This window comes from Rhipicephalus sanguineus, chromosome 9 (assembly GCF_013339695.2).
Source record: "Rhipicephalus sanguineus isolate Rsan-2018 chromosome 9, BIME_Rsan_1.4, whole genome shotgun sequence".
Taxonomy (NCBI): Eukaryota; Metazoa; Arthropoda; class Arachnida; order Ixodida; family Ixodidae; genus Rhipicephalus; species Rhipicephalus sanguineus.
Window position 1 is genome coordinate 74,346,639 of NC_051184.2, and position 144,179 is coordinate 74,490,817.

The following is a 144,179-nucleotide window of genomic DNA, read 5'->3' on the forward strand; positions in this document are numbered from 1 at the left end:
TTTACAAAATGTTTCAGAGGCGCATTGAAATGGTCAAACGTAGCTCATTATGACATTGCCCAAACTCCCCCACCAGTGGGCTGAACTGTATCTGGAGACCAACTTCCGCCGTCCTGTTTTAGGGTATCCAGTTAAATGGTGCGCAAGAGATGGAAAAGTAAATTGGCGATGCCGCGATTTCAAGTTCTTCCTGATTGATAACAGCTAAATGCACACAATTAACGTCGACACGAGATTATGGCACGCTATAAGGCTGGACACACCGCCGAGTAATGTTTCCTAAATAAAGGTAAGTATTACACTCTAAACACGGTAGCCGGTAAATGTGAATTGGTAACCATTACCATCGGTGCGCAAAATCACTTTTATCGGTGACGACGTTTAGAGTCTAATAGTGTCTTCCCCATTCCCTTTTTTCTCGTTTAGGTTATGTAATAGGTACGCGCGTTCCGTTTGAAATGCCAATTATTACCCTCTAATTACATAATACTGCTGGCTAAAATTCAGAGGAATCTTTTCTAGAAGGATCTCTGTTCCTGCATCGATGGAATTTATTATCGATCATTCAGCTAACAGTGGTGCCTCCTTAGATCATATGGTTTGAATAGAACTTCATATATATCGGTCAGCTGTCCATTAACTCTTGGCAACGCGTTACGCTGCTCGAGTAGTTGAATGCAGGACACCTGGAACCCTCCGAGTGTAATTAATAGTAGTACAATTATTTCCGCACCACCTTAGCGTATTGTTTTCATGCTGTTCCCCAATCACACCCTTCTCTGTTTCAGTATAAGTGGATGCAGTGTTTCCTATTTCAGTGCCTTCAATTGATGAAAGATGTGCTGCTTTTTATTGTAAATAGCCATTTCCGGCACGAAAATAAAAGTTTTAGGTAGCATTATTGCTCTTCACAGTGCTGCACAAAACTAGCAACGCTTAACACAATAACCGGTGCTGTTTCTAGGGTTTTCCTTGCCAGATGCGCGCTACTATGTAGCCTACGCTTACGCGGTCTCAGCTCCGCAGTTGTTACGCAGACAGGCGTTTCTGCAGCACCACAAAAGGTCCCTACCTTTCGCAAGAAAGCAGCGGAGGAAATCGGCGTACTACAAAGTGAGTATCTAATTTTCCCGCCCTCATTCTGACCAAGAACGATAAACGTGTACCTACCTTTAAGTTTTCTGCACTGTCCATATACGTGTGGTAACCGCGTTTTGTTGCCTCCTTAATCATGTTACGCATGATTGAGGAAACAAATTGTCTGAAAAAAATTCTCGAATGTAATCATTCAGAATATCTCAGCAGGAGAGCTGAAGAAGCATTTTACTGGACATTACCTCAAAAGTGCTCTCGTTTACTAACGTGAATGCTAGCCTAAATATAAAATCAGATATCGGTGTTCCCGACGAAGGTATTATATCTACTAGTAGTCAGCTTAATTTCTATTAAAATTTGCCGAGACTTTGAGGTTATTTAAGGGAATCAATAACGCGGAGGCACCATATGAGCAGTGTCTGTGCATGAAAATCCTGTAATACATTTGTGCGCCGTGTGAGGGAAACGCTGTTTTCTCTTCACTGTATTCTGACTTTTTATCGTGCCTGCAGTAAAATGGCGGTGGTGTGGCTTCCCTTTGCAGACAAAACTTTCACTCCAGCAGTTTTTTTTTTAACTTTCTTGGCACATCCAGTGCAGAGCTTCTGCGACGTTATTCTAATCCGACGATAGGGGCTTACAAATAACGCATCACGGGAGCTTAACTATACGGACGAAGGACATTGACTGAAAGCCATATGCTCTTATGCCATATGTCCTACGTTTCGAGCATCCTATTTTTCAGGTTGCGCTGAAATAGCGGCCTCAAAATGTACCTCGATGCATACGTGAAAAACTGTTGTTCAAACCACTGAGAAGCTTTACTCGCGTTCAAATTAAAATTTTATCTTTCACTGTGGTCATTCTTTTGGTCCATCCAGTAAGCGATGTGGCGCTTGTAATTAAAAACGGTGAACACTCTTCAGCCTTGTCCTGTATTTGCGACCACAATTGGACCTTTTATTCTCGTTAGTATGGAGGGACTATACTATTGCGTCAATGTTCGTGCTCACTCGTCCAGTTAAATCTATACATGCCTCAAGAAAGGTCGGCATCACATGGCACCAAAAAACTGTCATCCAGACGCACGTAGAAGGATGCTGAAAGAAAATACTTCTGGGTTCCTCAGAAGGAAAGCGTCAAAGCTGAGAAAGAAATTTTCTGTGTGGGAGATGTTTTCATAAAAGTTAGCCGTCCGCCTTGCAGCCGCTGCTGAAGACTTTCATTTCAATTCTTATTTCCACAGGCCATCATTATTGACGGCAAATATTCTGCCTGAGTCGACTGATATTTACAGCTGAAAAATTGTTGTGCTATATAGTAGTTGTAAGGTCATTCGAAACGCTTTTAATTTACTTATCAGGTACTTTGTTGCTTTGTAATGTTTCACAATATTTATGTATTCGGCAAGTGCACTGCTACCTTTCAAGAGAATAAAACGCAATGTAGAAAATAGGAATATGAAGTCATAAGGAAACAAAAGAGCTCAAAACAGAAATAGGAAGTCGACAGCCTTAGATGCCTCATCAAACGCGAAAAGTGTCCATCGGCGTCCGTGCGAGCGGGGCAAAAAAAGTTCATAAGATGATGTCATCCGGTGATGTCACAGATCACCAAAATCGTGGCGTCATCATGACGTCACTGTGAGGCCACATTGCCTAATGTCGCACGATAACGTCATCCCAATACATCACCAAGGTGGGCCAATCCCGGAGGCACCGAAAAACCACATGATGTGCGAAAAGCTTCACAATGCATTTGACCCCGGAGGCAGTGCAAACCGACGTTGCGTGTAGAAAGCTTCCAAGAGGGGGGAGGGGGGCTCAATTCGAGTTACTGAAAAGAAGACCATGACTTTTCGCCTTTTAGTCTTCCATGGAAAATGTATGGGCAACTGTGTGACGACCTTATTTTGGTTTCTGTTTGGGTGTGCCTTGATTGGCAGTTTTCTAAGCCATGCTCTAGATCTCTTTCAGTCTTGCTGTTTACATTACCTGCAGAACCTACGTTTGTGTGCACGCTTCGGCATTCCCTCTAATATGGCCCTGACTCTTACGAATCCGGAAATGAAATTAAATGTAGAGCAGCTTGTGGACTTGATGAGAACCAGGACACGACCTGGCTATCACATATTTTACCAGGTGAGAGTTTTCGCAAATGTGCTTTGATCTGCATATTGTAAGGCCATAGCCTTTGATGCCTCATGAGGAGGCTCACGCGGCGAAAAGCAGGTGGCTAACTACAAAAGAAGCACCTAAGTAAAAAATAACGAACCACACGCCTCGTGGCAGCAGGCACGCGCTGCGCGCCCACGGCGTCCTTGCGGCGTTCGCCTGAATGAAAAAAAGATATGTGCTGCTTCAACTGTCCTAACTTCGCGATGTCTGCTTACACAACGAAACTTGCGGCATCAGCGCGCATTTACGCCGCTTTCGATAATGCTCGACGCGCCCGTCCTCCTCTGTCAGCAACACCACGTGTGCTCGAGCTCGCGCTACCAGTGACAGACTCCTCTCCCCAACACAGCCAATCGCGTTCCTGCACTCTCCTCATCTCCACACCACCTACTCCGCTCCCGCCATAGATTCGCCTTTTGAGGAGAACTTCTTGGCCTAGTTGGTATTGCTTACTGTATGACATTTTGCTGCTAGTTAAGACAACGCACACAAAAAAGACGCGAACACGACGAAGACGTCGTGTTCGTGTCTTCCTTGTGTGTGTTGTTTTTACTAGCGGCAAAATGTCATACAATAGCTCCGCCATAGATATTTATATTCTTTCCTTTCCAATTAAATTTCATTTGCGAGTCAGCGCTAGTCCTGTCTGCTCCTTCTCTTTTGTCCGTCGTTTCCCGACCGCGTTGTACTTTACGCATGATGAAGATGTACCAACTCGCTGAAGTTTCTATATTATTGCAATAGCTTTGCATTGGCTCTCCTCTCTACCTAGCGTAAGCCTCTCCACGTCGCTACCCTTTCTCTACCAGACTCAACTCACTACACTCGGCTTCTCTCTCAACCACTTACATTTACCGATGCACTCCCTCTCGTGAGGTCTCGCTCTCGCAGCTGGGCTAGGTAGTGGAGACGGCTATCCCCAGTGATTTACCTCTGCTGGAACACCTCCGTTGCTGAAACATAAAAAAGCGATGTTACCGTTGGACATTATTCGTAAACCTGGAGGCTCACAAAAAGGGTTTGACTCAAATTGAGGACCACGCAGCGAGCCACGGAAAGCAATTTGATAGGCGTAATCTTAAAGGACAAGAAGAGAGTAGAGGGGGCGAGGCAACAAAATCATTCTAATGGCACCACAGTCGAAATTAAGATGAAGTGGGCACGGGCAGGGCTTATTGTGTCAGGGCAAATGAGCCGCTCGTGATTAGGAGTAAAAGACTGGATTTCAAGACAAAGCAAGCGCGAGAGAGGAGGCAGAAAGTAAGGTCGGCAGACGGGATTAAAAAGTTCACGCGGATAACGTGGCGGCAGCAAGCACGGGACCGGCTACATCGGCGAAGTAATGGAGATGTCCTTTTTTATATCTGTATCAGTATTTTTATGTCTGTATCAAACATTATAATTATTTCTGCAGCAAGCAGCAAGCCCTACACAAAACCTGAAAAACTAAAGGCTGCTACACTGCTAAGCCGAACGGATAACTGGTGACAGCAGCAGAGCGTACTATGTGAGATCAAGACCACGTCAAGACCCACGTTGCCACCTATTTTCTGGCGGTGTCAGTGGTATCACCTTCTCAAAACGCTGCGGCAAAAATTTACCTATGGACTGCAAAAATAACGTAAAATAACATTATTGTCCTATGGCGACTAACTGTCCACCACTGACGACTAGTTCAGTCGAAACAGCACCGGTTCAGCACGAGTACAGCTCACACGCCCATCGACTAAAGCCCCAGCGTTTCTTCTTCATCCTCTTCATTACAGTTGCCCCCGAGAGAGATGAGCCATCCTTGCGTCTTAAGGAATATGCAGTATCAGGGGGTCATAATACGGTTTAAGTCGGCTGACATGAACCGTGTCACAACACTATGTCCGAGTTCGTAGGATGGTGTCATGGGTTCAACCATGTAGTCTACAGGGGAAGTGCGGCAATTGATGCGGTAGGGGCCATCATAGCGCGTTTGAAAGGCCAGGACTGTGAAACGGGGTCCTCAATCAAGCGAGGGAACCAGGTGCGAAATCTGGTGGGGTGCGTCATTCTCATGTCGCAGTTTTTCGCTACCTTGAGCGGTGGTTGTAAGTTTACGAGCGAGCTGCCTACAGACCTCTACGTATTTCGCCGCTTCAGACACCAGCGTGCATTCGGAAGCGTCGGGTCGGTATGGGAGCAATGTCTCTGTGGTAGAAGAGGGCTCTCGTCCATATACCTGGGAAAACGGCGAAAAGGCAGTGGTAACTTGTGTGGCAGTGTTCAATTTATATAAAGCTTAAGTGACAAATGATAAAATAGAGTCCTAGTTACTGTGATCCGACGTGACGTACAAAGGTATGTCACTGAGTGTGTGGTTGAAATTCTTCGTCGAGCCATTCGTTTGCGGGCGGCATGCTGTAGAGTTGCGATGGACGATGCCGCATGCAGCCAGAAGGGTTTGTATGACATCGGACAGGAAGACGCGCCCTCTTTCGCTGAACAGTTCGCATGGTGCTCCGTGTCGAAGAACGGAATTCCGCAGATTCAATAATGCAAACTCGCGAACGGTGGCAGCTGGGAGTGCTACAGTGTCGGCATAGCGCGTCATATGACCGACACCGACAATTATCCATCTGGTACCCAAGGAACTGCATTGAAGTGAGGCACATCAGTCGATGTCGACGCGATCAAAGGGACGAGCAGGGCAGAGGAGCCGCTCTAGCTCGCCTGGAGGGTGGTGTGAATTTTACGCCGCTGACACACCGTACAGACACGAACGTACGGGCAGGCAAAGAGACACATTGTATGCACGTAAAAACACGTTGCCTTAGCTGAGTATAGGTTTCCAGAACGCCGGCCTTAACATGATGAGGAGCAGCATGGAAGCAAGCGCAGATGTCAGAACGCATGCGCCGTTGTATCACGAGTAGCCATTTGAGACCATCCAGCATATACATTCTGTGCTAAAGGATGTTTTAGTAAAACTTGTTGTTGGGCTAGTAGGTGCAGGTTACGAGAAAATTCGACGACGCAAACCACCGAGAAGAAAAGGCGAAAGGAAAGAGTGTCAACTCGCAACTGACTCTATTCCTGCAAACCACCGCAATATATACACCATGCCACCCATGCGCGATAAATGATCGAGCGAGAGAGCATGTTCTTTCGATAAAGAATAACCTTTTGGCACATTAGCCTATTCACTGCAGCGCGTGTGGATGTGAGGCAAGATTTGCCAATATCACTCTTTTAGATAGAAGCAAGGAAGTGATTGAGCGAGAGATGCTAGAAGCATAACTCATCCGAAAGAAAAAAAAAGATATCTGTTAGCGATACGTCGGTGGTGCTGCGTTCAGCTGATTTTCATTTTTTGACTAGTTTCTGAACTAGCACGAGCATTGAGAGCGGCCGATTGTTGGATGAGACGCATGGTGTGTTATTGCGCATGTGTGGCATGGTGTATGTATTGCGGTGGATTTGCAAAAATAAAGTTAGTTGCGAGTTGACGCTCTTTCCTTTCGCCTTATATTCTCGGTGGTTTGCGTCGTCGAACTTTCTTGTAAAAGATGTTGTCGCGCACAAAAAAGTGGGCGGCTTGGCGACGGTGTTTAAGAAGAAGGTGTGGCTGATGGATGCTGCAGGCAGTTGAGCATAGATGAAAGCAGGGGATCCTTGCGCTGTTCGAACGTATATCGGTGATGTCGATGGGTGACATCGATGCGAAGAGCTTTGAATGGAAGTTACATCGGAAGGTACTGGTGACCGAGAAAGCGCTTCGACATCACAGTGATTCCTGCTCAATCCGTAGACAACGCAAATGTCATATTCTTGTAAGCGAAGCGCCCATCGGCTGTGACGACCTGACGGATCTTTCAGCAAAGAAAGCCAGAAAAGGGCGTGGTGGTCCGGAACAACGTCGAAGGTGCGACTATATAGGTATGGACAAAATTTGCTGAGTCCAGATTATGGCTAAACACTCATTTTCTTTCACAGACTTGTTCAATTCTGCTTTCTTCAAGGTACGACTGGCATACGCGACGACGTACTCGTCATAGACGTCTTTCCCCTGCGCAACAACTGCAGCATTTCCGATGCGGCTAGAGGCCGTATGTATCTCTAGGGGCTGTGGGATCGTAATATCGAAGAATAGGCGGTGAAGTAAATAGGCGACGTAGTTGCTTGAATGCTTCATCGCACGAGGTTGACTGAGCGCAGCAACTTCGTCAGTGGTGCTATGACGATTGCAATATTACCATCAAAGCGCCGGAAATATAAAGCTGTGGAGTGTTTTAAGAGTTGTGGGCTTGGGAAACTAGGCGACGGCGCGAAGCTTGGCTGGGTCAGGAAGCATGCCATCCTTGGGTTCAACGTGTCCCAATAGTGTTAACCTGCGGACAGCAAAACGGTACTTATCTGATGTTGAGCTGAAGGCCGGCAGAGGTGAGACACGTGACTATCTCAAGCAAGCGAGTGATGTGTGTCGGAATATCAGATCAACACACGACTATGTCGTCAAGATTGTACAGACATGTTTTCCACGTGTAGTTACGCAGGATGACGTCCATCACACGCTCGAATATAGCGGGCGCGTTGAGGAGCCCAAAATGCATGACGGTAAATTCGTATAAGCCATAGGGCGGTACAGAAGCAGTCTTCTCGCAGTCACCTTCAGCCATCGGCGCTTGTCAGCAGCCAGAGCGAAGACTGGAAGATGAGTAGTACTCCGCGCCTTGCAAGCAGTCGGGTGCGTTATATATGCGGAGGCAACGCGTAGACGGTCTTTACGAGTCATCCTATCTAGAAGCGTATTGACCCGTCCTTCTTTCGTACTAATACCACGTGAGACGCCTAAGGACTGTGGGAATGGCGGATGACGCAAAGTCTAAGCATTTTATCGACTTGCTCGTTGATCACCTACCGCTCGGCTGCCGACATATGGTATGATCGCGGGCCAAATGGAGAATCAGAGTCTGTGTGGGCGCTGTGATTGACATTCGTCTTACGCCCCAAGCGCGGTTGGTCGCATTCAAACGACCAGCGAAAATTCTGCAGAAGCGCAAGGACTTGCGTGCGGTACGGGGGTGGTAGATGGGCGTCCAAGACAGATTAAGACATGTCTGACGAAGGCGAAGCCGATGACGATGAAGATGACGTGCGCCGAACGGGAGAAGTAAGGGCGTTGAGCTCATAACACGGCGTGCCATCCGAAGTCTCGATGATGCGAATGAGATCAATAGGCTAAATACTAGAAAGAGATTCTCCGCGCAGCAAGGTCACAGAATGTGGAAACGGATTGCACACACGCATAGCCGGTAACCTAGATGCAGTAGTGAGGACGGCAAACGGGAGAGGGAGAGCCCTGCGACCAGAAAAATAGGCGGCCGCGTAAAAAGGATGGTAGCATCCGGCGCGGTGGAGCAAGATATGGGCACAAGGCCGACATTGCTGTATGTGCGTATAGGATATAACAGTGAGCTTTTGGCCTGTACTTCTAAAACCGTAAGGCAATGCAGCATCAGATAACGGGAAGTGCGGTGCCTCGGGCCGGGTATAATCGAAGAAGGGAAGAAGTCCCAGACGAGGATAATGTCATGTGAGCATGAACATATCCCAAGAAATGCGACACTATAGAGGGCGCCATCAGTAACCACCCTCGAGATACATGCAGCAACCGTTACTATGTGCTGCGTACTTGCGGTGCGCAGTAGCATGCTGGGGAACGGTGTTGTGACCTCATGTAGCTTACGACAAATGTTCTCGTCCATGACTGAAAGCGCAGCCCCAGTGTCAACAAGGGCAGCTGCCGCAGTTCCCTCCACCATAGCCTCGAGCAAATTGCATGGTGATAGTGCAGGCCTTGTAGAAGTCGCGAAGCTGGCAGTGCGTGCCTGCGGAACTGCAGCAACTAGTTTTCCTCGCTAGGTGACTGCCGACGACGTAAGGAGGAAGGCCGGCGACGACGGCGTCGCGGGGAGCGATGGTTGTTGGTAGGCAGTATCGGAGCCGGTGAAACGTCCTAGCTGAGACGCGTGGCAAGATCGGTAGCAGCGTTTGGGTAGCCATATCCGGTCGTTGCGGCAGCTTGATGAGCAGGCGGCATGCGACGGCTGCAGAAGCGCGCCAGGTGACCGGCGAAACCGCAAGCGAGGCATATGGGCTGGCTGTCGCGTGTGCGCCAGGGTTTCTGGACATATTGACTTCGACGTGGTATTGGAGGCGACACAGGAAGCTGGGCTGTTCGCGGGCGCATTTCTTCAGAGAAGGCATATATGTCGGCGGAACAGGTTTCGCCACGACTGTGGCATAGGTCAGAGATGCAGCCACAGGCAGACATGATTGGGCCAAAGGTACTGACTCGGCAAGTTGCTCGCGGATCCCCATCTTAATGGGAGCAACCAGAGATGCATCAGGTTGTAGGGCTTGATCGCTGAAAGGCAGCGTAGATGGTTGGCGCGCCACCTCCTTATGAATGAAGTCATTGATTTGGCTAGAGATCGATGTATCGGGCGACGGGTGCGAGGCAAGCGTGAGCCTCAGATTTATTCGGTAGATGCGAGAGCGCTGCGCGCAAGGAGCCTTTGCTGACGCAGCTCGTTGGAGCTCTGGCAAAAGTAACGAACGCCGCGACTAAAGGAGGGTTCCTCGCAAGAAGCGTCTGAAATGCCTCGTCCTAGGCCCTTTGACGATATGTTTGACTTCATCCTCTTCGCTCATGGTGCATTGACGCGGGAGCAAATATTTACAACATCCTCTATGTAGCACGTACATGTCTCACCGGGCTGTTGAGCACGCTGGCGTAGGCGTTTTTAAGCGCTCAGTTTTGATAAAGTCGGGCAGCCGAAGACTTCTGAGGTCGCTGTTTTGAAATCGGACCAGGTAGAGAGCTCACGCTCGTGATTGTAAAACCAGAGGTTGGCGACCTCAGAAAAATTGAAGGTGACGACGCGTACTTTCGCGGGACCTTCCGAGTTGTTCGTCATTATGATGCGCAAATAGGTGGATACTCAACCATCCACGTCAGCTCACCTGTTCCGCTAAAAACTCGGAGGGTTACGGCAGCGCTGGATGGTGCCGCTGCAGATGGGAGCCGCGGTGGTGTCCGGCTGATTGTTGGCAATATCGGTTCTTGCAGTGTTTGCAGCAATCGGCAGCGTTCGGTTGCGAACTTCCAGGTTGACATCAGATATTATAGCAACTTCCACCAGATGGTGGAAGTTGCTGTCAAGCGCTGGTGACTAGTCAAGCGCTGTTGACTTGTGCAGTCGATGTAGCGCCGGCCCAACATGAAAGCAGATCACGCGCACAGAAACAGAAACCCGAGCATTTCTTGTTCCTCCTCTTCAATACGTAATAAGCAATATGAATACCGCTTTAAATACTTGCATTGTCACGTAAACTTCGTTGCGTCTTCTAAAGCATAGCGTTCAGATCGCGAGTGTGACGTAATATCGTTCTGTAGATCTGATATGTCCGCTAGAGTCAACACACTCGTGTATAGAGAAGTTAGTTGTTGGCGTAGCGATGGTATTCATTTGGTGAGTTATTCATTAACGTGAAAGTTTGGGCGAGTTGGTAGTTCACTGTAAAGGAAATTTCAGCAGCGCCGGGATAGACACAAAGCACGTCCGTGTTACCTCACTTTTCGTGTCTGTTCAAGCGCTGTTGAAATTTCTTTTACTATGAGTTATTCATGTAGGAATCCCTGCCGAAAGGCAGCCTCGAGGTGCATTTACTCGACAGGAGTGCCGCTGGGCTTGATGTAACAAACATTATCGCCAGATAACGCACTGAAGTGTAAATTTCCCCCAGCTACGTACATGACGGCTGCAATACTTGGGCACTAATGAATCAATGTTAATATAAGTGACATATAAGTTATGGCCAGATGATGCCTACACACAAATAAACTAAGGAATATATATGGGGCGTCAATGCTTTTGTGTCAGAACTGACGTCTTACTCTTTCTCTCTCTATATGGAACATTAACTGTTTAACAACTGTAGAGAAGTAATTACAACATGCCTTAGAATTAGGTCCGCCAGGCTAACCCCGGCTGTGGCAATATCCTCACCATCACTACCACCACCACCAACACGTGGTGGTGGTGGTCCGTGGGGCTCAAACCCATTATCTTAAAATGGTGTGTTTTAGTAGCAACCTTGATTCCTTCCAATTAACTTCGTAATTAATGTACTACAGTTTAAAACATGAAGTTTCCACTCTACCGCGCAAGACTTGGTAACAGCGAAAGCGGTCGATGCAGGTAGGAGGTAAATAAGCCAAATGCTAGTTCACATGGCTAAGGGTAGGTTTCAAACTTGGTTTAAGCAAGGCTATTCTTCAACTTTTTTACGGCTCTTGGTCCGGCCAGCTTCGCTGCTATCAAGCCTTGTGCGGCCGAGTGTTAATTCTTCATTTTTGTTTCCGGATATTACCTCTTTGTCTTAAAAACAGCCGCTTTCTTGTTCAAGGACGCTGGGCCGGGTCCCCCCTGCTGCTCTCGTTCTCAATCTGCAGCAGTGGAGCCTCGCGATAGGCAGTATCTCCTTCAAGTGTACGGTTCTTCTTCGGACGACCCTTGGCTAAAAACTGTATTGTCACAACCAGGCTCGTCTCTTTTATAATGATCCAGAGGATATGCACATGCGCAGTAGATCTATTTATGGAGCATGTGTTAGCGTTAAAGGTTGCTAGGCAACCGTTTTATTTAAACTTTTCGCGGCGATACTTGGCCCATTTCGGTAGCATCGACGCGGCTCCCCCATGGCTGTTGCGACGGCGCATGCGCGTCTTCGCATGACGTCACATCAGCTGTTACGGCAGCTAGACGCGGCAGGTTCCGTTGCCGAGCGCGGTTTGGCGGCGCCCTCTCTGTTGCTACTGTTCCGGCGCATGCGCAGCTTGGCATGACGTCACATCAACTGGCGCCGTAGTGACGCGAGGCCAGGTGGTGCACATCTGTGACGTCGCTGGCTGCTAGGCAACGGCGCGAGGAGGTTTCTTGCGTGGAATATCCTTTTTATGCCGTTCTTACCAGCTTCGATATTTAAAAAAAAACAAATATTGTATCCAACGTTTTGCTTCGTTTAATTCACTGTTGTTTTTATTTGGTTGTTTCCAAGAAAGTAAGGAAGCCCTAGAGTAATTCCCCTTCTTTCGTTATATATGTCAATGGCGCTTTATGAGACGATAGTAATAAAGCGCTATATTTCTATAAATTTGGAATTAAAACGTTTTGTACGCTAAGGAAAAGGTTTATAAAAATTTTCATTATGCTCAGCTGTTTATGTAAACGCAATATTAACATAACCTACTGTGTGATCACATTTCAGGGTGATGGTGCATCAACGACCAATGAATATATGTTCGGATTACCGGGTCACCCCGTTAGCGGCAATGCAGAAATTGCAGTGGCAATGGAGATTCCCCTAGGGTTTCAAACGTACGTTAGTACCTTTTACGACTCTTATAAGTTTTAATTTGTCAAGCCGACCTCACCCAATAATATAAGGCGCGAAAGAACACCCTAACGCATGTTTTCCGTTTTTCAATTTTTATTGTTAGAAAAATGACAATGAGAAAAAAAAGTTCGTCAAATTCTCACCACACCTTCACCTGTGTTTCTTGTTTACAAAAAAAAAATACCCAAGATTGCTCACAGTGCAGTAATATCAGCTATTATTTAACGATAATACCTCAGCAGCCTACGATTTGCGCACGGCGATATCTCTTTCAGCAAAGCCAGGAAGGTCTTGAAGGCAGAATTGAGAAGACTACACGAGAAGTTTCAAACCGTCTTTTAAAATATTTAAAACCATGATATGACGATAATACTCAATAAACGTGCGCACGGTGCAGTAATAATTCGCAGACAAAATACCGCGAAAAATTAAGTTGCTTATACTGGTCATATCAAAAAAGAACATTTAGAGCATAGTTACTCGCAACAGTAAAACTTGCAGGAACAGCAAAATTATTTTACAGCTTAAAATGTAACCGTGTGAGCCCCCCAGATAATTAAGCCAAAGAAAGAGTTCTTCTTTGTCGTTTTTAATTGTGGCCTAGTAAGTGTGACAGGAATTACGTGAAGACATGAAATAAGGAGGGCGAAAAGAAAAAGTTTTGCTGTCAGTGGAGCACTGACCCAAATCCTTGAAATTTCGTGTCTGATCGTTGACAAGTCGAGCTGTAATAGAGGGCGTTCGCCTGTCCACAGTGTTGGATATATATGATCTTGCAATATCTGGCAGTGTTAGCCAGCGCCACCCGTAAGCAAGAGGCCGTAGTGTGGGACGTTCTTTCTTGACAGATAACGTGACGTCAGCGCGCGAGGGTAGCTGGTCACTAAGTGCTAACATGCTATCGAAATGCGTCAAGTCTGCCTGTACGAGGCCCTGTCTAGGACAACTTTTTGTCCAATTTTTTGTCGAACAATTATTGTTCGAGGAATTCGTTTAATTGTTAGACACAAGATAAAGAATCAATCCGACAATTACGTCACTGAAAGCATAGGGGGATTATTAGTCTTGTTTGTGCGGTGTGATATTAATGTCCAACATTCGAAGGAACTAAAGTGAACGAAAAGACACCTGTGCTCTCAGTGGGCCCAAGCACACCGTTGAAGCTCAATTAGTACAGAATAGAAACTCAGTTGGCAAAAATACTAACTTGAAGGTTGTGGACTCGGGCACCAGCAATGGCAAATGGGTTTTTTAAATGCAAAGCATTTCTTGACGAACCAAAGACATTTCGACTGTTTATCTATCTATCTATCTATCTATCTATCTATCTATCTATCTATCTATCTATCTATCTATCTATCTATCTATCTATCTATCTATCTATCTATCTATCTATCTATCTATCTATCTATCTATCTATCTATCTATCTAGGCGCCTAGGTTTGTGCATTGTTGTGCTCATTTCCTTAGCTGTGTATATAGAAAAATGGCATAAGAGAGCTGAGTGTACGGGTACACGATTTACAGGCCATGGCATCAATGACGTTACTTCCCTGTCGCCCACGTCATGAAACCTTTTCCACCAGCCACCTGTGGGGCTCGCCGGCATAAGCGGGTATGCGCCACAAGTGACTAAAAGTCTTTAGACACTTTCAGCTGGGCATTTACGATCCGCTCCGGGGTGCTAGTCTGCACATTGTTGAATTCCGCCATTGGTAAAGTCTGCTTGGCCAGGAGGGCTGCTACGGCCTCTCTGATTGGCTTAAAATGCCGCCATTACTAAATTTGAAAAGATGCCGGAATTTGACAGTGTCCAGGATAGCACCCCCGGTCAGACCGGCGAATGCACACGAACGCGTAGAAGGAACTGCAGCGCACGTGACACAATTGACACACAAACATGTTGAAAGACCTGCAGTGCGCGTGCCTAGAACGATCGCGCGACCGGCGGAACGTAGAACTAGAGTGTACTAGAACAGGGTAGTGCCCGGAACGAGCTTCGAAAAGTGAAGCCCAAATAGGTTAACATTGCAGACACATTGCGACACATTGCAGACTACCGATCGCAGCGCTTGATCGGTAGTCTGCAATGCATCGTCGTTTAAGAGTTGCGGGCGGCTCCGCCGAAGTGGTGCAGGGGTACACTGCCCGATTCCCACTCAAAAGGCCTGGGTTCGAATCGCAGCTCTAGATGCTGGGTTCTTATTCTTAGTGTCACCTTTTATAGCTGTATTGGCTTTCCTTGGTTTCTTAAACCTAGCTTCAGTTGCTACGTGTTGGTTCAAAAAGTAACGCAAAATGTGGAGTAAAATAGAAGAAACTTGGCAGTGAGCGCAGTTATTTGCAGCGCCACCGCCCGGGATTGAAGAAAACCGTAAAGTATGGCCTCCAAGTTTTTCCTGAATAAAAGACTCGAAACGAGATTTCACATTTTACGTTACTTCTTGTTTTATTATGAATCGTTTTATTATGAATGATAATGACCCAACCCCTTGCCGCACTTCAGCTAACCGAAGAAGCCATCAGCTGGGAGCAATACATGGCTGAGTGGAGATGTATGCGAGAGTCCTGGTCCTAGAATTCATATAGGAATAGGAAGGTAATTATAACGGTTGGTCTAACAATACACCATGAACACTTTAGTGCTACATTGGAGACAAGTAGAGCCGTTTGCTGCAATATATCACTTTGAGGCTGTCCGCACCAAGAAAAAGCGTGGGGATCATGAGGAGGACGATAAAAAAGTCACACTTTCGCCGCAAGGGCGAAGCAATGAATGCTAGAGCAAGAAACTAATGCTATACGAAGTGAGGCTCGCCAATGGATACTCTCAGTTTGAACAGCGCTCCTGTTGAAAAGGCGGCCGAAGCAGCGAAGGAAACTAGCGTGCTTCAAGTGTCGAGCTGTGACACTTGATAGTTCGCACTCATCTTCTGTTTGTTCGTTTAGCGGCGTCCCTTGAGCTCGAGTGACTTTCGTACGCTCCGTAACATGAACGCGGGCATCACGGTGAAAGCGTGAAACATCCCTCTTCCCCTCACCACAAGAAAACCGCGCGAGCAGACAGCGGAAGGGCAAGGTTCTCCCTGCGCAAATATAATAAGAAGCGAGCGAGCTCGCAGACGACCTTTAAATGCGCCCGTCGCGCTCGTAGCGCCATCTCGCTGGTAATAAAGAAACGCTTATAAGCGCCGGTCGTCTCTGAGTCCGTCCAGCGGTAAAGGGTGTCTATATAACGCTCGCCGTTAGCTACGTGGAGGATCTGCGTTTCGTGGCGTAGTGGGTAGCGCCACTCGCTGCGGAGCAAGAGATCCCTGGTTCGATTCCGCGCTTCGGAAGCATTTTTCTGAATTATTTTTCTTTGGGGATTTTATATATATATATATATACTTATACATATACGGTACATGACGGCGGCGACGGCGACGGCAATATTCAGCCGAGACTGTCCATATAATTGCTATCGCAATAAAAGAACATTTTCTAGTCATCCCTTGAGCGCCATTACGCAATGTGCACTTCACTCCAGAATATCACTAATACCTTCATTAATGGTGCATTGATCAGGACCGTCACTTGCATTTTAGTAGGTTACACATGCATCGATGAACCCGCGAGCATAAGAATAAAGAGGCTACGGTAAGTTGCGTAGCTTTATCCTGCGACCTTGAGGTCGGCAATCGATCACCATAATCACTAGACCATCGTGGAGGGTGATAAGAAGCACGAAATCACGGGTATTAGAGAGAAAGCATCCGCCACGTCTAGTGATTATAGTGCTCGACTGCCGACCCGAAGGTCGCGGAATCGAACCACGCCCGCGGCGGCATAGTTTTGATAGAGGCGAAATGCTAAAGGCCCATGTATACTTCCATTTACGTTAAAGAAGACAAGATGGTTAAAATTCCCGGAGCCCTTCACTACGGCGTCCGTCATAAGCATATCGTGGTTTTGAGGCGTAAAAACCAACATTTATTGATATTAGATGTAGGGAGGCGACAACTGAACGTATATGAAAAACGAGGCATAATATACAAAGCCTGGATCACCCCCTGCTAAAAACATTACACCCCGACAATAGATATTAAAATCAGGTTACTCTCCCTATATTGTATTTCCGCCTTGTACATGGCCACTGAATGAGACGCTGCACATTCACAGCATAATTTTTTTCGGTTTAATGAAGTAAAAGTTCACCGACTTCAGGTGACATCTTAGAATTTACAAGTAATATCGGAAAGCATCGGATAGGCACAGAACGCTCGTGAATTGAAGGTAATAACGGCGCCTTCACTTTGCGTAGTCTCCTCTGCTCCTCCTCTTTCATTACTGAGTTATTACAAAGTGAAAATGACACAGCAACACGCCCACATGGGAACCTTTACTGAACAGTTGCGCAGACAGACAAGAAGGTGGCTGTCCCTTCCATGGTGTTCCCTCATCCACGATGTGCTAATCATGGCTCCGGCTAGTTTGGTCGATGTCACAACCTCTAATTCATTACCCGTATTGATGCGATGACAATGCTGCGGCCGCTATATGGGGTGTTTCAAGAAATGTGTCCGAAATTCTCAAAAATCAGGGAAATGCAATATTTATTCGATGCCTTCACAATTACGTCTTCTCTAGCCGCAGGCATTTAGGGTGGTTATACACATCACATAGAACCGTAATTAGGACAGTTAAGTTCATAATTTTTTTTAGTAGAGTAAGGCGGGTATTTCAAACAGGAGAATTGAAGTTCTTCATGCGAAGAAGACATCGCGACTTTCAGATTTAGAAGAAGCGGCCTCTAGTAATAATTGTGAAGTAATGAAATTCAACCAAGCTTAACGGTGAAACCGAAACCGAGGCACCGGTGAGCACAACAAGCAGAAGGCAGGATGACATCACTGTTCAGGACAACGATTATAGAGGTGTAGTTCTTCTGTGTTCGTTAAGATATATCCGTCATGCGTGCTGTAATCGCAAGCGCAGCACGCACAACCAACACAACGAAACCGGTTGGCTGGTTGATATAACGGCGCTCACTCATTATAGAAGTCTCAGAAGAATATGGCACTTGTGCTCATCCGCGTATCGGTTTCGGTTTTAGCCGCTGAATGCGGGTAAATTTCATTACTTTGCAATTATGACTGTTCTTAGAAATCTGAAAGCTGGAATGGGTTTTCGCATGAAGGGCTGCAATTCTCCCATTTGGCGTAACCACCCAACTCCACTAAATAAAAAGTTCATTAATTTAACTTGCTTAATTACTGTCCCAGATGATGTCTTTAGCCATCTCAGATACCTGCGGCTACAGAAAAAGTAATTATGAAAACTTTGAACAAATATCGCATTTCCCTGATTTTTGGGTATTTCGGACACATTTCCTGAAACACCCCGTATACTCGCTGAGTAACCCTCTTTTACTTGCAGTAAAGCATACTGTACATTTAATCAAGGCTTCAACGGATGCCCGTCTGTTCGGGAAGAATCATTGAATAAAAAGATGACGAAGCCGACCACAAGAGAACAAAGAAAATATTCTCTTGTTGTCGGTGTCTTCGTTTTTCCATTCAATGCTGTACTTTAGTGGGCACCATCGACACAACTCTAGCAGGATATTTTCGCTAGTAAATAACAAGATTCCGTATCAGACACTTAAGGAACACATTCGATAGCAATCGCAAAGCAGTACTGTAAGGCAAAGCAGTCCATAACTAAATTATTGACCTGCGCACTACATTTTTTTCTTGATTCCCGCCGGGTTTCGCAGTGTAATATGTGTTGTCACTCAGCGAAGTGAACGCGTCAATACGCCAGGAACCATCGCGCGTATTCTGCTGTGTTAACGCGATAGCGTTAGAGAGCTCGTATCGCAGAAATTCCGCCGTCGGCGTCGGGGCCGTTGGTTGTGAGCGAAAAATCATCATCTTGTCCGTGACCGAAAAATCTAAAAAGCTGCAAATAAAAATGTTGGGTCCGAGTGAGAATCAAACCCAGGCCGTCTGCGTGGCAAGCAGGTGTTCTACCACACAGCCACGCCACTGCTTGGAGCTGCACTGAAAGTAACTTTCCTGCTTCCCAAAAATACGCGTCCTGTATACAGGTGTCAAAGTATGAGATGTAATATCGGAGTAATATTGCGCGGTACAAGCGTACATTGCCATCGGGCGTCACACCATGTCAATATCATAACGACTTGGTGGTTTAAAGACAGCCACCCATTACAAAAGGCACACACATTACTGCGCGTATTCCCTTAAGACCACGTAGTGGGTGCATCGCAGCTTCGAAAAAGGTTCTCGCGCATAATAGCTCCTGGTTTAAAGCATGCTTCCCATTACATAAGGCACACACCTTAGTGCGCGCATTCTGTTAAACACTCGTAGTGTTGGAACTGCGCACTAGGAACAGAATATCGCTATCGCGTTCAACTCTTAAAGGCGAAGCTTAAGCGTCCCCTAATTTTTTATCAAAGTTGCACGCATGCCACACGTAACTTGGTTATAACATGTTTTCGTTTTGTTAAAAAAATAACATTGCGCACACTTGAATTCCAGTGACGCACCCTATCGGACATTAGCATATGCAATTGAGTGATCGCATTTCAACTATCACTGTCAAGTATTCTGAGAAAATCCCTAATTTTGGAATTTTTTAGCACGATTCTGGACAGGGCTGAGCCGCATCAATCGTGGACAAACGAGAGAAGGATAACGTTGCTTTAGAATTAACTGAGAAAATCAAAAGTGTCAGAATGCGTACATTATAAAAAAAAAACGCCAATTAAATGTGACACCACGTTTCAACAGCGAAGCCGTGAACGCTCCAAGTAAAACGGATGGCCGCAAGAAATTATCATCATCGTGATCGGGTATGCGCTACAAAATTTGGGCAAATCCAACTACTCGCCGCTGGTCCACTTAAAATAAAGGAGGGAACGGACGGACGGTAAACACAAAAAATAAAATTTCTAGACAGACGTAACCAGTAATTGAGAAAAAGCTTTCATAAACTGTCGGGATAGCGTCGTAACCACTCCGCTATCCAGGCACGCTTGCGCAACATAGCATAGACTTGTATGGTATAGCATAGCAAGTGGCAGGGAAAGGGAGGTGAGAATGAGAAGGAGGAAAACGAGGTGAAAGGGTAAAGCATACAAAAAGAAAGAGAGGGAAGAAAGAGAGAAAGAGCGAAAGAGAGAGAGAGAAGAAGGAGAAAGTCACCAGCGTTAGCCAGCACAATTGAAGATCTACCAGATTCGCTGTGCCAAGCCTCGCGTGACTTAGTGCAAACTTCCCGCATTTTTTTTTTAAATTCTTAATCTGCTAATAGAAAAACGCGAAAGAAGCTTTGAAGTGTCCGATAAAGATGTCGAGAAGTAACAAAACGGGGGCTCTTGCTGTATTGCTGAAAAAGATTTAAAGGAAAACCGGCGACCACGAAGCAGTTACGACTTCCTTGCCTTGTAAGAAGTCTTTTTCTCGCAGTCGTCTACTCAAGAATAAAATATAAATTCGACAAGCAATCATACTTTTGATGACCACATTCTTTGAACCGTAATTGATGCTACTACGGGCTTACAGCAGTCGCAAAATGATTGCAGGGATTAGTAATAAAGCTTACGATTTGACGTAATGACAAGGGCTCGGATTCACAGCAATTTCTTGGCAAGGTTATATTTTCTAGTTTATTTTGTGGTTATATAATGTACGTAACATAAAAACTGTATCCCGCTTGTCGTAAAATATTTTATTTTAGTTCTAGTATTTATGTAATATTGCAATATGCTGTTTGACGATATTGTTTTCTTTATTATGTAATATAGGAAATCGACGATGTTATCGTAATTTTTGTGCCCCATGTACACTTTTTGCTGCTGTCAAATACTTTTAATGGAGCAGGAGGACTGGACGCATTGTGCTCTTGCTACCGTGTCCGTAAGGATACCGAAGAACTAATTTTTGTCATCATTTTATGTGTCTTGTTGCCTTACTCTAGAATGATTCTTTGGATAAAAACTATTGGATACTAATCAAAGCATCTCTTTATTGAAGGTTACCGGCATGTAACTGAGCACACATACGAGTGAACAGTTTTGTGAATTGGTCTGAGTGCACGTACGAGTGAAGGGTTGTGTGTATCAGTGGCCGGATTTTTCACAATTTCACGTTACAATTTGAAGAAGTTTTGTGCATTCGCCGCAAAACAAAAAAAAATTTCCCTTTTGTGCATCAAAAATATGGTTGATCCCTCCGTCATAGGAATCGCTATAACACGAAAGCAAAAACGTGTCCTTACAGAAGTAGTTGAATGTTTACTGTACACTGATGTAGGACACTTGCCCAATGGCAATTGGTGTTTGGCAGCTATACCACTGTTTAACGTGGATGCACCCAAGTTGACGCTTGGTGGCACATCTCCATCCAGACGACTAACGTCCACGATCAACAATTAGACAAACATTTGTGGTAGATATAGTAGTTAACGGTGAGAGCGTACTCAGAAAAAGCGGTGTGACAGCCAGAAGAGCGTCGGCTAAGGTCGCCATTCCACGGCATGTTAAAGAGTAAACAGGACACTACGCCGACAGTACAGGGAAATGCTACGCGCGTCGTGTTTCCTCGCTAGCCCGGCTGCGATTTTTTTCGGAACGAGCGTAAGCGGTGAACGCGGTGTTACTGCCAGACGAGGCAGGCTAAGGCAGGCACGTGTCGCAGACCTATCTTTAATATGGATGGATGTTATGAGGAAGGCCGAGGGTAACGCCGCTACATCGCGGTGTGTTAAGTCGTTCACAAAATTGCACTTGTCATGTTGGAAACGCGCTGAATGGGACAGACTCGTAGCAACGACGTTTTGCAGGAGTTAATCGGGGAGGCCACGGTTAGATGCACTACTTCACTTTACCGCTCCCTGACGCCGACACCACACCGCAGACCAAGAGCACTGCGAGGTGAAAGCGTGAGATACAAAAGACCCGTTTCTAAAGCATTCAGACTGTGTGACCGTGGCGCAGTGGAAAGCGTAGCCGGCGTCTCTTGTCGTGGGCCAAGAGGTCATGTGTTCGACTCCCGGTGACGGAGCTTTTTCTCTTTGCAATTTGATGGTGTGCATCTTTTTCACGTCACTTCCATGACGGAAATACGTCAATGAAATTTTGGTAGACCCCGGCATAAAAAAATTTCGTGTTAAAAAAAAAAGTATCTTTTCCGAGAAGCCTATCATACGCACCGTTTGGTGCTCTACTAACGTTCCATCAGAACATTTGTCCAAGCACCTTCAGATGTCATAATACACGTGAATTCGGCAATAGCTGTGAAGAGTTAACGAGCTAAATGTACATGTTTTTTTTGTTTCGCAAGAGGTAATCATTGCCTTAGTGCATATAGGGATCCCAAGCCCAAGATCAGGCGCGATGCTCGCGCAGCTTAGCAATGCGTTATTGGGGGCAGACGCTGCCCGCGAAGGCGGTTTGTCGCGGCATTTGCCTTTCGGCGGCGGCAAGGACACGTGCGCGCATGTGCTCCTAATTCGGCCCGGAGCACTGCTAGTCAGCAATAGTTACATTGTGATGCACCACACATGCAATCCTATTGGCCTCGAGGCCCACCACTGGAAACGCCGGCGCCACCGTCGGCGTGACGTGCTTGGCAGGATCACGTGGTCTCAGCGGCCGCGTCGGCTGCTTGTGGCGCACTGCTGCGCGCTTTGAAAACGTGTTTCAAGTCCCACATGCGCTGCGGTCTGTTCAAATTCGGAAGTTTTCTGTCATTTTCTACTCAATTGAAACCATTGTAATAAAGTGGCTGCCTCCGAAGGCGACGAACATGGGGCTCTACCGCTCGGTGCCGCACTGCCGCGCTTACGCAAAGGAGCCCAGTGGCAGCCTGCACTAGTAACCGCGGTACAAGAAACAACGTGAAGCATGGGTTGTAAAGCTAAGAACCGGCAAGTAGCCATCCGCTACGAGTCTTGTGTGCAACAAGCACCTCCGCGACGAAGACTTTCGTTACTGCGTCGGGCCTGCAATGTTCGGTGAGTAGCAGACAGCGCGCACTGAGACGATGGCTCGCGCGCTTCCCGCCGGCAAATGATGCTTATCTGCCACAGGATGGTAAAAGCGCTACCTTTTACCACGTGCGATGCCATCTCAGAACACTCCAATGCGACCTCTTGATCGTCAGCCCCGTGCTCAGAGTCCACAAAATCGGCTGCAGATGCGCAAGTCATTGTTTAGATACGTTGAATTAAAAAACGCACAGGGTCCTTTGTGCATTCGTTAAATATGACTAGAAGGCGAAAGCCATCTTCTTGTCAGTCGATGCACTGATTCTCCCGTGCACCCCTCCAAAAGCGTTCTGCACCTAAAGCGGTTTTGCACGGCCTCCGTGACCGATCACGGAGGCAATGCAAAGCGACCATGACGTGTGAATACGTCATCATGTGACGCCACATTATGTGACGTCATGATGACGCTACATATTTTGGCGATCTGTGACGTCATGATGACGTCATATGGTGACACCATCACGTGACGATTATTTTTTGCATCACTCGTGTTGACGCCGCCGACGCGGGACGCCGACGGGCAATCTTCCCATTTGATGAGGCATGCATTGCTTCATAAGCTACATAAATTTTGCATTGCCTCCGTGATCGGCCCACCGGCCAAACCCATGTATTTTCTTGGAGCCTCATTTATTTACATGGGAAAGATGCCACCCTGTTGGCGTTAGACACGATACTGCTGCCAAAATTGCTGGGGTACTCGCTAAATAATTACTATACTGTTTTGCGGCTGCTGGTTGCTGCAATACCTTCTATTTTATTCACCGCTATTTCAAGTTCATGTGGGTCCTAGTTCACAGCCGACGTTTGCAGAACAAGTCCGGCAAACGTTACTGTATTTTCTTTCTTTTCCTGGGCGTTGCATGCTACTACATGCTCGGTCTCGTAGACTGGTTCTCCTTCCACCAGCAATCTCGAAGTGGTGAAGCTTTGGTCTATGAATTTGTTGATGACAGAGAGCGGCAAGTTTACTGGAATGCAAACGGAACGATAATTAAGGAGCATTAAAAAAAAAGGCGTCGCATTTGCTCACGTTTTGTGTGAGCACCAAACGAAACGAATGCGTTGAATAAAGAAACAGAAGCAGCGGCATTTGCCCGCTGAGAAGACCGATCAATACGCAGTGCGAGACAGCTTGTCAAATGACATTGAAACGTACCCGAATTTAGACCGAAAAATAAAATAAAAAAACACTGAATCGTCGGGACGGCAGATCACAAAGTTGCCATGCGCACCGAAGCCGCAGTTGTAAGGAAATTGTTATTGAACTGCTCTGATAGCGTCCGCGCAACAGTAGTTGTTTGTTTACTCACAAATTCTGATATTTTGCGGCCTAAAGTTCACAGCGCGGTGCCAAAACGCGCACGTAGCAAAAGCGAAACCATCAGTATGAACATACATGCAGACGCTCATGCATGCAGAGGCACCGTCAGTCGTCGCGAACCCGTGCGTTCGCTGGCTTGAGGCTTCTTTCTGTTATGCTCCGTTTGGTTATACAGGCAGTCTACTCTAGCGAGATATTTCACATAGTTTGCACTGAGCGAGTGACTACCTTTCACGCAAGAAGCCGGTTCAGGGGTCTCCAACGCGGTGACAGCGTGAAGCGGGTGCTCGGTTTTCTGCAAAGAGACAGCGACTGTAGACAATCTTGTGCTTTCAGTTCGTCGAAAATGATTATTTTGACAGTAAAGAACACCGTTCCTTTCAAAAGTACTTACAGAAATGCCCTGGAGGGCTTCCGCGAGGTGTTTTTGTAGAGCGCGGATAGCAAAACCTATGGGGAGCGCGCCGGCGGTATCCTGCCTAACACGCAATCGAGGCGCGTCCGATAGAGGGCGACTCCGTAACTCCTCGAGGCCAATAGCTCTGCGCGTGCGCGGAAGCGGAGGCTGCAGTGTTGTGGCCGTGGATTCCCCCAGCGGCGGCGCCGGGCGTCACTTTAGAAGCCTATAGAGGCACGCATAGAATTTCCCGTGCGAGTATCGTGGGCCACATCAACTGATCAGGACACGATTAGGCCAGACTTGATGGGTTCGGTTGAAAGTTATCGCAAACAACCAATTTACAGGAAGCGTCTAAGATCACCCCTGACTTATACAAGCAACGTACTGAAAGAAATGCATTAAGAATTGAAGGCTACTTGCATTCCTAATGAAGAAGCTGAGTATCTGTGCAGAAAACTCAAACCCAACGTTTCAACTGGTGGTTCAGCCTTCGTGACAATGAATATATATATATATATATATATATATATATATATATATATATATATATATATAAATATAGCGCTATGTACCTTACATTGTTTGAAAGTGACTTCAGTTCCAGCTAAGAAAACATACACAAGTTCTCAAGTGTTGCCCGTATGTGCTATGTTCCTTCCTACTATTTCTGTTACACTGTGCAGATTCGAGTTCAAGTTTGACTACAGCGAAGGAAATAACCACATACACTACAAGTTCCCAAGGAGTCCAGGCAGCAAGGAAGCTTTTGCGATTGTGCAGTACAACCAAAAAGACAATCCGATCGAGGTCGCGGCCAGTGATGCAATGATTTTTCCTGGTGTGCATGTGCTGCGGATCAGGGTCTCTGATGACGATCAGAGCGTGCAGGTACGTAAAAGGCGAAAATTATCTTTTACCAGAAAAGAGTTTAGATGGTTCAGAACGTTAGCAGGGCAAATCATGACAGTGATAACGAAAATTAGCATCAAGCTTGGTCTCTTATCACGGCGTTCTAATAAGGCAGCTGCGCCACGGCAGGCAGTTGCGATGCGCGACCATATGCCACTCTTGATACCATAAAGGCTTTTGCATGCCGTGTACAGTTGGTAATGAATTAACGCTGGCGCAACTGCTCAAGATATAAAGAGCAGCTCCGCTTAGACCGGCCATTCTGGAATATTACTCTCGCGGTGCATATGTGTCCATACTACGCAGCGAAATTGAATTCTCCAGAAAAACTGAAAGACCCTCGACGCTGTGAAAGTCGATGACCTGCGAAGCTGTTTTGTGCAGCACACAGATGTGGTAGATCATTTTAAACCGTAGACGATAACACACCGATCAACTAAGCCGAGATGTGTATTCGGAAAGTCTGTCTTGAATTCAGCTTGTGTTCCTTTAAGGCTCCTAATTTTCACAAAATGGCAATTGCGTCTTTTTGTCGCAACTCCCGTTTCACGACTTGCATCGTCTTGTCATCGTCTTGTCTGGGCGTAGGAGGGCGCATCGCGGCGCTGCGGAGGAGAGAACGAGGCGCGCGAGGGAGACGGGGTTTAGGGGAGGCGCATGCGCTTGGAGTTTCGTGCACGATCCTAATTGGTGCTAGCCGTCCGTGTGTTTCTTTCTTCATTTTCAGTGAACCGTTGACTAGTGGTGTGGTTTGCTCATTATGTATGGCACGCATGTTTTTGTTGACGTACTCGAAGAAATTTCTCCATCTCCCGTTAAAGGGAACCATGTGAGGAGGCGAAGCAGAGGGGAGATGGTTCGCTTGAGCGGGGCATGGTTTAATTTTTTTTTCGTGCGTTCTCGAGTCTATGCCTTCCTGTGGCGTAGAATCAGCACTGTCTTGCAGTCTCCATCAAGCTCCCGCTGCGTGGAACTGCCGGCGTCCGAGCTATTCGACTCCCGCAAAGACGCCAGATCATGTGCGTCTGCCTCTCTGCAGTCCATGCCATTGGTGTCGTCGTGGAATTTTTCAGAGAGGGAAGGAGAGCACGAGCGCCCCGCGTCTAGACCCACGGAAGCAGAGGCGGCCATCAGCTGCTCGGGCCACGTCAAGACGCTGGTGCCGTCGCTGCTGCCTACTCGTCGCAGGAGAGAATGAGGTGCGCGAGAGGGGCCCGGGGGGTGGGGGGGGGAAGGAGGGCGCATCGCGGCGCTGCGGAGGAGAGAACGAGGCGCGCGAGAGAGACGGGGTTTAGGAGAGGAGAGAGAGGTGGAGGAGACGCGCATGCGCAGTGGGGGTGTGGACGCCGCGGCAATGATGGACAAAGCCCCCGCCTTAAGCTACTTCGCATCTAAAAGCAGTTTCGCAACAGGTGTGAGTCAGTGAATGCGATAGCAACAAAATGGACTGCTTTAAGCCTAGCAGCCGAATCTTTTGGATCCGAGCTCGCGTAATTAGAAAGCAGTCTTTTAAAGGAATACGGCCTATAATAGCCTTATACAACTTCGCTGTTATTACGACAGACATAGATACAAGCATATATCTTCGCACAGCCACATATACAAAGGCGTTTCAGCTAAGAAGCTTCCAAGTATTAAAAAAAATTACACCATCTCCCACTCAAGAGAACCATGAGAGGATGCGAAGCAGCATTGGGGGCGCACACCAAGTTTCCGTTACGTTCACTCGGTGGTGGTGGTGCTAAACATTTAATTCAAGAAACACACAAGAGTGCTGCTGTGTGCCTGAGTGGCAGTCCCTAGTGCTGGACGCCATTGGAGATGGCCGCTGAGCGGGCGCGCGCCACCAAGGCGCCTTGCGCATCCAAGGTAGAGCAGCCGAGCAGGTACTCCTCCTAAGCCTCTCTAGTTGGGATGGGGAAGGGGGATGATAGAGACAGAGGAGTTGGAGGACACGAAGCCACGACCTGAAAGGTGTCGGCGAGGACCTGAAAAGTCGGGAACGTGCCAGAGATTTCCGGGATGAAGTACCGTGCGACCGCAGGACTAAGGAAAGTATTAGTCTGAGGGCGGCGTCGTATTCGTTCGTCCGCTTTCGCCAGACCGCGAGCAGGGCCAGGGTAAAGTCGTCGCGAACTGCGATAGTAATCCAGAATATCACGGTAGCGTGTGAGACTCGAGTTTCCAGGATCGGACTCAGGAAATGGAAGGGCAGCTGCCTGGAGGAGAGAAGCGCGGGCAACGGCATTCGCCGCGTCGTTGCCGGGAAGTCCTCTATGGGCTGGTGTCCAGACTATTCCTTGAGGGCTAAAGCGCCAGGAGGCGGCTTGAAGGAGACTAGCACCCAATGGGGTGATGGAACCCTGGATATATCGCGAACAGGCTGAGCACCAGTCTGTCAAGATATTGTGAGTGGCGGGGCAGCAGCCAAAGCGGCGTTCCCGTTTGTCTGTGAGGTTTCTATTTAGTGTTTGTGTTATCGTTACGTTGTGTTTGTGCGTTGCTTTCCGTTAGCGCCGAGTGAACGAGTGGCTCTGATGTTGACGTTACAACTAATCTGAACGGGAGCGAAGCGAGAATGACGGAAGCCGACCGAGCGCACGCGCTTATATACAGAGAAAATGGGGGAGGGAGAGGAGCGTGTGGGTTACAGGCTGTTTTTAAGGGCGAAGCTCCTTAAGGCGACACCCGTTCGTCCCTCGTAGTCGTAGTAGTGCGTAACCAGTCGTAACGCTAGTACCAGATCTTGACCTCCAAGGTAGTGCCGGTGGGAGATTTTTCCTGTGCGTTGGTGGACAATAAAAAATTCGCAGCGTGCGCGTTAACTAAAAGCCGAATTCTTCTGTCTCTAATTCCCCATTAGCAGCCACTGGCATGTTCCAGTAGGAAACGTTAGTAGAAGTAGAAGTGTAAGTGTTAGCTGAAAGCCGACTTCTTCTGTCTCTCATTCCCATTAGCAGCCATTGTTTACCTCCAAGGTAGTGCCTGGTGAGATTTCTCCTGTGGGTGATTAAACAATAAAAAATTTGTGCAAAACGCCGTTGATTGATGAAATAAACCAACGAAAGACGCCAGATGTTTTCTAAAAGCAAAACGAAAGAACGCAAGATGTTTCTAAAGCAAAACGAAAAGACGCCAGCTGCTTAACGAAAGACGCCAGATGTTTTCTAAAGCAATGGTTTTCTAAACAATGAAAATTCACAGCGTACATTTAAAATTAAAGTGAGCTGCAAGTCGTCATAACTCATCCAACCTTTAGTATAAACGCGCCCGATCTCACGTCGGTGATGATGTACTGGGCAGCATTGAACCTCCGCAGCTTCGCCCACTCATCATCATTCACTCTGTGGATATGCTGTGATTTTTTTTTGGCTGCGGCGCGGCTGCATCACGTTGGAAGAGAGGCTGCGCCGCGGCTGCAGCGCGGGGATGAGAGGAGAAAAGACGACCGGACACCTGCGTAAAGGAAGAGAGTGGGAGAGAGAGTAGGCGCATGAGCAGTGGAGCGCGGACGCCATCACCGACGATGGACACAACCCCGAGCAAAAGCTGTTTCGCATCTAAAAATTGGCCGCGTATCTGCGTGCTTCGCTGCAAATGTAGTCGAAAGACAATAGTCTTCTGCCGGCCGTACTACATGAGTCCTCCTCCTCCTCTTCTAAGTTGAATCGCAGCGTCTGGCTCATAGCGTCACCGTGTCGCATTTACAGCGCAGCCTCAGAAACACTATGGTTTTAGAATTACGTATATATGTATATCCCACTAAAGGAACACACCATCTAATACTTACGTATTGACGTTGCGCCTCAGATATGCGTAAGATTTGATTCTTGATCGACAATGTTCCCAAGTATGACCCCCGCTACCAGTTCAAAATGGCTGGGCGTTCAGCAAGTGGTTAAATTTTGGCCCGGTGGCTGAATCGGGTGACAGACAGACAAACATAAGGACCGACCAGCAGACAGAGAGACAGACCAAAATTTCTGCGTTTAATTTCCCCAAGGAAGACTATCATCTTTAAAAATGAAACATACGTGCTATGCGCCTCCAATTAGGAAAGTATTGTTGTGAGCAATATGGAGCACGTCAGAATATTTTTTTTCCAATCCACCAAAGCGCGGTAATTAACAAAGATTGGTTATTGAACTTTTGAAGTAGTAACTCTAGAGAAAAATCTTCCATACAAAAGTTGACGTGCTTGTTCAGAAACATGGGATTTTTTAATCTCTGCTAGATAACACCCCAGCTTAATTTTTTCCAGCATTTCTTCACAGCGCGCGAATTAAAAAAAAATGTCCCATGTGGCTGTCGCCTAACGCTTGGCTTTTTAGTGCCCTCAATCGTTGGTTGAGCAAGTTATCAAAGGCTGCTACGCGCACGAAGGTCGATTGAGCGGCCTATCGGTGACTGCGATGGACGCAAGACAATGGTAGGGGCGTACCGTCTAAAAAATCAAATCTAGGCAAGAGCGGCTGCCACGTGAAGGGAATCTTTTTTCTCGGACCTTCATGATGCTATCACCCTCGCCCATACCAATATGTCGCCCATACCAGTGTTCACTGGTGGGAAATGAAAACAAAAAATGCATCCGCTGCATCAAATGCTGCCTACGATCTCATGTGGCATTTGCTTTCATAATTCCACATGCAATTGCGATTTTTCTTTTTGTTGAAACTGCATGCTCCATTTGTCGCTCAACGTCTATCGCAAGCATTCACAACAGCCAGCACAAGAGACTTCCGTGCGCGGAGCGGTCTTCGATAACTCGTTAAACTTACATTTGAGGCCTCCAAAAGCGCCGCGCCGTAGGCGGTAGTCACGTGGTATTTGTGTTTTATTGCGATAGCAATTATATGGACAGTCTCGGCTGGAAAATGTCCGTCCCCGTCGCCGTCTTTCACCGTATATGTATAAGTATGTATATATATATATATAGAAAAGCCACAAAGGAAAATAATTTAGAAATACTTCCCGACGCGCGGAATCGATTGGGCGACCTCTCGCTTTGCATCCCGCCGCGTTAGACGTTAGGCCACGACAGCCCCGTCTTTCAGCCTGCTAACGGCGAGCTATTTATATACACCATGTGCATCCTTTCTTAGTGGCCACATAGATGGCGCGATGTTCGCGCGTGTGGCGCGCTTTAAAGATCGTCGCCCCGCTCCTGCGAACACCTTGCTCTTCGTCCTACAGGGCGTGGCCGCTTTCGTGCGCTTATCTCGAGGAAAGAAGGGGCGGCCGGTGGGGTGCTTCGCTTCACTCGCTACAGCGGCCGCGTTTGCAAAAAGAGAGCGCTGTTCAAAAAGAAATAAGTAACAACTGTGACAATTAGTTCGCGCTCGTCTTGTGTGTACCTGTTCGTTCGTTTCGTGCGTCCTGCTTTATGCTTGAGCAGTGCGCTTCAAGTGTCGTGCGGTGACGCATTAGTTCGCGCTCGTCCTGTGTGCGTTCTTTTCGTGCGTCCTTTGGGCTCGAGCGACGCGCTGGCAATTTCGAGCTGCTTTCCGTTTTTGCGTTACATTCCAGTTTATTGCTATCGCATTCATTGCTTCGTCGTTGCGGCGAAACTGTGACTTTTTTTTAATTCGCGCCCTTTAAAGAAAGGCTGGGAAAAAATTATGCAGGGGAGTTATCTTCCAATAGATTGAAGAATTTATTGTTGTTCGACGAGCGCTACAACTTTTCTATTGAAGATTTTTCTCTAGAGTTACTATTTAAAAATTTCATTAAGCAATATTTGTTTATTGCCGTGCTTGGCATATGGGAAAGAAAAGATATGGCTGATACCTGCGTGATAGGAATCGGTACAAGACGAAACATAAACGTGTCTTCACAGACGTAGTTTATTGTTTAGTGTACGTTGATCAATGATAGCTTCTACAATGTCTGTAGGTGTTTGGTAGGTGTAACACCGCTTGACGAGAATGCAACCACGTTTACGTCTAGTGACACATTTTCATCGCGACGACAAACGCCCATGATCATGTCTTAACCGTTCTGGTAGCTGAAGTTGTTGTAGCTGTAGCAACATACCCCTGGACACAGCATATCGTGTATCCCGAGCAAAGACGGCATCAAAGAGCACATAAACACTGGTACTCGATATGCACTTCTTTAAAGCGTCGTCAATTGATGAGAGACGCGGCACGATGTGCGCTCCTGAGTAATAAGATAACCGACGCCTGCTCTCATGCACGCCTTGCCACGCTGCGCTTCAGCAATACGGGAGGCAGAGATTGTTCCTAACATACATCAAGAGATAAAAATTCAAGAGAAGAATTAAGCTTGAAAAGATGAATATCCTTGAATATACTTGAACAGGGTGCATCTCCGGAGCCGACGTTTCGACAAGTAGACAGGACGTCTTGAAAACAGCAAATTCCTTTGCGAAGACAAATCCACTTGTAGAAATGTTGGGACCAAGCACACCCCTCTGTTCAAAAATATTTTCCATAATCTAGAGATCATACCTTACAAGAAAACGTGTGAGGCATATTTTACCGTGTGGATTTTAGAACATTTATTCACTTATTATTCATTTATTGTTACAAATATATTCACAGCCTAAGGGCATTATAGAAAGGAGAAGGAAATACATATAAAAACGTGCAATATTGCAATTTACGTAAATACAAGCTAAAAAATGAGAGATCTTGAGTGGCACTGCTGATGTTAGTGTCGGTAACTGCCGCGATAGAGGCGGAAAGGCGGTTGCAGTCTGTGCTAATTTTGGAGATAAGAAAAGTCATTTAATAGGTCAGTTCTGCAAGGCAAATAGGCACACCAAACAAAGTGGCTCACCGACAGTCCAGGCGTGATGAATTTGTACGTCGGCCGAAGAAAAAAGAAAGCTTTTTAAAACATCGTTTTGATGACCATTTTGGGAAAGTGACAGAGACGCAGACATTTACGACGTAAAGTGTGATCGGACATGTGAAGCGTAGTCTTTATTGCGGATACAAAGGCGTAGCGGGAGTAACTGGACAGAATAAATTGGGTTGCGTGATTCTCCACAGATTAGAGGGTATCGAATAGCATTGACTCACTTGCGTCCCATATCATAGATGTGTATTCCTGTTTGAATGGACTAAAGCTTTTTACGGAACTAGGTTTTTATCTAGAGGATGCTTTTGAAAAATTACGGCGTGAGTAGCCAGGAAAACAGTTAGCATTGCGGGTTACGCTACCAACACGCACATTCCAGGATAGATTGTCAGTACGATTATTACCAATGTATTTGTACGAGTTAGCGGAACACAACGGGCCTTTTTAAGGTGTTAGTGCAATCACTTACATTTGGCTTTCGCTGCAGTCAAAGCCCAATGTAATTCCCGAATTTCACTGCATGTCGCGAAGTGCACATAGCCTTCCTGAATCATATATCTACAATTCACTGCAATGCTATCGTGAAAATAAAAATGTAACATCGGTTTGACAAGGTGACGTGATGCTAAACCATTTATTGATCATTAATATTTACATGCAGTTCTATACGGACAGTGCGCAACTTTTTCAAGACACTGTTTACAACGTCGAAAATACCGACGTGGTTAGGATCAAGAATGATAACGGACGAGTCTTCGAGGCACACTACGTGGCTGACAATGACAGCGACGTTTTCGAATCCGTAAGTGTATATGTAGGCTACCTTGTACGTGCGAAGTCAAGTTAAGGTTCGTTAAAAGTCATGACAGAGCAGCATCTGAGGTGGCAGCCGACATAGATTGAACTAACGTTTATTAAGCCATGATCATTTAAGCACGTTTATTTTGGCGTACTCCTTGCGCCGTTCAGTTCCTTCTCAAGAATGTTGCATTGGAATTAACCTATTTGCTAGGGTGCAGTTCGTCTAATACGCTTGTTTGCCGATCGAACATGTATCACTGACTCCCGGAACGCCATTACACAAACAAAGCGGTGTCGGTTATTACGCACTTATATTTGCCAGAAAAAAAAGAATTAGTTCATTACAGTGAGACAAAATGAAAAAAATATTTGTTCAAGAAAACTTGCGCATTTCTTAGATCCAGTGCACCATTACCGCTTAGGTTCTTCGCTTAAAGTAAGAATTATTTCTGCCGTTGCAGGTGATGCACGCTACTCAAAAAGATAGGGTCAAGAGACACATGTCAGCAATATATTTAGGTGATCGCTCAGTCTACTCATGCTGTCAACCCTCTGTTTTACCTCACCTCTTATTTTATAACGTGGTTGCGAACGGCTATACAGCAGTAGCCATGGAACCTTCACATCTACAAACTGCAAGGCATCGGAACATTCGTTATGCTTCTCACGCGTGGATTTATTTAGGACTCCATTCTACTCCTAAACTTTCCAGTCAATGCTCGCAGTGGTGACGCTTACACTTGCGGATAGTTTTGCAGCAATCGTGTCATTCAGAAATGATAGTTGACATGCCAGCGGGCGTTAATTGTGTACCTTGCTTCAAGACCATCAGGTAAATGTTCTCGTTTAAACGCGACGTCGCACAGTCCCGATTGGTCGATAGACCGATGCAACAAACCAGCGTAATGTGCAAAGACACGTGGCACGACGTAATCAATTCACGCTTGCTTGAGGACCACTTAATGCGGGTCTAATCATTGGGCACAGACTAGCGTGACCTAGCGGAAACAAAGAAGCTATTCTGTCTCTTTAGCATTGTGACTATAGTTTTATAATCTCTTCAAACAATATCTCACAATGTGTGTCACCTTGAAGCACGGCAATTTTTGATCGCTTGTGAATGCGTTTATAAGGACACTGAAAGTGTGAAACACAGCTGTTTGCTTCACTAATGATTTATTACATATGCGTGTAGACCCGCCGGCTTATACAGGGGCATATAGTATAATGAATGTATGTACCGTACTTTCTAAACTAGTGCTTCCACGCGTTAACATTAAGTAGGAATAGTATTCAATGTGTTTTTTCGCCAAGCTGCATTTTCTTGTGCTCTTGAAAAAAACTCTGTAGTGTAATCAAAATATGTTTACGCACGTGATGTATCTTGTTACGCAATCGTAATTATTGCATTTTTAACAGCGGCTCTGTTTAAGCCGAGGATTGGTTCGTGACGGGTGAACAGAAATGCTCATCATCGCCAACCTGCACGCGCTCTCTTCGTCCTTTTCAATTTATTGGCTAGCCGGGATTCAAACCCGCATACCCACGGTCCGAAAGCAAGCGCCTTAACTGCTCGGCTATATAGGCGCGCTAGCAGAGCATAGCATAATCTTGTATAGTATAGCATGGCAAGGCGGTAGAAAAGAAAGTGATGGAGAGGAGGATATATGTGAGGACCAGGAGTAAAGGAAATAGGAGAGGAGAGTAAAGCATAGTATAGAAAGAATGAGAAATAGAGGGAAACACAGGCACGCAGAGATAGAGAACCGTAGAGAAAGCGGCACAAATAAAGAGAATCAAGAAGATAGAATGAAAGAGGAAGCCAGCGTTAAATAGAAGAGAATGAAAGAGAAAGAAATATTTGAAGTGCAAGAGAGAGAAATAAATAAATAGAAATAAACAGAGACAAAAAGGCACAAATGAAACAGAGAGGAGAGAAGAAGAAAGAAAGCGAAGAGAAAAGAAAGAGAAATCTCAAGATAACCAAACAAGGCCGGCCAGCTGCGCATTTCCTTCAGTCTTGTCACCACTAGTCCGAAACTTTTTTTTTTGGTACCCGCAACTAGCAGCCTGGTCTGGGTCCAACCAGTTTTTGGTAACGTTGCGTGATGTATGTCCGAAAATAAAGAATTTCAATGCATCAGCATGCACAAATGAAGAAACGCCTACGAAGTAGTGAGGGCTTAGACGTTTCCACAGTACCAACTGCGTAAGAGTTCGTTGATGTCATAACTGATGACGCAGTTTCTTACTGTCTAAACGTGACAGTTTTTCATTACGCACCATTCGGAATAGGTTTTCCTTTTTTTTAAGAAAGAATGACAGTTCCTGCTAAACAGCACAACCTATCAACACGCTTATTTTGCCTCCTTGATGTGTGGGTGCTTTAAATATTTTAGTATTGTGTTGACGTATTGGTATACTGCACTCTATTAAAAAAGAACAACAGTCCGTTCCCTCTTTTTAGTGAGTTTTGACTTGCCAATTATATGACTTTTTAAAAAATATGTGAACTCTCTTTGGAGATCATTACATTCTCTTCGGAGAGTCGTGTGGCCCCCAAGAGAGTTAACGCATATCTTTAACAATAGTCATATATGTGGCTAGTCAGCACTCAACGAAATGAGCCACACATAATCGTTTCTTTTTATTTCATAGAATGTGGCGAATAGTTGTTCAACTTTGTCAGCTACCAAAGTTACTGATTGAGCTTGACTGCTCGTACTTTTTGCTGTGCTAATTTTTACCACTCTAATTAAGCTCAACCTTATTTTCTTCGTATTACAGGAAGGTGGCAATGATCCTAATTATGCACCTGGGCTTACTCCAGGAAGCTTCGTGTCAGTCTCGGGATCAGTAGCTTGTAAGTTGGTTTTTCTTCATTTGAGCGCTGTCAGCGTGCATAAACTTTAACTCGCCCTGTCTCTTGCTGCTCAGCCGGGTCACTATAAGGCCTACCAACTCCGTTGAAGTTCTGTTGAAAAGTCAGCTCTATCATTTCGTTTTGTTGTTGTTTTATTTACGAACCTTCACTGGGCCGTGCCAAGTGTGCTTGCCTATCGCGGCGATGGCACAAAGACTCTCTACAGGAAGAATCCACCTGATGAGTGCTATGCATGGCTGCCGCGAAGCAGAAGAAAATTCTTCGTTTTCTATTCTTTATTGGTTGCAATATAGACCTTCGCTACTAGCGAGAAATTTTGGGAGTATACCGTCAACGCGTCATCGTGACGTGATGTTTTAGAGCCGCAAAAAGGAATCACCTCAATGTGACGTGTATTAGGATGTGCGACGTGTAATCACTGTATGAGTACCTCGAGCAAAACTGAAACTTTTTTTCAGGCTAAACGTACAGTAAGTCATGCAGGGTACGTGACCATTCAGTGATGTGCTTGACGCTTAGTTGTTGGGGAGAAGGGACTTGACTTCCTTTTAAAAATTCGCAAGATTATTCGCAGGAAGACAAAGTGAAACGCGTCTTCTCTTTCGGCTCAGTCGGTTGTATTTACACGACCCCTCGCCGGAACTATTCTTCACCTCATAAGGTTTCGCAATATCTTCGCGATTGGGTCGCCACGCGACTGTGTCATGTGATGACCTCCTCATGCGACGTCACAATCACGTCACGAAATGCTACTCTGTTACGTCATATGATGATTTAGTTAAAGCTGCAATGCGGGCTACTTGGTTTCTACTTGAATACATATTATAGCGGAAGAAAGCAGGGACACACAAAGTTGCACACAGGACGACCGCGACTTTTTAACTGATAATTTTACTCACGACACATGTCATAAAAAGGTGATAGCAACAGAAAAAAGTAACAGTTTCACCGCAACGGCGAAGCAATGAATGCAATAGCAATAAATTGGAATGTAACGCGAAGAACGGAAAACAGCTCGAAATTGCCAGCGCGTTGCTCGAGCCCAAAAGACGCACGAAAAGAACGCACACAGGACGAGGGCGAACTGTCATGCATCACAGCTCGGCACTTGAAGCGCACTGCTCAAACATAAAGCAAGACGCACGAAACGAACGAACAGGTACACAGAGGACGAGCGCGAACTAACTGTCAGAGTTGTTACTTATTTTTGTTTGAACAGCGCGCTCCTTTCGGAAACGCAGCCACTGCAGCGAGCGAAGTGACCTTCGTACGCTCTGTGACTTCAGCGCGGACATCGCGGGGAAAGCACAAGGCATACAACCCTCCGCTCCACCCCCCGGCCACCCCCTTCTTTCCTCAAGATAAGCGCACAAAGGCGCCACGCCCTTTATAGCGAAGAGCAACAGCGTTCGCAGGAGCCGGGCGACAATCTTTAAAGCGCGCCACGCGCGCACATTGCGCCATCTCTGTGGTGACTAAGAAAGCAAGCTGAAGTAAATGGTGTATATAAATAGCTCGCCGTCAGCAGGCTGAAAGACGCTGCTCTTGTGGCCTAACCGTCTAACGCCACGCCCTGTTAAGGTACCTACACACTGGCGGAAAGCATCCCGCGGCGGCGACCCGGCCGTCGCAAGCTCCGCGCGGCAATCAACGGCACGCTGTCAATATTGCGGGTGCAAGAGTCACTAGACAAGAGTGGACATGTCGAGGCGCGTGCGCCCGCCGGCTCGTTACCGGCTCGCGATTTCTCCCCGAAAGATGGAGAGCGGTGGCGTGGGTGAGGTGAACAATGTCTAGTTACTATGACGACAGACCTTGTGAGAAGGAATAGGAGGAAAAACAGGCGCTGATTGGTGGTTTGCGTGCGTGGCAGTCGGCGGCAGCAACAAAAATTCCCCATCTCCCAATAAAGGGAACCATGTGAAGATGCGAAGGACCGGATCGGCCGACTTAAAGTTCCATTCATCACGGGCATCTTGGCCGATGTTAACGCGTCCTTGCATGTGGAGCACACCATGAATTCACAGTAGTTGCTGTTGCTGTTAATCGTCCCGAACTCTTGTTGGAGCACGCCACGCGGGTTCATCGCGCGTCTGCAGAATCTCGTTCCCCGACTCCACCACGTTATTTCTGAGAGTATAAGGGGGAGAGGCCACAGCGTCTTGCCCAGCCCCTTATACATGCCCGAACGCGCTAGCGCGTGCCAGCACACGTGGTTTTGTCTGCGTTACCCCACGCTAGGACAGCATACGGCAGCCCGGGCCCCTAAAGTGCTCCGCATGTATCATCATCAAGGCGCTCGAAGAACAAGACGGAGAAGACTTCTTGGTGCGAGCGCGCGCTCAATATTTCACAGGTGGCTATGGTAGGTTTAAGAAAGCGGACGGTCGCCAATGGAACTACGGACAAAGCCTAGCGCAAAAGCTGCTTCGCTTCTGAAAATAGGCCCCGGAGCGATTGGGTCGGCGGTGGGAAAGCTTTGACACGTTTAACGCGGTAGCGTTAGAGAGCTCGTGTCGCAGAAATTCCGCTGTCGGCGTCGGCACCGTTGGTTGTGAGCGAAAAATCATCCGTGAGCGAAAAATCGAGAAAGTAGCAAATAAAATAAAAGATAAACTCTTCAGTCCCAATCAGGATCGAACCTGGGCCGTTGGCGTGGCAAGCAGGTGTCTTACCACAAAGCCACGATGCTGCTTGCAGCTGCTTCGGACAAAAACACTACATAAATGTCATGTAGTGAAAGGAGTCTCGACGCATTTTGTTCGGCAGGTGTCACGACGAAAACGAGCCCATACGGTAGGCGCATTCGCGAGGCCATCAAACTACGTCGAAAAACGCCGGGATAGTGCAGCCATCGCCGCTAAATACACACACGAACTTTCAAACAGCTCTAAAAATGGACAACTATGTCCATCTGGAGGAAAACATATCAAGCCAACGCAGCAAACGCTAGATAATGTGCTGCCATCTGTGAGGCATTGTGAGAAATATGTCTCGACTTTGCATGGCATCCGAGAGGGCCGGCGCGCGGCGTATATCTTGGAGGCCATGCGACTCTTGCTTTAGATCGAAAGCCTGTAAAATTCGCGCGCGTGCGTGCGTGTGTGTGTGTGTGTAACAATACACATTAATAAGTATGCACTTAGTGGTTGAAGTGCACACTAGGGGCCGGATTTCGCTATCGCGTTCAACTCTTAAAGGCGAAGCTTAAGGGTCCCCCAATTTTTGTTTAAGTAATCCTGTATTTATTTTGCTGTTGACCTGCATTTCTGCCCCTCCCCTCTACAATGTACAAATGTACCCTGAGGGTTTCATAAATAAAAAAATTAAAAAAGAGACAAAAGCGGCCTCTCGCGAGCGGTGAGCGGCGCGCGGGAGAGTGTCGCGCCGTCAGTGTGTTCGTCAAGAGGTCGGCCGTTCGATTCCGCGGGTCGGAAAGTTTTAGGGGCGAAGCTCCTTAAAGCGGCACCCGTTCGTCCCCGTCGTAGTGCGTAACCAGTCTTAACGCTAGTACGAGATCTTGACCTCCAAGGTTGTGCCGGTGGGAGATTTTTCCTGTGCGTTGGTGGGCAATAAAAAATTCGCAGCGTGCGCGTTAACTAAAAGCCGAATTCTTCTGTCTCTAATTCCCCATTAGCAGCCACTGGCATGTTCCAGTAGGAAACGTTAGTAGAAGTAGAAGTGTAAGTGTTAGCTAAAAGCCGACTTCTGTCTCTCATTCCCATTAGCAGCCATTGTTTACCTCCAAGGTAGTGCTTGGTGAGATTTCTCCTGTGCGTGATTAAGCAATAAACATTTTCTTCAAAACGCCGTTGATTGATAAAATAAACCAACAAAAGACGCCACATGTTTTCTAAAAGCAAAACGAAATGACGCCAGATGTTTCTAAACCAAAACGAAAAGCCGCCAGCTGCTTAACGAAAGACGCCAGATGTTTTCTAAAGCAATGGTTATCTAAACAATGAAAATTCACAGCGTACATGTAAAATTAAAGTGAGCTGCAAGTCGTCATAACTCTCATCGAACCTTTGGTATAAACGCGCCCGATCTCACGTCGCTGATGATGTACTGAGCAGAATTCACGGAAGATTCACGGTTTACCGATGAACCTCCGTAGCTTCGCCCACTCATCCTCATTCACTCCGTGGATATGCTGTGATTTTTTTCTGAATTATTTTATTCGTCTTTATATATATATATATATATATATATATATATATATATATATATATATATATATATATATATATATATATTCTCCTGAGACCCGAGTAAATTTGTGGCCTCACAGGTGAAATCAAAACACATTTTTGGAATGCGCACACATACCTTACTAAATGATAAAAAATTGCGTCTCTACGGTAAACAGCTTTTGCACACCAGTGTGCGCATTAAAATGCACACTGGGTCTCAATGCATGGGAAACAGACAACACTCGCCTATGACAAAATTTTACATTTGGTCGCGGGAAGCACTCTTTTTTGTTGTGAGACTGCTTCTAGCAGTTTCGCGCAGATGTGATGCAAAGGAAGATGTTGCATGTGATGCACCGGAACTTTGTTCGCTGAGGACATCCTGGGTTTCGGCACCTTGAGGAGGATCATTGGTTCACAAGCTCTGGCATGTGACTTGCTTGCGCAGTTTTTCTTGGCTCAGGAAGCAGGGTACGACCTTGGCTTTCAGCAGCTTCCGCGGTGCCTCATTGTCAAATTCTGCACCCCACCTGCCTTTCGACAACAGGTAATGGGCGAGGGACAGCTTTTTCGTCGGACAATTCCAGCTTCGAGGTGTGATTTCTGGTTATTATTTCCTTCAGAACAAGTTGCGCTTCTTTATTACTGATTTCTATGTGAAACAAAGAGTAACCAACTACATGTGATTGGCAAACGAACGCAGGCAAAAGCACCCATTGAGACCGAGTGTGCATTATAATGCACATTTGAAGATAGCAGCTTGTGATGATAAAAATACACGCCGTTAGGGTTACATGACGTGCGGAAATTATTCCTAAACCCTTCCTAAGCAGATTGCAACAACAATGAAAAAATATCACTCGATGATTATTGAGCAATGTGCGATTTACTTGGACGCCGTGAGCAGAACGTTGAAGACGAGAATGCCGCCATGTTTCAAAGCACGAAAAAGTAACTTCCACTGTAGTGTGCTTCTTGTAATGCTGAGCAGATGGCGCCACATGATAGGGGATGCGATTGCACAGAAAATGTTGGCTCTTGTAGTGGCGCGAATTTCGAAAACCGGGACAAAACAAATGTGCATTTTAATGCACGCGGGGTCTGAAAAGGATATATATATATATATATATATATATATATATATATATATATATATATATATATATATATATATACGGCGCATGACGGCGACGGGGACGGCAAAAATCAGCTGAGACTGCCAATATAATTTCTATCGCAAGAAAAAACAAGTGAACTTATTGTAGCGTCACCATTCTGGCAAGTTACACGTGCCAAGTTGCGAGTCACGGATGCACTCTTGCAAGGAGCTAATCTCTTTTGTTATGAGGGCAACTGAGGGTACAATTACGCACCAGTCTGTCTCCCTATATATGTGCATTGCCTCACAAATCTCTCGCCGGATCTGGTCACGACCCTGTCCCAACACCCGAGTTGCATTAAATGCTGGGGCGCACGCACACCGCTTACAAAGGTCGGCCAAGTGCCCCACCCCCCGGCCAGCCATGATACCGCCGCTCTATGCCGCTTAGACGGTCATTAAAGAGCGCCCTGTCTGTCCAACGTAACAATTACCGCAGGACTGAGGGAGGCTGTAAACAACGCCTCCCACACAGGAAACGAACCTGGTTGCCTGGTTCTTTGAGCACCCTTGACTTGTTTCTTCATTCACAGCTGGGCAGACCTGCATCAGCTTGCGTGGCGCTGCGCAGAGCACACCAACACCGCATTTCTTGCACACTTTTTTCAAGCGATGCGCCCGCTGATGAATGTAGGGTACTCTTACTCGCCGAGTACCAAGTCGTCTAGCGGTCGTCCTGTGTGCGACGTTCTGTGCCGCTGTTTTGTTCCGCTATAATACGTATTCAAGTCATATGATGACGTCGAGACAAGGAGATTTTTGATCACCAGATGATCATATCATGATGTGATGACAAGAACCATCCAAGGCTTTCGCCTAAGTTTCTATATTGCGCAAGAGTGTTGCGTTCCTCAGTTATTTCTGCGTACACACGACATTTCTCCACGAACTCCTCGCCGAGGACGCTTTATCCTTTTTTCTGGATTCGAGCGGCGGAAAGATCAGCAATAGCAAACGGGAGGAGGAACAAATTTGTTTAAAATAAAGAGTGGTTTCGGGGACGGATGTTGTTGGCCCCTGATGGTCGGTGTCCTAAGTCCGGGACACTGCAAGACTCAGCCGCCACTCTCGCCCTTTGGAGAAAGTCCCATTGGGATTTCAGTCCAGAGTAGTGGCGGAGAGCGCTCTCGCATGCCTCTCATACGGGGGTAGGAGAAGGAGGAAGAGAGGGGTTTGGGTGCATGCCCAGACCATGTTAAAGACGCTTGATGTATTCCACAGCGCGGGCACTTCCCTTTTGCGTTAGCGTCGCAGAAACGAATGACTGCGTGGCAGAGCAGAGTATTGGTCTGTAGCCTGCGGAGAGTTCGCTCATCTGCTCCACTCAGACCCTTAGCAGCGTCAGGGTAGTGTCGATTGCACTCCTTAAAATGACTGTCTCAGGCGGAGGCACCACTCTCGTCGCCTGATGTTCTCATTTCGCTCCGCCAGCCCAGTCATAATAATACTATCAACCCTCTCTCGCGACCATTCAATATTAACTGTCCGGATGAGAAAATCGGGATGAATTGGATCAGACAAGCGATGCTATTAGCTTTAAAGATAGGAAATTTCTGTTAACAAGAACAGTATCCCATTCGTGGTTCGGAAAACGTAGCTGCTTTCGTAGCATGTTTGCATCTACAGTGACAATAATTAAAAATCAGACAGAAAAGAAATGTAGCTTCAAAGTAGCGTTTTACATTAGTGAGGCCTAGGTCGGAACAAGGTGTAACCGAAAATTGCTTGGTGATAATGTTTGTGTGGATGCTGCCGAAAACTGGAGCATGGTGTTTGGTCCATCAAGGCGGCATGGACTGTGACTTAGGATAAATAAATAAATTTCTTGTTTGGAAAAGACAAATGCTATACACAATAATCTTACATCCTCTTCTTGCGATATGAACAATTGTGGGATTTGGGCGAGCTGGTTGACATTTTATGTGACGGATGCAGTGCACAAAAACGTTGTGCACAAATTGGGGCAAAAGAAATAAAGAAACCGCAATTTCAGGTGTATTTATCGTCTGAAAGGTAGCTATTTCGAGCGTATGCGCTTCATTCCCCCACTGACTATATTTGACAAAGGATCAGGATTAGTACAACCAAGTGAGAAGGAAGAAATGTCGCAGTTTCGCCGCAACACCGAAGGAATGAAAGTGATAGCAACAAATTTGAATGTAACGCGAAGAACGGAAAGCAGCTTAGCATTTTCAGCACGTCACTCAAGCACAAAGGACGCACAAAAAAGGACAAACTGGACGAGCGCGAACTTTGAAATGTCACAGCTGGACAGCTAAAGCGGGCTGATCAAACATAAAGAAGCTGCTCGTGGTGTACTTTTTATTGCACCTAAAAAGAATTGAATGGAAAAACGTTTATTAAAAAAAGAAGAGGGGTTTGAGAAGCAGGTGTGTGGGGCCCCTAGTCCAGGGCTCCCCTGGCCTCAGCAGCCCGCCGCGCCTGGTCCAGGAGATGATGATGATGATTTCCTTGATGCATGGCTCACACCCACTCTGGGGGAATGGGCAAGAAACGATTAATTTTAGGTAGAAGTGACCACATATGATTTCTATGACTAATGAATTATAGGAGAGCCACTTGGACCTCCTTTTCCTCGCTGGCGAGCAGGGTCTCCCACTGCTCCGTCCTGAATTTTTGCGCCGGAATCTGAGGCGAGTTATTTTTCGGGGGCCTTAATTCACATTCTCACGTAATGTGAGAAAGAGTTGGCTGTCCTCCACACCACGGGCAAGCACCCGCGTTGGGCGAAGGGCATGTTTTAAACACGCACGACACGAACGTACAGCTATACACAGGACGAGCGCGAACTAACAACTCTCATAGTTGTTACTTCTTTGTTTCATCGCCGTGCTCCTTTCGCCAACGCGGCCGCTGTAGCGATTAAAGTAACCTTCGTACGCTCTGTCTCTTCAGCGCGGACATCTCTGTGAAAGCACAAGACATACAGACCACTCCCTCACGAGATGAGCGCGCGCAGGCGACCACGCCCTGTAGGTCAAAGTCCACCTACCGAAGCAGGAGGCGCTTGCATCGCAACGAGCGCTGTGACGACATTTAAAGCGCGCCCCTAACCCCCTTTGCGCTGTCTCGCTGGTGACCGAGGAAGCACGCTAAGTGAATGGTGTGTATAAATAGCTTGCTGTTAGTATGCTGAAAGACAAATGCCTCGTGGCCTAGCCGTCTAACGCTGCGCGCTGCGGAGCGAGAGGTCGCCCGTTGTTACGACCGGCTATGGAATGGTACATGGCCGGCGCAATTGTGCGTGATTCTGTCAGTTGTGCGCGGTTCTTGTCACTCATAAGGTTTCCCCTTAGGCCAGCGCTTGCAGGAAGGCACGAAGCGCGTCATTTTTCGAGAGCTATGCCCGCATGGTCAGGCAAGCGTAGAATGCAGCCGCAGGCGGGTTCTGACTAGAAAAACGGGAGAGCCTCGGACAGCTCTTTCTAGCGCGGTGCAGTCGGCATGAGACCGGGGATCTGTCGAGTCTCCCATCAAACCGCTACATTCCTTATCCAGAACCCAGACCTGAAAGATTGTGCGAGTTTAAGGGAGCCGTCCATCTCCCCCTCGAGGTCTGCGACACTTCCCTCTCCTCCGCCCTTTCGGACTCTCAAGTTCGCCCTCGGGTCGTCGGGGCGTGGTACTTGGATTGTGTGGTTCATGGCCTTCTTGCTGGTGGCAGAACGCCGAGTCGTCGAGCCATCCGATTGGCGGGAGCCGCGGACACCGGTTGCCTCAATGTTGTCTGACTGGTGGCTATATAAGCTGAAGACTGATGTACATTTCTCCTCCCTCTTCTCTATCCTCTTGATCTGATGTGAATCAACCTCTGCATTTCCGTACGAGCGCCTCTCCTGTCTGCAAGGGATCGGTCCGGTGTCGAGGGCCAGTTGCCAAACGTGACCGGCCGGACCCAAGCCACAACACCGTTCGATATATATATATATATAGTGAAAAACTTCGTACTACAATATAGGAAACAAAACAAATATTTGTTCTATCCTGATGGTTTCGGCTGGCGGTCCAGCCTTCTTCGAAGGATGTAATTGAAATGACACAGCCATGGCCCAACCCGCTGCACAAGGGCCGCCCACGCAGTTTGGGGACCAAACGACGCTTTCAAAAAAAGAGAAAAAAAAGAAAAAGAAAGAGAAATAACGAAGGAAGTAACAGCGACAGTTGCTTTGCTGGGGCGTTCGTCATCAGCTGCAAAACGAGAGAGGGCAAGAACAACGGGAGGAAAAACGGAGAGCCGCCGGAGGCGGGCGAGGCGGTCGGGTCATGCCTCTGTGATTTTCGTAGGGTAGACAAAAAGCGGCTTGAGCAAACGACCTTGGTTCACTCATGCGGTAGCTGAATTTGTTGACATATACCTGGGCTCCGCATAGGGTGAATCCCACACAAGTATGGCACGAAGAAACAAAAAATAATCACTGGTACTGGACATGCACTCCTTGAAAGCGTCGTGAAACGCGAAGAGAAACACGACGTGCGTTGTGTATTCCCTATTGCGTGGCCGTGATTTTTCACGTGGCGAGCGGTGAACGCGGTGCGACAGCCAGGAAAGCGTCGGAGAGTTTTTGTTTTTCTTTCAAATAGGGATGTTGATATGAGCGAGGCCTGGACAAAAGCCGCCACCTCGCGGTGTGAGCATTGACAAAATGGGCTCATGAACGAAAATCAGCAGTTGTTCCGTGTAAAAAATACAACAGATGAGCGAAGCTCCTTAGAAATTGGGCGCAAACGATTATGTACGTTTTGAAACTGTTTATTGCGCCGCACGCCTTGTTTTTTGCGCAACGCGCTCCGAACGCCGCGCGCCATGTTTTTTTTTGTTTTTTTTACATACCGCCGGCACCGCCTCCATGTTGCAGGGAGCTTCGACGGGGACGGCGGGGTGTCGGCCTAAGGAGCATCGCTCATAAAAAAGTCAGTTTCACCGGTTTCACCGCAATGGCGAAACCTGGGCAATGTCGCATGACGAGATCTCTAACGCTAGGGTATCCAGGACACCTGCTTCCACTTTGCGTCAGCATCTGGCGCGGTTGGACGAAGTTTTGACGTGCATTTCTAAGGCTAGCCTTCAACTCAATACAAAAATGTCATTTTGCCAGAAAGAGCATCATACTATTGGGCCACCTTGTCAGCGAAGATGGCGTTCGTCCGAATCCTGACAAGGTGAATGCCCGTTACCTGCTTCACTCGCCCCGAAAATCAAAAGCAGTTACGAAGTTTTCTCGGCCTCACGTCTTATTTTTGCCGCTGCACCGCGACTTCGCCTCCATTGCGTCGCCACTGCACAAACAGCTGACGTCGGCACAGGCTCCACTTGGACAAACGATTGCGACAACGCTTTTGACATCCTCAAGACGGCGCTGACATCTGACCCCATCCTCCGTCATTTCGATGAGCGCGTCCCTACTTGTGTGCACACCGACGCTAGCGGCCATGCAATCGGTGCCGTCCTCCTACAGCGTAGAACAACTAGTCGAGAGAGGGCGCCAGCCGTGCACTGGCAAATGCTGAACAAAACTACTCCATCACAAAACACGAATGCCTGGCTGTAATTTGGGCCATACAGAAATTCCGCCCGTATCTTTACGGACGCCCTTTAACCGTAAAAGAGACCACCACGCGCTATGCTCGTTGTCATCACTAAAGAATTTGTCCGGACGCCTCGGCCGCTGGGTGCTCCGGCTACAGTACTCATTTGACATCCTTTACAAATCTGGTAAAAACACCAAGATGCCGACGCCCTCTCTCGTTGCCCTCTCGCACTACCATCTTCTCCGCGCAAGCCTCTTCATTGCTCGTCTCATGATGATGGCGCTACGGATCTACTTACGTCCTCGGCACTAGTGGTTGGTGGCCCGATTTCTTACAATCGCTACACTCAGTCCGCCTCCTGTCAACAGCAACATCCATACTGCCATCGCGTTTTTCAACGGGAAGTCTCCACCGCCAAATGCCAGGTCACGCCGACAACTATCATGATGGACACCGATGGGTTGCCGTACTTGCACGTTAGCTCCGTACGCAGGTCCTTGAAGCCTTACACGACGACCCAGCTGCTGGCCACTTGGGATTCCATAAAACATACAGCCGCATTAGGAGCCGCTTCTGGCCTGGTCATTGCACTTCGATTGCAAAGTACGTCTCTTCTTGCGCACTATGTGAACGACACAAGCGGCCAACTTCACATCCTGCTGGCTTGTTACAACCAAAACCGTGTCCCGAGGAACCTTTTGCCATTGTTGGAATGGACCTAGTCGGACGTCTTCCCGTAACATCTGCAGGATATGGGTGGCTAGTGACAGCGGTTGACCATCTCACGTGGTACGCAGAGACAGCGCCTCTACGCTCTAGTTCTACCTCTGCTGTGGCCACCTTCTTTCTGGAAGCGATTATCTTGCATCATGGTGCGCCCAGCGTCCTCTTAAGCAATCGCGGCAAGACTTTTCTGTCCACAGTAATTGAAGAAATGTTTAAAACTTGCGGCACAGTTCACAAGACAACATCAGCATACCACCCTCAACCAATCGCATAATATAGTGATTCCACCGCACACTAACTGCTATGATATCGACGTATATTGTGCCCGCTCATGACAACTGGGCCACACTCTTACCATTTGTGACGTTTGCTCATAATACCTCATAACGCACTACTGGGTCACCGTTCTACCACGTTCACGGCCATTCGGCGACATTCACGATCGACGCTTCATTCTTACGCACTCCAACCTACAATTCTACAGCCATGCCGGAACAGCTTGTCTCGAGACTTCAAAATTGTCAGTAACTTGCTCGGCTCAGTACAGAAGCCAGACAACACGATAGAAAGCAGCGGTGTGGCAGCTCGCATGATGACGTGTTTTTGCGTTCTGGTGACGAAGTGCTGCTTTGGACGCCTACTCGTGTTCCCGGAGTGTGTTGAAAGTTTCAGTCGGGATTCCTTGGACCCTACATAGTTAATGAAGAATAAACCCTGTAAGCTATCGCGTTACGCCCCTTGAGGTTTCTTCCGACCGTCGCTGCCGTGGTTCAGAGGTAGTCCACTTTTCGCGTCTGAAGCCTTTCGTTCGACGTCTATTCCCAGCCTAAGTCGCAGCCAAGCTGGCCGCTTCAAAGCATGGGGAAATTCCTGTGAGCATTATTCATATGCTTCATCTTATCAGCTGTAAATACTCATCATCACCACTTCGGTCCGGGTACCGGGGCTTATGCTCTAGGAGGAATAAAAGTCTTTCGGCTTGAACGTTGTCTCACAATATATATATATATATATATATATATATATATATATATATATATATATATATATTGTAATGAAGACGGCGACGCTCGGGCACGGATGTATGCCCAGCTAACGCGAAGACGAGATGCACGAAGGTCAGATAATATAACAGCCAGCCAGCGATCAGGCGTTGTGTGTATTTGTCTCATTACAATGGCGCAGTCGACGAAAACGAAGCGTTATATCACCGCTTCTTCGTCCATGGCACCCCCAACGCACAGCAGCAGTAAGCGCGGATTGAGGACGGCGTCCAGGCCTTCTCGCACCTGCTCACCTGCCGCAAGTGCCACCACCGTTCAGGGACGGCGTCTAGGTCTCCTCGACGGCGCCGCACCGTTTCATCGATGCAGTGATACCTGTTCACGAGCATGGAGGCCGTCCACGCTTCCTTGACCATGGATTCATCCACTGTGAGGACCGGGACCGCCGCGTACACTGTGGACACCGCCCATCGCTTGTCGGGCGCCTCAACCGACAACGACACGGAACTCTCGCGTGTCCTCACGGAACTGGAACTCTGTCGTCAACACCACCACGTGACGTCGTTGAACGCCGGGTTCTTGCCTGCCGCTTCACCATCGTCGGCTGTTTGGGCAGTGCCGGTGTTCCGCGGCTTCCAGGACGACGTCTTCGGGTGGATTGAGACTATCAACTCGTTCGGCACCGACCGCGCCTGGTCGAACCATCAAAAATGGCTGCTTTCCATCGAACGCCGTCGCGATGCTGCCAAGCATGGCATGTCTATGAAGGCGTCCGCAGCAATCCTGGTCAGAGTGGTGTGCGAAGTTGACGAGTCTTTTTCGGCCGCTTTTTCATGCCTGCGACCCCCTGCCTACCGACCCACTGTCTACCGCTGATGGGAGGTGTGAGACACGCAATCCCGCTGGTGCAGCTCGGGCCACCATCCCCATGTCGTCTCTCGGTGACCCAGATCGTGAAAGGCACGGCGCAGCTGTGTCCGGTAGCTGCTCCACGGACAGCTTCGCTGAGTGCCCTACTGCAGTCATCGACACTAGTCGTAAGGTGAACTTTCCCCTGCAGATGTCAAACATCGCGTCGGTACCCAGCGCAGGACCATCCTTGGCAGAGACTAGACCACCTCCAAGCCACATCAGCCGGCGAGCACCCCCCCAAGCTGGCCAGCGCTAGAATGCTTGGGGGCGTCTGGTGACTTCCACCGTGAGCCGACGTCGGCGTTATCCCAACTAGCCGGTGACGAAACACTAACGACCACTCCCGGTTTGGCCCACAACCAGGAGCCACATCATCCGGGGCTGTCACCGCGGTCATTGGCCGAGTGTGCGGTCGCTCGCCAATTACCAAGCATCATCTCCCTAAAGGAAGCTGAAGTGCCTCTCCCGCCTGAGGCCACTGTCATCGAAGACCTGATGGTGCACTCTACGTTTGCAGCTGATGACACGGCTTCTGCCCAAGACGGCTTGATTACCCGCGGCACTTTGGTAAGAACAAGCTCGAGAACAAGTGCATCAACATTGCCTCGAGAGCAGGACTTGCCTCATAAGCCAATGCGTGAACCTCACCCTGAGTTGCCGCAGATGTCTAGCGAGACGCCCCGTCGGCCGTTGACGCACAACGAACAGCGCAGACGTCCCCGCTCATTCTGGAGAGTGGCGACGCTACATTCACGATTTCCTGATCTACGTCCTCAACTGCGACGTGATAGTTCTTACGATGACCTGCAACCGATGAGACCACTTGGACACAGCCAGTGTCGTCCACCAGAACGTCTGGCAGCGCAGCAGAACAAGTCGCGACCACCACAACCATATCCGACACGTCAATGTCACAGCCAATGTCACCCGCCAGAAGGATTAGTGCTACCTCTGATCCTACAGCACCCAAGACCTCTGAATTCTTTCACCAGCGAGCAAATAACTAGCGCCAGTGAAGGCCCATTTTTGGGCAGGACTCGATGCTCGCAGCGTTGCCGACTGTAATGAAGACAGCGTCGCACGGGCACGGGCGCATGCCCAGCTAGCGCGAAGACGAGATGCACGAGATCGAACAGCCAGCCAGCGATCAGGCGTTGTGTCTATTTGTCTCATTACTGTATACATCCTTAAGGTGTTTATTGGACGGCACTCAGGGACAATGCGCAATGGCGACAGTCAAGGCCAAGCATGGACAGTCAGCTCAAGCGGCGTTCTTTCAGGAGAGGCCAAAGAGGACGACCCAATAGAAGGCGCCGAAAGCGCAACCCATTACTCAGTTCCAAGGCTTCACTACACTGTATATATATATATATATATATATATATATTGTAAAGAGAGAAACAGGAGACAACGCCCGTTCGTGCGCCGACTGTTCTATTCTCTGGCCTTCGTCCTTCTCTACTTCGTGCTAGCCGATTCCGCGCGTGCGAGCGCCCAAACCACGGTGCCGTTCTTCGTCATTACACTCGGCCATGACTGCGAGCGGCCGCAGCTGCCGACTGTGTCTCTGGTGGGCGGCACTGGCTGCATCTGGGTGGTCGGTCCCGGTCACGCTCTGACTTGGTTTGGGGATCTGCCAGTGTGTTCTCTGGCGGGCGGAATTGGCTCTGTCGCTGTGGTCGGTCTTGCCCATAGTGCGACGTCTTCTGAAAACTTGTCCGCGACGTCTCTGGTGGGCGGACCCGACTGTTTCCGGATTGCAACAGGTCCACTTGACGCTGGTCGCGCCGCATATCTATGAGCCGGGCAGGACAATGCGTATGCCCAACTCTTGAATGTCGGATCATGTGGAGTTGGTCACGCTGTTCACGGCGGGACGAGCTGGGTCGTCGTGCTCTCCTACCCATGCGGGACGATGTGCGAGCGGGTTTCCGAGCTGATTCTTGATGCAGCTCATGCTCTTGTGGTAGTATTGTCGTCATGTTCCCCAAGGTGCTCGAGGTGACAGTCCTTGTCGAAGGGTCGCAAACATTTGAGCCGTACTGGTCAGAAGCCGTGTCATTAGCTTGAGACATGTCCTAAACAGGCAAGTCTGGCTTCAACGAACCCAGCTGGGATAAGCACCTCAGCTTGCCTTAGGGAATCGGTGCTTGGATGGGGGCGAGCGTCCGCACACTCGGCCAATGACTGCGGTGATGGTCAGCAATGATGTTGCCCCTGACTGTGGGCCCAACCGGGAGTGGTGGTTAGCGTTTCGTCACTGGCTGGTTGCGATGGAGCTGACGTCGACACACGGCTGACGTCGCCCGATGCCTCCTGGCACTCTAGCGCTGGACAGCTTGGAGGCCGGCTCGTCGGCTGCTGTGGCTCGCAGACGGTCTTAGTCTTTGTCAAGGATGGTCCTGTGGTGGGTACCGACACGAAGTCGGACATCTGTAGGGAGAAGTAAACCTCTCGGCTAGTGTCGATGACTGCCGCAGGGCACTCCGCGAAGCTGTCCGTGGAGCAGCTAGCGGACACAGTTGCGCCGTACCCTACACGATCTCGGTCACCATGAGAGGGCTGGGGGTGGGGGCCCGAGCTGCACCGTCGGGATTCTGCGTCTCACAGCTCCCATCCGCGGTAGAAAGTGGGTCGGTAGGCAGGGGGTTGCAGACATCAAAAAGTGGTCGGAAGAGACTCGTCAACTTCGCACACCACTCCGACCAGGATCGCTGCCGGACGCCTTCGTAGGCATGCCATGCCTTGGCGGCATCGCGAAGGCGGTCGACGGCAATCAGCCATTTTTGATGGTCCGACCAGGCGTGGTGGGTGCCGAGCGAGTTGATAGTCTCAACCCACCCGAAGACGTCGTCCTGGAAGCCCCGGAAAACCGGCACTGCCCAAACGGCCGACGATGGTGAAGCGGCAGGCAAGAACCCGGAGTTCAACGACATCACGCGGTGGTGTTCACGACAGAGTTCCGTGAGGACGCGTAAGAGTTCCGCACCGTTGTTGGTTGAGGCGCCCGACGAGCCATGGGCGGTGTCCACGGTGTACGCGGCGGTCCTGGTCCTCACAGCGGATGAATGCATCGTCAAGTACGCGTGGACGGCGTCCCTGCTCGTGAAAAGGTATCACGGCGTCGGTGAAACGGTGCGGAGCCGTCAAGGAGGCCTAGACGCCGTCCCAGAACGGCGGTGGCACTGGCGGCAGGTGAGCAGGTGCCGAGGAGGCCTGGACGCCGTCCTCAACCCACGCTTACTGCGGCCGTACGTTGGCGGATGCCATGGACGAAGGAGCGGGTACGCTTACGGTTCGATGGTCGTAGACTGCGCCATTGTAAAGAGAGAAACAGGAGACAACGCCCGTTCGTGGGTTGGTTGGTTGGTTGGTTGGTTGGTTGGTTGGTTGGTTCCTTAAGGGAATAGCTATACCCACTACGGGGGATCGGCGACGAAGCGTGCGGCAGTAGACTTTGCGTTGTTGTTGTTGTTGACCTCTCATCATGGCACATACCCAATGGAGGGGATCGGCCGAGTAGATGGTGAATTCGTCCTATATTTTCTGTATGTTTTGACTCCTTATTACGCTATTTGTTTTGAATTAAAGTGCCAATCATGAGTAATGAAAAATTTTATAGCTCATGTAATTTAGCAAGATATTCTTTTAGTCGCAATGATGTATTCCTGAACAGCAAAGAAAACATCCCTGTGGCTGTGCCCCAGGGTAGTGGCCCCTAAAGAAAGAAGAATGGATTCCGATAATTCCAGGCCCAGTTTTCGAAGAGGTGGTACAAGGATTTGTTTCCTGAATGTGTTGAACAGGCGACATGATAGGAAAAATGTGAAACGCCGGCTCTTCTATTCTCTGACCTTCGTCCTGTACTTCGCGCTAGCCGATTCAGCTCGTGCGAGCGCCCAAACCACGGTGCCGTTCTTCATCATTACAACATACATATATATATATATATATATATATATATATATATATGCCTAGCAATGGCGGTACCACAATGCAGCATTCGCAAACACGAATACCGACGCGAGAACAACAAATATACTTGGTCAAGCACTTACTACCGACTACTTACTGTGAGCGCACCCATTGTTGTGTGTATATATGTAGTGTCTTCTTTGAATACAGTACACTACAATACGCAACAACGGTTCTAATCGTGGACAATTTTCTTATCTCTCTTGCAGTTTCGACTACTACAAGTTTCATGATATTAGAAAGAAGTAAGTTGGACAAGACTAACAAAAACCCAAGTGTAACTGAGAAATACAAAATACACTACCCGGCCGATACTCAAGATCTTTTCTACTACGTGAAGTTTTTCAAGAACTACCTCATCATTGACGGAGGACAGGGCATGCAAGTGATCAAGCATAATTTTAAGGCACCTCAGGACTACTTCCCGACAGATTTGTATACCAAAGACGTGATAGTTGTAAGTGATTTCTTACGGTGTGTCACGCTATAAGGCACTGTACTTTGCTGCTGCCGCGCTTTGAAACACAGGAGTTGCAGCTCTATGATCACAATGGACTCCGATCGTACAGTTAAAACAGAACGCTAGCCGCATAGAGCGAAGGCTCCTGCACCGGTCTGAATACAGACCTATAAGTTGTCACGTGGTCGAGACGCCGACAAAGGCAGCACTTGGCGCGTCCAACATGAGACTCTTTATTTGGCCGAACTTGTGGACGTGAAACGGAAATTCAACCTACAGCAATACACACTGAACACTGATAGCGGCGAACAGGCGTCGGCCGTCGATAATCTTGTCGGCGTTAAGGCGTGTCGGCATTTATACATGCGGCATCGAACACTCGAGCCTTATTGCTGGTAGCCGCGTTAGTTCCAGAATGAACTAAGCTGTTCGCGTTTGCGCGCTCAAGCCTATAAGAAGATTCTGAAATAATCTGGAAGTTTCCCAGCCATGCGGGCGTGGTTTGCGCAAGACAGCGATTACATGTGTAACGGACCAGTAAAAAACAGCAGAAGAAACACGCGTGGCATAGCCCCCCCCCCCCTGAAAAAGCGTCGCCTCGATGCTTGTGACAGAACATAGAAGGGGGCAAAACAAGCGAATGCACAAATAAATTACAATAAGAAAGCCAAAAAGTATAGTCAACAGGTTCGCTTATGCGTAAAAAACGGCTTAGGCCGCACTACATGAACGACTTCAGGTCGTGCGCGGCGTCGCCCGGGATGCCCTAGTAGTTGTCCGGGATGACCTCGTAGTCTAGAACGCCGAGATGTCGAAGCACCTTGTATGGCCCGAAGTATTGCCGAAGAAGTTTTTCACCGAGTCCACGGTGGCGTATCGGCGTCCAGACCAAAACACGGTGGCCGGGCTGATATGCCACGAAGCGTCGTCGAAGATTGTAGCGGCGGCTCTCGGTCATCTGTTGATTCTTGATGCGTTGGCAGGCGAGCTGTCGGGCTTCTTCGGCGCGCTGAAGGTAAACAGTGACACCGCGGTTGTCTTCGTCGGGGACATTCGGTAACATGGCGTCGATCGTCGTTGCCGGGTTCTTTCCGTAGACCAATTTGTAGGGCGTCATCTGCGTCGTTTCTTGCACGGCCGTGTTGCATGCGAAGTTTCACGTACTGAAGGATGGCCTCACAGGTCTTGTGTTCGACGTCAACATGCATGGCCAGCATATCGACGATGGTCTTACTTAGGTGCTCGGTGAGGCCATTAGTCTGTGGATGGTAGGCGATGGTACGGCGGTGGCTTGTCTGGCTGTATCTCAGAATTGCCTGAGTTAGGTCTGCAGTAAGGGCTAGCTCTGTCCATGATGAGGACATCTGGTGATGTAGGATGATGCTCTTAACAAGAAACTTAGCTACCTCGGCGGCACTGCCTTTGGGGCAGGACCTGTGTTTCGGCGTAGCAGGTCAGGTAGTCGGTAGTTACGACGATCCACTTATTCCGCAAGTCGACGTTGGAACGACCCCAGGAGGTCCATCCCGATCTGCTGGAACGGTCGCCGAGGTGGCTGGACCGGCTGAAGAAAGCCTTCTGCCTGGCCTTATTGGCGGCGTCTTGCGTCGCTGACAGTGTTTTCATGTCATCACGTAGGGCGTGACGTCAGTGTAAAGGCGCGGCCAGTAGTACTTTTCCTATATTCTTCCCAGCGTTCGGGAAACACCAAGCTGTCCTGCTGTCGGGTCGTCGTGCAGAGCCTGGAGGTCCTCTTGGAGCAATGCTCAAGGCATCACGAGAAGGTACTTGGCTCGAAGTGGTGAGAAGTTCTTCTTTCAGAGAACGCCGCTGCGTAAGAAAAACGAATCCAGTGCTCGCTTGAGTACTTTCGGAACGACGGCAGTCTTGCCCTCGAGGTATTCCATAAGGCCTCTGAGTTCCGGTTCGGATCGCTGTTGTTCAGCGAAGTCGTCGGCACTTAAGGTTCTCAAGAGTAGTCAGCATCCTGGTCGTCTTGCGGTGGTGGGTCCACGGGGGCACGAGACAGGCAGTCGGCGTCAGAATGTTTTCTTCTGGACTTGCAAACGACGGTAATGTCGAATTATTGAAGTCTCAAGCTCCACCGTGCGAGAAGACCTGAAGGGTCCTTCATGTTAGCTAGCGAATACATGGCGTGGTGGTCGCTCACAACATTGAAGGGCCTGCCGTAGAGGTAGGAGCGAAACTTTGACGTAGCCCAGATGATGGAACGGTACTCATTTTTTGTTGTGGAATGGTTGGCTTCTGCCTTGGGTAGCGACCAGCTAGCATAGCTGATAACCCTTTCCAGTCCGTCTGTCCCTTGCACAAGGACGGCGCCGAGCCCTACGCTGCTTGAGTCGGTGTGTATTTCCGTATCGGCGTATTCGTCGAAGTGCGCAAGTATCGGAGGCGTCTTCAGGCGTCGTTTCAATTCTTGCAGTGCTTGAACTTGCGCCGTTTCGCACATGAACTCCATCTACCCGTAGGTGTTCGTGAGTTGCGTCAGTGGCTCGGCGATCCCTGCCGAAACGTCTCTAATAGGCGCACAAGACCAGAAATCGGCGTACGGCCTTCTTGTTGGTGGGCGGCGTTAAGATGGCATTGGCAGCGGTTTTCCACGTGTGTGGGCAAACTCCAGACCTGTTAACGACATGACCCAAGAGCAAGAGTTCGCCGTACACGAAGCGGCACTTTTCTAGCTTTACGATGAGTCCGGAGTTCTTGATTTCTTGAAGTACAGCTTCAAGGCGCCGTAGGTGTTCGTCGAAATTTAGGCAAACACAACGACGTCATCCATGTGCACAAGGCACGTTTTCAGCGAGCATAGTGCCCATAACACGATGGAACGTCGCAGGTGTCGAGCAAAGACTAAAGGGCATTACCTTGAACTCGAAGATGCCGTCTGGTGTTATAAAGGCAGTTCTCGCTCGGTCTCTCTCGTCGACTTTGATTTGCCAGTAGCCGGTCTTCAGGTCCATCGACGAAAAGTACCTTGCCTTGTAGAGTCGATCCAGCGCGTCGTCTATACGTCGGAGAGGATACACGTCCTTTGTGATTTTGTTCAGGCAACGATAATCGACGCAGAATCGTAGGGTTCTATCCTGCTGTTTCACTAACACCACGGGTGACGCCCACGGACTCTTGGACGGCTGGATGATGTCCTCGCGTAGCATTTCGTCGACTTGTTTCTTAACGGCCTCGCGTTTTCGCGTCGAAACTCTGTACGGGCTCAGGTGGAGTGGCCTGGTATTTTCGTCTGTTATGATGCGGTGTTTTGCGACTGGGGTCCGCCGAATTCTTGACGACGACGAAACTCAGCCCTCCTATTGCAGCAGCAGGGTTCTGAGCTGTTGTTGCCTATGCTTGAGAAGGCTCGAATTGACATCCAAAGCTTGTTGAGGAGCACGGTTTGTCGGAGTATCTTTGGTTGAATCGGTGAGGGCGAAAGCACTGGTGGTTTGCACAATTTCTTCGATTTAGGTAACCGTCGCGCCTTTGTTCACGTGCTTGTACATGTTGCTGAAATTCGTCAGCACCACTGTTGCCTTCCCTCCACGCAGTTCGACTATTCCTCTTGCGACGCAAATCTCGCGGTTGATCAACAAGTGCTGGTTTCCTTCAACGATACCTTCAAGGTATGCTGATTTTTTCGTGCCGACGGACATGGTGACGTTGGTGCAAGGGGGTAGCGTGACACGGTCTTCCAGCACATTCAAAGCGTGCTTTCCTGGCGGCGTGTGCGGTGGAAATTTTTAGGGGCGAAGCTCCTTAAGGCGGCACCCGTTCGTCCCTCGTAGTCGTCGTGGTCGTAGTAGTGAGTAACAAGTCTTACGCTTTGACCTCCAAGGTGGTGCCGGTGGGAGATTTCTCCTGTGCGTTGTTGAACAATAAAAAATTCGCAGCGTGCGCGTTAACTAAAAGCCGAATTCTTCTGTCTCTCATTCCCCATTAGCAGCCATTGGCATGTTCCAGTAGGAAACGTTAGTAGAAGTAGAAGTGTAAGTGTTAGCTAAAAGCCGACTTCTTCTGTCTCTCATTGCCATTAGCAGCCATTGTTTACCTCCAAGGTAGTGCCTGGTGAGATTTCTCCTGTGCGTGATTAAACAATAAAAATTTTTTTCAAAACGCCGTTGATTGATGAAATAAACCAACGAAAGACGCCAGATGTTTTGTAAAAGCAGAACGAAAGAACGCCAGATGATTTTCTTAAAGTGTAGTAGTAGTAGTTGCATGTAGCCACCTCGCCCGATCGTCAACGGGCGAGGTGGACCGGCAACGGCGCGAGGACCCTGCCGTACGAGAGTTAAATCACACTAAAAGACATACTTTGCGGGCGATACACTCTAGTGAGCTTTCAACTTTTCGTCTTAATGTACATGATAAAGAAATTATTTCTACGAAAAACGCAAGGCACACCTTGAGCAATATGTTTGGTTTTGGGACGCTAAATGGAACCATGAGGCGATGCGAAGCCGGAGCACTTGCACGATCGCGTTCCGTTGGCTCTCGTTGGGCATGCTACCGACCTCGCGTCGTGGAACGCGCGTCCTGTCTTCCCTCTAGCCTTGCCTTTAATTCGCACAGGGCGAGCGGGGAATGCGGTCGCTCTTGGCGCTCTTTCGCTCGGGAGCGGACTTCTTCCTTGCATTTCACCGATCACAAGTGATAATGAAGGGACCACGTAAACCAACAGTACAATAAAAGTTTGATGTTTAATATATACACGATGTTTCACACTCTTTATATTGTGTACTGGGCGCATTTCACGGAAGAGTTTCACGGTTTACAGATGATTCCCTCCGTAGCTTCGCCCCACTCATCATCATTCACCCCGTGGATATGCTGTGATTTTTTTTTCTGTGGACAGTGTTATCGACTCGGATCGCATCGCAGGTCAATGACTGCACCATGTAAGCTTAAGAAGTCCATATCAATGATGACATCTCTCGAGCAAAGCTACAGCACTAAGAAGCTCGCCGGATGAATGCAGTTGTTAATGTTGACTCTCGCTGTGCAGATTCCCGCCAACGTCACGAGGTGTCCTCCAGCGGTCCAAATTTCGGGGCCTTCCCAAGCAGTCCTAACTTTCTAGTATTTCGCGGCGAACAGCCCACTGATGACGAAATAGTCGGATCCAGTATCTACGAGAGCGGTGACGTTGTGCCCATCGATGAGAACGTCGAGGTCGCTAGTTCGTCACCTTGCATTCCGGTTAGGTCGCGGCGTCGGATCAGGCTACATCGGTTTGTCCCGCTGCTTCGACGTTGCGTCGTCAGGTCTTTGGGCCGCGAAGTTGCAACGTCAGGGCTCCGTTCGACTTGCGACGTGTTCTATAGATTTCGTTGCGGCGTCGTCGTGGGCGGCGGATGATCTTCGCTATTTCGTCGTACAGCAACCGCACCTCCAGCTGTTGCTGCCCTTAGTTTTCCAGATACGGGCTAGGTGACCTGTCCCTGGTTGGGCTAGTGTATGATCGGCATTGAGGAGAGATGTGGCGGCCTGGCGACGGCGATCGGGAAGGTCCTCGGGGTGTCCACTGCACTCCTGCCAAGTAGTCGGCGATGTCGTGTAGTCGATGTTGTGTAGTGGGTGGTAGGTGTGGCCGGCTTTCCCGCAGTGGTAGCAGAGCGCTTGGTTGTCAGGAGCTTGCCAAATGTCGGCCCATAGAAGAATGTTAGGGTGTCGGTGGTGGTGGCGGCGGCGGTGTCTGGTGATTTAACTGCGGTGATGCGGTTTCTTGACGTTGTCGCAAAGGGGAAAGGGGATGGCGGCCTGCAGCACCGTAGCTGATAGCTTGCGGCTGCAGCTGTGCTAGCTGAGGAACACCAAGTGACTGCTTGATTCCGTTGTGCACAACATGAGCAATCGACGTCACCTCAGGCTGTGGAAAAAAGACCTTCCGGAGCTCCTCAAGCACGATGGCTCGGATAGTTTCGCGCAGGTCGTCAGAGCCAAGGACGAGCATAGCTGCGCTGTCGGGAATCAGGCGACGGTTGTACTGTCGGGTGCACATTTCTAGCCGCTTCTCAAGCATCGTTGCTTAAGAGGCAAATTATTGGATGCTGTACGGTGTGTTCCGCATCAGTCCGGCGAGGAGCTCCCCCTTGACTCCTCGCATAAGGAAGCAAACTTTCTTCTCTTCGGGCATGTCAGGATCTGCGTGGCGGAACAGTCTGGTGACTTCTTTGACGAGCGCCACGTTTTCGTTTGGCAGCTGCGCGTCGGTTTCGAGCAGAGTCTCGGCCCTCTCCTTTCGGACGACGCTGGTGAATGTTGCCAGGAATCTGGTGCGAAAAACGTCCCATGTTCTCAGGGTTCGCTCTTGGTTCTCGAACCATGTCCTAGCTGCGTCCTCCAAGGCGAAGTAGGCATGGTGTAGCTTGTATTCACTGCTCCATGCGTTGAACACGGTCACCCGGTTGTAGGCTTCTAGCCAGCTTTCTGGTTCTTCGGAGAAGGATCCTCGGAAGGTTGTCGGCCCCCTGGGTTGATGTAGCACAACTGTCGCGGACGGTGGCACAGTGACTGTGATTGTTAGCGCAGTCGTGATCACGACATTGGTCTTCCGGGTCTCGTCGGGTAGCGGCCTGTGCTCTGGTGGTAGGCCTCGCTGCCTGCGGCTAGCTCGCTGTTCGCTGTTGGCGTCGATGTCTCATTCGCGATTCGGACTGGGCGCACGGCTTGATGGGGGCGTCCGGAACATGAACGAAGAGCACCTCCACCAGATGTCACGTGGTCGTGTCGCTGACGAAGGCAGCAGTCGGCGTGTCCAAAAGGAGACTTTCATTTGGCCGAAGTTGTGGCTGTGACATGGAAAGTCAACTTATAGTAGTACACACTGTACACTGGTAGCGGCGAACGCAGCGTCGGCCGTCGATAATTTGCTATGGGGTAAGGCATGTCGGCATTTATACATGAGGCATCGACCATTTGAGCCTGATCGCTGGCGGCCGCGTTAGTTCCACAATGAACTCCACTGTTCGCATTAGCGCGCTCAAGCCTATAAGAATATTCTGAAATATTCTGGAAAGTTCCCAGCCATCGGGGCGCGGTTGGCGGAAGGCAGCGATTACACGTGTAATGGACCAGTTAATAACACAGCAAAAGAAGCGCGCGTGGCAACATCTAGAGCGAGCGCCACCGCGCTTCACTTCCTGAAGTATGCGGCTTGCTCTCTTTTTCTGATAGATTTTATGCCACCAGGGACGTTTACTTTTAAAGACGATAGTCTTTCTTGGGGAACTTAAACTCAGAAATTTTTGTCTGTCTTTCTGTCTGTCTGTCTTTCTGTTTGTCGGCACGTCACCCGATTCAGCCAACCGGCCAAAGTTGAACCACTTGCTTACCGCCCACCCATCTTGAACTGGTACGGCTGTTCATACTTGTGAACGTTGTCGATCAAAAAGTAAATATTACACATATCTGAGGCGTAACATCATTAGGTAAGTATTACGAGGTGTGTTCCTTTAATAGAAAATACATAGATACGCAATTTTAAAGACCTTGATGGTATGCGTTTAACGTTGACACAGTAACGCGTTTATTAAAAGATTGCCACAGCTGAAGCGATCAGCGGTCCAAGCCGAGCAAGCGCGAGCGCCAACAACAACCGTCTTCGTCTTCTTTCGCAGGCGTTCTTGTCTGCGCCCTACCATGTTATAATCACTCCCCCGCGGAAAAGGAGCCATCCTGGCGACCTAAGGAACAGGTACAACTGGTGGGTCATAATGCGGCTTCAGTCGATCGACGTGAACAGACTCGCGGCCGCGACGACGGCGGTCCGTAGATGATTGAACAGGCTCAATAATATAGTTAACTGGGGATGCTTGACGTAGTACGTGGTAGGGGCCTTCGTACTTAGGCAGTAGCTTTGTGGAAAGGCCAGGAGCGGAGGAGGGAACGCGAAGCCACACCAACGTTCCAGGCGAATACGACTGAGGAGGCAGGTTTTCGTCGTGACGGTCCTTCTGGCGCTACTCGCCCTACCATGTTACAACCCTAGTTTCTTAAGGTGCGCTGAAAATGCGACTGCGCTGAAACTTGTCTTCCTCCGTGCCCCCTGCACAAGCTCATGTTGTGTTTCGGTTTCGGTTCAGTATTGCGTTGTGCGAATGACAGGGGGCGACGCTCTGGCATTCCTGTTTTACCCAGGCGACGCGTAAATAAGAGAGTTTGCGGAGAGTACTCGTTGAGTGCGGACGTTTCTTCTCCTTCGGCGCATCGCGCCAAACAGCGTGTTCGGGCTGGCCGGCGTCCCCACCGGTCGCGTTGGTCACCGCCGGTCTTCGCCTGCCGCTGCGCCGGGACTACCAGCCCGCAACACTGCACTCATGTTTCACGACGTATTGCCAGATGGAGTCCATATCTCACGCAGCGCCTCTTCTATCGTCTTTAGACGACATTTACAGCGAAGCATGCAGATACGCGGCCAATCTTTTGTCACTTCATTCTGTCTCAGGCCGAAGTGATTGCGGAAGTCCTGCGCTTGTGTTGTAACCAAAACAAACGCGATGCTCTCGCGGTGTTTGCGCAGATGCGGCTGGCTGACGCTTGTACTTGAGGCGGCTTCCTAAGTAAGGAAAGCAGAGAGCTTTCAAAAATTGCAATATTCTATTTGAATACGGACGACAAGTCAAATACAAACAAAAGTTGCCCATAGGAAAACAATGACGTCAGACATGTCAGCATAAAATGTCTAAAGTCTTCTATGGTTTTTCGTTATGATTTGTTCTTCTGGTGGAATCATCTATGTCGACATTAGTTTTTGCTTTTTGCCCGACTGTGTGCTTTTCCTACATATATGTGTAGAGGTGGCGACACTAAAACTAGTTTTTAGTTCTTCGTTGCACTGCGACTTCGTAACAAGTCGGATAAAGAACCAAGAAGCCCAAACGAAAGTACTTCTTAAGTAGGCCGCTACAGATATTTTGCTTTGGCATTATTTTGAAACCTAGTGTAAATTAGAAGGGTAGCGGCTTGGGCTAGTTGGTATGTCGTGACGATATGTATAGCGCGAACGGGGTACTTAGCGCCTGTCCTCCTTTTTTCTGTCTGTCCAAGTACCGCGTTCGCGCTATACATTTTGTTTCGTCTAGTGTAAAGGGAGAGTAAGGTGTGAACAGAGATATAAAAACAGGATACACTTAGAAAGTGTAAAAACGCACGGAGTACGCATAATCAAGAAGTTCACGAAAGCTGGTCTCGTCAGGTGACCTGCTGCGAGCGACGCCTTGTGCCTGCAGAAGGTGGTTAGGTAGAATGTTCGACAAAACAGCCATTTTCATGTAACCAAGGGGGCTTGCAGTATATGATGTAAAAAAGCACAGTGCCTTTCGGAGATCGACAACCGCAGCGGCAAAACCGTGCGTATCATTTAGGTGAAATGATGCAAACAAAGGGACTAGGAAGACCTGGCTTCGAAATTCACGACGTTTCTCAGTCGTAAGGGCTCTTTTCGCATTGGCCAGCTGGTGTCAGTAGTGGTGTGTTTAGCGTCAGGGCTGGCTGAAGGTTTAACGTACGTATATTTCACACAAAACGGCTTCTACGCCATCCAGATGTCGAAATTTAGTTGTCTTGTTGCAATTGTGAACGAGTCTACAGCGAACACGTACCCGTGAGGATTTTTCAAAACGGTGCCGTAATACCGGAGTTACGCCCGTTTGATGATAAAAAAAGGCGCTCGCTTGTTTCGCTTTTATTTTCGATACGGTCCGTTTATCGGCTCCTCTCTCCTACTGGCTGATAACTCCTCCACACCGTGCAAAGAAGAATAGCGCTGAGCGCACGTAAGTACCTGCGATCAGACAAACATGTTCTTTTTGTGGATGATGCGCATACGAGAATGTTGACGTCACGGAGAACAGTGAGAATTATTGAAAAGCCCGGAGTGGAGAAGGGAATGTATCTTAGGATTTGTCAGGCACCCGCGGCTCGTAAACGCTGTTGCGTTTGGCATTGTCGATCGCGACGGCATTCTGAACTCGAACTCGGCGCGCGCGTTTACTTCAGATGTTAAAAAAATATCGGAGGTTGTTTAGAGGCTATTTAAGGATAATAATAATAATAATAATAATAATAATAATAATAATAATAATAATAATAATAATAATAATAATAATAATAATAATAATAATAATATCTGGGGTTTAACGTCCCAAAAGCACGATATGATATGAGAGACGCCGTATTGGAGGCCTCCGGAAATTTCGACCACCTGGGGTGTTCTTTAACGTGCACCTAAATCTAAGCACACGGGCCTCAAACATTTTTGCCTCCATCGAAAATGCAGCCGCCGTGGTCGGGATTCGCTCCCGCGACCTTCGGGTCAGCAGTCGAGCGCCATAACCACTAGAACACCGTGGCGGGGCGCTATTTAAGGAGGGTTTCGAACCAGACAGAAAAGAAAAGCTACACCTAAACCGGGTCGGAGGTGAACTCCAACCCGGAACACTGTTCCGCGAACATGTCTGAACCCGAGACAAGCCTTAAGCAAATAAAAAACAATTCTGAAGGCGACCCTTATTCTTGACTTACATGTCTGGTAGACTTGCACGTACGTATTCGTGGGCCCTGGCTCATTCCTTGGTTATCCTTATGCTTCGCACGGGGCGGAAGCACTTCTGAGAGGCCACACGGAAAGGAGCGCGTCGTTTGGAGATGCTCCGCCAGGTGTCTCAACAATCTCTACTCCTCAGAACCTTTCAATGCCCTCAATCAATTAATTTTCATTATTTATCCTGACATTTATTTGGCCGTCTTCTTACATTAAGTTATACTCCGACACCATGCTGCCACACGCGCTCCTTTCAATGTTTTATGCCACCGGCCCATTACAGGTTTAGCTACGGCCTTGCGCAAACCGCGCCCGAATGTCTGGGAACATTCCAGATTATTTAAATGTTCTGCTAGGCTTGAGCGCGCATGCGCGAACAGTTCAGTTTATTTTGGAAGTAACACTGCATTCAGCGATGAGGCTCGGATGTTCGTTGCCGCATGTGTAAATGCCGACGCTCCTTACCGCAGATCAGATTACCGACGGCCGACAAACTGTTCGCCGCTATCACAATACATCGTGGATTGGTTGTACATTGTCTTTTCATTTTCCGGGCACAAGTCCGCCCAAAGAAAATGTTTCGTCTTGAACCCGCCGACTGCTGCCTTCGTCAACGTCACGAACATGTGACCATATGTGTCCAACATGACTCGTTACCCTAACCACATCCATCGATTTCTTTTTTTCGGAACACTTTTGAATAATATTCTTAAAACCAGAAGTGCTAGACCAGATGTGCTTGAAACAAGCAAGAGCGTTACTCGAAGCTCGTGCCACTGGGAAGGTTACCGACTAGGCTAAAAACGGTCCAGGAATAGAAGCCATTAGCAGAAGCTTAAGGCTTCTGCTATTAACCGGGAGCTCAGTCAAAGAGAAATTAATGGTTCCTACCATTGTTTTACTTGCGAAGCCTTACAATTTCATTAAATGGTTTTAATCAGATGGTTTACAATCATAGGACTAAATTAAGGGAAACAACTGCTTAAGCAAATGATATAGGTGCATCTCAACATGCTATGGATTTCTTTCCCTGAAGCTCCGAGTCTTGATCTGGCATGGTCTGCAGTAAATAATGTCACCTATTTCCTTAAGTATGACAGCTCCCCCTCCGCAAGGAAAAGCAACCTCTGCTGCATGTGTCGTAGTGTTCGTCAGTCTCCAGACCTGTTGTGCGATATCCGTTGTATTAAACAATGACACCAGTTTAAAGCCGACGCCAAGAGAAGGTTGTTGTCGTAGTAGGTGTAACATTTCCCAAGGCATCTTCTACCTGTTTCCGACGAATCAGGAGTGTGGTGCATTATTTAAAATAACGCATTAGACACTGTATATGGTCGGCTGGCAATATTATCCGGTAACAAAAAAAAAACATCTGTGATCCCTCCGTCATAAGAATTGGTTTAACACGAATGCAAAGCGTGCCCTTACAGAAACAGTTAAATGTTTACTCTGCACTGATATAAGAGAGCTTGCAGGATGTCTTTTGGTGCTTGGCAGCTATAGCACCTTTTAACGTGCATGCACCCACGTTGACGCTTGGCGGCAAATCGCCATCCCGACGACTAACGTCCATGATCAATGAATAAGCGAGACATTGTGGTAGCTGTAGTATTTAACGGTGACAGGGTAACCAGATGAAACGGTGCGACACCCAGAGGAACGTAGCTGATTAGGCGCAAAACTTGGCTTAAGGTCGCCATCCTGATGCTTGCTAAAGAGTCAAAAGAACACCTAGGCCGGACTAAAAGGGAACGCAGCGCATGTCGTGTCTCCCCTCAATCCCGGCCGCGATTCTTCTGGGGGCCACCAAAAGCTGCCAACTCGGTGTAACATCCAGGTGACGCAGGTGAGCGTCGAATCTCTATTTATAATATGGATGGATGCTATGAGCAAGGCTGAGGCTTGGGCTAAGGTCGCCACCTCGCGGTGTGTTACGGCGTTGCAAAAATTGCACTTGTACTACATAAAGTGCGCCGAATCGGAAGGCCGCGTGCAAGAGCTAATTGTGGAGGCCACGGTCAGGATGCATCACTTTAACCCTCGCAGACGACAACTCCACCCCGCCGACTAAGAGGCAAGAGCACTATGAGAGGAAAGTGTGAAATATAAAAGGCACCTTTGTGAAGCCTTCAGAGTGTCTGACGGTGGTGCAGTGGGTAGCGTGCCTGGCATGTGTTATCGTCGACCGAGAGATAGTGGTTTCGACTCCCGCTGGCGGAACAATTGTTGTGTTTTTCTTTGGCATCTGATCATGTCCATTTTTTTGACGTCATCGCCGTGACGGAAATCTGTCACTGAAGTCATGGTGGATCCCTGCATATAACACTTTTGTGTTAAGGCAGATCGTATGCCAAGTGTCGGATAATTTTTTAAAAAGCGATAATCACTAGAAACTATTATTCTACATTATAAAGCACACCTTTTTTAGGCGAGCATGGTTATATAAAGCAAGTCCTATTTTTTTCATAAATAAATATTTTGATTAAAAGTGGGCCATACGCGAACGGTCCTAACTCAAGTTTCACGAGATAAAAAAAACTTAACTTTTCGCAGAGACATAATAAATGCCTTGGCCAGTGCAGCCAACCAAAATAAATGAGATCAGATAAATAATAAGTGTATAGTGATTAAAAAACCAAGAAATTATGCATTAACACTAGGGGCACCTTCGTATAACAGGCAGCAATATTAAACCTTGTTGCACGATTTTCGTATTGAGGTTAATTGCACACCCACTAATGTGATACAGAAGTGTGCAAAGTTTTAATGAAAAATATTAATTAGCAAATACGTTTTTAATGTTCGCGTATGGAAAAATACCAAAAATGTAAGTTCAGAGAAAATCACCAAAGAAGACTTGAAACAGGTGCAGCGGTTACACAAGGTGATCAAGAGCCATAAAATCCTTGATATTTGTAGCCAGTTCTATTCTGTATCTTACTCGTAAGCCTTTCCTCGAGCAGCAACTTCCTTTTTTTTTCTAGCTTGCGTTGTGGCATCAGTGCCCTGATGGGATGCTTTCGCGATGTGTGCCGATCATTTGTGAGGCAAGCTTTTTGCAGTGTGAAGGCGTGGCTCGATGCCGACTTGCTTCACAATATCAGATGTGCTTCTGCTGCCGTTATTTAAACGACACATAGCATCATAGAATGCAAATTTGATGATTTAGAAGCTCACATACGTGTCGCTGAGATGTACGACGTTGCGCGGCCACCTGGGGAAAAGTTTATGACTTTTACAGTTAAAAAATGATGGGTTAACAATGCTATTAGAGCATTATTACATGTTCACGCCTAATATAATTGGTAAATAATCAACAAAACACTATATTTCAAACTAACTTTTTGATGCGCACAAAACTAGCACTTTCAGTTTCCGTTTTGTACACGATGGGTGGTCTAAAATTTGTGCTTCTATGTTCAGAACGAAACTGCGTAGAGAGAAACTTTATGCAGAAAAATGATGGGCGATAAATCGCGCATTTAACATGCCAAAATCGAAAAAAAGAAATGTGGGCAAATATGAGATAAAATGTCGCTAGCGCACGCCGCGTTACCTGGATTCAATTGCGATTTCGAGACCAATTTCTAAAGTGCCGAACACGGTCTCAGTGGAATCAGTGGCTCAGGGTCACCGCGCACGTTTATATCTGCTCTCAGCGTCAGCTTCGCATTAATCTGATTCTATGTAATTGAGAAGTTACTAATCTCTTCTCTCTACAGAAAGGCCGCCACACTGTTATTGCGGAGCACTAACAACATGGGGTACGTTTGATCTTTTTTGCAGGTTTTGATGTAACGTGGCAAATAGATACCTGCGTTCAAGACGTCATAACGCTGCCTTCTACACGAGTTCTTCCTTACCATGTAATAAAGATTAATTGCCTTCAGTATACATCGTTTTTTCTGACTACCTTAAACTTTCCGCGCGTGAAATGTGGTCACAGCTCTTCTGTGAAATTATGTAAAAGCATAAAGGGTGTTTCAGCTAAAATGCCCCACGTAATAAGGACCAGGCTGCGTGGGCAGTTTTTGAGGCTTTCGCGATGAAATGTAAACATGAAGCATGTGTTAGCGGGACCTCTATTAATCTAACAGACAAGGAGTGTTGCCATCTACGTGAATAATCACTTAAGTTATGGCTGAAAAATAATGTGCCGCTGGACGCATGCGCCACTAGAAGCTCTGATATGTTTCCCTTCCCCGAGTCTTCCGTTTCAGTGTATATTTGAGCGTTTTTACAATAAAGCTGCAGTTGGCAGTCAGCGCTGGTCCTGTGTGCATTCTTGTCCGTGTCTACATCGCGCTGTTTTTAACTCTGGACACGTGCCAACTGGTTCGCATTCACTGGCTTTTCAAATACGAAGTATTAAAAATTGAACTCAGGCGCTACGCGTCTCCACCTAGCGCAGTATTGTTCTGAGCCATATAGAGCACGTCCTAATATTCTTTTTCCTATCCGCCAAGATAGGCAATTAACAAAGATTGTTTAATGAAATTTTAAAGTAGTAACTTTAGAGAAAGCTCTTCAATACAAACGTTGTAGCGCTTCTTCAGAGATACCAGATTTTTCAGTGTCTGTTATTCCACTGCATAATTTTTTTCCAGCCTTCTTTCAAGCGCACGATGTGCCGCCTAACGCGCGGCGCTTTTAGTGCCCTCAAACGTAAGTTGAACGAATTATCAAAGGCTGCTCCGCGCACGAAGGTACATTGAGCAGGATATGAGTGACTGCGGTTGACGCTAAATGGTGGTTGGGGTGTACCGTATCAAAAAAATATATGAAAGAGCCGCCGCCACGTGCGCGTGAATCTTTTATCTCGCATCTTCATCACGCTGTCATACTCGCCCCTTCTAATGCGTTTATTCATTGGTGCGAAAAGAAAAGAAAAAAATGTCTACGCTGTATAAAATGCTGCCCAAGGTAGGTGATTTGGTAGCGAAGCTTCCATAGAAGCCCATACGTACGCAAAGTGGCGGCACGTCATCTGCTCGTGGGACTTAGCGCCATCTCTGTGAGGAGGGAACACTTCCGGCAGAGCAAAAAATCACGTGGATGTGACGCCATATTCGGAAAACAATTGACGTCATTTTGTTGGCACTAGCACGAAAATTGATATAAAAATAGTTTTCGCAGACCCCTGATCGCTAGGAAATCGCGCTATGGTGATCCGGTGAGACGTTGAGTGAGCTTCAAGTCAACACCAGCTAAAGTAATATCGTCTCATGACTAGACAGCGGTGTTTAACTTTTTCGTGACCGTGGGAAAATTAGCTACGTTTTATGTTCTATCAATTTTTTTCTTTTGTTTTGAGTAATATGACAGACACACTATATTATTATATATCAACATAAAGCTGTGTGTTTTAAATTTTAATGGCATTACTTCGAAATGTTCATGGTACAGTATAATATGAAAGAATATTTATGAAAACTAGATTTACCGAAAATTGCATAGAACATTTTTAATGTTATACCCCGAATATGAAATAAAAAAACGAAATATAATCTGAGATATACAGAATATTTGGTCAGCAGCTTACTAATTAGCAGGAAACATAGAAACGCTGAAATGGGTCCTGCTATTTATGTCGTGAAAAAAAAAAGAGTTGTTGTCCTGTGTTCAGTGTCCCTTTTCCCACTTCGAGGCTGCGCTTTTCAACATTTCAATAAATACGTTGTCACTGAAACAAGGAAACGAGACCATTCATCACTGAAACAAGACCATTCATTCCTTGCAGTGATCTTAGTTTCTTTTATAAATTACCCTGTTCGTTAAAAATTCGACCTCTCACAAGGTAAAATGTACAAGGTTCCGATGCCTGTATATATAGCAGGGGTCACAAACACGCGGCACGCAGGTTCACAAATAAAATGTTTGCGATTTTTTTACATGGTACTCCCATTATTTGCAAGCCTGTTGCGATTAATAACACTTTGTTCGGGTAAGCTACAGGGACGGGACGGGCCTCACTCATTATTTTCGTGGGGCCACACATACGGTCACCATGTCTTGAAGCACAACGGCGGAAAAAAAATCTCTATATTCCAGAATAATCGTCCAGATTTCAGTTCTCCTGTGGAGCAGTAGCGACATGTATCACGAATCCTCTGCAAAAATGACCCATATATGAGGCCTTCTCGAGGTCGATGCAAATAAAATAATTAATAAAAATATTTGGTTCTAGTGAGAATCGACCCCAGGCCATTAGCGTGGCAAGCGGACGTTCTAACACATCGCCACGCCATCGCTTGATACAGCTCCGGAAAATACACTATATGAATGTCTTGCAGTGGCAGGAGCCTTTTTAACGCGTGCAATATTGCCTGGCAGAAGCGTCGAATCGCGCCAGGCGTCAAAACAGGTTAGTTGCGCAACGAGTGGGTCTTTTAAAGGCACACCCATTACAAAGCGCTCAGACCTATTTAATCGTCAGCAGCTGCAAACGCATCAACAAAGTCAGCAGCTGCGTAGGTTCGCGTGTTGACTTAGGGACGTGTAATGTGCCCGTCGCTGATTCGCAAAAGCGATAAGTATGGAATTGTGGCGAATTGGGCCTGTTGGTTGATCATAACCACTTTGCAGCGCAGAAAAAAACAGACACAAAGAAAACGACACCAGACAGCATACGAGCGCTAACTGCCAACAAAGATTTGCAACTCCCTACAACGGTTTTTCCTGAGCTGCGAAGTGTTTAGGAATATTTATGGCATGGTGGGCACTTAACAACTGCACTTGCAGTGGGCATTCTTGGATAGTTTGAAACGGCCAATGAGCGCGCACAGACGTTCGTTTCTTTGCAGCACGGTTGGGGCATCCAGTGAACACCTATACTGGGCTAGCAATTTAGAAGGCCATGCGCGCGGAGCCTGATTACGCTAACGCGTCCTACTCTTAAAAGTTACGTTGTAGCGTCATCCAACTCGTATATACAATGCATGACCTATCATTTATGTTCATCACGCTGCCATGTCATGCCATACGAATTTTGGCATATGTCTAGTTAACAAAACGGCGGGAAGCGCACCAAGGCAGTGTCATGTAAACCATGCCGTACGTGACATGCATATCAAGACTGACATGCTAGTACCTGGCATTTATTTGTGTTATACAATCATGTAGCAGAATATCAATTTCGGTGTATACGAAGCTATCGTACTGGCCGCGAGCGCACCATGAACATGGCATGTAAATCGTGCAGTATATGACATGCGCAACATAATTTTCATTTTACCACCCGCATTTCATGTTCGTAATACAGTCAAGTTACGTAATACCGACTTTGGTGTATGTTAAGCTAACGAACTGGTCGCGAGCTCAGCATGAGCTTAGCTTGTATCATGTACGCGGCATGTGTGTCATGATTTTCATCATACAACCTCTAATTTATGTTGCTCATGTTGTCCCGTTTCACAATACCAATTTAGGTGTATATCAAGCTAGCGAACCGGCCACGAGCGCACTACGAGCGTGGGATGTTAATCGTGATGTATGTGACATGCGTGTAATGAGTATTGTGTTAAATCCTGTCATTTATGTTCGTCATACAGAAATGTCTCATCACAGCAGTTTTGGTATACAGGGTGCCCCAGCTATTGTAAGGCAGATTTTAAGAATATGGCGACACAATCAATGACGAAGCGACCAAGCGCATGTTGCTGACTGCTGCCTGGAGTACATCAGACATTTTGTGTTCAAATTATTTGCTTAATTAGGCCACTTTACTGGAATAAACGAAGACACCATATCACCGCCGGCTGGCATTTCAGTCTAGCATTTCAGTGACCCAGACGGCTGGCATTTCAGTCTAGCATTTCAGTGACCCGGACGGCAGCGTCTAGAATTCAATCCTTGGTAGGTGCGCACAGCATTATTAAGCTTAAGCTTTCAGGGAGCGTTACCTTTGTGTGTGTTCAGTAATCGCCGTCTTGTGAGTATGTGTTTTTCTTCGTTTGAGTGTGCCAGCAGTATGCGTCGTGTGTTTCTCAAGTGGTTCATCGGGCGCCGGCAACATATTGAGATACTCAGATGATGCCGCTTGGGCGGCATGAACTCTCCGAGTACGCTGTGTTAAACTCTCCACAAAAATACAGTTCACACGAGATAGCGCTCTTTCAATAATACACGGTGCTTTAAACAATTACAAAAGAAACTTTGAAAGCATTTTCAAACTGTCTTAACTTTCAAGTAGTCAGAGCCAAGCCTGGCCACCAAGTAGAAGCCAGTGAACGTTCAAAAACGCCACACTCGAGCCTCTCAGAGCTCGTACAGTACACTCACTCCTGTGCTGCGACACATTCGCAACACCAACAGCCACCGCAACAATGACGCCAATGGCAAGTAGTTGATTCAGTTATTGAGCACATAAGATTCTACGTCACGAAATGCGACACTGCCGCCTTTCGGTTATGCGGACGAAGGCCTTCTGGTGGCATAACCGTGCCAGTTATTCCTCGTTGTACCGACAATAACGTTTACTACCATCCTATTCCATTCTAGATGTGCAAAATGCGCATACCCGGAGCAACCAACGTCTCGCGAGCGATGCACTTTTAAGGCAAGAAACAGGAAAACCATTTCGCAGACGGGAGGAACCATTATACCGTGAAAGCCAAGCGATTTATAACACGAATATGAGCTGTACCTTCACAGGAGTATATTTGAATGTTTATTCTACATTGTTGTATGAGAGCTCGCACATTTTCTATTGTTGTTTGGCAGCTACGGTACAATTTGGCGTGGACGCACCCACATTGACGACTACTGGCAGCTCTCTATTCCGGCGAAGTAACGCCAAATATCATGATTTAACCCTTGTGGTAACTGAAGTAGTTAACATACACCTGGACCCATTGTATGATGAGTCGCGTGCAAAGATGACATGAACACGCACATAAAACTGGTACTCGATATGCACTCACTGAAAGCGCGGCCATTTGATGAGACAAACGTCAAGGTAGGCACTACCCAGTAATAAGGTAACCTACGCCTGAGCTTGTGAGTATAACTTACAACGCTTCTGGAACATGATATGCGGAGCTCGTACATTGAGCTGTGAACGAGGGAAGGCGTTCCGCTTCCTGCTGGCGTGTCCCCTGCTGCACTGAAAGCTGAAACTACCGAAGCGCTCACTCTCGGTACTCGCAAGTGTCATGATTCAGCACTCACTCCGCCGATCCCGGAGGGCGACACCGCCCAAGCAAGCAAGATCACTGTTAAAAGGAGAAGGTTTGAGATATATAAGGTGCGTTTATGAAGTCTTATGCATGAGCGTCGGTGCCACTTCTGCAGTCGCCGCGGAAACACCGAGCTATGACATCGTGACGACAATGCGTATCTTCTACTGGCAGTTCTCTGTGCGCCGCACGTCTTGTTCTCAGACGCTCTGCGGTGCGGAAAACATGCCTTGCGTACGTTTATCTCAAATAGAGACATGTGGTAAGATCGCCCAGCAGCTTCAGCCAACGTAAATGTACCTAACTCTAATTAGGCCGTGTTGAACATGGTAACACCTAATTAGCCAAGCATAATTAAGCTAGTTAGGTCAGAAGCTAATTAGGCCTAATGAAGCCGAGTTCAATAAGTGAGGGTAGTGGGTTGAGCTAAACCTAATTAGTGCTAGTTAAAATATATAATGAAACCCAGAATGGGCTTGAAAATACGAGGTACTCGAGGCAGTCAAGATATGATAATTAGCTTAATTATTGTAATCAGTGTAGTCAGCCTAAATACTCAAACAAGCTACTGGGATCGTGTTCATTCAGTGCTGCTTTTTGACGTCTAATCGATACCCAGTCGATACCATTCAACAAGCTAGTGGCGAAAACGGTTTATGAGAGAGATCGCGTGAACACTTGGTGCAGCCTTGCGTGGATGCAAGCATTCATTGAACTAGCAACACAGGAAAACTTAGAAAAGCCAGCTAGGGATACTATTCTCGATACTAGGGATACTATTCCCGCTGCTGCCATTGCTCTCACTCACGCTGCCACTGGGTATATTCTTGATGGTGTGATGGCTGCTACGATTGCTTGTTCGGCTGCTTGTCGAGATGTTGCTGCGGCTATTTGTCATGGAAGAAATGCGCGCAGAAGAGCAAATTCAAGGGAACATACTGTCGCCCTGCATGCACATTTTTGATCACTGATATACCGAGAGGTAGTCTGTAACATTAGCATATCTAATTAGAAGAACGCGTATACCTCACAGAGCACCTCTGTTCTTGACATACTATGTGTTTTTTTACAACCAAAATGTTGAGGCCGAAAAGGAGTTGAGTTGTAGATGAAGCACACTACCTTCTACATAATCTTTCTTCAGCAACTAAGTTCTCTTGCACTAGTGCAGCAAGCAGAGAGCTCTAGAGCGTATAGTCCTTACAGCAGTTTTTCGCAGCTGCTGTTTCAATCGAATTATGTATTAGTTTGCCATAGAGAAGTCCGTGAAGCCGATATTCTGGTAGTTGAGGGAACCCCCCAGAAGTTAGTGTTAGTTTAAGTTTAAAGGAACATGCGCTCTCCTTGCCGTCGCCGTGCATCTCTTATCTAGTGGAGTGATGCAAAGTGGATGCGGACGTTCGTATTTCTTGCCTCCCACAAGGTTTTAGGAATAACAAAATAATGTCATTAGAGTGAACCTGAGAGAACAGTTCGTTTCTGTTTTTATTTTTTGGGATTAAATTACCGGCTAAGCGCGTGAAATGCTTCGAAATGTTAAGAAGACGACACAACAAAATTACTTTGTAAACACGGCACACATAAATGAGCGAATGCTCCTCCAGGATTTCGCTACTGCCGCCACGCGACCAGCCGACATGCAGGAGAACACATGGCGTATTAATACGATTTGGAAATAAGAATTTCGCACGAACCCTCCTTCTCGATCCTAAGCACTATCTCTATATTCCTTGTGATCTCATCAGTGACGCCATGAAGGTATTGGCGTGATTGTGAATTGCTACAAGGTTAACAGCTGGTAGCCGTCAGTTGTAGAAGCGGCACTGTCGCAACGTATCGGCGTTTGTTTCGCTTAGCTCCCAAAACAATTAAGGTAGCTTCGCACTAGCGAAGCCCAGACTGAAGAAAGACCGATGCTTGACCGCCTTACTAGTCTCTATTTTCTTTCATTTCTTTTTACTACCGCTACTGCCTGAATTATGTGCACCCAATGAGCGCATCTGTTCTGCAGTTTTGAAGAGAGGCATCTGCATTTCTATGCAGAGCTCCTCCCTAAAGGTCACAGCTGCAGACGTATTCAGAAACTAGGAAACACGTGTTACTTCCCCTCAGCCAGACATTTGAATTGATAATTTAAGCACATCCAGATGATTCCTAGATACCCAAGCTGTCTTTCCGATTATTCTGAACAAATAAGAGACACGTGTTTGGAAGAAGATCCGCCCGAACACAGTGTTGAAGTACTTAACATACAATGGCACGTACGTACTGTCTCGAGCCGAACAACGAAGGCGTCTTGTTTACTCTTTCACAGGATAAGATGATGCAAAAAAGTGAAGGCCGCAATGCCGAATAAATTTGTTTGCTCTAAAATAAACGGCTGAAGTGTACCAAGCAAACTAAATCTTCTTAAAACCTTAGTCTGGCCGCTAGTTCTGAAAGATGTTAAACCACTGCGAAAATTAATACGCCCTGTAATCCGGTCGCGGCTAAAGTACCCCAGAATGAGATGAGGCTGCATCTGGTTCCAGGTTACCATCAAGTTAATCTAGGAACTCTGAACGTTGATCCACTTTTGATGCCGCAGTTCCACATAAACCATGTCTATCCGACAGTATAGAGTTTGGAAGGGCGCACTGCCTTCAGCATGAATGCTAATTTTGTTTATCTTATTTCAAATGGTGATGCGATCCAGGGTGTTGAGGAGTATATCTATGAAAATAAGGACGAACTATCTCTTCGCAACGGTTGTATCATCCCTGTGGGATCTTTCCTAGAACATATGAGATTTTATCTAAAAGCTAAGTTTGCGCGGAGGGCGGGGGTGTGTTGGTTTAGTCTGCTGAGTTGAACTGCAATACTACCAGTCCTCATGTGTTCACATGACTTCATCAGAGCAGATGGCCAAACTAAATGGCAATACGAAGTTTTACAATCATTAGTAATCCAACAAAGGCTTGGCACTCCTGGGGTTATACTTAAGTCACACATGATTTGGGCCGAATGTCAGCTGAACCTGTGCAAACCATTCAGATCCGCAGTCATTCGTAGTTATCGAAACAATGTAGTCATCCACGCGCCGAAATATTCCTTGAAAAACTGCACAGATTGCAATAAACTCTCCTGTTCACCCTCGTAAAAGCAAGATGTTTCTTGGACAAAGCTGGAGCCACTTTCCAAGCTAAGCACACTCACAATCTTTAAGGAGGTATGCCACCCGTTCTTGGTGGCTGTTCTCGCCTGTAGCCGCTATTACGACAAGTAATGAAATCGATGGCAGGACAGGAGGTAGGTGCCCTTAAGTCAAAAGAAAAAGAGGGGGCAAAGATCGCGGTGATGTACTATGACCATGGACAGTCACGCCATCTCAAGAGCGCTCAGTATTAGCTGAAGGTATTTCCATTCTGTATACCGCAAGGTGGGTGGTATTTGCACGGCTAAACGCAGGCGCATTGAGCTGAACACATGACTGAGTTGTGGGCCCTCTTATCGACACTTACAAGCTTGTTTCCTGCACTTCGGGTGTTGTAAACAGCATTCCGCTATCGTGTGGCCGCGTCGTTGTAGGCCATACGGGTTGGTGCATGAATGTGCGCCTGAATGAGCATAAGAACGCAGCTAAATGTCAACTTTTATCTTCCTATTTGCGCATATATTCCATGGACGGTGGGTGGTCAGCGAGTTTAAACGACACTTTTCATCTGTTACGCCATTCGGACAAGATGACCGGAAAATGCGTGAAGCTTTCCGTACGAAAAATAACAGCATATCCACGTGGTGAATGATGATGAGTGGGGCGAAGCGAACTCGCGCTGCAGCACGGCGATGGCATTCGCGCGAGCGTGGTCATTATTTCTTGATGCAAGATATTGTGACTAGATTGTTTGAGAACCACAATCTGTTGCAGACACCACAACTATGGCCGAAACTGTTATCGAGGAAGTCCCGCTGGAAGCGCGCTTCGGCGCCTTCGGACAGAGCCCGCCTGATGCGTTTTGCAGCCACTGCACGTGCTCGCACAGCCTCGGGCTCTGCCTGCCGGTACGCGCTCTTTCTCGCCGCTTCACGTTCCTTCACATTTTGAAGATCCGATTCGCAGCCGTCTGCTTCGGCCTCGCGGGCTCGAACGGCGGGGTCTTCGCGCCGCAGCCGTGCAGCTTGTCCAGCAGCTTCGGCCTCGCGGGCTCGAACGGCCGCGCAGCTTGTCGAGCAGCTTCGGCTTCGCGGGCTCGAACGGCGGAATCTGCTTCGCGGCGTCGACGTGCAGCTTGGGCCTCGCGGGCTCTCACCTCAGGATTCTGTCTGCGAGCGCGCGCTGCCGCCGCCTTCCGTGCCCTCCGTTCCGCAGCCTTGTCTTCCATCTGGCGACTCCGAGCTAAAGAGAAAGCGTGCTCGTCAACGTCGTCTTCTTCTTCTACTGCATACCAGAACGCGCGCTTCTCACGAGCTAGAGGTGGCTACTACAACGCTACAAACAAACGGAGGATGGACAGACCCACGGCATAAGGAGCTTTTCGCCCTTAAAAGGAAGGTCTAAGGCGCATTAGTCAGTCTTCTATCACCCTAAATAATAAGGGTCTCTTCTAGAAGCACCTGCTGAGAACTACTCCCAAACCACTACATCAGATTGAATGTTCCGAGTTGTTTAGGATCGGTATTACCCACTGCGTGATGTTAGCCGTGTCCCTGCCTAGTTGCGCATGCGATAGTATTTTACCTGCTAATTTCTTTCTGTTTCCTGAGTAGCTTTATTTGTAAGCGAGTGCCTGTGTTTTGCTCTCGTCGTCTTCAACTTCACTTCCCACTTCCTGTATACTATGAATCCATACCAACTCTTCCAATTTTCTGCTTTGTGTCTAGTGCGCTCCTGTAGCGTTTCACTTCGTGCGTAGTGCCCACAAATCAAACAACACACATATCAGTGTTAAGTTTGACCAAAATAAGGCAGCACCACGCGGCATTTCACATATCAAGGTGTTATGAGCCATTGTTCAGTCATATTTTGGCGAAATTATCACCACTGGGCATCATGAGCAAACACTTAGATCGCATTAGCCAAGGTTGAACAGCGGCACTACTACAGCCGCGACTACGTCTGCGTAGAGCCCGCGAGCGGCCGGCTTTGCTCTGCGGCGCGACACCTTGCCGCCGTTGTGGGTTCGGACGTCGCGTGCACAGGAGTATAGTGTACTAGAATAATTCTAGTACACTATACGCGGGAGCATGCGTGGCCTAACAGACATGCGAACCTGCTCAGGACGGGAGAAAACGTTGGAAGGTGTGTTTGTTTAACCGACGATCCGCGCTCTCTCAGGGCGCTTTCGTCACATCTATTTCATTAGACGAAGCGCGTTTCGAGTTACAACACGCTCTTGTAAAAAGATGCACGCTTTGTGGCCGTTTCGAGGCATGCGATTATATGAAGATATGATGGCGCCAACAGCTGCGTAAAAAGAAATCCAAGGCATTATTTTTTGTACGGCCTTTCGCTTACCGTGCGTAGTAATGGGCGATAGTATATCGAATTTTACACCCCAAAACCGCATTGTCACTGATGTGTGCACTCCCCTTGCCACCGGGTACATTCAGAGGGTGCCTTCGGGTAATGCGCGCAGCCGGCAAAATAAGTACACTTAAAAATAGCATTTCTGGTTTGAAACGGCGTCCGCAGGTCTGCATAGCTAATAGGCCGCGCATGCTTCTGTGCACAGCCCGCAACGGCCGCAAGGTGTCGCCCCGAAGAGCAAGGCCGGCCACTCGCACGCTCTACACAGACGTGGCCACGGCTGTACATCTGTATCTGCGGTATGTCAGCACATCAGCACTCGTAGTACTGAAGTCAGTAATTAAATGTTAACTGATGCATCCGAGTTACATTGTAGTATACAGTGAAAAAAAATTCAGAGCCTTTCCAACTTTTGCGGCAGCTGCGGAAGTGGTCATTCCGGCTGCTGTGCGCGTCGGCGCTTCTACAGTTTCCGTTCTACTTCCTCCGAGTGAACGACGCGCGTCCGTCTATTTTTTCGCGATGACTTCGTCAGGACACAGAAGGAACTGGTCATGGGAATTACCTTTCTTAAGTTTTGCTGACTACGTTTTGCTGACTAATGCTTCGTAAACAAGTATAATTTAATCTACAGTAATTTTTTGAACAAAGGGTTTCACGCTGGAAATAGCACAGTTGACATTCCAGGTATCATGGACGTTTGTTAGGCAGCAGCATACTGTACCTATTTTTCTGCAAATAGAGATGAGAATTGTCAAGAGCGTTTTGCAGTACATACTATAGCGAGAAAAGTGATTTGCAGCATTACTTCAGTTTCAGTAGGGAGCGCCATAAAAAGAGTGGGGACAGAGAACAGGGCACTCTCTTCCCTTTCTATTTTTGTTTCAATATCTATGAAACTTGTAAGCATACACAATCAACAGACCCAACCGTGCACTCATCTATATTTGTAGCACCGGCCTTCAGCGTAGTAGCACCTCGCCACGGCAAGAGAAATGGAAGGGTAAAGCCAAATTTATTACCTTTGCTGTAAATACACTATCATAGATAAAAATTGCAACGGACTGCGTGTACGACGTGTAGTTTTCGAAATAACGTTTGGACCACCGGCCGGAAAAAAAAAATATTTGTTGTACCATTATTTGCATGTATCACACCACTGCTAGTAGTTAGTCTATAAGTATTTTTTTGTGTGTGGAATATCTTACCGTTTATTTCATCACATGCTATTGTGAAAAAAATGGAAATTATCAAGAGATTCCGGCTAAATCAAGAGATTCCGACATGGGATGCCATAACCCTGCGCTATTGCATCCCATGTCCTGGCGCGCTAAAGTATCTCTCACTGCTTGCAATAGCGTTAGGAGCGCACAAAATCTCCCTTGGAAATTATGAAGTCGTCAGCACACGCTGTTCTTCCATCGCTGGGGCAAATTCTGGATGTGTTTGCGGACCTCTACGGAATGAATATAGCTGTTCAGGTCATCCATTCATTTCTCGCGTTTCCGAACATCGTGCCACTCTTAAATATCACCTAGAAAACCCACCTTCGGGAATTTCTCGTTTCATGTTTCAGTTATGCGCAGTTTCGGCCATGCTCTTTTTTTTCTCTCGCGGTTTTTATGCTGTATGCCGACCTAACGATGTTATTAGGGTAGAATTTGGCCATTGGACTACACGGGTAAGACTAGCAGGAGGTGAACGAAGAGATTTCGATCTTCATTAAAGACTTGTGCCTCGACTGAGAACGAGAATGAAAAAGATGAGAAGACAGTAAAGGGTGCCATCCCAGTGCGCTATCCTGTGTTCTCTCGTTTTTCTCCATCGTTGTCAGTCGCGCCACAAGTATATTGTTAGGCTACGCACCAACTCGCCCAAGGTTACTCTGCTAAAGCAGGTTTCGATCTATTTTAGGAGTTCATTCAAGTTTTGTGATAAAGGCACGAATTGCTTATCGACGCTTACTCACTGAGTGCATATGGTTAGAGGCAAGGCGACATCTCACTACACGGAATTCGTAATTGCATTTTTTCAGGCGAGATATTTGGTCAAGCGAATGTACATTCCCCGCTCCTTGTTTAATACACCAGTGCGATTGCTGCACATTACAACGCTGCGGCCGCAGTATCATCTCAGGTAGCACATAAGGTGCCACGCTGTTCACTGCGTAACTACTGCTTACCGACTCCAGACCGAATGGCCTCGCCGAACGTTTAGCGTTCAGCTAGGCGACGTGCTCTAAATGTTCTGCTCTTCGTCACCTACGCCTACAATACCGCTCTTAAAAGCACTACTGTTTTTTAGGGGCGTAGCTCCTCTTAGTCTAACCTTGTCACGTCTCCGTTGTCCGGCGTATCTCCCGACAGCCGGCAGTAAACGGCAGTATCTGTCCGGTGGTGGTGGTGGTGGTGTGCGGCGTGACCACCCTTACTGCGCATGCGCATACCCTCTCCACCCACCTCCTTTCCACTTCCCCTCACCATTCCCCATGTCCTATACCCCTCTCCCTTTCCCTCTCCACTCACCCTCTCCACTTCCCCTCTCCCCTCCCCCTTTCCACTCTTCCTCTGAAACGCGGGCTAGACATGCCGAAATTCTCTCCTGCGCAACGCCCCGATGAGCTCGAGCGCATGCGCGTCCCCTCCCCTTCTCTCTCCTCTCCTACGCTGCCCCCCTCTCGCCCGCCTGTCGACCGCGTTCCCCGCTCGCCCTGTGAGAATTAACGGCCAGGCTAGATGGAAGATACGACGCGCGTAGCGTCCCTCTTCGCGTTCCACGACGCGAGGTCGGTAGCATGCCCAGCGAACGCCAACGGAACGCGATCGTGCAAGTGCTCCGGCTTCGCATCGCCTCATGATCCTCCTACGGTCCCCCCCCCCCCCATCTTGCCTCGCGGCGCAGCGGCGCCGACGCAGGCAGCGTCGCGGCAGCGTCTTGATTGAAAAAACCGACCGCTCGCGCGCTGCACAACCGTTCACTGACCACCCCGTATATATAGGCACTGGACTTTGACCTCCAAGGTAGTGCGTCTGTGCGATTTCTCCTGTGCGTGATTACAATGAAAATTCACAGCGTACATGTAAAATTAAAGTGAGCTGCAAGTCGTCATAACTCTCATCGAACCTTTAGTATAAACGCGCCCGATCTCACGTCGGTGATGATGTACTGGGCAGAATTCACGGAAGATTCACGCTTTACCTGATGAACCTCCGCAGCTTCGCCCACTCATCATAATTCACTCCGTGGATATGCTGTGATTTTTTTTACCCTTCTTAGTGTACGGAAGGCACCCGTCGCACACAATCGACACGACCCTTCCGTACAAGCCGGATCCATCCGAGAGTGCGTCTATTTCTGCCATAGCCATACTAGCTGAAGAGGGTCGCGCGCTCGCCAAAACATTTGCTACGCATTAACAAGGGGGGCAGAAAAGCATTCGCGGTGACACCACAATTTCTGTGTCCCCGTACCTCCCTGGAGCGCCTGTATGGTCTCGGAACCCACCTCTGCAACTAGCCTCTCTGCAAAACTACTGCCCAAATACGAAGGCCACTACAGTGTCGTCGAATGCACGTAGCCGGTTAGGACGTGGCCGAACCAATTCAACCATGTTATAACATGCGCCGTCGAGGGCACGACATTGTAACTGCACAACGTTTCACGGCCTACCATTACCCGCTAATAGTGACAACCTGTTAGGTCGCCCGGCTACCTTATCGCAGCCTGGGTAATTGCAGCGAAGCCGTCAAACTCTGTTAGGGGTCGTCCTCTACAGCGCCTTCTAGTGGGTCGTCCTGTTCGGCTCCTTTTGCAAAGAGCGCCGCTCTTTCTGGGAATACTTGCTACGTTTTTACTGCCAGCACAGCGCATCGTCGCTCCGTGACGTGCCGTAAACGTATTTACAAAAAGAAGGCGTGGGTCAGAAAACATTTTGGACGCTACAAGATTGGACTCAAGAGCCCATGCTATCTTAGCATGTCGTCAACCAACACCACGTAGTTTTAGCAGGAAAGAAGTTATTGATAAGGAGTGTCTTTTTTACCCTAAAGCATAGTGTTACGACATCCAAGCCAGATGTGGCTGTTTGTGAAGCAGTTATTATTCATACATCGCTTGTATTCGCTGATGTATGAACTATTATTTCTAGGTGACCGGTCGCCATAAGCCTTCCGACTGAGGCGTTCTTCTCTGCGCACAGGCGAGACAAAGGAAGCTCTTCGCGTTCGCGGGTACATTTACGCCACGCAAAATATCTCAATATCATTAAAGGTAGATCAACTAATGAAGTGCGCGTTGGTAACGCTGTGCCGTTATCACCAGATGTGGTTTATTACGTCATTCAGGCAGCAGTAGCGCTGCTGTGCTCCTTAGCTTGCCTCACTTAATTACATGACAAATCGTAGCGTTTCATCGACATTTATGTTAAATGGGTGCATATGCTGATATCGTCTACTATAACAAATAGTGGAACCTGGGCATTAACATCCAGGCCCAACACTGCATAAACCAAGACTAGGGCGTTCGAAATGATGCCCTATATTTGTTTTCTCCACTACCTAGCGCTGACTAGAAAATTATGCAATGTTCCTGTAAATTGGTCGACAACTACCAATAAAGTGCCACAATAATGATGTTTTCAGTGTTTTATACAGCGTATGGCTACGCTAATCGCTGCCACGTTTCCACGAACAGTGTTACACTCAGAGCTCGATAAACCGATGCTTAAAATACGTGCAGCAATTATTTTAAGTTTTCAGGGCTTCATACACTGAAGAAGGACATAATTGTTCTCCCAGTGAGCTGTATGAAACACATGAGGAAACCTGCTTTGCCAATTGAACCGCAAAGCAACTTTCAGGAGCGCCCGCATATTGAATACTCTGATATAAAGTAAACAGAATATTCAGTATTTACCTGTTTTGCGCTGCTGTAATGCGCTTACAGAACTACATTGAAGGCGTGGCCAAGATCGTGTGTCTAGAAGCATGAGCAAAACAGTACGTTGTAAACAGGTTTTTCCTAAAGCAGGAAATATATCAAAGAAGTGCAAAAGTGAACTGTCGGATATTCTTTGTTCATTCAATGTGGTATTTTGATTCAAATATAATTTAATGAAACATTCTGCACGCCATTCCAATAACTCCTTATGTTTCGCAATTGAATCGTTGTACTTTTTTTCACATGTTTTTCACATATAGTAAAACCTCGTTAACTCGGATTTCGCGGGACCGGAAAGACTGTCCGAATCAACCGAATGCCGAATTATCGAAAGTATCAAGAAAACAATTAACAAATGTCTGTTTCATCAATGCACTTTCATTTACCTGAGAAACACGTAAATCCAGTAATTATTTTGCATAAGAGCAGTGCACAATCTGCAATTTTCGCCATTTGCGACTTCGTACTCAAGTGAACGCGGCTCAAGACCTCGTGTCGTAACCCGAAAGGTGCTCTGAACCCGCACCTTATTACGTAGCAGCAACATGATTGTGGACGGCGACCTCGTCTTTTTGAAAGCCCCCGGGCGTTTCTTCTGTCCGCGCACGCCGTATTCACTGCTGTGGCCGCTCTTCGTACTTGGCGCGCTCCGAGGATCGTCCGAATTAACCGGATTGCGGCCAAATATGGCAGAAATAATGAGAGTTTGATACCACTAAACAATGTACATTCTGGCCGGAACCAGAGAACATGCCCGATATACCCAATTTTCTAAATTTACCAGTGTCAAATTAAACAAGTTTTTACTGTATTTCCATAATAAACTTGCGGAAACGTATTAGTTAATGGAATACCACGCGGAACATTCCAGTAGGGTAGTCCGTTTCTGAATTCTAGTGCCTATTCTGGCCTTGTAGTCTGGCCTTTCAAGCAGATTACAAGGCCTGCCAGAATGTGCATGATCGATCAGAGGGAAGACACACAGTAACTGAGGTGTTTGATGACAACGGAATTGCTACTATGTTTTACAAACCACATTGTAAAGTAAGCTCGAATTGATTTCAAGACGCGTCCGGCATGTAAGCAGGGGGTTTCTTCTCAGTTATATAAGTCTATAACTTTTCATTTCAGTCGACCTACAACCTCTGTACATAGTCGTTTTGTTCAAAAACAAGGTATTTTTATCGAGTCCGGTATAACTCCTATTCGTAGGGACCTAATTATGGCCAAGTTTTACTACAAACTAATAGGTTTATCCTCCGACGTGAGTGTATTGAGCGCTTGAAATGCAGAAATACTTCTATGCCGACTCAACGAGAAAACTGTTCGTCCGTCTGTCTGTTCCATTGCCACGCGAGACAATAATCGACATATAGAAATAAGTTGAAATAACGTTCGTCTTGAGTGCTGGGATTTGAACTCGGACCCCTGGGCCCTGAAAAGGATTGTCTTAACCAATGTGCTTAACACCTAGACTTCCAGGACGGGACTATATCGGAAGCGCACAAACGCGTTGTAACAGTAGTGTAAAACAGATGTAGAAAGAACATTTTCTTTGAATGCTCAATGGAATTTTGGGGTAGTAGAATACGATGCCTGTGCAGGACGCAGGAAGCCGACAGGGCTGACTGTAGACGTCATTAAAATTCAATCTTTCCGAAACTGTGACACCAAACAGTTCTTTCGGTGTTCACGGGATACACGTGCCATGGGTCCATTCCATGCAGCGATGGAAATAATTTCTTGCGGCCAGGAAGGCATCAGATGTTGCGGCTTCCACAATACGATTGCTTTGATGGCACATCGCAGGCTACAGCAGCCTAGTGAGTGCACCTCAGCATAGTGTGCTGAAGACATAGGAAGGTTATGTTCAACAGTGTTTTTATTGTTTATTTCCATGTGAAATCCGGCGACATTCTGGAGCGGTGCACGTTATTGAACACCAGATTGTCAAAATTTCCGAAGGCCTCCAGTACGGCATTCTTTATATTGATATCGTGGTTTTGGGACGTAAAACGCCAATAGTCATTATGACATTCTAGGGTGGATTGCGTACAGTGCAACCCGAGACTTTTTTTTTATTTCTTCCAAACGGAAGCGAACTTTTTTTAAGCGTACCGGGTGTGGCGCGGCGGAGCAGTTGCGCCACCTTGTGTATCAATATTGCGGTGATGTCACTTGGGAGCCGGGCATCAGCTTTCAGCAGTGATTCTGCCCTTTAAAAGGCAAGAAAGACACTATGTGCAGGTGGCTGAAAACTGTGTGCGAGAAATGTACGTTTCCGTCAAAGCTCACTCCTCTATCACAGGGCACCACCTAGCGAACTGCCAGAAAAATGGAGACACGGTACTGCTGATAAGTGTTCAATTGCCTTATACATAATGTGATATACGGCCTAAGCTTTACAGTGAGCTTTTCTTAGTTTTCTCGAGTTGATCCACGAGGTGTTGATGGCCACCTAAGTGCTGAATCACATGGAGCTAGGGTTGCGGTCCATCTTACTAGTATTTATCGGTGCTCCGTGGCCCATACTTTTTGCCTGAGGATGGGCAGATGGTCCCGCACGACGTAGGGATTTTTCTCCAAATTACGCCTTCGCTAATGTCATAAAAGAAATTACCACTGCGTCACCGCAGAAAAACCACCACTAGGCATGACTAATTTGTCATGAACGCCGCAGGCAATCCGGAGAATATATCATTGACTGAACTCTGTACTGGACGAGATTGTGCTCCTCATAATATACGCACTGTAGAGCAAGAACGGCACGTGGAATCATCGGTCACCGAAATCAGATCCTGAAATGTTTCAGCTGTTATACATGGGTCATCAGTTATTCAAGCGTTTTTTATTTGGACTCATTTGTGAAGGGCACACAGAGTCATCCATGTCGTGCAAGTAATTTTATTCAATCCGTTATCAACCATCGAGAGATTCCGAATATATTCAGGCGTGGCTACTGCCAAATCGTGCAGAGAGTAGCAGTTCAGACCGCCCTTAAAGCCGCTCACAATGAAACACAAAATCACGTACATGTGTTAGTACATACGTTCGAGGCAATCCATAATTATAAGCAAACTTGTGTTCAGCATAAATACTATTCATGTATACGCTTAGGAACTATGCTTTTTTGTACGTTCAGTGCTGGGGTACAGAATTCCGTTTGTCAAAATTGGCTAAGCTATATTTGGGATAGCACTGGATCGCAGTACATCTCGGCAATGCAATACAAAGGCAAGAACACTTGCTTTTACAATCTTGCGGCAAGTTGCTTCGAAAAGCAAGGAATAAAATCACTCAACAGAGCAAAACAATAAAAAATAACGACAAATGTCATGATATCCTTTACTCAGGGGAACATTGCTTCGCAATTAAAATTTTCAACATGTCTTACATTCTGCGAAAAATCTGCCGAAATGTGTAAAATAATGCAGTCATGTATTTTTTACAGTGTTTTAAATGTTTGAATACGCGTTACGCCCAAAGCTTTCTCTTGAGCATCGCCGCGCGCATCTAGAATGTTTTTGTTTTTCAGTGAAACACCCCAAGCACTTCCGACGATGACGTGCTTTTAATTTTTTACAGGGACCGCCACTGTTTAAAACTGATTTCATTCAGTCATTCCTCACGTCACATGCAGCTCACATCACGGACATCCTGGACGGCTTGATTATTTTTAAGTTCAAGTGCTTTTCTTTGCCCCCAAGGGTCCGCCCGATATTACTGATCCAAAAGCTATTCATGGTGTTCATGAGCGCGCTAACTGAGAAGCCACTCACGCCCAGTAATACAAGGCGCGATAAAACAGTTCAGTTGAATGCTATGGTAAAATTATTCTTTGCATAAATGACATTTAAAACCTTCCTGGGAAGGTTTTAAATGTCAAGGAAAGTTGTGGGCACAACTTTCCTTCGGGACTCCGTGTAATCAAGACCAGATTTCGTGCACAAAAATGGTAGTGCTTTGATGCGGACGTTTAAGACGAGTTTCTAATGAATGGCTTGTATTTTGAACCGAACAGTTTCATGTGCATGTCATGATTATGCAATCATTGAATTTCTCGTCGCGTCTCAATATCTGGAAGGAAAGGAGTTTTTTTTTCGGCATGCTTGTGTTGTGGTTAAGGGGATGCGAATTCTCGATCGAATTCGTATCGGTGGCGCGTTATGGTTTTTTTCTCTTTACTTGATGCACCTGCTGATGCCTAGTCAGACTCCCCTTACATGCAAATGAGTGATCACATAATTCACATTTGAAAGGCTTCTCACACGTGTGCGTAAGTTTATGTTGCTTAAGATAGCGCAATTCCCTGAAAGACTTTTGGCATAAGCCGCATTTATAGGGCCTCTCATCCGTGTGTGTACGGCGATGAGCGTTCAGTTGAGATTTCCGTTTGTACGACTTGTCGCAAGCATCGCATTTGTGGGGTCTGGCGACGCTATGCGTACGGCGGTGATGGCGGAGGTTAGCCGTCGTCTTGAAGGATTTCCCACACGCTTCACAATTATAGGGCCTGTCGTCTGTATGCAAACTGATATGTCTCGAGAGGCCATCTTTCGTCTTGAACGATTTGTCGCATACACTGCACTTGAAGGGTCTGTCGTCTGTATGCGAACTGCCATGTCTCGACAGGCATTCTTTTGTCTTGAACGATTTACCACATACACTGCACTGGAAGGGTCTGTCGTCTTTATGCGAAGCGATATGCCTTGTGAGATTAAATTTTTTCGCGAATGATTTGTCGCATAGGTTGCAGCTGTGGTGTCTCACCCCTTTATGATTACGACGATGTGCAAGTAAAAGAGACTTACACTTGAAAGTAAGTTTGCAAGGTTCACATTTGTGGAGCTTTGCGCCTGGGACCTTTCGGCGATGTATAGCGTACTTGAATTTCTTGGCAACCTGTCGAGCAGGTGTTTTCGAAAGCGACGGCTTAACGCCCATGGGCTTGGGTGTTTGACTGGTCGAGGCATCTTGCGTGGCGTCTACGCTGCCGCTTGCAGCGCTCAAGTTTCCCCGTTTTCTTTTTTCTCGGCAGGCAGGATTCCTAGAAAAAGACGGACAAAAATCTTGAGATTACATACCAGCTGCTCTTACGAGATGGCAGCGGCAGACTTCAGGCAGTTTAGAGCTTGGGGTACAGAGAATTCCAGAAAAAAGCACTTTACTAGAAGTATTGGATCTTTCTGCTGCACTTTCTATCGCCAAACTGTCGCTCTATTTTAGCATTAATATTGAGCATAATCACGGATCATTTTGCGTAATTTGGTAATTTAAAAGGCAACATTCTGCGAAGCGGTACCACGAGCCCCAACATAGAAAAGCTATTGCTCTTTCATCGCCTGCAACATCTAAAGTTTAAGAGTACAGTGATGCTAGTTACTGATGAAATTGTTATCCAATCTAAACATTGTAAGCATCTGGCCGCTCTTATTGTGAAACTACAGGCGGTGACAACCTAAAAACTATAAATTGGAGCTCATAAATTTAGTGTCTGCCTGAATCTGAGCGTAGACAGTGCTATTTAGGAATCGCTATTCGGCAAGCAGAGAAGTATTACTAATGCCCTGGAATCATGTAACTGTCTTCGGTGGCTCTCGTGCAAACGCTAGAGTTAATTGTGCTAATGCCAACAGCACAAGCAAGCACGACATATATATATATATATATATATATATATATATATATATATACATACATATATATATATACATACACACATATATATATATATATATATATATACATATATATATATATATATGTGTGTGTGTGCGTGTGTGTGTGTGTGTGTGTGTGTGTGTGTCGCAACGGTTTCACATTACATGGACACGTTGCACATGACAAAGTACAACTTATGCCACCCCTATGGAGAGCAAGATGCAGTTTGAGCGGCTCATTTGAAGGACCAAAAGGAAGGCGCCCCCACTCTAGTGCGTGGAATTTTACTTGTTCTCGACAACGCGTGTATTGCCGAGCAAGTAAAAACGTGTGCCCTCAGCAGAGAAAGATATAGCTATTCCAGATATCGCTTAGGAAGGCACTGTTCTAGAGATTTTCGTGCAATTTAGTGATAACTTTTCGTGTTGCATGACAACGTCTAAATAAAGTATTGAAAGAATAGTTGTGGTTATATTAGTAAGTGACTGGGTAACATGTGTAAGTGAGCGAAGACTCGCCTATTTCAATTTTCCGTCAGCGCACCACTGTAACTATAGAAAAGTTCGCATTTAGGCAATACGTCCTCACACATAATGTTATGAAAATTAACAAATTGAGGTGATGAGTATCCCACGTCATCAAAGAAGTTAACACGCTTTGGATACATGAAGTGCTCACCAACTACATACTTTCAACGGAAAAACAGCGCGAACGTTAAGCTTCTTCTCATGATACCCTTCAAGATTGTGCGAGCTTGGGCTTAGCGTATTGGTGGGCTAAGTGTGTAGTGGCTTAGCGTAGCGTAAGTGCGTAGTGGCTTAGAGTATCGGTGGGCTAAGGCTAAGTGCCGTGAAAATGAACCGATATCAGGCGTGTTCGTGTCGGCAGCAGAGTTTAGAAAAGGTCCTGTAAAGTGTCAAATAACGCTAGCTACGACACGGACGACTTGAGGACTATTACATCATAGCTTTCATTCGTCAACTGGCCACCTGAGCTAGTTGTTTAGAATGGAAGTATTGCGCAAAGCACGCTGCTCTTCACTGTGAAGATTGCTTCTAACCCTAGCTATTGCTTCTATTGCTCAAACGCAGCCAGTGCCACACAAAAACAACCATCGATGCATTTGATCGCATCGTCAGCAACAACCACAGCTCTTCATTTGTTTGAAAATGAATGAAAGCCGGGCGTCAGAAACTTCACACAATAGTACAACAAAAATGCATATATACCTGGTGTCCTAGATAACTCGGCCCAAGAGAGAGAGAGAGAAATAGATGTAAAGGAAGAGGCAGGGAGGTTAACCTGGTGCGAGTGACCGGTTTGCTACCCTGCACAGGGGTGGGGATATAGGGGTCGGAAAGAGGACAGAGACAGAGTGAGATAAAAAAAAACACGCACGCATGCACACACATGCAGGACGTCCTATCAGAGCCGTTCTGAAAGACCGGTTGAACGCAGAAAGCGCATTAGCGCCTGCACAGCCTTATTCTGTGACGTTAAGTCCTGTCGGTGGCGCAGGATTCTTTCTTCCGAAAGAATTCGGTCGTCCAGTTTATCAAGCGCGTTGCAAAGCGTCTGTCTCTGCGAACAGTACTGTGGACAGTCGCACAGAATATACTGAATCGTTTCATCACTTCCGCAGTGGTCACAAGCTGCGGTGTCGGCCATTCCTATGCGGAATGCGTAAGCATAGGTAATTGTGACACCCAACCATAGACTGCACAGAAGGGTAGCGTCACCTCGGCGAAGTCCTGGGGGAATGCGAAGGCTGAGAGTTGGGTCTAGGGCATATAGTCGTGCGTGCTGGAAGTGCGGCTCGTTCCACTGCGACGTGGTGCGTTGGCGAGCACGCATGCGGAGCTTCAGTGTAGCGTCAGTTCTGGAGAGCGGTATTAAGAGTTGATTGTTTTTAGTATGGGCGGAACGGGCAGCTTGATCGGCCCGTTCTTTGCCGATAATTCCACAGTGACTTGGAAGCCACTGAAATGTTATTTCGTGCCCTTTCTCAGTTAAATGATGCGTCTCTTCTGCAATCTCAAATAGTGTTGTTCATGCGGGCCACGTCGTAGAGGTGACAGAAGAGACTGCAGGTGCCGCCTTCGAGTCACTGAAGAGAGTCCATTTTGGTGCCCGTTCATCACTAATGAAATGTAGTACGACACGAAGCGCTGCGAGCTCTGCGGCCGTCGATGTCGTAAGGTGGAATGTCTTGAATTTGATTGTTGTGGCTTTGATCGGTATCACAACTGCTGCAGTTGAGCTCTTGCAAAACGGAGCCGTCGGTGTATACGTGTACATAGCCTTGGTACTTCTCATACAGCAGGAGTAAAGCGAGCTGTTTAAGGGAAGGTGACGACATATCCGCTTTTTTCCGGATGCCAGGTATTGTTAGGCTGATGTTGGACAGTCAGGCACCACGGAGGAATCGAAGGTCTCGCGGCGGGCATGAACCATGTTGGTAAGGACTCGCAATACGCGGTTACCGTTTGGCAAAAAGATGTGCGTGGTCTGTCTGCTGGTAAAGAGACTAGGTGTTGGCAGAGAGTCCGAGCCAGATGCCTTATATGTGTCCTGAGGGTTTCAACCTCAATGTGTGTCTTGATGAGATGGTCTCCAGCTATCGCTATAGAAGCCACCGTCGATGCACTACGAGGCAAGCCTAGGCAAATTCGGAGTGCCTGGGCCTGAACACTTTGTAACGTTCGTAGGCTTGTTTTGCTTGCGTTGGTTAATGCAGGCAAGCTGTACCACAGGAAGCCGAGGAAAAGTACTCTGTACAGCTGTAGCATGGCACTTGGGGACATTCCCCAAGTCTTCTCTGCGAAAAACTTCAACAGATGACGGATGCCGGTCAACCTTTTTTTTTAGGTACGATACATGATGACTTCATGATATGTCTCTGTCAATTATGACACCCAGAAATTTGTGTGATCGATATATGGTATATATTGACCATTGATTACTACGCTGTAGTTATTCATAGGCTTGCGTGTAAACGCCACGAGGGCGCACTTCTCGGAATAAATTTCCAAGCCTCTGTTGCGGAGGTAATGGGCAGTTTGAGTGGCAGCTCTATGAATTCTCGCTCGCAACTGTAGGCGTGTTACGGCGGTCGTCCAAATGTAGATATCATCCGCGTACATTGATAGCCTAACTGTGTTTGGCAGGTGCTCAAGGAGGGCAACCAGCGTAAGGTTGAACAGCACAGGACTAAGTACACCACCCTGAGGGACGCCACGGTATCTATAATGTGGAGAAGTTTGCCCGTCCTCGGTGCTCACAAAAAAGGATCGCATTGAGATATAGTTACGTATCCAGCGTAACATCCGGCCGCCTATTCCTACCTCTTCGAGAGCGGTGAGGATGGCTTCGTGCGTAACGTTGTCATACGCCCCTTTGACCTCCAGAAACAAAGAAGCGCAGATACGCTTTCGGCTTCTCTCGTATTGAACGTAGGTGACCAGGTCGACGACGTTGTCAATCGATGTTCGACCATGCCGAAATCCTGCCATGTCATTTGGGTATGTGTTGTTGCACTCCAAGTACCATTCCAGGCGTCCGAGGATCATCCTCTCCATAACTTTGCCTACACAACTGGCCAATGCGATAGGGCGGTAAGATGAGAGCTCCAACGGTGACTTGCCCGGTTTCAGTAGTGGAACCAGGCGACTAGTCTTCCAGCTTGTCGGGAGCGTGCCATCTTGCCAGGATTTGTTGTACAACTCCAGGAGAAAAGTTCTCGCGCGTTCGCCCAGATGACACAAGGCTCTGTACGAAATTCCGTCGGGCCCTGGTGCCAACGCGTGTCCACGCAAAGGTAGTGCTGCCTTGAGTTCATGGATGGAAAAATGGCAAATCCATGCGGGGATCTCGTGGTTGTGGACAGCTTCTCGAGGACAATAGGCTGTTTGGTGCTGTGAGTTGCCGAGATAATCTGGCACAAAATTCTTCTGCCACGTCAATATCTGGTCGCTTTTGAGAGAGAGATAGAGCCTTGAATGAGGACCACTGAATGGGTTTTCTGCGCAGACCTCGTACCGTCCTCCACAATAACGATAGAGGTTTACGAGGGTCAAGCGACTCGCAAAAAATAGTCCAACGTTGCGATTCGAGTTTTTCTATGCGGCGCTGAATCTTCTTCTGTAGACGTCGAGCGGTCCGTAAGTCTTCCATTGCCTCCGTGCGTGGTATCTTCGTTCAGCACGTCGCCGGATTGCTGGAAGTCGCTCTAACTCGATGTCAAATTCTGTTAATTTCGAAGAGCGTGTAATAGTACGCGTAGTATCGTGTATCGTGTTCTTAATTATCTCCACTAAGTCAAGTGATCTATTCGCTTGACATTGCTCTTCCATGCAAGACTGAAATTTCGTCCAGTTCACTCTTTGAATGCTATCGCGTATCTTAGAAGGGGAGAATCCTTCAATCTTGACATACGTGGGAATGTGGTCACTCCCATGCGTTTATGTCCGGGAACCAACCAGCACGCCTGACGAGGCTTGTGAGACAAACGCCAAGTCAAGACAGCTGCTACACGTTGAATCACGCAAAAACGTTGGACTGCCGTCATTTAGCAAGAATAGTTCATTGTCGGACGCAAATGACACCAAATTTCTGCCTTTAGCATTGACCTTGCTACTTCCCCAGAGTGTATGGTGAGCATTGAAGTCCCCGACGATAACGCACGGGTGGGGAGATGATGACAGGATGCCTTGTAGTTTTTTATCGTCAAATCGACTTGATGGAGATAGGTAGGCGCCCACAACCGTGACGGTAAGTCTCTTCTTCACTGTTACACATATATATTGATTCTCGTCATGAGGTGACACCGGTAGATGAATGTAAGTAAGGTCGCGGCGAATAAACATCAGAACCTTGCTGTTTTCAGCAGTTGTAGAAGACATGAATGGTTCATATCCGGAGAGTCTGATTGCATTCGCCAAGTTCGGCTCGCAGATGATGATGATGGGAAACATGTTGATGTACACGAACCGACGGAAATCGGCGATGCGTGATCTGAGTCCCCGGGCATTCCACTGGAAAACCACTGCCTTTCAGACCTCTTCCCTGAAAGACAATGGCGGGTGAGCCATTATCTACTCAAGGGCTGCCAGTACTGGACTCAGAGCGTCCAGTACTTCGAGTGCACTTCTGGCTGATGTTGTGTGCATGTTGCTCAACAACACGCGAATGGCATTAATTAAGAGTCGCAGAAGAGCTATCACTTGCTGATTTGTATTCGGCAAGTCCTCTGTTGTAGCAGCTTGCTCTGGTGGAGGCGGCTTCCGCTGTGGTTCTTCCACACGTCGCGTACGCGTAAGTGGCGGCCATTCTTTGGTATAGAGAGATCTGTCCATGTTCTCCTTTCCAACGTCTGCGTTTGCCGTGCTGGAAACTGCAGCTGGCGGTGTTCCTGAATGAGTCGACTTACTTCCTGAAGTTGACGCTGTCCGTCGTGAAGACCTCCGACGGCGACGTCGTCTTCCTCGGATTTTCTCAGCGGATTCTTTGTGAGTTGAGCTGTCTCGCACCATTTGCTTGAGAATAGAAATCTCTTCCTTTAAGGGCGGACAGTCTTTCGAAGAAGCGCTGTGAGCACCTTGACAGTTAGGACACTTCAGTACGGTTGCGCTGCAGTTGTCTTCCGAGTGCGGTTCTGCACACCGAGGACACACTGCGGAGTTCCTGCAGACACCCTTCACATGGCCGATCTTCTAGTAGTTGAAGTATTGCATAGGTTTAGGAATAAATGGTCGAACCTGGTGACGAAAGTGGCCAACCTTCACGTAGGAGGCGCAAGATAAAAAAAAAGACTATGTGCTCTAGGAAAGTTCTACCTGATGTATATTTAGTGATAGTCGTATGGTAGTGCTGAACAAACTCCATGAGGCAGGGTTTCGCTTAAATCGCGAGAAGTGTCAGTTCGGTCTGCCTAAGATAGCATACCTTGGGATTAACGTTTCCCTTGACGGTATACAGCCTCTCCCGGAGTGCATCACGGCAGTGTCGGAATATGCCACCCGAACCAGCTTGAAGCAGGCACAGTCGTTTATCACTTTCAGTCACGAATTATGATGCACTGTCTGCAAATGCATCGAATTTCCATGATATGATTTCAAGGCACTCAGTAATACATTCCGAGAAATAAAATGAAGGAATGTGTTGTTTTGTGTGAGTTACAGTAATTAATGCTAATTAGCGTGTAATTAAACATCTAATTACTCTGCAATCAGTCGGCTTCAATCCTTGCATAAAAGGGATCAACTATTAGGCCCAAAATGCATCCACAGTTTGTTTTTGGTTGTATGCTTTTCGAGCGCAGAAAAAGAATACTCTTGACGTTGGTTCTGGAACGCCGTACGTCGAACGATCGTCGAACATGGTAGTCTCTAGCAAAGTGATCATCCGCAGTAATATACAGCATAATGAAGTTAAATAGGCGCTAGTTGTCCACTCTGGAAGCCTGCACGAATGTGCACACTAAGTTTCAGGTCATTTGAAGAAACACGCGGTGTGTGATGCGACTTCGAAGTTGATTTGTACAATTGTACACACCGTGACTGAAAAGGTTATGGGAATAGCACCGTACTCGCGGAGGTTTATTCCCCACTTCGCTTCGACTGCAGCTCTCCTGAGCGATCCCCTTAAATAGCACGTCCAGTTTGAATACGACACTGCGCATACAACCACTTTTCGGACGATAAGGCAAAAGCTCACTCTCTGTCAGTATTGAGTCACTTCATTGATGACTGGACTACTGAAGCTACTGAAGCACCGATGATAGCGAAGTTGGCTTAGGGGCAGTGCTAGTCCAGCATGGTCTAGACGGCGTCGAGCTCACCGTCGCTTATGCCAGCCGGAGGCTGTCCGATACCCAGCGCCACTGTTACTCCAAAGAGCTAGAATATCTGGCAGTGGTGTGGAGCGTGGACGATTAATACCGGCACTATTCGTTCGGGGCCAGGCTCACCGTGGTAACTGATAATGCTGCTGTGACGTGGATGTTTTCCAAGCAACAGCTCATGCACAAATTTCCCCGGTGGATTATCACGCTACAACAACATCATTTTAACCTGCGTCCTCGCACGCGCTGTGCTCTTGAATAATATCGCCGATGTCTTGTCACGCACCCTACTCATGCGCCTGCAAAGACCAAGGCAAAATTACATCTATTTCGCCCAAGTAGACGTGAGAAAGGCCCAAGAAGAGGAGAAGGACTTGGCGCCAAACGCTGCATCTGTAACGGGTACCAAAACAAACCAGATGTTCGCAATACGCAATGGTGTACTGTGCAGCCATCAGTGGCACATTCGCCTCTCTGAAGAATGCTGCCTCGTGGCCGTTCCAAAATGTTTGCGTACCGAAATGCGAGAGGCCATTCATGATGGCCCCGAAGGAGGGCACATCGGACAATGAGCCACGCTCCGCAAGCAAAAAGAACGCTTCTGATGGCCGAAAATGCAACGCAACGTGCGCTCTTACGTCGCCAGTTGCGAAGCGGCTCAGCAGTTTAATCCACTGTTGCGGTGCCAGCGTGGACTTGTTCAGATAACTGATGAGATCTTTCATAGGGTTGGCATCGACTACATAGGGCCCCTACCCACTATCACTGCTGAATTCGCTACATCATTGCTGCTGTGGACTATCTGTACAAATACGTGGAAGTGGCAGCCGTACATTCCCTTACCCCCGTTCATTTAGTTGATTGCGTGAAACGCAGATTTGAATGGAGGCATGCCTTGGCGGACAAGTTGATATCTGATCGTGCAAATTGATACCTGATCGTGCGAGCTACGAAAGTGCCTCTCCAATTTAGGGGCGCAGCACCATTACGCATCCACGTTCCATCCTCAGGCAAAAAGCCTTACTGAGCGAGGTAATCAAATCATTCAGGCACACTAATCTGACAAGATTCGCTCCATATATTTAAATAGAGAAAAACAAAGGAGAGGCCGTTTGGAACGTCCACCTTCGGTCTTCTGGCAATGGAGTTAACACAACGCTCCAAACGTCTACTGGTGTGACGCTGTACGAAATCATATATGGGAAGCTGGCCCACATGAAAGCGGTACTCAGGCTAGACGCTCCTGTTAGCGTCACACGCTCTGACAGCCGTACAGACGCGTGCCAGAAGACAAGAGCTGCGGCGAGAAAAAGAGACACACAGGCACAAGAAAACAGTAGCGCTATTATTGCCACCGCCGGCGATCTGCCGAGGCGTACAATATCGGAGACGAGGAGTAGGTACAAAGGGGCGGCAGCTGGTAGGGCAAGAAGCTAACGCGAGGTTCGAGGGGCCCTTTAGAATCACAACACGTCTGGGAGAGAATACCTGGCGCGTTAGCACCTCAGATCTAAGCTTTGGACTCAACCGGCAGGAAAAGAAATATTATCGCAGTGCATATGTCTCGCTTCAAGGAACGGGTGCGCCGTTTGGACTGAACTGTTTCTTTTTGCTTCTCAGGTCCGCAGAGTGGCTGAGTGTTATGTGCAAGAACGACACTGGGCCCGTATTCCCAAAAGGCGACAATCGCAAAAGTATCGCCTTTGGTGCGCGCTGATTGGCTATTGAGCAAACCGGAAAAGTTAGGGCGCCATCTGGTAATTCCGCCGACGTCCATTTTGCGTCATGGTGCTCGACGGTGCTCTCGACATATTTGCAATAAGCGAAGGCACCGTTAACCGTCGGTTCGTGGTGAAGTCTAGCATTTCAGTGACGTAGGCGGTAGCTTCTAGTATTCAATCCTCGGTGGATATACGCAGCATTTTTTACGCTGAAGCTTTCATCGAGCATTACCTTGGGGTGTTATCAGCACTCGTTCTTTGCCAGCGCTTTTCGTGGTTTGAACGTCCCAGGAGCATGAGCCGTGCGTTGCTCGCGTGGCTTATCGCGAGCCTGCAACATGTTGAGATCTTGAGACGATGTCGCTGCGGCGGCACGCTACAGCTGAACTCTCCGAGTACGCCGTGTTAAACTCTCAACGAAAATACGTTTCACGCAAAATTGCATTCTTTAAATATTATACTGTGCATTAAATAATCGAACAAAAAACGTTGAAAGCACTTTCAACACGTCTTACACTTCAAGTAGCCACAGCCAAGCCGGCCAAGCCTGGCCACTGCGTAGAAGCAGCAGCACACGCTCGAAAACGCCGTACTCGGGTTGCTCTGCACTCGTACAGTGCGCTCACTCCCATGTTGTGAGACATTCGTACTACCAGCGGCCAGTTGCAACAATGACTTCACCGGCAAGTCTTTTTTTTTACTTATTGAACGCATCAAATTCTACGTCACCAAACGCGATACTATCGCCTTTTGCGATCGTTTGAGAATACGGGCCCTGGGGTGGCGGACAGCGAAGCAGAGGAAGATGATGAGCGAATATAGAACAGCTGGCCCAGGAACGGGTGCTGTTTCTGTGTTTCATCACTACAGTACATACAATACAACCTGTACTTTTTCATGACTAAGCACTAATTATTTAGGTAACTTCAATTAACCTACTTTTTAATTCTTGCTAGAACTTCAAATAGCCAACTTTTTAATTCTTGCTCGAATCGATAAAATAATAACTAGGTTTTAGGTGTCCACAGATAACCCCAGAATCAACCATTTATTTTTTTGCTGAAGTCTGCCTGCTTGTTCTTTCGCAGAAAAAAAAACACAGCAGGTGTGCTATGCAGGATGGCCCGAGCTTCTCGGGAACACGAGTTTGCTCCGAGCTCGCACTACGGCGGTCATGATAGGAAGACAGTGTGGATTGCGCGATAGCAGCATTGAAAAACATGGCTACAGGAGCGAACATGGCATCACAAACGCATGTGCGGCATTTGCGGCGGTTGTCAAAAGAACACCGCGTATGAACGCGTCAGCGCCGCGACTCAGTCAACATTTCAACAGTGCAGCAATGTCAGCGTGATTGTCGCGCTTTCTTTTTGCCAACTGAACATCGCGCCTCCTACATGCGTGTTCGTGGGAGTTCGTTCTCTTCCGGGCAAGTTCATTCGTTCCACCAGCAGCATGGAAATTTCCACTCTAGAAGGCAACAAGGGCGCACACGCAGCACTCATGTGCAGGTCGTTTCGTTTCTTTCGAATATCAAAGATAAATAAATGGACAGGTTTCTGCTACTCACAATAAACACCTGAAAAATTCTCTGCAGTAAGAAATTGGTAGAAACAATGGCTCCACAAACAAGTAAATAGTAACATTTCTCACCGCAAATGCCATTAGGGGCGTTTGCTTCATGGCTGTGAGTGGTACGTCGTGAAGCGCGGTGAAATTTAACGCGAGACATCGTAGCCACGTGATTATAAAACATTTGGTTATTCGTGCGTGTGTGGATAGTCTGTGCATAATGGTCCGTCGCTGTGTGCTGCCAGGGTTACGAAGGAGAAAAAAATTCACCAACGATTTCGATACTACCTAATGCCAATAGTGAGTGCAGGTTCATGTTGGGGCAGCGTTAACTGTGTTTTCAAGTTTTGGCTCTCCCCAGTCGTAGCGATGCGATTCGTTACATTTGCCACAGACCCTGCCAGCACAGGAGTGGTGCGCTCATCACTCTGTACATCGCAGGCGTCGCAAACCAAGCGAAACGCCGGCAGGCCCGTTACAAGCGAAACCAGCCGCAGTGCACGTGCCAGCTCTAATTGCCCATGACTTCTGACCTAGGGGCCTGCGCACGTGACGGAGGAAGAAGGCGATGTTTGAGGCGAATGGCTCGTCATATCGAGAGGCTCCGCGTTCGTCCTCGTTAATCCTCGTTCGCTCTATCGGTTACACCGACACCAGTCAATAGCGACGACGCTCAAAGCAGGAACGGGCGCCTAAAAACTGCGCATTAAAGCTGGTGGTATTATGTGTGTAGCACTTTAGGGGCCCAGCTTGTCGTGCATGTGTAGATCTCATGTGGCTGATCCCGCCCAAAATCAAGTGGTCAATAAAGGCCTAAAACAAGGCTAGCAATGCTCAAAGTTGGGTTAAAATGAACGAAAAAGGTTTAAAATAATACAGTAGAAATAATCAACAAGTAATCGCGATCATTTACTTAAAATTGCCAAAAACACTTCGGGAACAAGCGGCTGAAACCCGCGCTGCGCTAGGGAGGCGCTATCGCCTCACCAATCGGGAGATTGATTTTCCCACCAGCGCTTTTCCGGCGCCTTCATCGCTACATTTGAAAAAGTGAACAACCTGAGGGTAGTCGCTGCAGGCCACATGTATCTGGACTGCCGTAATAAGCAAAAAGATCTTCGTAACAAGATTCTACTCGTGCCGGGAAAAACCAACAATCTTACCTCAAGCATCGCGCCATCGATATTTTGGTAAGAGGAGCAGCGGGAACCCTACGAACGGGGATCGCTGGGTGCTCGTGCTACGCGCTTACTCAGGTTTCTTACTAGTGGAGCTGCATTTAGCGCAGGATTTATAGCTACAGGAATAGGTACACAAGTTATTTACCTATGTAGTATTATTTACCTACCTTACCTACAGCACAATACACCTACAATATTTTGAAGAGTGCTGCTACATTCTCACAGAATCCAAATCGGCTATTAGAGACATTTAAAAAATGGTACTTATTATACAACCCCTACGGTAATTGCCCTTTTTTATAAAACCATATAATCTAAGCAGAAACCTTAGGATATGGAAAAAGCATCGATGACCATAAAAGCATCAATTTGTTGCGCAGGCTCACCTTATGTGCATTGTCACAGTGGCTGTCGATCTTTCCCAGACCCCGTCGCTCGTCTGGTGCACTGGCTTTTGACTGATTTGAAAGCCGTTAGACACGATTGGTGCCTCGTCTGAGCTGTCGTGTCTGCTTCGACTGCTGTTGGCACTGCACACGCCACTGCGATTCCTGCTGGCTGGTCTGCTGCCGCTGTCATTGTTGCTGGGTCTTTTACTGCCGAAGTTGTTGCTCTTGGATAGCGTGCTGCCACTGCCGTTGCTGCTGACTCGCCTCCTGCCGCCGTCTTTGCTGCTGGCTCGGCGTCTGTGGCTGCCATTGTTGCTGGATAGTCTGCTGCCACTGTCGTTACTGCTAGATCGCGTGCGGCCGCTGTCATTGCTGCTGGATCGTCTGCTGCAGCTGTCGTTGCTGCTCGATCGTCTGCTGCAGCTGTCGTTGCTGCTCGATCGTCTGCTGCCGCTGTCATTGCTGCTCCATCGTCTGCTACCGCTGTCGTTGCTGCTCCGTCGTCTGCTACCGCTGTCATTGCTGCTCGATCGTCTGCTGTTGCTATCGTTGCTGCTCGATCGTCTGCTGTTGCTATCGTTGCTGCTCGATCGTCTGCTGTTGCTATCGTTGCTGCTCGATTGTCTGCTGTTGCTATCGTTGCTGTTCGATTGTCTGCTGCTGCTATCGTTGCTGCTCGATCGTCTGCTGTTGCTATCATTGCTGCTCGATCGTCTGCTGTTGCCATCGTTGCTGCTCGATCGTTTGCTGTTGCTATCGTTGCTGATCGATCGTCTGCTGTTGCTATCGTTGCTGTTCGATCGTCTGCTGTCGCTGGCGTTGCTGCAGGACTGTTTGCTGCCGCTGTCGTTGCTACGAGACCGTTTGCTGCGGCTGTAATTGCTGCTGGCTTGGTTGCTGTCGCTGCCATTCTTCTTCACTCTGCTGCTGCTGTTATTTCTCTTGGTTCCGCGGCTGTCGCTGCCACCATTACTGCTGGCTCTCCAGCAGTGGTTGCTGCTAACGCTGCTGGATCTGCTGCTGGATCTCCTGCTCTCCCAGTCATTAGCTCCACTGCGGCCACTGCCGTTGCGGCCACTCCTTCTGTTGTTGGAGCTGTGACGACTTCTACGATTGCTTGGTCGACTGCTCGTAAAGCTGCTCCTGCTGGTGCTACTAATATTTGTAAAGTAAAAAGCACAGCATAGCAAAATTAAGCTAAAAACTTTGATACTGTTACCTTGCAGTGACAACGCTCACAACTCAGCTACCTAGAGGTATTTGTTGATGGCAGCATACCTAACAGCACTAACGATTCGAGCATTTCGGACCTAGACGAAACGTACTACTTTCTGCATGCTCTTTCTGAAGCAACTTAGTTCTCTTGTGTAGTGCGTGAAACAGAAAGCTCTAGAGCATGCAAACATTACGAAAAGTAGCGTGCAGGTCCTACTGCAGGCGAAATATGTGTTACTTTGCGATGATGCAAAAGCAGTCAAGCCAGTGTTACTGTAGTTGAGGCAACCCCCCGGAAGTGAGCTCTCGTTTTCTTTTCAAGAAACGCGTGCTGTCTATGTTGTAGCGAGCATCTTCAAATGTTGTGGAAAAATGAAAGGTGTGTGCGAACGTTCCTATGTGTTGTCACTCGCAAAGATTTCTAAATTAGGCAATAAAGAAATTCGAATGAACATGAAACAACTCTTAGTTTGTTTGCTTGTCTTCGTTTTTATAGCAATTTTAAATCATGCTAACCGTGTGAATTTTTAAATATTATTGAAACACGACGGAAGAGAAGCACTTTGTAAACACAGAACATTTTAGCGAGTGTTGCTTCGGAATTTCGCTGCTACAGCCGCGCCACCAGCGCATCTGCTGGAGAACACATGTCGCACTCATGCGATGTTACAAGGAAGGTTATTCGGCAACCCACCTTGTCCCAGTACAGCGCTCCCTCTATCTGCCTTGAGACCTCTTCAGTGAGGTTATGAAAGCATTGTTTGATTGTGAATTACCTCAAGTTTGATACCCGAATGTCGCCGGTTGTGGAAGAGGAACTGGCACCCTGTATCGGTGTGTCTTTTGTTTCACTTCAACAAAAACACTCAGGCAGAATCAGAAAACGCCAGAGAAGTGGACAGCATAAGAGGTTATCTTCCCTGTGCGTTTGGAATCGTCGAACCAGAAACAATTTCGAAAGAACTACCGCGTCTGTCTTGTAGTAAGGAGGATTGCCGTCATGCATATTTCCCGAAAAACAAAGCGAGGCATTTCTGTGGAGCGACTGCACCCCGAAACTCGCACACAATCTCTCAATGCGCCAGCGTCCGGCAGATGCCGTCTCACCGCTAATTAAGGAAACACTGATTAATTGGTCCTGCGAGGTGTGACTCTCCGAAATGAAAAAAAAAATAATTGTTGCAAGTTGGTCGTGGAAAACTGGGTCTTCCATGACAAGCAGAAAAAAGATATCAAAGGAAGTAGCGCCTGTTTTCTTTCTTGTGGGCGACGCTTTATTCCGTGCGCTAATGTATCCGAATATTACTTTGGAAGCCGGTTGGCAACTTTTGACCATAGGCACATGGGGCTCCAGCCAAATGAACCACGCATACCTTGCATTGTGAAAGTTGTTACTTTCTCTCATACCAATTCGAGGATTGCCTGAGGTATAGTGACCGGATCACTCAGTTTTTGTGCGACGACGTTCGTCCCACTCTTCTGGTGATACAAATTTGCGAAATGCAAGAAGGAAGGCGTATTTCTTTCGATGGTGAACTGCTCATTCGAAGAGAAAGCAGCATTCTGGAACTGGGACCCAAGTTGTGCTTGGCCCATCTACGCATGACGTGGAATAGTGACACTTGGGACGATTATTTCAGAAACGGTTCCTGAGGATTCCAAGACAGCCTGTCCTTATCTTTTTGCTGCACAAAGAAAAGAAATTTGTAAGGAGATCGGCCTAAACACAGCAGTGAAGTACAAGTACTTTGCATCCAATGGTTTGTCTTGTCTCGTGTCGAACGAGGAAGGCATCTTGGTTACTCTCCCACAGGATGAGTTTATCCAAAAGTCAGCTGGGTCGAAGAAATTTGTCAAACTTCTACAATAACCAGCTGAAGTTAAGCAACAAACTGTACATCTTAAGACATTCAGTCTGAACGCTGTTGTGGAAAGAGTGATGAAGTCCAAGGTTCTGCTACCTGATTTCTTCTATCAGGGAAGAGAGATAAGCCCTGTATTTCGTTCAGGGCTAATGCACCCGAGTGTGAAACGTCGCTGTGTGTCGTCCCAATCAAGTTCACCTGGGCATTCTGATGGTTTGTGGTCTTTTTTGTTACCACAATTTCACACAAATCGTAGTGTATCCGGAAGTGCAGTTTGGAAAGGTGCGCTGCCTTCGGCATTTATGTTAACATTGACGAAGGCGAAAGCCTTAGATGCTTCAACACATGCGAAATCTGACATTCGGTGTTTCGTGTCCCTCGTCGTCGGGGACGGGTTAATAAAACAATCATCACCACGAGATGACGTGACCATATGACGTCACGAAGAAGGCACCGATCGGCAAAGATTTATATTATTATTACGTCATGACGTCACCGTAACGTCACATCATGACTTCATCACATTGCATCGCAGGTTGCTCATAGGTGGTCCGATTATGAAGGCAATGCAAAACCAGGAGAGGGGCGCCCGATCTTGAAGGCAGTGCAAAACCACCTTAGCTTCCTAATGCTTTCGAATGGTGGCAAGGCAGCCGCAATACATGGGCTGAGAGGAACAAGTAAATGGCTTTAGTTTTGTCTTAGGTGAATGCATGAGGGACCCTGTGAGTTTTTAAAGACGATAATCTTTGTTCGGGAACTTAAACGCAGAAATTTTGGTCTGTCTGTCACCCGATTCAGCGACCCGACCAAAATTGAACCACTTGCTTACCGCCCACCCATCTTGCACTGGTAAGGCTGTTCGTACTTGTGAACGTTGTGGGTCAAAAAATAAATATTACGCATATCTGAGGCGCAACATCACTAGGTAAGTATTAGGTGGTGTGTTCCTTTAATAGAAAATGCATAGATACATAATTCTAAAGACCCTAGTTTCTTAAGCTGCGCTGAAAATGCAATGCTATGTGCGCCAACGAACGCCCACGGAGAAAGGAAACCCTCTGCGCAACCTCATGTTTCCCGACGTATTGCCAGATGCGTCGGGAAATCTCACGCAGCGCCTCCTCTATCATCTTTATACGGCATTTGCAGCGGAGCACGCAGATACGCGGCCAATTTTTAAAATGTTATTCGGCATGGCGATCTGAACGAAACTGTTGAGTATTACATGAAACGAAGCAACGACGAGCAGTCTATTAGCTACTTGTGTAACGTCCCTGCGGATAACTTCTTGTGGTTTCGAGGTTTCATTTCAAAGCTAAGTTTTTTTTTTTTTTGTGGGCGGATGTTGTTTAAGGAGCGGAGCACTTTAAGCTTTTCGCTGCACAGGGTAGTGCGTACAGGAACTATCATAATCAAGAATCGGAACGCGTTCATTTCGTCCACGTCTTCCTCAAATCCTCTTCATTTTCTGCTTCGCTCCCAAACCACGTGAGCTGGTTTCTCAGGCTCGGGATGAAATATCTCTTATGGGTGAGAGAACGATTACAGAGAGAGAATAATGAGAATGACAGGAAGAGAAATAAATAGAAAAAGATATTTTTGGCTAAAAATATTTCTTGGCGAGGCTGAATTCGAACCCACGTACTCACTATCTGGTGTCGAGCGTAATTAACACTCAGCTATCCAGACACGCTAGCAGGGCATAGCATAGCCTTGTATAGTGCAGTATAACAGGTGGCGGGAAAGGCGATGTGATGATGAGAAGGAGGGGAGAGAGAAAGCATAGCACAGAAAGAAAGGGTAGAAGAACAGAAAGAGAAAATACGAAAGTGAAAGAAATAAACAGAGAGAAAAAGATAGAAAAAACAAAGTGACAAGCAGAGAGAAGGGCAAAAAAGAGATATAAAAAGTGAGAAGGTCAAAGAAAGGAGTATAGAGAAAGAAATGAACAGAGGCAAAAGATGACGTAAAAACAAACACACGAGGGAAAAAGAAACAAATGAAGAAAGAAATATAAAAATAGAGTAACAGAGAAGGCCGCTTAGCTCCGCGCTTTCTTCAAGCTGGCACCACTTGTGCGAAGGTGCCTTAATTTTTGCCAGATTGGGAGGGTGCATAAGTTTGAGAGTGGCTGCGGTGTTGCCTAACGAACATGTTGCTATGGCGAGCGTTTACGGAACCGTTTATCACAATAAGTACTATTTTGGAAGCACTATATTTAGGGGCATGGATGACTACGCCGTTTTTACTGAATCGACCATGGCAACCGCACAGATGACTGATATCTCAAAGGTTCTTTAAAACGTTTGTCATACCCAACATGGGCGGTCATGCTACAGCATTGTGAAGATTGCCTCAATATCGTCCAGAAGGCAAATCAGCTCTTTGAGGTAATGAAGAAAAAATAGGTAATATACATCCTATAAAGCTAGTGCTCGTTTTTGGTTAAGTCAAAGAAGAACGTACCAGCAAACATGGCTAGTATTTGGGAAAAAATATTTGATGATCTAAAAAGCCACAGCTCGTAGCGAAGGCTAACCTCATATGCATTGGCACAGTAGCTGTCGATCTTTCCTCGACCACGCCACTTGTCCCGTGCACTGGTTTCTGACTGCTTCCCGAGGCGATAGATACGATGGGTGTCCCGAAGCAGCTGTTGCTACTGCAAGTACTGCTGCAGCTTCGACTGCTGTTGGTTCTACAGGCACCACTGGCATTGCTGCTGGCTACTTTGCAGCCGCTACCACTGTTCCTGGCTCTTCTACTGCTGATGTTGGCTCCGCGGCTATCGTGGCCGCTATTGTTTTCGGCTGTACTGCCATCCCTGGTGACATTGTTGCTTTCTCTGCCGCTTCCCCCGCCATTGGTGTTAGTACTGCTGCTGCTATTGCTCTCACTGCCGCTGCCACTTGTTATTTTGTTGAAGGTGCGACTACTGCTACGAGTGTGTGTTGGGCTGCTCGTAGAGCTGATGCTGCTGCTGTTTGTCATGGAAAGAAATGCGTGCATTAAAGGAAATAAAAAAAAACATACTCTCACCCTGCATTGAAAACTTTGCCAACTGATATACCTAGAGGTAGTTCTCAACACTGCCGCTATTGTTTTTGGCTGTACTGCCATCCCTGGTGACATTGTTGCTTTCTCTGCCGCTTCCCCCGCCATTGGTGTTAGTACTGCTGCTGCTATTGCTCTCACTGCCGCTGCCACTTGTTATTTTGTTGAAGGTGCGACTACTGCTACGAGTGTGTGTTGGGCTGCTCGTAGAGCTGATGCTGCTGCTGTTTGTCATGGAAAGAAATGCGTGCATTAAAGGAAATAAAAAAAAAACATACTCTCACCCTGCATTGAAAACTTTGCCAACTGATATACCTAGAGGTAGTTCTCAACACTAGGATATCTAATTACACGAACGCCTATTACTCACAGAGCACATGTGTTCACGAAATACTACGGGCGTGTACAACCAAAAGTTGAGACCAAAAAGGAGTTGAGTTGCAGATGAAACATACAACCTTCTACACACTATTTCTCCAGCAACTAAGTTCTCTCGCTATAGTGCAGAAAGAAGGGAGTTCCAGACAGTGCAATTCTTAGGACAGTGTGGCGCAGCTGATACTTCAGTCGAATTAGGTGTTCAGTGGAATGGTGTTCAGTCGAATCAATTGTTCAGTCGAATTACGAGAACACATGCCGTATTCACACGACGTGGACAAGGAGGACTTTCTGGCAACCCTCCTTCTCGAGGCTGAGCACCCTCTCCATGTTCCTTGTGATCTCATCAGTGATTCCACGAAGGTATTGGTGTGACTGAATTCCTTCGAGGTTATTAAGCGCTAGCGGTCAGTCATAGAAGCAGCACTGCTGGTACGCATTGGCGTTCGTTTCGCTGAGCTCCTAAGTAAATTAGTGCAGCTTCGCACTAGCGGAGCCCAGCCTGAAGGAAGAACCATGCTTGATGGTCTTCCTTCTCTCTATTTTTACCTTTCTTTCTCGTTCTACCTGTTTTCTATCTTTAGTGTGCTTATTTCGTTCTCTCTCTCCATTTCTTTCTCTTTCTCCCACTTTCCACCTTCTCTTTCCTCCCACTCTCTCTTTATTTCCCTTTCTCGCTTCTTTATTTCTATATTCCTCCATCTCTCTTAGTTTCCCTCTCTTTTTGTCTTCCTGTCTCGCTATCTCAATTATCTATCTCTTTTGCATGCATGTTTCTTCTTAAAGGCAAACATGATGCGCAGTTTCAATCTGCTTACTTATTCGCCTGTCTGTACAGCTTTTTCTGTTTTTCTTGCTATCTTTCTCTGTTTCTCTTTCCTTTTATCGCTTTTCTTTCTATCTCTCTCTTTAAGCGTTCTCTCGCGCAACAAAGCTACTGCATCTCACGCTGGACAAATCTGCACACGCGTTCTGCGAGGCAAATCGAAGATGAAGAAGACGACGAAGAGAGTGCGTGTCGGCGAAAATCGGCTCACGTGTTCCGTGAGTGAAGAATAACATGGGGATGATATTTTTTGCACACGGGCGACAGACTTTCTACGAGCTTAAATAGCCTCTCTGTTAAAGGCGCATTAACTGGAAAGCCAAAGAAACGGCGAAGGTTTATTGGATTACATAAAAAGCACTTGCTGCGCACTGCGTTCGAAATCGTAAAACAAGACCTGATTACTAAAAAAATTTTAAAAAAATTCACCATCTCCCACTAAAGGGAACCGTGTGGGGATCCGAAGGAGCGCATGGGTCGACTTATAGTTCCGTTCATCACGGGTATTCTAGTACACTATAATCACGGGTGGTGGTGAAAAACATTTATTATAAAATAAAAAGAAAGAGAGTTTGGGGGCCAAAGCATGACCCCGGTACATGGTCGGCGTCCTTAGTCCGCGACACCGCATGACGAGGCCCCGTCTCGCGCCCGTCGCACCAGAGCCCGTTGCGACTCCAGTGAGGAGCAGTTGAGGAGGGCATTCTCCCATGCCTCTCGTGAAGGGGTAGGGGAAGGGGGCAGGTCGGGATTTTTAGTACATGCCCACACCATGTGGAAGATATCACAGGTCTCCCCACAGTGTGGGCACCGCCCATCCGCGTTTGGATCGGAGTGCTTTAATATTGCAGGGCAGAGTAGAGTACCTGTCTGCAGGCGCCTTAGAGTTTGCTCATCCGCCTTACTCAGCCCCTTTGCAGGAGCCGGGAAAAGGCGGTGAGTGTCGCGATAATATGAGAGAATTTCTTTGAACCGCAGAAGCGGTGTATTGGCCTCCGAGTCATAAGAGCCAGGGTGAGGGGCCCGGTGGGTAAGCGCTCGGGCGGCCGCGTCAGCGGCCTCATTACCTCGTAAGCCCTGATGGCCAGGAGCCCATATAATGCGTTTCGGGGTCGGATCAATGGCAGCCCGTTTTAGAATTTGGCCGGCTAAGGGGGATATCTCCCCTGCCAAGTAGTGAGCACATGCTTTACGGGAGTCCGTGATGATGACTTTCGAATTGGGATAATCACGGGCACCTTGCCCGATGTCAACGCGTCCTCGCATGGGGAGCACACCATGAATTCACTCTTGTTGAAGCACGCCACGCAGGTTCATCGCGCGTCTGCAGAATATCGTTCCCCGACGCCATCACGTGATTGCTGAGGGAGTGTAAGGGGGAGAGGCTACAGCGTCTTACCCAGCCCCTTACACAGGCTCGAACGCGCTAGCGCGTTCTGACTAGGACACAACGTGTTGGTTCATCGCGCGTCTGCAGAATCTCGTTCGCCGACGCCATCAAGATTGCTGACAGCCTATTACCCAGCATCTTACACAGGCCCGAACACGCTAGCGCGTGCCAGCACACGTGGTTTTGTTGCGTTACGCCAAGCTAGGACAGCATACGGCAGCCCGGGCCCCTAAAGTGCTCTGCACGTATCATCATCAAGGCGGTCGAAGAACAACACGAAGAAGACTTCTCCTTGGCGCGAGCGAGCGCTCTGCACGTATCATCATCAAGGCGGTCGAGGAACAAGGCGAAGATTTCTTCTTGGCGCGAGCGCGCGCTGGATATGTTACAGATGGCTATGCCCAGGCAGCACGCCGCCATTGGACCGATCTCGGCCCAACGTCGGCAAATGACGGCAGCAATATTGGCCCCACGTCGGCATATCACGCTCGCGCTACTTTCACTCGCATCGGCCCGATGTTGGCTAGCCGCCGTTGGGCCGATGCGGGCTTGCCGGCTTCGGGCGGACGTGGGCTAGCCAGCGTCGGTCCGAGACGGGCCTGCCGTTATTCAGCCGATGATGGTAAGCCGTCATTGGGCCTATGTATGCTAGCCGATGCTGGCGTGGGGTCGGCCCCGCCGACGTCGGGTAGCCGCCGGCGTGACCGTTTACACCTGTTATTATGTTTTAGCAGTGGTGGCTTACCGTGCGTTAAGTACGGTAGTACTGTACCATCGTGGTCAGCACGTAGCTAGTTCATATGGGGACACCGGCGGTAGTTGCTCGATGCGTAAAGGAACTTGATCAGGCAGGCTGATACACGTTTTATAATGTAAAATGGCTGCGTGCCGACCGCGGCAGTTCGGTATTACTGTGGTTACTGTACTGTAAGTCAGCAGCGCTAAAATAGACTATTCGCGGCCCAACGGCATTCATCGACTATCATTTGTGCCATATTCGAAAAATGCTTCCTAATTAGAACGACTGCTCCACTGATGTCTTAGTGTGCGATTAAGACCCACAATTCTGTCGAACCGTGCAAGGCCGAGAACGAAATTCAATATTGTCTCTAACACAACCAAATTGATGAAAGGCCTGCTGCACCAATTACGCATGCGTCTGAGAAATTAAGGAGCAACACATTTGCAATGTGATAAACACCAATTTATTCACAGATATGAACACACGCCAGCAGTACCGGAATAATTATGCCATAAAGGAATATCTAAACATCTATAGATACCGTAGCCAACATCTAAAACAACCCCACAGCCACCGTATTCCTCATAAAAAAAAGTAGGACAATCCAAATCGAGAATGGGGTAAGGCGCAAAAGCATAGGCGTGAGCAGGGTTCCCCTTCAGAGGGGGGTGGGGGGGCGAAGGTTCATCGCCCCCCCCCCCCTGTTAAGTCAATGTGTTTGGCAGACCTTGCGCCCACCTCTTATTAGGTGACTACAGGGGCCGGCCGCTCCCCTGCCCCACTGTGCGCACGCCTATGCGAAGAGTTACAATCTCTTCAACGTTATGCGCGACACATTGACTATAAATATTGAAAGAACTAGAACGGGCAAAAATCGGAATAAGGAATAAAGAAGAATATCTTAGCTACTTGCGTTTTGCGGACGATATCGCGCATTTCAGTAACGACGGTGCCGAATCACGAAAAAAATTCTGGAGATGTAAACGAAGGCAGCATTAAAGTAGGATTAAAGACGGACCCGAAGAAAAGAAAGATAATGTTAGGCGGCTTGCGGAAAAAGCGAGATTAAGAGTGGCAACTAGACTAGAAGACTGTGTATACGCGTGAGCTAATTACGAGCAGAGGAGCACCCCCCCCACGTTTATTAAATTCACCAAGGAACGGTAGGCATTCGCAACACTTGACTGGCAATTAAATCAGCGTTATCTTTTAAGCGGGAATTGCAATTTTTTCAGTGATAACTTAAGGGTCAAAAAGATGGATAAACTGCTGCACGCGACGCGAAAAACATTGCGAGCGGTACCACAAGATCCCGTGAACTCTACATCGAAACAAGATAGACACGCACGCATTCCTAATCTAAAGGAAAGATTGTAACAGAAAGGAATCGTGCATAAAAACCACTCACGTGTGCCCGTTGGATCGCTAAAAACACGAGCGAATAAAAAATGCAAGCGCACCATATCAGGATATACAAAACACGATGGTCAATAGAAAATACGCGATAAGAGAGAACAAAAATCTGATGACACGTAACAGTAGTGAACACGTGGCCTTATATGTGGTGAGCGAGTTCAACATGGAAGCAGGGGGCCAGTGGTTTCTCGCTGCGGTGATCGCTGCCGAAAACAATGCCGGAATCCTGCCGCGTATCCGTCTCGTGCACGATTTTGACTTTCCACCAGACATGTCCACACACCGCACTTGAAGAATACTGCTGGTCGGAGTGAAAAAAAACCTGCTCCCGCAGCTACGATTGTCCCTCCGTCTGGACGGCTACCCTACCCTGCCCGGTCCAGCGAGTTTCGCGACAATGGCGCTGAACGAGGGGAAGGGAGGGAAGGGGGGGGGGTGTAGAGGTTGAAGAAGACAAAAAAATGCGAATTCTCCCTTCTTGAAAGCACGGCTCAGCCTACCAAAATGCTGTGCGATCCCCCCAGCATGTCTATGGGCATGCCGTTTGAGAAAGGCGTTCGTCGAATTTTCAATGCATCACTTGTTGCCACATGCCGCTAGATGAAAACTTTGCGTACACCACGTTGTAGCCGCATTTTTCATCGTATTTCACGTGCCATAATACTAATTTTATGCGACTGTTTCTGAAAGCACGTGGGAAGCAATCGTTGAGCGAGATTTTTACTTGAAAAGGATATGTATGTCACAAAATGGACGGCAACGAAGTGCAAATGCGAACTCACAAACACGTGGAAAACACGTGTTTGTCAGTTCGTTAAAGATGGTCAGCGGGCTAGTTGATTTGGAAACATTCAAACGACAAAACGTGTCTTCACTTCGACCGGTCTTTTTTGCACCATACCTATTTTTCTCAAGTAATGAACCAACTAGCTCTGCAACACGCCTTGCTGAGCTTTTTACTATTTTCATAAAGTAAAATTATGTGACATCACTAAAGCAAATGATCTTGTTACGCTTGACCCAAACACGCGCGTGAGTAAATATGTGTAAACACAGAGATCGGAAACTGTCCGTGTAGTGTATGAGCGTTCACGCCACACATTCAGCGTCTGAAAGGATATAGCGCTATAAATATGATGACAGGCTCGATTTATGCACAGAATTAGTATTCACATAAAACTTCTCCCGCTAAAAGCATTCGTGCAGGAATGTTTGGGTGAATTTTGATGCTGGATACATTAGTGAAGTCGGCCGACCAGTGGCAAAAACATTTACAAAACAGAAGTACTTCGAATTTGGCCCATGAAGTTAATTGTATGTGTTATAACGTTTCAACATTTTTGATAGCGTTGACCAACTGGTCAACGAAGTGGCCATCTATTTGAGTCAGCTATTCTTCTAAAGACCACCTTTTTTGGTAGAAAACTGACCGTGCTAGTGATAGTTGTTAGTCATTGTCATAGCAGAAACTAGTAAGAGAATGCAAGCTATTCAGTCGGCGATACTTCGCGCCCCGAGTCATACGTGCGGCATTAGCACGGTACAATATTTGAACTTCGTTATTTGTGCTAGTACAGCAATCCATGTAGCGGCATTCTGCAGCTGAAGCTACAAATTTTCAAGCGCCTAATGCTCTACTGCATTACGATTGTATCCTAGGCGGACGAGCTGCCGGGCTGCTTCGGCGGGCTGAAGGTAGAGCACAACGTCGAGGTTATTCTCGTCACTGACGGCCGGCAACACGGAGTCCAGCGTCGTTGAGGGGCTTCCGTGAACTAGTTTGAACGGCGTCATATGTGCGCCCTTTCTTACACTGCCGTGTTAACTTCAGGTTATGTGCGGAAGATATTATGGCGTCCCATGTTCGACGTACAGTACGTTGCCATCATGTCGGCGAGGGTTTCATTTGGCCGCTCGGTGATGCCATTCGCCTGCGGGTGATGTCCGTCGGTGACTTGTGTGGCTCTATTTCAAGACGGTTTGCGTTAGCTCTGTCGTAAAAGCCGTACCTCTGTCGGTGACGAGGACTTTTGGAGCGCCGCGACGCAGGAGGACGTTCTCAACAGGGCTAACTGTCTGAAGGGAGACAAGAAAGTTCCAACATCGTCGATAAGCCATCAGCTCCGCCGATGCCAGCTGAAGTGGCTAAAGCACGGCAGAATGACGGCATGTTCGGCCCTATGTTGCCGGTGAAAACCATCGGCTCGGCCGATGTCGGCGAAAGTACGGCAAAACGGCGGCTAACACGGTCCAATGTAGCCGGTAAAAGCCATCGGCTAAGCCGATATCGGCGGAAGAACAGCAAAACGCCGGAAAACTCAGCGCAATGTTGCCGGTGAAAGAAATCGGCTAAGCCCATATCGGCGGAAAGACGGCAGAACGCCGGAAAACACGGCCCAACGTTGCCGGTGAAAGCCCGACATCGGCTGAAAGGCGGCAAAATCGGCCCAATTTTGCCGGCGAAAGTCAGCGGCTCCGCCGATATCGGCGCCAGGCTGGCAATGCTGGCCCGAGGTGGGGCCGCGCACAGCCGCCGTAAAACCAATATCGGCCCGACGTTGTGTGCTGCCTGGGTGGTTGGTTTTAGAAAGCGGACGGTCGCCGATGGAACTACAGACAAAGCCCAGCGCAAAAGCTCCTACGCATCTAAACTTTGCAGGTCCCACGCCATGTGGAAATCGGCTTCATGCGAAGCAGTCACTGAGTAGTTCTATGCTGCATTTTTTAAATGCGAATGAATTTCTTAGTCGGACTATGTCAGGCATCCGGCGTTGTACGCGGCGCTCTCTCCCATAGCAACAGCTGCGGCCGCGCGCGCTTATCCTCGCCCCGAGCAACCGGAGCCTGTGGTGCGAGAGAGTGTAGGAGAGGGCAGGTGCAGTGCTTCGCCGCTCCTTCTCTTGCCGTTCGCTCTCTCTCCTCCCTGCGCCCCACTCTCCCGTCCGCTCGCGCCTCACTCTCGGCCCTTCGCTGGCTGGGCGCATCTCACGCCAATGGCAGAAGTCGGTGAAGGCGAATGTCTGACGGCAACGGTACCCTCTCTCGGCGCAAGAAATGCATTCGCATTTCCTCACGATTCCCTTCGGGGAGGTGGGGGCATTTTTTTTTAGCTTTGAGCCAAGCGTTGCTAGTTGGATCGACATGTTTTTGTAAGTTTAGTAGTTGTATGCACATTCTGAGCTTATCAGGCACGTCTGCAACACTGGCGTTTGAAGGGGAACATATGGTGCGACGTAGCCTCAGCGCTCACCTTAGAGCACATACGCCAGTATTGTCAAAACGAAGTGCACTATGCGGTGCGGTGATGTGAATATCATAAGTAATTTTCGTTAGCGTGTTCCTCCGGGGTCGAGCAATGCTTCAATATGGCTTGCTGAATCATAGGACGACAACTGTAATGTTTATTTGACTACTATAAAAGCGGAACCAACACTGCAAGCGCAATCGGCGTTAATCTGAAATGACGCCTGTATCGTAGGAGTACATATGTAGTGTTTATTGCTGTCTCATAAAATTAGGTAGCCCGCATAACAACCACAATTCACGTTGCACAGACATTACGCCAGTATAGGGTGTCTTTCGAAAGCTGTTCACAGACCTGATGTGGCTCTGTGGTAGAATACCTGATATCCACGCAGAATGATTGTGTTCGATTCCTGCTGGGATCCTAGTTTTTATTCTTTCCATTCGTCGGGACAACGCTGCCGATGTCGTTTTTTTTCATGCTGTCGCATTTAAATTGCCCATGTCGGTTCATGCCGTTCCTTAGTAGATATAAGCTGTCAATGACGTGTGGCGCATACCCGTATACCGCGACCCCTTTAGCACGGGCCGCGGTATACGACAGGATTTTAAATGCGAAGCATTTCTTAGCGAACTTCTGCGACTTTGAGCGTATCTACCTATCGATCTATCTATCTAGCCGCCTACGACTTTGTGGTCTCCTGGCCGTTTCGTTAATGGTATGTATACTAAAATTTTTATGGCATAACATGGCTGTATGACGAACATAAAGGACGGGTAATAACATGAAAATCATGACATGCATGTCATGAGTGGCATGATTTACATGCCACGGTGTTGGTGCTCTTGCGGCCGTTTCGTTAACTTGATATATACCAAAATTGCCATGACGTGACAAGAGTGCATGGCAAATATAGGTGACAGGTCCTATCATGAAAATCATGACACGCATGTTATGTACAGCGTGATTTACATGACATGGTCTCCGGGCGCTCGCGGCCGTTTAATTAGACGGATATATACTAAAATTGATACGACGAGTCATTTCTGTATGGCGAACATAAATGACATGTGGTAACATGAAAATCATGACGTATGTCATTTACTCCATGTCATACATGGCCCGCTCATGGTGCGCTTGCGGCGGTTTCGCTATCTTGACATGTACCAAATTTGGTATTACCAAATGTGGTACATGTCATGACATGCATGTCATGTACAGCATGATTTACATGCCATGCTCATGGTCCGCTCGCGGCCGTTTCGCTAGCTTGATCTACACAAAAATTGGTATTGCGTGACATGCCTGTATGACGAACATAAATGACAGGCGGTAACATGACAATCATGACATGAATGTCATGTTCAGCATGATTTACACCCCACGCTCATAATGCCCCAGCGGCCGGTTCGCTAGCTTGGTATACCCCAAAATTGGCATTTCGTGACGTGACTGTATGGTGAACATAAATGACAGGTGGTAACATGACAATCGTGACATGAATGTCATGTAGAGCATGATTTACAAGCCACGCTCATGGTGCGCAAGAGGCCGTTTCGCTGGCTTGATATGCACCAAAACTGCTATTGCGTGGCGTGACGGTACGACGAACATAAATGACGGGTGGTAACATCCCAATCCTGTCATGCATGTCGTGTAGGGCATGATTTACATGCCATGCTCATGGTGTGCTTGCGGCCGTTTCGCTATCTTGACATGTACCAAATTTCGTATTCCATAACGTGACTGCATGAAGAACATAAACCACAGGTGGTAACATGAAAGCCATGGCATGCATGTCATGTACAGCATGATTTACATGCCGTGCTCATGGTCCGCTCGCGGCCGTTTCGCGAGCTTGACATACACCAAAATTGGTATTGCGTGACGTGACTTTACGACGAAGGTAAATGGCAGGTGGTAACATGACATTTATGACATGAATGTCATGTAGAGCATGATTTACATGCCACGCTTATGGTACGCTAGCGCCCGGTTCGGTAGCTTGGTATACCTAAAAGTGGTATTTCGGGACGCGACTATATCACGAACATAAATGGCAGGAAGTAACATGAAAATAATGATATGCACGTCATGTAGGCTCTAATTTACATGCCATGCTCATGGTGCGCTCGCGGCTGTTTAGCTGGCTTGATATACACCAAAATTGGTATTGCATGACGTGTATGTACGACAAACATAAATGCCAGGTGGTAACATGTAAATCATATGACATGATGTCATGTAGGACATGATTTACATGACATGCTCATTGTGCGCTTGCGGCCGGTTCACTAGTCTGGTATACCCCAAAACTGGTACTTCGTGATGTGACTGTATGACGAACATAATTGACAGTTGGTAACGTTAAAATTATGACATGCATCTAGTGGAGGGCTTGATTTACGTGCCACGCTCATGGTCTGCTCGCGGCTGTTTCGCTAGCTTGACATACACCAATATTGGTATTGCGCGACGCGACTGTATGATGAACACTAATGGCAAGTGGTGACATGGCAATCATGACATGCACGTCATGTACAGCATGATTGACATGCCATGCTCATGGCGCGCTCGCGGCCGTTTCTCTGGATTGATATACACCAAAACTGGTATTGCGTGACGTAACTGTACGACGAACATAAATGGCAGGTCATTCATTGTGTACCAGAATATACGCTTCAATATATACAAGATTGTTCATACATGCATGCGTGACAAACATGGGATGACATGACGTGAATGACTTTATTTTCCTCAGAGACAAACACGGCGATGTATGCAGCTCTCTGTTGGCTGCTTCGCATTACATCGATTCCCACGGTGCGTGGGATCTCCCGGATTTTTTTACGTTATTCATGTCATGGCCAGGCAGTCATGTTCGTCTAACCCTCTTGCTTTCCAAAGCCAATTTTGGTCTACACGAAGTTAAGCAGGCGATCACGAGAGCAGCCATACAAAGGCGGATAGATAGATAGATAGATAGATAGATAGATAGATAGATAGATAGATAGATAGATAGATAGATAGATAGATAGATAGATAGATAGATAGATAGATAGATAGATAGATAGATAGATAGATAGATAGATAGATAGATAGATAGATAGATAGATAGATAGATAGATAGATAGATAGATAGATAGATAGATACGCTCAAAATACTTTAGGTTAGCTAAGAAATGCATCCCATTTAAACCCTCCTGTCTCAGGCTGGCAGTAAGTCTCTTATGCCCATCCTGCGCAATTTAACTAGTTATTGCCCGAAAAACACAGTCTCAAATATCCGTGATGCGACTTCACCCCGACACTCGGACACAGCCTATCGATGCACAAGGTGTCCGGCAGATGCTGTCTCACCGCTAATAAAGGGAAGACGCCCATTTCTCGTGGGAGGCATGACTTTCGAAGATGAAATCAATAATTGCTGGGTCTGTTGGTCGTACATAACTGGCTCATACTTTTATGTGCAAGGAATAAAATGACAGGCAGAGAAAAGAAGAACACGAGGTCGCGGTTGTCTTCGTCTTCTTTCTTTTGTTGATCCCTTTAATCAGTGCGCTAATATATCTCCGAACTTCACTTTGGCAGCCTTTTCGTGACACTTTGCCACAGTCAGTAGGACTCCGGATGACGAGCTCCACCGAAATTAACACTTTTGTCACCGTGCCTGTGGCCATCGATATCATCTTATCAACGACTTCAAGCTCAAATTTGTACGCTCTCTTAGCGTTCTGGACAGCTAACTCCATTTAAAAGTAAAAGGGACACTGTTTCATCAGTTTCGCTATTGAGTTTCTTTTTCGTGCAGCGAGGGATCTGTAAAGCTTCTTCGCAGTCGGGGAGGTGAGCGCTTGTGGTATCCGTTATGGCATAGATGTTGCTCGCAGGTGCTCCACGAAACCAGCGATTTTCGACTGATTCCGATGAATGAGAGTGTCAGTCTCTGGACGAACACTGCAGCACTGACACGGAAGTCGACTTCGATTCGTCAGGCATCGGTACGAACGGCGATAGTGCATCATACCGCCCAAAAACATAAACAGGCATCCGCCAGCAAGTTTCGCTCTCTCCTCTGGCCGTTTTATCGCTGCCGCGCGTTGATGTAAACGTATGCGGTGCGTACTAAAACTCACAACTCTTGTCTTCAAGACGTTATCTTCGTTCGGAGTTGAGCATTTGGCACCGGCAACAGAACGAGTGGAATTCTCTTCGCGAATGCTTCTCGGGGTGGACCTTGACCTAGCGCACCGGTGTTTCGCACGGCGGTTTTCTCGACTTGTGTCTTACCGCAGAATGCGTCAGAGAGTTATGCAACCACACAAATAAGTATGCGTGAATGTATATTTTTGAAAAGCCAACGCAGAGTGGGAGAGACGGATGCAGGAGGGAGGTCACTGACAAGGAGATGCGCATGTTCGTCGGATTTCTGGTGCACACGGGAATCGCCCCAGTCCCGCAGCTGTATTTCTATTTTAGTCGACGACACGTATTTGAAGGCTTTCTTCCACCGCCAGTGATGCTATGGAAATGATTCAGGGGTTGCTTGCCTTCTTGAATGTCTCTGACCCGGAGAAAGCAACCGTTGCCTCCCACGACGTTTCACCGCGTGTTTTCTACACTGAAACACATGAACAATTCATCTGCGCTATTTTTTAAACAACGTTGGAACCTTTCCTTGTATGAGAAAATGGTGAAATGGAAGGGTAGGGTCAGTCTGGTATTCGGCAGTACGTGAGGAAGAAAGTGGTCAAATAAGGATATAAATTGTGGGCTTTGGTAGAATCGGAAACGGGGTATACTTTTTGTTGCAACGTATAAAGGCGAAGACACCTCAGAGAGTCCAGAACCAAACACACAAAGCTTAAAAATACCAGAACTCCAGCATATGCTACAAAGGCAAGATATTTGAGCAGAAAAAAACAGTTTTAACTTTTAACAGTGATGATCTTTGAGGCAGCCATAATTTTTTCGGCCTACCTTGTGCGGCCTATCGCGTATGTGCAAGAGGAATTGTGTAAATCACACTACTCCCCACTGGCTTACTAAAAATATAGAAGACTACAGTTAGCCCAACATACGTGTATATCCGTCTTGAACAAATATTAGCGCGACAGAAATGAGGACGAGAAAAGAAAAAACAGACTACAGCACTGACTCGGAGACCTTGTTGTAAAAGTTGTGCGGTATGTAGATGGATGGATGGTGGAACTTTATTAAATATAGTCCTGAGAGACGCGACTAGCGGGCAGTGGGCTTCTCCCACGTTGGGACGGGCAGGCTTAGCCTGACCGCCGCATCGTCGGCTCTCTGGACGGCCCAAAGCTGACACCCCTTGTTGGGGCTTCTGATGGCGGAGCTCCACTTGGCTGGGTCGGATTGTTCACTGCCCAGTAACGAGGGGCATCGCCAGAGCATATGCTCTAAGTTAGCTATTTCCCCACAATGGGGACACGAGCTGCTAGTGTAAGTATCCGGGTAAATTTTGTGAAATAAGACCAGATTTGGATATGAATCATTCTGCAGGAGTCTAAGTGTCATGGCCTGGGCTCTGTGTAGTTTTCTGTGAGGAGGGGGGTAGACCCTCCTGCCTAAGTAGAAGTGCTGCGTAATTTCATAGATAAATTTTTGTTATTTCAAGACTTTGAAGACGTACAAAGAAGAGCAATTGATGTTCTAAAAGTGTTTAAGGAATGTGTAGGGGGCTAAGTTTCACGTGTAAATTGCCGGCTGAAAATGAGTTGCAATTTTAGATTTAAGGTTATTGTTTTCGGCGGAAGATCATGTTTGTTGGGAGTATTCCCCTAGAGCAGATAAGCTTTTACTTGCATATTCATCTGATCACTCGAGAGTGGTAAAAAGTGGCATTAGCGTTGCGTGTATTCACTCTTCATTGTTTAAATCTTGTCACCACAAAATGCAACAAAGTTTCACGAAGTAAGCTTCAAGACTTAAAGAAGCAGGCTACATTGAATGGGTGATCAGGAGGGCCTGCGAAAAAGTGGCAGTGAAAGTAAATGAAAGTAAAAGCTGGGAAAAAGGAAACAGATGATAATCCCACTACCACTCGAAAGAATGTAGCAGCGATTCCGTATGTACATTGGATGTCGCATGGGATTAAAAATGTGGGTAGTAGGTACCATGTTGATGTTGTATTCAGCATTTGCCACAAGTTGTGGCAGGTATGTCCAGCTGTGCAGAGGAAGTTGAATAGAGAAAATATGACAAACGGCAAAAGTGCGCGTTTAAAAAAAAGGAATACGTTTGTAGATTGTCAAACTAATGCTGTATATAAAATACCATGTTCTTGCAGCAAGTTTTACATTCGGCAAACTATTCGGTGCGTAAACGTCAGAATCCAGGAGCATGCGCGTAATGTCAAAAATGGCACATGTTCCCATTTGGCCATACATTGTCAAAGAAGTGCTTGTAAACCTTGTTTTGATAAAACGGAAATCTTGCATTGCCACAGAGACCAGCGCTCACGGGAGATCATAGATGCGTTTTACATGTCACTAGGAGGTGATAATGCTATCAGTCAGCCTTCGTTAGCAGTATTAGATGCAGAAGTATCATACCTTACGGATACCTTGCGTCACGACCACGTCTCATCAGCTACGTAGATTTTTGTCGTTGGTCACATTGAGCATGCGCGATGGTTGTTTCTTTTCTTAGGTTTTCCAGATGCTATTTACTCCACTTCTTTTCGGAATAAAATTTGTTTGCGAGTCAGCGCTGTAGCCTGTCTTTTCTATTCTCGTCCTGGTGTTTGTCGCGCCAATATTCGTTCAAGATGGGAGTACACCAACTCAACCAATTGACAGTTCTGATACGTATATGTGCCTCGGAAATTTGTACGGGCTATCCGAAAACTACCATCATCATGAACGAGTATGTGCCACACAAATTGGGCAAGTCCCAGTACTCACCACTGGTCCACAAAAAAGGAAGAAGGGAACAGTTAGCACAACACGAGGGAACGGGAAAGACAAAGGTGGCTGCGGGAAGACTCCGGAGCGATGAAAGTACTACGCCAACGACGACATGCCGGTAGATCTTTGAGAGCTGCGAACGCTTCGTTTCAGCGCGGGTTTCTGTCTTTCGAGTTTGGACATTCGTGTCGTGTTTGTAACTCTCTGTGGTTAAACGCGAATTTCTATGCGCTCAAAATCAACGTGAAAACAACCTAGCGTCATTTAGTTAAATCCAACCAACGACCGAGAATCAACCTAGAGAGAACCCTCATGACTCTGCTAAGGCCTAGAGACAATCTAGAAGAAGCCAGATGAGTCTTCAGAATCGTCCAGTTTCGCTATGTAAAGTCTTGCGCGGCTTGCTACAAGGTTTTCAATTTTTTTTACTTACAGAGCATATATTTGCAGTGATATTCTATCAGGGTTTTCTGTTTAAAAACGCATATTGCGATTTCTTAGTGTTTACCCTGTGAGAGTAGCATTGATCTTTTATGATTTTCCCTTTCTGTTACTTTTTCTTCGTTTTGATAATTTCTTGATATTGTTCAAAAGAAATCTTTTGTTTGAAATTATGCTGTTCGGTGAAAAAACAATTAGAAGAAACGCCGACCAAAATGAAAAGGTACAAAGAAGCAGAAAACGACGTTTTCCATACCGAAGCCGAAAGGTCGTTTTTTACAGTTTCAAACCTTTTCATTTCGGTCGGCGTTTCTTCTTTTTGTACCATGAGTGCCAAGGAGTCCCAGGTGTGCCAAGCTATTGTTGGATTACTAATAAATGCAAAATTTCGTATTGCCATTTCATTTCGTAATCTGCACTGAGGAAGTCATGTGGGCACATGGTGACTGGCAGCGTTACAGTTAAACTCAGACATTAACCCATATATGCCCAGTATCCTACATGTAGACGCTTCTTTGATGCACTCTAACATCGCTATTTATTTAGCTGATGACTAGCGCCACCTACAGAACATCAAGCAGGCCTTACTCTCAACGTGTTCAAGCTTAGACATTGCTTGCTTTCCATGCTGCAGCGTCCCGACCGCTCTCTCCGGGCAAACGCGTGCTTCGTATGAAAGACGTCATGGAGAGCAAGAAGTGCAATGTCGGTGTGCACGTGAAATGTTTCAAGGCTTACCACATCCGCAAAAGCACCCCTAATGCCCAGTGTCCTATATGTAAAGGACGGCTTGAAAAAGAGCGTTTACGTGGTCGTAAATAAAGAACTTGTGCTTTCTTTTGAGGAAAGAAGCGCCCTTTTTGTGAAAAAAAAATACATTTGTTTTGTCTTTTTTGTGAGTTTGGGCATATATGGGTTAAAGAAGGCATACCACCCGTTTTTGGTGGCTGTTCTCGCCTGTAGTCACTATTGCGGCATGTGCCCTTAAGTCAAAAGAAAAATAGTTTGCGGTTGACGTCCTATGAGTAAGGGCAGTCACACCGCCTCAAGAGCGCTCTGCATTAGCTAAGAGTATTTATGTACAGCATACCGCAAAGTGGGTCGCATTTGTACAGCTGCACCAAGGTGCATTGAGCTGAACACATGATCACGAGTTGTGTGCCCAGTTATCCACACTTACAAACATGTTACTGCACCTGAGGTGTTGTAGACCGCATTCCACTATCGCGTGGCCGCGTTAGTGTAGGCCAGACGGGTAGATGCATGAATTCGCGCCTCAATGAACATAAGAATATATGTCAAGCTTTCCCTACCCATTAGTGCATATGGGTGCTCAGCGAACTTAAGCGACACTTTTCGTCTGTTACACCATTCGGACAGCATGAGCAGAAAAATTTGTGAAGCTTTCCGTACGCAAAAAGCAAAGTCTAATGCGCATTACTTGGTCTTATCTCGCCCTAATGATAAGAGTATCTTTTAGAAGACCCAGCAGATAAGTATTCTCGAACCGCTACGTCAGAATGAATGCTTCGTGTTGTTTAGGCTCGGTCTTAACCAATGCGTGATGTCAGCGATGTCCCCGCATATTTGCGCATGCGATAGCATTTCAACTGCGAATTTCGTTCTGTTTCCTAAGTAGGTTTAGTTGAAAGCAAGTGCTCAATTTTTGCTTTCTTTGTCTTCGACTTCACATCGTACTTCTTGTACACTATGAATCCATACTCACTCTTCCGATTTTCTGATTTGTGTCTAGTGCGGACATGTGTTTCTGTTCGTGCGTACTGCACGATCAAATAAAAAAACATATATCGGTGTTAATTTTGGCCAAAATAAAGCAACACCACGCGATATTTCATATATCAAGCAGTTATGAGCGACTGTTTAGCCCTATTTCGGTGCAGTTACTAACACTGAGCAGTGTGAGGAAACACGTAGACAGCATTAGCCATTGGTAAAGCGCTATCTACTGTATGTCAGCACAGCACCACTCGGTATTCTGCAGTCAATAATGAAATGTCAACTAATGGCTCCGGGGTACAATGTAGTGTACAATGAAAAAAATTGAGAGCCTTTTCACTAGCGTGCAGTTGGGAACCAGGGAAGGCTCGGCTGCAAGCCCTGCGGCAGCTGCGGCCATTAGAAGTTTCTTGCGCGTCGGCAATTCTGCAGTTTCCGTTCCACTGCCTCCAAGTGAACGACGTGCGTTCGTCTGTGTTTTTTTGCATGGCTTCATCAAATACATCAACAACTGATCACGGGAACTACTTTTCTAAATTTCTTAAATCCCGTCCTACAGGGAGCGTCAAAGAAAAATAAATTAAAATTGGGAGAACTCACCTCGACTCGTCGTCCACCTCGTCTGGAAAAGATTTAGTCACAAAGAATAAAGGATGCGGGTTTCTGCGATCTCTTGTGCGAGCGCGAGCCATGTTCACACCCCCTGCTCGACAGACTACTGCCGCCTGTTCGCCTCTGCTGCAAGGTCAAACAATGGCGCATACGCACTCAGCCATAAAGGGGAAAGGCAGAGAGTGAAACGTTCTTCACATCGCCAGCCCGAATGATACTGCATGATATTCTTTTTTTTTTTTGCAAATTAAAAAAACGTGGTTGTGTCAGAATACTCGATGCTTAGCAGCGCAACCTTTTCGCATACTATAATATTGCACACAACTGCCCATGCTATCATTCGAGCTTGTCGTCAGCCAAGGTAGCACAGTTCTAGCACGAAAAAAAGTTATCGATAAGGTGTTTTTTTTTTTTTTTCATCCGAAAGCTAAGTACTGCGAAAAGCAGGCACGACTTTGTTGTAATGACGCAGTTCGTATACGTTCGTCAGATCCGCTCTATGATTTTTCTTGGACTATTATTTGTCATTAATTGATTTGATAATAATTAGTGACAGTAGTCATGGCGGTGCCGCTTTAGGCGTTGTAGTCCGACCTCCCAAAGGAAACGAGGAGCACTGACGTAGCCTGGTGAAGAAGTTGGAGGTTTGATCCCCCCCCCACCCCACTGAAGTTCTTCAATGTTGTGTCTGCTTGTTACAAGCACACGTACGTACAAACGCAGACGCCAGCATGCACAAAAGCTGGTTGAACCAACCTACCGAAAAGCATTCTGTCTGCGTCCTTAACTTGGAGCACCTCGCGTTGGGCGGCACAGTTAACTCAGGCAAAAGTCTCAAAACATCCCTGTTGCCTCCTTTGTTGCCTCCTTGTTGCCATATATATTCTAATGCGTCGGCCAAGCAGCAGCAGCAGCAGCACCGCAGTGGTGCAAAGTGGCATGCCGTATTTAATATTGTAACAAATTGGCGTACTTCTTCGGCGTTTATGTTGAATATAAAGTAGTGCATCTACTTCAGTGTAATTAACGGAGATCAGTAGGATTAGATATACAGGGTGTCCCAACTAGCGAGCAACAATACTTAAAGAAAGACAAAGGCGTAACGCGAGCGAAACCTAGTTCCCAGTACACTGGAGTAGTCGTCACCATATTTTTTTCTTAATCAAGTGTAATAGTTGCTAATAATTATGTAACACGACAAGGGTTCGCCGAATAATCAATATGCGAATAAGGCATGTGCAGTCATGTGAGTTCTAACTGCAGCATTTCTAGCAGCGGATTGATTGTGCGCTATTTTTTTTGCGGCTTCAAGAGTAAGCGCGCGAAATAATAATATAATAATATCTGGGGTTACAGTCCCAAAACCACCATATGATTATGAGAGACGCCGTAGTGGAGAGCTCCAGAAATTTCGACCACCTGGGGTTCTTTAACGTGCACCTAAATCTTAGTACACGGGCATCAAACATTTTCCCCTCCATCGAATATTCAGCCGCCGCGGCCGGGATTCGAACCCGCGACATTCGGGTCAGCAGTCGAGCGCCAAACCACTAGACCACCGGGGCGGGGCGAGAGCACGAAATATAACATCACGGGACTAAACTGACTAAACTGCGACGCCCATGAGAAAGGAGAGCCCTTAAACAGCCTTACTTTTTCGAGGAAAGAATGCAGCAAGAATAAAAAAAGTCACAGTTGCGCCGCAACGGCGAAGCAATGAATGCAATATCAACATATTAGATGTAACGCGAGGAACGGAAAGCAGCTCTAAATTTCCAGTGCGTCGCTCAAGCGTAAAGGACACACGAAAAGAACACACACAGGGCGAGCGCGAACTATCAAGTGTCACAGTTGTTACTTATTTCTGTTTGAACAGCCTGCTCGTTTCGGAATCACGGCCGCTGCAGCGAGCGAAGTGACCTTCGTACGCTCTGTAACTTCAGCGCGGACATCGCGGTGAAAGCACAAGACATACAGCTCCCCGTCCTCCTCCCCTACGAGACAAGCGCGCAGGCAGGCGACCACGCCTGCGTGCCTCCGCGGAAGCGCGCGCCCGACGCTACGAGCGGGGCGATTACATTTAAAGCGCGCCCCTCGCGCAGTTCGCTACTATCGTTCAGCCACCATGGGAATGATGGGTACACGTGTCATTGGGTACACGGATTTGCCTAGTCTTTGTACTTGCGGGCTTCAAACGCACTTGTGGCTTTGTTTATTGTTGTGTTTTGGTTTTCTTTCAGATAAAAGAATGGATCGTTGTGAACTTCGTGACGAGGTTTGAATTGGTGAGCCTAAAAAAGTTAAGTGGTGAAGTGGAAGTGTTGAACGTTTGCTGAACTTCATCTTGCGACAAAGCAGATGCAGGCTACGCCCAGCCAAACGGAGCCGAAAGTACGAAGTTTAGACAAATCCGTGTACTACCCATCATTCCCATGCTGGCTGAAGCGCCATGCGTTGCAACTCCCATAGACACTAGCGCCAGAGTTCCCTCTAATATGTATTGTAGGAAACTCTATGCGCTGAAGTAAATGGTGTATATAAATAGCCTGCCGTTAGCATGCTGAAAGATAGTACTATTCGTGGCCTAGCTGTCTAACGCCGCGCACTGCGGAGCGAGAGGTCGCCCGTTGGATTCCGCGCGTCGAAAAGTATTTCTGAATTATTTTTCTTCGTGGCTTTTATATATATATATATATATATATATATATATATATATATATATATATATATATATATAAATGCCACAGCCCGGCGGAAGAAGTCCGCCGCTTTGGTCTTAGAGTCAAGTAATGATCAGAACAGCGCTGCGGCTGCGTCATCAATGAGAACAGTCCGCCGTCATATGTGGAAAATGATATTTTGGCATAATAGAGGAGCATGAACGCTTATGAAATTGCGACCCCTGCTGTTGGCGCTCGCACCGTACCATTGCAAAACGCAGAATAGAAGAAATCCTGTTGCTTACTGTACATTTTCGAGTGGAAGTGTAGTCGCGTGGTATACTTAACGTTCGCCGGGCTTTGTGATTTGTGACCCTTTGTGCGACAGCGGGACACATAAATCCCATTTTTCAATCTCCAGGAAACATTTTCTCCCACATCACCCGTTGCGATTAGTGCAACGCAATGTCACTCATATCTTACCTAGGTCTTCGTATTCCCGAGAAAAATTCTTCTATTAGTCTTTCAAAGGGCGGAAGTAGTGTCACAATGACAATAAATTTCGCAGAACTTTTTATGATAGCTTCTGAATTTTCCTCTTCTTCAGATAGAAAGAACGTAGCTGTCTGAATGCCGGATAATTTCCTCCTCTGTTTTTTTTTTCAGAGAGGCGATTTAGCTTCCAGTCATCACGTGTTTTTGTAAATTTGCGCTGAAGTAAATGGTGTATATAACCGATATATGCATCGAAACACAATTTCCTGCGAAATTGCCACGCTCATCCCTCAGCGTAATTGCAGATATTGGTGCGTGGCAATATTTTTCTTCATAATATATGCCTCTTGAAAAGCAGACACATATGTAGGGACAACAACCGTACTCGAAAATTTCGACAGCTAAAGCAACGACAGGCAAACGGATAAAAAAACGCCAGGCCTGCGCTGAAACCGCAGCACAGTCACAGCGAAAGCTGGAAGAGCGGCGCTTCTAGAGTCCGTCGTAAGCTCTCTTGGGGCTACTAATAAAAGTACACTAGCAAGGTACCAACTACGCCATAAATGACAATTTTAGTGAAGTTGGGAAGCACTTACAAAGCCATTATTCGTCATTCTGCGGGGAAGCGAGGCATCAGCTACACATCTGTAGGGCATTATGTGCACTTTGTTGACGCGACGACTGATGACCATCAAGAATTATGGCTCAGCCCTTTGTAATGGGTTGGAAGCTTTAAACGGCCCACCAGTTATGCAATTTGCATTGGGTGACGCCCGGTTGCTATTTCCTCTCCCGTCATGCTGTATAACATACGTAGACGTGGGAGAGAGACGGGGGGGGGGGCGAAGAACTTTACTGAGAGCCCGAGGAAATGGATCATGCGCTTATGGGCTTCCTTGGAAACAAATATAAGTGCACTTCGAGGAACCCACTACGCTATAAATCGTAATTTTTGAGACGTAGGTAGGCAGGCACTGTGCCACTTTTTGTCATTCTACGGAGAGCCGTGGTACCTGCTAAACGCATGTAAGACATTATGCGCTCTTTGTGGATGCTGTGCCTGATGACGATGAAGAATTACGGCGGAGAATTTTGTAATGGGTTGGAAACATTTAACAACCTATTCGTTGCGCAATTCGCATTGTGTGATGCCTGGTTACAGAATTCGCGTTGTGTGACGCTTGGTGCTTATTTTACTCTTCTACCACGCTATATTGCATATGCTAATGTGGTTCCTTCCCGACATGAAGCCTGTATAGGACCTTTTTGCAAAGCAGTTTCAAGCACCGGCATGGCTCAGAGGTTGAATACTGGGCTCCCACGCAGAGGGCCCAGGTTCGAACCTGGTTCCATCCTGGAATTTTTTTTCTTATTCCGTTTTTTTTTTCCTATTTCAAGCAATAGTGGTTACGGACACCGGCGGTGGCGGCGGCGGCGGACAACTACAGCGCCAAAAACGGCCGCTGAAATGACCTCTTAACAGCTTTCGCGGGAAAAATTGTTGCTGGATGCAGTGAAGTTTACACGAACAAAGCACGGTGCTATGAAGGCTCACAAGACGCGCAGGTGGTGTTCTACTGCTGGGATTGAGGTCCACACAACTTTACTCAGCACAACTTGACAAGTGATACTCTGTGCCACTTGCTTCTGCCGTTTCTTCCCAAGTACTCGTTTTTGAAATCGCGAGATGGTGCCTTCATGAGATAGTGGGGCAATGTTTTCCCACTGTTTGAAAACACTGTCATGAATCAGTAGGACGTATATCTCCCACTTTTTTTCAGCTGGCTTGTTTTTGTTGCAATTTCTTTTATACTATTTCTTTGTAGTTTATATCAATATACAACAGCCGCTTTTTATATCATCGTGTCAGAATCATAGGCAAACATAGAAAGCGTTAATCAGCCGAAATAAAATCAGGGTACAATTAACATATTGCGTAAAATATTGCAGTTAGACATCATTTAAACATGCCATTTAACATGTTTTAGTGAGTATATGTCGACTTGCATAATTTATTGTGATTCACTACTTATATATAAAAATGAAAAAAAAAAAATAAATACACGAGGCTACTTATACTGGGAACAATATGCACTAAGTTTCATTCGGGTAACAGCGGTCCTCATTTTTTTTAAACCTAGGAACTCTATAGTTGGGGCACCCTATATACAGTGAAACTTCATTTCAACGACCTTGAAGGGATTTCATCAAAAAGATTGTTGAAATGAAAGCTCGGTGACCTGAAATACCATTGTTGTAGCCTATTATCACAAGCTGAAGAAAACGTCAGGTATTTAAAGCTTCTGAAGGAAATGATGACAAAAAGTCGCGCAAAGCTTGGCAAAGCGATGCACGGGGCCGTCACCGCTCGTACTCCTCGTCGGTGGTCACGGTATCTGGTCTCGATATCTGGTCGCGAGACGACGCGATGCTTGCATTTTCTCTCTATCTTTTAGATGCGAAAAAGCTTATGGTCGACCCTACCTCCCTCCCTCACTCCGCCGTCCACGCTAGTACTGGAAGCGCCCCCTACAGGCTTGGCGGCGCCAGCGCTCTCTCCAGCGCGTGCTCTGGTTCGCATTCGCCGGACAAACACGACGTGACACGCAAGTACTGGAGGCACCCGCTAGAGGGCGCTGCAGTGCCAGCACTTCCTCGCGGCGCGTGTTCTGGTTTGCACGCGCCGGACGAACAGCCGCGGTAATGCAGTGCACTTCGTTATGAATGAAGACACGAGGGCTCGCAGCACGGCTGCGCGGCAAAGCGGCCCAGAGTTTCAGGCTTGCAGAGCGGCTGCAGCACAGCAACGCAGACAGGCGGGTCCAGATTTGCGGGCTCGCGAAGCAGCAGCGAAACGGCAGCGCCGGCAAGCCGACCCGGAGCGGAGGGCTCCCGAAGCCGCAGCGGCACGGGGACATCGGCAAGCTGATACAGAGGCGGCGACGGCTCGCGTAGCTGCAGCGAAAGGGCACCGCCGGCAACGCGCCATGGAAGATGACTGGTTCATACAACGTATGACATCGCGATATGCTCTAAGGTGCATATCGTATGATCATAAACAACCGATAACGATCAGAGGGATTTCCACTGACCTCGCCTTCTGAAATTTCAGGTTGGATCACATAAAAGAACCTTCGTCTTTACATTTCACCGATGATAAGACGGTCCTAAAGAAAGAGACGTCCCAGCGACATCTCACCACCGTATACGCATTGTGATTACTAAACAACTCTGTATATACAGCACACATATTTTGACGTCCTTGCATGATCGAGTGGGCAATGTACGGGGGGATTCACGGTTAACCGAATGATCCCCCGGAGCTTCGCCCACTCATCATCATTCATTTCGTGGATATGCTGTGATTTTTCGCTCTCACTCTACTTCCTCTCTCTTGCGTTGATGTTATCTGTGTCTCCTTTGCCTTCTGCATTTGTCTCTTTATTTCTCTTTCTCATTCTGTGCTACCCTTTATTCTCTCCCTCCTCTTTTACCTCCTCCTTCCCGGCACATCTCACATCCTTTCCGACCCCCTTGATACGCTGTACTATAAAAGGCTATGCTCTGCTAGCGTGCCTGGATAGCCGAGTGGTTTGGACGCTTGCCTTCGGTTCGAGAGTACGTGGGTTGGAATTCCGCCTCGTGGAGAACTCTTTTAGGCAAGAATTTTTCTCTTTCTCTATATCTTTCTTTCCGTCTATTTGGTTCTCGCTTTCGATCTTTTTCTCTATCTCTCTCTCTACTCGTTCTAACGGTTATTAGAGGCCACGCCATAGCGGTGAGTAGAGGGATGTGTCCAACTTCTGTGGCACATACCCGTTCATGATGATGATTGTTTTCGGGCATGGCCGCACACTTTACGTCGAGCTAGAACAGCTTTGCTATTAAAATGTTATATTTTGCTGCACTTGCGCCTTAATACTGCAGTGGTCCCATATTGAATAATTGTGTCCAATCTATCATGAATCATCTCGGACACAACAGTTTTATGGGGAGAAAATTACTTCAGTTCATCCAAAAACATCAGTGCTTCTACGTAAAACTTCTTGATTTCCGTCCACAGACATGTGCTACCGTTTGGCGCTGCGAGAAGCAGCACGCCCTTTTAGCGCTACGGATGCAGTTGCCGTTGCGGCAATGACGCCGCGGCTGGCATGAAAAATATATAGGCAGCCAATCGAGTTCAAGCCTGATTGAGGTCCACCTTTCGTCACGTGGTAATGAAGTGCCCCGGTCAATGGAAAATCGTGGCCTCCGCTGTTAGCTCTGGTGGCGCGCCATTGGAGCTGACCGCGCAGGAGTGGGTAAAGTTATGCTACAAAAGATGCAATTGCACTTGTTAAGTGATCAACATCACCGCAGAGGCATTAAATGGTGCCAAATAAAATGTTCGTAGAACTGAAATATGCTAGGTATTGAATTTCTTTAAACTGAAGTGAGTTCACATTCAATTGCGCTTCCGGTTCGATCGCGCTTCCGTGAGGGACTAAGAAAACATTACACCATCACCCGCTAAAGGGGACCATGAGGCGATGCGAAGCCGGAGCACTTGCACGATCGCGTTCCGTTGGCGTTCGTTGGGCATGCTACCGACGTCGCGCCGTGGAACACGAAGAGGAAGACTACGCGCGTCGTGTCTTCCCTCTAGCATGGCTGGTAATTCTCTCAGGGCGAGTGGGGGACGTTGTCGACAGGCGCGCTTGAGGGGGGCAGCGTATGAGAGAAGAGAGAGGGGGAGGGGACGCACATGCGCTGGCGCTCACCGCGGCGTTGCGCAGGAGAGAAGTTCGGTATGTCGAGCCCGCATTTCAGAAGAGTCAACCGAAGCAAGTGCGGGACTGAACGCGCGCAGCACTCTACTCGCTTTATATTCACACTTCAAAGATAGGGGACTAGAGGAGGAGAGTAGCGCATGCGCCGCGAGAGCAGAAGCGAGAACGCAGGAGAAGCGCAAGTAGGTGGTAGGAGAGAAGTGGAGAGAGTAACGCGCAGCTGTTCGAGAGAGAGAAGGAGGAGAGTTGCGCATACGTAGTGTGAGTGCGGACGCCAACGCCAACGCCGCGGGACATACCCGCGAGAAAGAGATGCTTCGCATCTAAAAGTTTGTACTACTGAGTAGTTCGCTAAACAGACGTTAGTTGAAGTGCTATTTTACTGTATATAGACGCGCCAAATTGCACCATGCGAGAACACTGACAAAACGAGTGCTCGAAATGCCACCATGAATGCTTTCTTCCCAAATTATTTAGCGCTTGCTGGAAAACTATCGAAAGTGGCTAACACCGTCCACAACAGCGCAACATTACTCGCGTTTTGAATAGCTTATAGCGCGCAGGACAACGCCAATCTCGGCTTTGTTTCTATATAAAGTTGCACTCGTACATTGTCGATGCGTTGCACAAAACATATGTCGCACATAGGTTTTCTATGCCTGTTACAATAAAAATCGAATGATTGTTGCCGCAGGGAACTCTTTAGGATCTACTAGCAAAATCCCATTTTTAATTGACCAGTAAGCGCATTTTGCAGTGGATATTTCATTTCAGAGGAACCGGTACTTTAGGTAATGTAGGTGACGTGCAACATTTATAGACGACTCAACCGGATTATTTGAGGACGAAGAATTGAATTAAAAGCCAGAAGCAAGGAATACCAATGAAATAGCCCACTATAATGGCACCCACTATATTACAGAATTGAAAAGTGGATTCACAGGAAAAATCGTTACATCGACGTGGCGGAGAGGCTAGGCCTATCTTCCCCGACATGGGAGCGGCCCATTACGGGCTAGTTCACCCCCCGATGGGCCTGAATAAAGTTTTCTTTATTCCATTCGTCAATTGCTCACTTTGGTTTTCTCGTACTAATATTCTCCGCTTTACGAAGTACTTTGGCTCAAGAAAGGAAGTGTGCAGCATGCCACGGGCGATCAGCCGCTGTTATCACTGCAAGAATGACCGACTAGTGATCATAAATCTGCTACTCTAGCGCACCTGACATTCCATGACTTAGTGACTTAGCCGAAACAAAAACGAGCAGCAACGAGCAAGTGAGTATTCTCATCTGGAAAGGCAAAAACAGCCCGAGTGTCTAAAGGCAGGAAAAGGGGGTTTCGTATGCTGAAGCAAGCAAATTGTAAATGCAAGGATTCTTCAGCGAACTTCAGCTGGACAGTTTCACAACTTCAAATATTACCTCAGGTACTGGATAGTTTTATATCTTCAAGAATATATTCTGAGGCTTTACAAAAGCCGAAAGATCCATCTTTTTACAATGTACGACCTAGTGGCAGACTAACTGATTTATAACCATAGGTCGGCAAAAATTGGAGCTCACTCACACTCACTCATTAAATACGTTTTTTGCTGAGGACTCACTCGGACTCGGGCAAACAAACATTTTCCTGAAGCGGACTCGTTCGAACTCGGGCTAGCCAAACTTTATCTCAACCGGACTCACTCGTACTCAGGCTTACCAAAACATTCCTCGAACGGACTCCCTATGACTCAGAATCACGAAATGTTTCTTCAACAAGTTTCACTTATGCTCAACCTCACGACAAGTTTTCCGCAAGTGGACTCATTCGGAGTCAGACAAATGAATATTTTCGTCAGCAGGACTCCACTCCGACTCACCAAAATTTTCCGCGAGCGGCTCACTCGGACTCACTCGTCAAAATATAACTCAGCCGGACTCATTCAGACTAACGGCTGAATCTGAGTCTGCGCTAGTTGACTCATGAGTTAGATTGCCGACCTATGGTGCTCTGGTTTGAACACGGACACTTGTGCTCTGAAAGAGAGGGTCCTTTCTACTGCTCATTACACCCAGGCTTGCAGAACGCGAATATACCGCAGGCGCACAATTGTGTTGCAGCCGTGGTGGAAAACAAATGTAGCAAGAACAATATATGTCAATGCTCGATGGAACTTTGAGGTAATATCATTAGCGGCCTCTGCGGGACACGAAAAGCCGACACCAGCAAAAATTCAAGCTTTCCGAAATTGTGAAAACACTCGTTTTAAATGCGAGCATTTCTTATCGAACCTTTGGCACTTTGAGCGCTTCTATCTACGTATCTATCTATCTACCTAGCCGCCTACGTCTGGGGGATCTCATGATCGCCTTCTTAACTTGGTGTAGAGCAAAACTGACAGGGGAGGGTAAGAGGATTTGAAGAATATGGCTGTCGGGTCATGACATGAATAACGTGAAAATTTGGTCGCGTACGTCGTTAAACCCTTTCCTCCAGACACGTGTGGCACATACCCGTTTACCACGGGCCGCGGTGCACGGGTATGCGCCACAGGGAGATTGACCATTTAAACTTACGCAGGAACGGGGAGAACACATATTAAATGCGAGCGCGTTAAAAAACCGACATGGGCAGTGTTAACGCGACAAATGGAAAGAATGAAAACTAAGATTCTAGCAGGAATCGAACCCAAGCATTCTGCGTGGCAATCAGGTATTCTACCACAGAGCCATTCCAGGTCCATAAACCGGTTTGGAAAAACAGCCTATGCAGGCGTAATGACGGTGCAACATCAATTGTCGTTGTGGTGGTGGCTATCTAATTTGACAAGAAAGCAATAGACACAACATGATGCTCCTACGACGTGTATACTCCTACGATACAGGCGTCATTTCAGATTAACGTCTGTGGTTCCAGTGTTGGCTCTGCTTTTATAGCAGTCTAATAAATATAACATCTGTATTCCTATGATTCAGCAAGCTATATTGAAGCATTGCTCGATCCCGGAGGAATACATTACTGAAAGTTACGTATCATAGTCACATGATCGCACCGTGAAGTGCACTTACTCGGCCAGAACGATGTAGTTCCCTCTTCATTTTTACGAGGCTGGGCGACGGCCTCATGCTGACCGAGGATGATCCCAGATTGATTGACAGCCGCTTTCTAGACTAGGCTACGTAGGCGACATACGCCCAAGTAGTCTACGAATACGACAAGCGTCATCTACTGATGTTGGTCTACGTAGCACTATCCAGGCCTACCAGCCTCGACGGCCTATACCTCACCAACGCGAAGGGTGACTTCAGGTTCCGACGTGTCACCGGCTTCATCGACAGACCATTTGTCGACGAAATGGCCAAGGCATCCACAATTTCCAGCAGCTGTACTATACCTCATACTTCACTACACATGGACCCCTCGTCACCGCGACCACGACCTGATCCGACAACAAGCCATGGCCACATGCTGGTGCTCACTGATCACGGGGATGATGTGCTTGTTCAAGAAGTGTCAAGAACAACTTCCACATGTGCACACAGGTTCGTGAAACGTGCGTGCGTTCTCCATCATAAGGGACAAGTATAAGCACTGCATATCAGCCTACTGCTTCTGGTGTTGGTATAATGCCCAAGTTGCCGTTAGCAGGGTTACCAAACTGTAAACAACTGGTTATATAACACATATGCGGCTCTTCAACATATATGCATGCGTATAAAATTTATACGAATATTTAGTGTCATTTTGTAACGTTTCGCTCAGTAAACAAATTACGCCATAGTCACCTTCCCGCCGCATGCTTCGCATAGCATCGACTCCCATGGTACGTGGGATCTGTCGAATGTTTTGCATTGACGGGATGCACGTGTCATGAGTCCATTACACGGAGTGATAGAATTAATTTCATGCGGGGAAGAAAGCATCACATATCGCGGCTTCTACCGCATGATCGATTTGATGGCACTACGCAGGTCGCAGCAGCCATGCGTGGGCACTTCGGCATAGACAGCTGATGACACACGAAGGTAATGTTCATTATTGTTTTAATTTTATTTCCACGTGAAATACGGCGTCATTCTAGAGCGGTGCACGTTGATGAACACCAGATGATCAATATTTCTGGAGCCCTCCCCTACGGCATCCCACATGTGGACATCGTGGTTTTGGGACGGAAAATTTGCACAGGTATTTTAAAATTCCATCTCTAATTGCGTATAATGCAACCAAGGCAAGTTTTCTTTCTGATTTCTTGCAAACGTAGCTAACTGTTTTAAGAATACCTTGTTCAGTGTGGTCGAACAGTGGCGTCTGTATAAAGTGTGCGCTTATCTCACTTGGAAGCCGGGCATCGGCTTAGAGAATAGATTTCTCCCTTTCACAAGGAAGACACTATGTGAAAGTGGCTATGAACTTCGTGCAAAAAAATGTACGATTCCATCAGTGTGGACTCTTGTTTCAGTGGATATCACCTAAAGAACTCTCAAGAGTAAGTAGAGATGATACTGTTGATCAGTGCTAGTTTGTGGTGCACAAGGAAGCCCACTGCAGAGTTCGTTATCTACTTTATGGCCTAATACTTCCAGTAGGCTTTTCTGGGTTTTCTCGAATTGATCCACAAAGTGCTGGCGGCCACCTGACCTACTGTATCACAAGGCGCTGCGATTGCGATCCATCTTACTAATCTTTATCTTAGTCCGTGGGCAATCCTTTTTACCTCAGGAGGCGCAGAGGGTTTGGGAAGACGTTGGGCTTTTGTCCAAATTACGCCTTGGTTGATGGCATGAAAAACATTACCAGCGCGTTACCTCGGAAGCACTTTGGCTAGGTATGACTATGTTGTGACGGCTGTGAAGGATGCAGCAAGCTATCCGGTGAATATATAATTGCTCGAACTCTGCAGTGGGCTTCGTTGTGCACCACAAGCTACAATCTCTGGACAAGTCTTCGAAACCAGCACCTGAAATGTGTCGGCTGTTATAAATAGGTCATTCACCAGTTCAACGTTTCTTACTTCCACTCTCCTATGTTGAAGGGCACACAGAGTCATCCAAGTCGTGCAGGCAGATTTATTCATACCACTATCTACTATACAGAGCTTTTGAGTGAATTTAGGTGTGGCTAGTGTCAGGCAGTGCACTGAGTAACACTTCGGAAAACTGGGTGTCGCTCAATATTAAAAAACACGTACTATATTTGACGGTACATATGAATGAGTCATTCTATTATTTATAATCCACTAAATTGTCTTCAGCAGAAATACTCTTCATTTATGTACTTCAAAATGTCCTTTTGTAGGTTCAGTGCTGGGTTACACAGTCCCGTCTGTCAACATAGGCCAAAATAATATTCGTGTAGTACTAAGTGCAGTCTGCCTCTGCAGGTATAAAAAACACCAGAGTAATTGCGTTTTCCATCTTACGGCAAGTGCCTTCGACAAAGCAGGAAATAAAATCGCTCAACAGATCAAGCAAAATCAGGATCATTCAAACATGACGCATTTGCCTTACTCAGACGAGCATTGGATGGTCAATGAAATTTTATTCTGCAAAAAACCAGCCCACATATGTTGAGAAAGCCTTCGTGTAGTTTTCAGAGTGATTTCAGTGTTCAAATACACAATGCGGCTAATGGTTCTTCTTGTGGCGAGTATTCTATGTAGCTGTAGGTTATCCTACTCACAAATTACTGTGTGTACTCTGCGGTGTTAGTTGAAAGGAGGCGCAGTAATGATATCACAAAGAATCATGCGGCATAAAGCTTGTGAAGAAAATTTGCAATGCAAGACGATGCAGCGAAAATACCTGCGCACTCATTATGGCGAATTATTTGCAGAGTGCATCAACTCCAGCCCAACTCATTTTTTCTCAAACTTATTTGGTTCTCCTACATTTTGGAAAAGTCATTTTATGCTAGCAGCGACAGCGGGCAGCATCTGCAGCATCAATATAGCACTCCAAGCACTTCTGACAATGACGTGCCTTGCTATTTTTTAGGGGCGAAGCTCCTTAAGGCGGCACCCGTTCGTCCCTCGTAGTAGTGCCTAACCAGTCGTAACCCTAGTACCAGATCTTGACCTCCAAGGTGGTGCCGGTGCGAGATTTTTCCTGTGCGTTGTTGACCAATAAAAAAATCGCAGCTTGCGCGTTAACTAAAAGCCGAATTCTTCTGTCTCTCATTCCCCATTAGCCGCCATTGTCTTGTTCCAGTAGGAAACGTTAGTAGAAGTAGAAGTGTAAGTGTTAGCTAAAAGCCGACTTCTTCTGTGTCTCATTCCCATTAGCAGCCATTGTTTACCTCCAAGGTAGTGCCTGGTGAGATTTCTCCTGTGCGTGATTAAACAATAAAAATTTTGTTGATGAAATAAACCAACGAAAGACGCAAGATGTTTTCTAAAAGCAAAACGAAAGAACGCCACATGTTTCTAAAGCAAAACGAAAAGACGCCAGCTGCTTAACGAAAGACGCCAGATGTTTTCTAAAGCAATGGTTTTCTAAACAATGAAAATTTACAGCGTACATGTAAAATTAAAGTGAGCTGCAAGTCGTCATAACTCATCGAACCTTTAGTATAAACGCGCCCGATCTCACGTCGGTGATGATGTACTGGGCAGAATTCACGGAAGATTCACGGTTTACCGATGAACCTCCGCAGCTTCGCCCACTCATCATCATTCACTCCGTTTATATGCTGTGATTTTTTTCATAGCTAGCCAGTATTGTTTAAATTGTTCACTTCAAACTTGAAGGCCATCCAGATCGGTCTGACCAAACTTTTAGAAAGATATGAGCGTTTTAATTTCACCTAAATGATTCACCTGAAATAACTGATCCAAAAGCATTTGATGGTGTTGATGAGCGCACAAACTAGGAAGCCACTGCCTCCCAGTAATACGAGTCGCAGAAATAAAGTTAGCTTGCATGTCACATTAAAGTGTGCTGCAAAAAAGACCTTTCAAATGTTGCAACAGATGTCCGTCGGGGTTCCTTTATGTAATCAAGACCACACTTCGTACACTGAAGGGGCAGTTCTTCGGTATGTTTAAGGCGGTGACGTGACACACTTGAGTCTCGAACGAATGACTTATAGCATCTTTTAAATGTGTATAGTCTGATGCCCCTGGCATGCTTAGGCGATCATTCACCTTCTCGTAGTTTATCAATATCTGGCACACAAGCAGTCTGGGGGCAAAATCGTTTCTCGTCAGCATGCTTTTGTTGTGTTCGAAATCTGGAACAATTTTGGGCCTGTTTCACATTATCAGTTTTTCTTGCTTTCATGTGTTCGTTGATGCCTCTTCAGACTAAAGGACTGTGTAAATGAATTTGGACATAATTTACATTTGAAAGGTCTCTCGCCAGTGTGCGTACGACGATGGATCTTGAGAACACTCACCGTCGTGAATGACTGTCGGCATATGTCGCATGTATAAGGCCTCTCTCCTGTATGTGAGAAGCGATGATAATCTAGTCCAGATTTCGTCTTGTACGATTTTTCACATTCATCGCAATTATAGAGTCTGTCACTTCTATGAGAACGGCAATGTTTGCTGAGGCTGTCTTTCCTCTTGAACGATTTGTCACATACACTACACTTGAAAGGTTTGTCGTCTTCATGTATGACGCGATGCCTTTTGAGATAATCTTTATTTCTGAAGCACTTGTCGCACTGGTCGCATTTGTAGGGTCTCTCTCCCGTATGTTTACGACGATGTGTAAGTAAAAGATACTGTGAATTGAAGGAAAGCTTGCAAAATTCGCACGTGTAGGTCTTTTTCTTCTCGAGCTTTCGGCGTGGCATCACGTGCTTCAAATTTTCGGCAAACTGTTGAACAGGCGCGTTTGCAAGAGACGGCTTACGGCCCATGGGCTTGGGGATTTGACCCTTCGAGGCATCGTGCGTGGCGTACACGCTGCGACTGGCGGTGCTGAAGTCTTCCCGTTTTCTTTTCTCTTTGTAGACAGCATTGCTGCAAATACACACAAGAACATGTTTTAAAGTAACATTCCGACTGCTCTTACGAGAACGCAGAGACACGCTTCAGGCACAATAATGTTGACGATATATGGTAGGTAGTGGCGCAAGGGCCAGTGATGGCCAAAGAGCGCCGATTCAGCAGTTAGTGACCACTGATAGCGTAAGGTGGCTTTATTACGGCCTTACATTTTGCACACTGACGGTCCATAAATCTTCTATAATAAATAAAATCATGACAGTCAAGTGGAACTTGTTGAATGAGGTAAAACGGTGTCATGGGTAAAATATACGATAAGGTTGAGACAACGAGGGCACTCATGCTTCGCATGAGTGCATGAGTGCCAACTTGCGCAAAATCCTGCTGTTCTTAAATTCCATCAGCTAACTCGAACAGCGGGGCAGGTGGCCAAGCCGCTTGCGCCACATGCACATCCGGACCAAATTGAGAAGGAGGAACCCGGGCCTAGCTCAAGCGAAACGATGCCACGTGCGCGTTTTCAAACAAAGCACCAGTTCGATGAGCCACTTGCTGGCGCGGCTACAGAAAAATCAAGATAAAACATGGTCTTTTTCACAGCGTTCCCGCGAGCTCGAGGGCTGACATCCGAAAACTGGGAAGGGTGGCCCAAAAAAAAAAAAATATTTTCAACCTTTCTAGCCCGCACGATCCGCGGACCGGGCACGGACTGCCCGAACACGAAGTGCAGAGTCGCGTGATGGCGTGTCCACGAAAGCAATGCGCTATTTAACCCGCTGCGTGGATCCAAAATGGAGAGACAACTGGCGGAAAGGTATGTCCTTAAGAATGCCTCCTTAATCAGGCCCCGTTTCATCAAGCGACAACGCCATCTGACGGCTTAAAAAGGTGGACGTCATTGTGGTCGTCATAGCATAACGCCGTCATTTGGGCACTATAATTTGTTTACCATTCGCTTTTGTGGTTTCTCTGCTCCTAATACACAGTCGCCCCAATGAAGATTGCACTGGCGCCGATGAGCTCCAGGCCGACAAGGAATATGTGAGCACAATTTCTCTCAGTCACAATGACGCCCGATAAACTTCTATTAATTACTGGACAGCGGCTTTTTCTCTGCCATCCCGCGTGCCACCATTTCGACGGGCAACAGTATGCGCTCGTACATCTTCATATTCCTCTTCCTTCGTGCTATACGTGGAAGACATCGATCGTTTCGCTTTAAGAGGTCATATCTATAGACTAAGACTTTTAGCGTGTGAATCCGTACTCTAGACAGCGTAGATTATTCAGAGAAACGGTGACATCACCGCTGGCACTGTTAATGTGAACGATATTTCTGTTTACATCGCCCTATCGGGAGAGCCATCGCTTGTCGCCTGCTGGCAATGCGAAGCAAACAGTACACCTGGTCATTATAAAATTTGTATACATATAATACTGTCAGTAGTCACCTTTAGGTTAGAGTAGTTCTGGCGAGCGGGACCTGAAGCCTTCGATTTATATAACGCATAGACATCGATAGTGTAGTGTTTACGTGCTCTGTATTTGCACATTAATTGTGAGCAACTGTGAATGAGTGATTATTTCCATGTATTTCGATGAGAAGTAAAGTATTTTTATTTAACATTAGGGCTCAGCGGTTCCGTTCACATACGAAAGAAGCCGACGGGTGGACTCGAAGGCGGTTGTATGCCTTACGCCGTTGACCGCCATCGGCTTCCTCTCACATCTGCCTGTGGGGATGTGAGGCCTGAAGTACCGGTATTTGGCTACCTATAACTTTTTACAAATAGCCGTTGACACTTTTAACTATGCTAGCATGAAGTAGCGTGAATTCTGGCGACGCCAGGCTGAAGCGTCGAACACTACTTCCTACGGCAGCACATCCCATTGATGCGATCTGGGCCTTGCGTGGGCGCCATTGGGCCAGCGTCGGCAGATCACGCTCGCGCAACTTTCACCAAAAATCGGCCCGACGTTAGCTAGCCAGCATATTGCCCACGCTGTCTAACCAGTATCGTTGGCCATCTGTCGTTCGCACGATGTTCAATAACGGTGATTTGACGGATATAAGCTGTCCGTTGAGGGAGTTATGCCGGCATAGCTGTAGTTTGCAGACACTTTCATAGTGTTTTAGCTGTGGTGGGTTACGGCGCGCTGAGTACGCTACAACCGTACTGTCGTGGTCGGCTCGTGGCTATTCGGCGAGATCCGCAGTAGTCGCTGGATGTGTACGGCGAATTGATGAGAATGGCTGATACCGTTCTAGCAGACTAAAAAACAGGCTTGGCATTAGTGGTGCCAAGCCTGAAGGAAATGCGGAGCTGGATGGCCTTCGCTGTTTCTTCTTACTTTTGTCTTTCTTTCTTGCTCTCGGTCTTTCTTTTTCTCTTTCGTTTTTTCTCAGTCTTGTTTTCTCTGTTTATTTCTATTCTTTCTTTATCCCTCTATCTTTTATTTCTCTACCTTGCTTATCTTGCTTCCCATTTCTTCCCATTCTGTTTTCTTTCTCTCTGTCCTTTGATTTCATTCTTTTTATTATTTCAGTCTCTCTATTTAGTTGATTCCTTCTCTATTTTTTACGTTTCTTTCTCCGTTTCTCTCTTCCTCACTCTTTCGATGCCATGCTTTACTTTATCATCTCCTATTCCCCACCTCCTCATCAAGAAGTGAAACGTGCAATGCGTTATTTGATTGCTGGTACAGGGGCCTATAACATATACAAGTGTCGCAGGCTTCGACATACGTTTTTTGTATCTGTGTTCATGAAAAGGAAAGAAAACGAACGAAGCTGTTCCGAATCGCGCACGCGTTATGTTCAGTCTCGGAAACGCCATGCCGGGCGCTCGACAGCCATTTCCTACATCGACAATATCAGTCGAATTTCAGCAATGCTTATCTGGATCGGACCCTGATTGTCATATCGAACACGGATGGGCGGTAAAAAGGCCCAAGACCATCGGTAACAGAGCGGCTGCGCCGGCAGCTTCGGAAGGATGGCAAAACTAGCTCAATAATTCATTCTAAAAAGACAGGG

General features: G+C 47.2%; 1 protein-coding gene across 1 annotated transcript; it reads left to right on the plus strand.

Moving 5' to 3' along the window:
• The first annotated feature begins 950 nt into the window (after window positions 1–950).
• LOC119405329 (uncharacterized) lies at window positions 951–68,332 on the plus strand. The gene is made up of 8 exons (XM_037672159.1): window positions 951–1,113; window positions 3,096–3,236; window positions 12,576–12,685; window positions 25,168–25,372; window positions 32,880–33,020; window positions 35,807–35,882; window positions 53,632–53,879; window positions 68,227–68,332. Exons 2-8 carry the CDS (start codon window positions 3,135–3,137, stop codon window positions 68,236–68,238), a joined length of 894 nt encoding a protein of 297 aa, XP_037528087.1. The 5' UTR covers window positions 951–1,113; window positions 3,096–3,134; the 3' UTR covers window positions 68,239–68,332.
• The last annotated feature ends 75,847 nt before the right edge of the window (window positions 68,333–144,179 follow it).

What these genes read in the sequence shown, in the direction of transcription:
- LOC119405329 (XM_037672159.1), top strand. Translation starts at nt 3,135, where the DNA reads ATGGCCCTGACTCTTACGAATCCGGAAATGAAATTAAATGTAGAGCAG. An exon ending in GCTATCACATATTTTACCAG is followed by an intron (nt 3,237 to 12,575) that starts GTGAGAGTTTTC and finishes ATCACATTTCAG; the next exon opens with GGTGATGGTGCATCAACGAC. An exon ending in ATTCCCCTAGGGTTTCAAAC is followed by an intron (nt 12,686 to 25,167) that starts GTACGTTAGTAC and finishes TACACTGTGCAG; the next exon opens with ATTCGAGTTCAAGTTTGACT.